Here is a 143669-nt window from a genome sequence, read left to right as displayed (position 1 = left end):
CTGATTTAAGGTTTCAATTTTATTTGCCAAAGCATTAGGTTTAATGAATTAGCATCCACTAAAGCTCTAAAAAGACCATATGGATGACAGTGAATGGGATTCAATAGGTCCTAGGAGCTGGTACATATATGTAAACGTCCTGCCTCTCTTAATTTATTTCTTGCAGTCTTTTTTGCTTTCAAAATAAGTTACCATTCCCTTATATTAGTTACTAGTTCTTAACTCTCTGAAAAGTCTCAGAAATATTTAACTCTCAGAAATGTTATGTTTCCTTCAGTTATTTAAAGATACTCCTTTTTTCTTTTGTGCCTGCTTAGAGCATGTTGTATCTTTAATGGGGTTTCAACATATCAGAAATCATACTGACAAATTATTTTGATTTGCTTGTATGCTCCAGTGAAATGGGTGGACTGATGTAGCAGGAAATTAACTGCAACTCACAGTGGTTTATGTGGCCCCACTTGTCTATGAGTGGTTTTTGGACCTTCCACACAGCAACAGGATGTTTTGTCTTCAACAGTAAAGAAGTAAAAATAGCTGAACCACCACCCTCCACAGTGAAAAAACTGACTTCATATCCATGGGTTGTTTTCCCATTCATCCCTCACTGGTGTCTATGGAAATTAATTTTCCAGATTGCTTTATCATAATTAGCATTATCTAAATTTAGGATTCTAAGATATCCAGAAGAGACTGTGGAGCCCATCTGGCCCCACGTTCAGACAGCCAGAGGGTGTTGCAAAAGTATAACTCTGCTCTGTGTCTGAGGCTGGGCTTCTCACTGTTCTGTTTTTGAACCTTGTGAAAATTCACAAATTTGAGATTGCAAAGTCTAACTACCCTCCAGCTACTAGGAGTGTTTCTCAGGGGCTGGTGCTATTTAGTTTCTTCATTATTAACCTGAGCCATGGGACAGAATGCACCCTTGGCACACTTGCAGATGACAGCAAACTGGAGGGAGATGTTATGGTGGAGAGAAGGACTGCTACCCAGATAGACTTTGGCATTCTGGACAGCTGGTTGACATGAGCTTCTTGAAGCTTATTAAAGGCAAATGCCAGTTCTTGAGTCTGGGCTGGAATAATCCCACGCAGCAGTACAGGGTACCAAAGAGCTAGAACACAGCTTTGCAGGAAAGGGCTTAAAATGTTCTGGTAGACAAGCTGAACACAATTCAGGGTGTGTCCTGGCAGTTTTGAAGGTTGTCTGCATCTGGCACGGTACTAGCACAAGTATACTAAATAAATGAAAGGAAGTTATTTTTTATCATATTACACACTTGTGAGATTGCATCTGGAGCAGGGTCTGTTTGTGCACTCCCTGGTACAAGAGAATCATTGACATACCAGTGGCAAGTTCAGAGGAAGGCTACTGAGATGTTTAAGGGACTAGAGCACAAAGCATGAGAAGAAGCTAAGACAATCAGGTTTGTTCTGCCTTGAGACAAAAACACTAAAGGAAGACTAGAGCTGATTTCATTCAGTGCCTGATGTTAGAAAAGACAAGCTAAGATTCTTATTGGTGGTATGTCATAGAACCATAGAATCATTGAATCATTTATGTTGGAAAAGACTTTTGATGTCAAGTCCAACCATTAACCCAGGTCTGCCAAGTCCATCACTAAACCATGTCCCTAAGCACCGCATTCACAGTTTTTTTAAACACCTCCTGGATGGTGGTTCCACCACCTCCCTGGGCAGCCTGTTCCAATGTTTGACCACCCTTCCCGTGAAGAAATTTCTCCTACTGTCCAATCTAAACCTCCCCTGGCACAACTTGAGACTCTTTCCTCCTGTCCTGTTGCCTGTTACTTGGGACAAGAGACTGACCCCCACCTGCCTACAGCCTCCTTTCAGGTAGTTGTAGAGAGCAAATGAGCCTCCTTTCCTTCAGACTAAACAGACCCAGTTCCCTCAGCCGCTCCTCATAAGACCTGCTCTCCAGACCCTGCACCAGCCTCGCTGCCCGCTCTGGCCACGCTGCAGCACCTCAGCGTCCCTCTTGCAGCGAGGGGCCCAAACCTGAACACAGCGTTCGAGGTGCGGCCTCACCAGTGCCCAGGACAGGGGGACCATCGCTGCCCTGGTCCTGCTGGCCACACTGTGTCTGGTACCAGCCAGGGTGCTGCTGGCCGCCTTGGCCACCTGGGCACACTGCTGGCTCACGCTCAGCCGGCTGTGGACCAGCACCCCCAGGCCCTTTCCCACCAGGCCCTTTCCAGCCGCTCTGCCCCAGCCTGTAGCGCTGTGTGGGGCTGCTGTGACCCAAGGGCAGGACCCGGCACTGAGCCCTGTTGAACCTCCCAGGAATGGCCTCGGCCCGTCGCTCCAGCCTGCCCAGGTCCCTCTGCACAGCCTGCCTGCCCTCAAGGACAGCAACACTCCCCCCAGCCTGGTGTCATCTGCAAACTTACTGAGGGTGCACTCAGTCCCCATCATTCAGATAATTGACAAAGATATTAAACAGGACCAGCCCCAGGACTGAGCCCTGGGGAATGCCAGACAGTTATAACTCCATTCACCATCATGCTTTGGGCTCAGCCATCCAGCCAGCTTTTAACCCAGCATAGAGTGCACCTATCCAAGCCATGAGTTGCATCAAAGGAAATTTCAGCTGAATATTAGGAATAATGTTGTCAAAAACCAGCAGTCACACACTGGAACAGGTTGGCTAGAGAGGATTTGTATTCTCCTTCCCTGGAGACTATCAAAACTGACCTGGACAAAACACTGGGAAACCTTCTTTAATTCTAATAGAGCTAGGACCAAGGCTCTTTGCCAACCTCTTCTTCAATGATTCTGTAGTCCAGAACCAGGGCTGAGCTACAGCCTTTCAAAATAACTTTGAAAGAACTATTAAGTAAACTTTTGCCAACTTGGTCTCAGGTGGTCAGTGTGTCTTCTACAAAGCAATTAAGTACATTCGTGTTCATACAGTATTTCAGCTTTATACGCTTCATTATAGTAGCTTTTTTCCATGCCTCATTTTATCTTGTCAGAATTAGTTCATCTTTTCCACCCCTTTCATGACAGAGGAACTGCAAATGGCTCAGGACATCCAAGTGGCTTGTAAATCTGCTTATGTATATATCGGCAACATATTAAATATATTACCCTTGCTACATTTTTAATGAGCTTACAATGTAGAAGTCTACAATGATGTTACACAATAAGAATAAGGTTAAGGTTGTTCTCTCATTGCTTCACTTCTTGCATGTCCAAATGGTTGTGCAAGCAATTAAAATACTCATGCAACAATGTGGTTGTCTATGCAAATGCTGCCTGACTTTTCAACTCTGAAAACCAATGGACAGCTATTCAGCTTCAGGGTCATTGTAGAGGAATTACAGAGGGATGAAGGCAGGTTAATTAACATTGATAATATACAGCTGTGGGCTGGCTTCAGGGGCGGTGGGTTGACTGAGGTGGATAATGTGCAGCTGTGGCTGGTTCCTGCTAAGTAGTTAAATAGCTCTAAGGGGTACGGAAGAGGAGTACTGGAGGAAGAGAGACCTGGAAGAGGGAGGAGACAAGGAGAGGTCCTGGGAGAAGGAGGGAGCCCGGATGAGGAGCGGCTGGCTGGAAGAGGAACCTGGAGAAGGAAGACTCTGGATGCAGCAGAGGCAAGAAGCAGGGTGGACTGGCCTGAAAAGGATGAAGAAACAGCAGGGACAGTAGATGAACTTTTGAAACCTTGCGGGGATTGGTGGCTGTGCTGGGGCAAGGCACAGGAACTACTTAATGAAGTTAACCTGGTAGGGGGTGGTAAAAGGTTATTATTTTCAGTGGAAAGAGCAAAATCACTGGCATTGGAATATATACATCTAATCCTCTATATGTATATTTGCAAATACATAGTTACTGTACAATATGAAAAACTGTGTCACTACTAAAAGTTTCATGTATTTCATGGTCTGCAAAGACAAATTTTGCCAGCACCTTTTGATAAAGTATATATTTTTTAATAGCTTACTAGCTTTGTCTTTCTAACTCAACAGTCCTTAATTCTCTGTTCATGTCATGAATATATGTTTTTCCTCACATTTTAGCAATAAAGCATCAACAAAGACATAGCATCCTGGTATTTAGCCTTAAGAAATGACAATTTACAAAGAGTGAAGAGAAACTGAACTGTTTACAGTTCACATCCTGGTCTACCCACCATATTTTTTTAACTTGAAGCGCCTGCTTGCTGGACAAGCATGTGGAATATCTCATTGATTCAGGTTGTTGGTTTTTTTGCCAGACACATGTATGGTGCAGAGCCAGCTGCAGGAGTGAACCACCTCAGAATCCAAAGAGTGCCTCTATTATATTGCAGACTGGCAATATGTGAACAGACTTTGGGTTAGCTAATGAACAGCTGAGGTAGTGAGCAAAGCCAGGTGCAGAAATGGTGAGGCTGCAGAAAGCTATTGCTTCACTTAGACTGCTTGAAAACAGTTTTATGTCCAGACTACATTGATTTACCAAAACGTTTAGGGTTGCATAATGTAACTGCAATCCCAGCTTTTGTTTTCAAAATATTTGCTGGAGTGACATCTTCACAGTCACATACTGCAGACATGAAAGAGTTATTGCAATTGTCAGTGCTGAGCTCTTCTCTGTTGTTAGGAATTCAAGACTATAAGTGATTTCAGAGGGCGATTCCATGATTTGCAGTAATTTGGTTGCTGTCTTCAGTGTTACAATAAAATTCCTGTAGGGATACTTAAAGCAAACAAGAATTTTCTAAGCAAGCTAGAAGTGGAATGTTTTACAGGGGTGAGGCAAATACGAGGTTATTAATTTTCCCCTTGTAATGATCAAGGCCCAAGTGATTCTCTCTGATATTCTGTAGCAAACTCCAATATCACAGGGCAGAGCTCTGTCCTCTGCACTAACCCCTGTAATAGGGCTAAATTAATCATATATTATGGCTATAAATTAGCCACAACAGACCAAGGAAGAATTGAGGATCTAAGCAATGTGATATGTCTGTTAAAGCAGCTAGCCACCATTCATTGTGAATAAGGTGTTTGTTCAAGGTATATTATAGAATTATTGTGGATTAGGGTACACCCTTTTGAAGAATTTAGAGATCACCTCAGCTTACTAATTCCTGAGAGAGTTCCAAAGAAAATGCATCAAATACATCTAACTTCACTCTGTGCAGGAAAACCCATCAGATGAGTTATTCCTGGACCCGGAGCAGGATACCGTTTTCTTGAGAATCCACTCAACTGCCTGACTTGTCAGTTAATTTGCACTGTATGGCATGAGTACTGTATCTGTGAGTGACCTAACTGCAATCATTGCATCTGATTTAGTCCATTCTTTGGTTTGATTGTTTCTAGATAAAGTTAGTTGCTTGTATCCATTTATCACTATTTTAAGTACTTATTGGAGATTAAATTACTTCAAAAAAAAATGAAAATAATGACGTTAACAGGGGTTCTGTGTTTTACAGGTCTGATTTCCTTTGTTCTGATATGTTTTGTGGTGCTATTTTCTTGCTTATCAAGCTTACAGTTATTGCTGTGTACTAATGGTTGGCAATTCATGGGGTGAGCACTCCAAATAACACATGGTATTTCTGAAAAACTACCGTAGGAGATGTTTATCTTCATTCTTGATGTATTTTTACACATAAACCTCAGGGTATCATCAAAATAACAGAATATCTTCAAGTAACTGCATGCTTCTCAAATATCATCTGAGAATACAGCATCATTCAGAAATGTACATTGTTAAGGATGGGAAATAATATCAGCTTTACCTACAATTTCTTTCCTCAGGGAAAATGTCTTTGTTTTGTTAATCAAAGCCTCTTGATTAACATGTTTCTGTATCTCTTCTTACAAGCTGGTTTGCTCCCTATGGACTAAAGTCAGCCTTCATTTAGAGTAGTGTAAAGGTGTCTGACAACTGCATCGGGAGGTGAAGGCTCCCTCTGAGAACAGTCTTCTTCATTCAAGCTCTTTCAGAAATGCTGAATTGCTACTCCCCTGGGCCAGTTGCTTTTTAAAATTCTGATATATGCAGGAGTAACCCCCATTCCCTATAATTCAGTCTTCAGGGAGCTTTTCTTCAGGACAATGGAGAAGTGGTCCACCCCAAAGGCAATGTCCAGACAGTGGTACTCAGTAGGTGGGGTCATATGAAACCACACATAAAATATCACAAGCCTAACACTTTTTATATCCTTGCCCTGTCTATGTACTCATCTTTGCCTGTGAACCGGTATGAGTAATGAAATTTTAATGGGGATACAGGGCAAACGCTTTACAAGCTAACTGTAATTAAGGAAGCAACTCAGTCTTGGACATCCTTGGGACTAATTTACAGTGAAGGCAGTAATGGAGTCAGGTCAACAGGAGAGCAAGCGTGTAATAAGGACAACCTTCTCATCCCCTGGCAAGAGCAATTCTGTCTACAGTGACTTCTTACTGCAAAGTTAAAATGTGAATAATGTGTGGAATAGTATTTAAGTGTCCTCCTGTCTTGCACTGGGTAAAGTAGCAAACAGAAGTATTAGCCTACTTCTTGTAATAGCAGATCCTCTGAGGGGATAAAAATTCCTCATGCTAGAAGCTTAAAAAGAAATCTGTACTGTGAAGCAGAGGACATGAGACTTTATGTTTCACTGTTGATTGTGAGGTCAAATATGGCCATGATGGGGTGAAATATCAGATGAGTGTATTATTTTGTGAGTCGCTTAATTCTTCAAAAAGAAGGATTGCTTAAGGATCTCACTTGGGCATTAATTGACTTCAAGATTAGTGCACATACTTAGAAACTTCTAAGAATGGGAAAATATTAATGTGAAAAGATGTCAGGAGTGGGGTGTCAGTGAGGATGTTAATTTAAGACTAATGGAAACCAATTTTTTTTCTGGATAAACAGAGCAGGAAAACTCTGCCATTTTAATTTCAAACTTTCCTTCACATAGAAAGTTTCAAGTCACTTTGTGTGCTTTGCTATGTTCAGCTTCAAACTTGTGTGTCATGTTTTACTGTTTCAGGCATGCTAATATATCCTTTCTAGTTTAAATATTATTAGCTACTTCTAGTAAGACCTTATAAGATTAGATTCTTAATAAAAGTTGTGTGTAATGTCTGTGTAGGACAAGTTCAGAGAAACATGTTGAAAAGCTTTGTATTTCTACAACTCGCAGAAACAACAGTGTTTTGGTAAGAAGAAAAAGGTCTTGTAATGATAAGAGGTGTTCACTGTCCTGTTTTGTGGCAAGCTGTTACGGTTACAAATGTGAAAATTTCTCACCCCAGTAGCTGGCCCTTTGACATGATTTAAGTCTCTGAGGTTTCTCTGTTTCTGTTGGCATTTTTTAATAGGAAGGAGGAGTAATCATTTAAATACAGTAATACAGTTTAATAGAATTTAAATACATAAAATAAACATAGAGAGGGTGGTATATTAAACTAGTACAAGCTGTTACTTGAGTTAGTGATCAAGAAATGTTTATGCACTTTGGATCTTTGTGAACTTTGTGCTGCCTTGGCCTTCCAACTCCCTTTAGTCTATTTTTATCCAAGACATCTATTAGATATCTTATCTAAGACATCCGGGAGGAAACAGATTTCAGCTGTCATTACATCAGTAAGAACAGTACAGACTTGTATAGTACTGAGTTTATTTCAAAGCCACAGTTTATAATATAAGGCATGAATAACTGTCAGCAGCTGTTGGCACAGAGAGACTGATAAAACAAAATGATGGCTAGACTGCCTTCAGGTTTTAAACGCAGCTGGTTCTGTGATGCCAGTTATCGAGGTTGTAACTGACCATGTATTTGCTCTGAGAAAGGGGTGATGGCTCAGTGGCTGTGGCACCTTGACCTTAACATGCCTTGGTACAGTCTGTTTCTTTGTTGTTTACTTTCAAGACAGGCAGGACAGATTTGCAGTGCGTTTTGTGTCTGCACCTGTTCAAAGCCGCTAGGACATTAGCCTTTGCGGTTGCAGAGCCCCCAGGTGGGCTCTGGGACATGGCAGAAGAGAAAGCACAAGCCTGAGTCTTGCCTCTTGTCTGCTGGCAGATACTGGAGTATAAATGCAAGAGCAGAGTGTGCTTCTGCTACCTCTCTCGCCCATTTTCTTCAAGACTGACTTCAAGACAGACTGGGCCTCATTCCCAAACTGTAAAATGGGAATAAGGTATTCTTATGGAACATTTGTAATTACAAAGATGTCACTGAAGTTTGTAACTATTTCATTCAAAAGCAGCTGTGCTTAGACATTTGTTTGTGGCTTTTAGCAGTAAAAGTCATGGAGGTACAAAAAGGGAAAACAATTAGGCTTCCAAGTGACCAAGCTGAAATTCTGTTAGCTTTCATAACCTGCATAAAAGAGTTTGTCACAGCAGAACTCGCTGTCATGTTCATAAGAGTATAATGATCTGTCTTCACATAGGATACATATCCTAACAAAGGAATATGACTGCAGTACATTCATGCATTAGTTTTACATGTTTATAAACAGAATAGTGGGGATGTTCACAGAATCATAAAAGGTTGGTAAAGCCAGGCTATTTTTTAAGATATTTGCAAAGATGATGCTTAGCAATGTTATGGCTGATAATACATGAAAATGAATGCCTGACACTAACCAGTGAAAATACCTGTGTGGTGAAGCATCCAGTCAACAGATACATTTGGTGTCTGGGGGTTAACAGGATATATTTAAGGTTGAGTTTGAGAAAGGGTTATTTCCATTGCATGAGGTGATTGAAAGTTTTTATTCATCTTAATCTTACCTTGCTGGAGAAGCTGTGAATAAGGCAACAACTGTTAAAGTTTTCACCTGCTGGCATGATTGCTTGAGGTTCTTAATAGTGTCCAACATATAATTAATCAGTAGAAACAGAAACACTTAACACTTCCATTTACAATGTTCATGTGAGTGTTTAGAAGGGCTAACTTAAGGAACAAGTGACAAGGTGATGTATCTTTATTTGAGTCACCAGTGTGAAACCTTCTTAGCAATGTTTGTGCAGCACTCAAAATTTAGACTCTGTAAGTATACATATAAATATACATATACACATATATGTACATGCATTCATACACAGACAGATAGTCCTAATATATAGGTGCAAGGACAGTACTGAATGCAAATCTTTTTTCCCCTGTTTCTTAAAGCCCAGAACTCTATAGAAGAAATAGAGCAGGGATCATAGCAAAGCTACAGAAGAGACCTTTCTTATGACTGTAACAATGTAATGACTGTAACAATGAGGGTTTTGTAAGACTGGTGTAAGCATTATTCTCTAAAAGTATTTTTTAAATAGATCACTTTTAGTGTCTATTTTAAATGTCCATCAGGGGTGCAATGTATGCTGAACCAGGCAAGACAGGCTGAACTGGGAAGGTATTTTTCTCTGCAAGAAAGAATCTAAGACACCAGCTACTGCAGAACCTGCTGTGCATTGTCCCATGAAAACAGGCTGGAAATAACTGAAAGCTGAGAAGCCTTTTTTTTTTTTTTTTGCAGTACTTCACAAATGTTTGACCAAAGCATAGCTGTGCATATGCAGCTTTTGACCTCTAGCAGCTGTTAGCAGTATCTGGGAAGGCTGCTCATTTGTAAACCATTTGACTTGCAGTTAGAGGACCTTCATATGGAAGCAGGAAGGTTTCTATACTGGTAATATTCAGCAGGGAAGAGGTGTTTCATTATCTGCGTGTTTCTGGAGCAGATTGCAACAGAATAAGAACAAAAAGCTATTTTGTTTTCCTCATGTTACAAGGAAGCTAAAGAATAGAAGTAACTCTATTTGGTAAAAGCTATAAAGCACTATGGTGCAATCAAGTGCACTACATCAAACGAGGATGATTGCTGGAAAATCCAGGAATTGTCTAAATCCTGTAACTGCTGTTTCAGAAGAGCAAGAAAGGCACCGCAACTGGAATAAGGTTTTTGGGGAAAAGACTTCCATATACCACAGCAGACTGGAAACTTCCAACTGAGGGAGAATTAGGTTGCATCAACTTGATTTAACAGGGTGAAAGTACAATTCAGAGTACTGAAAGGAAGGAATTATAAGTAGGCACAACTAGCCTAGGACAGCAATTGGGTATGAATGCATTAAAATTGTTATTTATTCATAGCTAGTTGTTGAAGAGATAAATCTGAACTTTAACTTTGAAGAAACACAAAACACAGTATTTCCTTGTTTGTGATCTTGGTTTAGGAAAATGTATTGGCTCACAAAATACCAGCTTCAGTGATAATGACCTGGTCTTTGTGAAATCTACTTCATTTCATTTTGATAAAATTACAGAGTGACTCTGCTCCATGATGACTTGCTGCCGTTAGCAGTGAGGTGATGAACAGAGTTAGGAAGTGGAATGTCTTTGGTAAGGAAATGAAGTTTAGTCTGAACAACTGGTCTACGCAGCGCGGAAAAGAGAAGTGACACTTCCTCTCAGGAGAAATGGAGTCTCAGAAGGTAATTCGCTAATAAATGAGATAAGGGAACTGGAGGCCAGCACTGATTAAATTAAAGGTTTGAAATCAGAAATTAACAGTAAAGGAAGCTGTCCAGAGAGAAAACTGCTACCATTTAGGGTGTGTTGTGTAAAAGATCACTCAAACTGTCTTGAAAGGAACATGAAGAGAGTGACACTGTGGTAGAATTTGAATCCCAAAAGAAACTGCATTATTACACAGGGAAATCACTAGAGAAAAGAGATGACACTAGCTAATTTAACAGAAGTGGCCTATATTTACCATTTAACCCCAAAGCAGCACACTACAATAGCTAATTTAGATTGATAGGAGTATAAAATACAGTGTTTTCTAAAAACTTTCAAGGACAACAGAAAGCAGATGTGTGGTTTGAAGTCACTGGGTGAAGGGAAGTACTGAGACACCTTTTAGAGCTTCTGAAAATAACAGATACACTTGACCTTCAAACTAGCAGCAGACTGAAATCCTCAAAAAGAATGGATTGAAAAGCAGTGTAAAAAATAACCAAGATGGTGACAATTTGAATGCTCTTCTGGACAGTCTAGACAAATAGAAGACGTTATGTATTAGTCACTATTTTATGTAAGTTTATTGCATATGTACAGCGTGCTTGTTTTTTAGCATTAGGACTTAGTTCCATATAGTATATAAAACATATTTCTTTGAGCTGGCCTGGAAAAAGTGAAGGATCTTGTTAACTTTGTTAAATACAGTGGGTTAGACTTGTTGGAGATGAATTATAGCAGCTGATCTTATAAGCTGACAAGAAATAAATGTCATCTACTTTCTGACCATATTGATATGGAGAACACATTCCTGTGTGCTGTTCACTGAATCTTCATGTTACTTTTAGACAGCCATTTCCAATGTTATTTCTGCACTTCACAACCTGGTACTTCAACTGTATCAATAAATAATTTCCCTGCTTGCTGCCAGTCAGGGCTTCATTTGAGGTGATCAACAGCTGTTTCAGAAAAGGAGGAGTAAAATAGTGTCCCCACTGGGTTATGGGTTTGATGTTTTTGAAACACAATGTTGAAGTCATTGCAGAAAACCTACCTTTTAGTGAAAAGGCAGAAGGAAGGGAACTTTACAAAAACACTTATCCAAAGTCTGTTCAGCTAAGTTTTGAAAAAAAAAAAAAAAAAAGAAAAAGCCCAAGGACTCTGACAGGGGGAAATCTCCAGTATGTCAAATAAGTGCAATTTGAGAGATGATGGAGACTTTTTCATTAAACTAACTGGCTACTCAGAATCATTAAGACTAAGTGTTTCCATTTTACATGTTGTGTTGATGTAGCATTGAATCAGAGAGTATTATGTTGTTCTTTTTTTATTTCCCCCCTCCTCCCTTGTTTTGCATTGGTTTTGCTTATTTAAACCACCAGGGTATTGTACAATGATACAGCACAGTTAAAATAAGTCATAGAATCATAAAATGGTTTGAGTTGGCAGGGATCTCAAAGATCCTCTAGGTCTAACCCTGCTGCCATGGGCAGGGACACCTTCCACTAGAGCAGGTTGCTCAAAGTCCCATCCAACCTGGCCTTGAACACTGCAGGGATGGGGCATCCACAGCTTCTCTGGGCAACCTGTTCCAGTGTCTCACTGGCCTCACAGTAAATAATTTCTTCTTAATATCTAATCTAAATCTACCCTCTTTAAGTTTTAAACCATTATCCCTTGCCCTATCACTACAGCCCCTACTAAAAAGTCTGTCTCCATCTGTCTTGTAAGACCCCTGTAAGTATTGAAAGGGTGTGATAAGATCTCCCCAGAGCCACTTAGTCTTCAGGAGAAGGAGGAACAACCTTCAAGTCTCTCAGCCTGTATTCTGTCACTTGGTACAAATGTCACTGGAAATATTGCAGACTAGCATTGTAATTTCTTGGTTTTAGATGTACCCAGTAGAAGAGACACCCTGAAATTAGCAGTTGCTTTCTCTCTCTTTGTAAGTATTTACAAGCACACAACATGTTGTGGTTCCCTTAAAAGTCTTATAAGGCCCCCCTTTCTTTAGGAGTTAGTCATTGCTCTTTCATACTCTGTATGCTTGGGATTTTTTTAGCAGTAACTTAGCTAACACTAACCCGTTAATACAGATCTGGGCAAGTCATGACCAGCATGACGATAGCTGTAGTAACACCTGTATAACTCTGGTCCTTTGACCAAGTTGAGACCAACCCTTGTTTATAATTCAGCTGTGCACACAGTCTCTTTCTTTCCCAGTGGAAGATGGGTGACAGTCTTCAGAGTTGTGTAATGTATTCTAACTTAAAGGAAGGTGAGGGAGGATTAAAGATATATAATGAAAAGGCGAAACAGCATCTTAAGCCTTGCCCATTGCATGCTCTGTTGTAGTGCTTCTTCTTAACGGCAGTTGCTGCAACAGCTGGATTAGGGTCCTATGGCTTGAGCTAGTGGTTTCTCCCAGCCTCAGAGATATGGCTAGCAGTTAGGGTATCAGAATTCAGTACAACAATAATTATGCAGGGAAATAATTATTGAGAAGGGGAGGGGTTTATACTGAACAATAATATTACTTGGAAAGGACTTAAAGAATCAGTTCTATTTTCTGTCATGTCTTAAGTAGTAAAGAAATTAATTTGGTTTTGGAACTGACTATCAGACTGGGATAATTTGTTTAGTTGATGAGGTATGGCTGCATGATGTCATAGCTTACTTAATAGTGTGGGCTCTGTTCCTGGAATATAGGCTTTGGGTAAAACAAAAAGACTAAAAGCTTGTTCTTGAATATTCAGCAAATAGGGAAATCACTATATCAAGGCTATGTTAAAACAACTTACGTCAACAAAATGAACAAATGTATTGGCAGTTCTTATTCTTCTCTAAAAGTTCTTTCATTTCAGTACTGGTCCCTTTTCAGCTCCACCCAAACAGGTAAATAAACCAAAAATAATAAAAGTGTCTTCCAGTTTCTGAGGAAATAGGAAAAAAAAAAAGTATTTTATTAACATTGGGACCTTTCGTCACACTTTCCCAGGGTCTAGTCTTTACAGGCCTGGTTTGAAAAAATGGCAACACAAGAAATAGAGAAAAGAAAATCTGAAGCTTTTCCACTGAAAAAATCACAGCAATGAGAAAAAACAGCATCAGATTCTTCTTAGATCTCTGTCTTCTGAAGGTAATCAGCTCAGCTGTGGTTTCTGACTTTCCAAGATTTTTTTCATATTGTGCTCAGGAAAAAGAAGAAAGTTTACCTTTACTCCTTTTTCACTTCTGAGGCTAAATATACGTTGAAAGCAAGTGCTTTCACAGTTAACAGTTAAAAAGATGCTGTCATGGTTTGTTGGGCTTTTTTAATCATTATTAAGTTGAAAAATCTTTGTAACACTGCTGGTTTTAATAATTTCCCTTAGGATCATAGCACTGAAAAATGATTCCTAACTGAAGTTTTCCCCTTCTGAAAGGCAAAGAAACAGAAGACATACTGTTCTACAACTGCCCAGTCGTAAGCACAGTTCTGCTCATACGCTTTGTCTTTTATACAGGGTGGGGGGAAAGCACCTTCCTCAAGCTTTTCACAATATTGAAACTCTCAATCTAAGCCACAATGTTATATCACTAATCACAGTGGAATTGTTTGACTCAAGAGAGGAAAGTGGATTTAATGAAATTAGTTACGCACAGAGTTTTCCAGATTGAAGATTTCTGAGGAAGCATGTTATAAAAATGGCACTGAATCATGAACTCCACAAGCTATGCAACTTGAAATCAAACAAAAAGCTCATCACAGATCTGATATGTATACATACTATCTTGTCTGAGCCATAAATACCAAGAGTGTTCTGATTTCCCCTAGAAATTCCTCTTTGGTGTTTTGCTTCTCCATTCCTCATTCTTCCTTTCAAATTATTATATTTTTGAACACGTATCATGTGTAAAATCTAATGAAGCTTTCAAAAGGATGCACCACCAATTGTTACTACTATAACCACATCCACCACTGCACGTTAGGACATAGGACATCAGGAAGCCCTGCTAGACTGACTAGATTATTGGGTACATTCAGTTATGGTGTTATTAGCAACAGAATTATAATCACATCTAGATATTTAAGAGAGATGAAGACCTTGTTGTGGAGGCCCTACATCAGCACTGATGCCAAGGAACGTTGGTTCCTATTGACATAGGATTTTATCTTTGGCAACACAGAAAACATAAGTCACTTTTTCAAGGTCACACAGCAGTTCAATAGCGAAAGTTTACCTATAACCTGGATCTTCCAAATCCCTGCTTTACTTACCTGTCTTATCTGTTGTACCATACTGCATTTCCTGCTTTAATCCCTTAATTCAAGAATTCCCAAGAAGTAAATAAAATAGGAGGCCACTTCTGCTTTTTTCTGCATAACAGCTCCTTCTTCTTGTCTGTAAGGCTGTAGTATAACACACCCTAGCTTTTTCTTCTCAGCTTCAGTCAAATGGCTATGGGAAGGACAGAGTGCTCTTCCCTGCATAAGAAAATTCCAGTTTCCCCTTACCTCCATGTGCATTACACATGTATGACCCAGGAAAGAATGAGGCTAAGAAAGTCCCCAAGAGAAGAACTTGAAAGTCTTCCTGAAAAGTATTCTTTTGTCATCGTACAATCACTCACATAGTACTGAAATGTTTTCAGATTGTTTTGTCCATGCTCCTGGTGAGCACTGGATATGAAAGTGCAGATGCACTGCAGGAGAGGATTGCCATGCTGCTGGGTGATTTTATATGAAATGACTGATGCATTTGTATGTCTATTGCTGTGTTCTGTAAAGCTGTATCAACCACAAAGATCTGTCAAGCATCCACAGTGTATGGAAATCTGGCTTGAACTTACTCTTATCCTAGAACAATATAATGTGGCAAATTATTATTCTATACCTAAATTCAAAAAGTACTATAGACAACCCATAGCAGGATTATTGTTAAGAGAATTAGAAACCAGACATGATAAAACCAGCAGCTCTCTTATTCCAGCAGTAAACCAAGTTGACTCATGTGAAGCATACAGCAGATCATAACATGCAATATACAGCTGTAAAAGCCAAGTACATAGTGACAACATGGGCCTCTGATGTACAACCTCATGTAATTACCCATCACATAATCCATGTAGCAATTTGCTCTCTAATGAAAGGAGAAGAACACAGCCTCATAAAAATGAATTAAGTTTGAACATCAAACAAGTCAGCAATTATACCAAATGAGAGCAAATGTTACACAAGATACAATTATTTTAGAATGTAATTTCTGAGATGTCTGTTATCTCTATGTTTTCTCAGTTATCACAGACAGGGTTTATAGCATCACCTGTCACTAAGATTGCCTAACATGTCCCATTATAAGACCTAGTATTTAACCGCCAAAATATAACACTAGGCTGAAGTTTTATGCCAGATATCTGCCTTATCTAATTTTTTTAAATGTTTACCAAATACCTTCAGTTGTGTCCAAGGTCAAGAATAGAAAGAAATTCAGTGGGGTTTTAGGGGGGGTTGGTTTGGGTTTTTTTTGGGGGGTGGGGGTTGGGGAAGCTGGGGAGAACTAATAGAGCTTGACTACCAGTAGTACTTATGTTTCTTCATTTCAGTTGAGTTCAGGTATTTCTGCAGATGACTTTATTAAGCCTGTAGATTTATCTTCAGTGTCCTGAATACAGTCTAATTGTCTTCTGCAAACTGGAGGATCGACAGAGAAGCTGAAAGTCTGAAACAAGACAAAAAAGAATAATTAATTACTTTAATACCTTCTAAGCACTCAGGGCAGTTTAACTTGTAACAGTTCAAGTACTAGTTAGTAGTTTGTATGAGGCTTGAAATATAGCTATTATCTAATGTCTGTGGCCTTTTTCACGGTGACGAACAAGTAAGATGACTGTTCAGGAAATACACTGTATAATTAAAGTAATCAGACCATGCGGGACATTGAATCTGATGCTGTGAAAGGTAACATCATAAGGATAGCCAAATCCTGAGCTCCTCCAAAGGAAGTTACTTGAGATTTTTTGTCTTCTGGACTGATTCTGATTTCAAACAGGCTTTACAGGCTTCACAGAGGTATATCAGAAAGCCGGGTCAGTCCCTTACAGCACTTAGATATTTTGGCTTTTAAAATAGCTGGAGATGACTTCTTTCTCAGGTCCCAAAGTTAGTCATTGGAAAGAAGTACACTGACCTTGCTGTTAAGCCACAGCAATCCTGAAATCTCTTAGTCATGGGTTCTTTATTCATAGCTTAAGGGTGAAATTGCTCCTTCTGCTATTCAGCTGTTGCTTAGTCAAAGCAAAATGTTTCCTTGACACTTAATCTCCTGTGAATATTGTTTTTATTATTCCTCAGAAAAATAAAAGGCTTTTTTTTTCTCTAATTCTTGATGATTTTAGCATTATTTTGGATGCACTGTAATTGTCTTAACATTCTGGAGAGCATATTGTACAGAAAGGAACCAAGAACCCAGCCTCATTCAGAGACATTAAAAATTGACTTTTCACAACAGTATGATGTTGAAAAATGTGCCTTTTCTTTATTTAAAGTGCACCAAGATTACTTGGTATCCACGGAGAACAAGATGATGAGAAATGTATTGTCGGTTTAGTGATGGGTAGCAGTCCAGGAATCTAGAAAGGCAGATTTGGCCAATGCAAGACTGGGAGCAGCAAACAACAGAAAACTCAGAGTACCGGTTTTCAGCTTCATATGGTGTAAACTGAACACTGCCAAACAAGCCTTGGGCTTCCTCAAAGCTCTTAATGTCATCTCCCCATTGAGTCCCTTCTTCAGTATAAATTTTTAACAACTCTCAGACTACTGATGGAAGTGGCCAGTCTACCAGCATGGCCAGTATTCAGCATTTAATTTCAAGCAGTCTGAAAATGAGCTACATTTGAAAATGTAGCTGTTTGAAAATCTAAATTTTAGAGGTGTACTCCTCTGAAGAACTATTCCCAAGATTTTTTGTGTCTCAGTTTCCGAATGTACAATGAATATATCAATACTTCCTTATCATGCAGAGGTGTTGTGAGAATCAGTATGTTTGAAGCATCTGAGGGATGATGGGCAAAATGTATTTGGAATAAACAGGTGATTTGGAGGCTTAGAATTTTTTAAAGATTTTACTTTAAATAAGCATCAGAGAATTTTTGTTATTCAACACAGACACAACATGCTAACATTACATACCCTGTTAGAAGCCTCTAACTGCACTCTGCTGGATGAGATATGTCCAGTGCCTCCAGCCTGGGCTGCCTGTCTGCAACCCATTCTAATGGGGCAGCAAAAGCACTCTCCTGTTTGTAAGACAAGGGCCACATTGTCTGGGCATGTATTTGTACTTTTACTCATTCTTCACTTTCCTTTGCTTTGTGAGCTTAAAACTGACTTTAGATAACTTCAAAATTCAGGCTAGAGAAGGGATAGTCACTTCAATCAATTGTTGAAGACCCAAAATCTATTGATGGCCTGGGCAACCCACTTTGTTTATCTGTGTTATCCTTCCTTTCTCCCCATTTCTTCTGGTTACCTCTTCAGAAAACTAGAGCCTATTGCCATTTATATACCTACCTACTGCCTGGTATGATGGGACCTTGATTTTTAGATTCTGCTCTGGTATTGTTAATTCTTTATTTCTGTATTTGTTGAGAGAGATATCTCCAGTTCAAAAGATTATAATTTGACATGAAATAGTTAATAATAAAACTGTAGGGTCTAACAAGCAAAAAACCTTGGTTTTATTTCCCTTTGAAGTTGGACTGCATGAGGAATAAGAGTAGGGATGAGATGTTACATTACTATCAGAAGCAGTATTTCTCTAACGCTGGAAGCAGCAGACTAGACAGTAGTCTGTCAACGTTGCAACATTAACCTTGCCTTTCTATTCGGAAATAGAATTCACAATCTGACTGTGATTGATCTAAAATTAAAAATCAGGTAAAAAGTTCCTTACTGTTGAGGTCAGGAAAGAGGACAGGGAACCTCTGTGTTGTCTTTGTCTTCATAGTTGTTTTATCTAGATTGAAAAGGGTGTGGAACAGGGAAGATAAATGCAGTATTAAAGCTGTTCAACATAGAAAGTCCAAGGTTAGGAAGTCAGAACAGCTATGATCTACTTAGGTCAAGCATTATTTTATGCTTCTGTAGAATAAAAAAGAAAACACTATTCTTTTTGACTGCAGGAACTGTTACACATAATAATGAGCTAATCCTGGCTGTGACTATGCAGGGACAATAGGCAAACCAGCCAAAATCGTTGTGCTCTGCCCAGTAGCTTTTGCAAAAACTTAGAAACTAGACTTTGTTAGTGACTGTTGCCTGGATCTCACTGAAGATTGCCAGGGGATTTTTTTCATGATATATGACAAACACTAACAGATTTAGTATTGTTCAGTAACTGAACATTATGTATTTATACAGCAGGAAAAAAGAAAATTTCCTGAAAATAAAAGGAAACTTTAATACAAAAATAAAGCAGAAACATTATTTTTTTTTTAGGGCCAGTGCTCTTTAATGTTTTTTATAGATGATCTGGAAACAGCAATCAAATATACATTAAGCTTGCTGGGGATACTGAACTAGGAGGAGCTGTGGACTCCCTGGAGGGTAGGGAGGCCTTACAGAGAGATCTGGATAGACTGGAGAGCTGGGCAATCACCAACCGTATGGAACTTAGCAAGAGCAAGTGCTGGATTCTACATGGGGGACAGAGTAATCCTGGTTATACATACAAACTGGGGGATGAGAGGCTGGAGAGCAGCCCTGTGGAAAGACATCTGGGAGTCTGGGTTGACGACAAGTTGAATATGGGTCAACTGTGTGACCTGGCAGCCAGAAGGGCCAACCATGTCCTGGGGTGCATCAAGCTCAGCATAGCTAGCTAGTCAAGGTAGGTGATCGTCCCACTGCACTCTTCACCTCAAGTATTTTGTGCACTTTTGGGCACCTCAGTATAAAGACATCAGACTACTGAAGTGTGTCCAGAGAAGACTGACCAAGATGGTGAAAGGCCTCAAGGACAAGACTTATGAGGAGCAGCTGAAAACACTTGGTTTGTTCAGTTTGGGGCAGAGAATAGAAGGCTGAGGGGTGACCTCATGGCAGTCTACAGCTTCCTCAAGGGGAGGCAGCAGAAGTGGAGGTGCTGATCTCCTCTCTCTGGTGGCCAGCAATAGGACATAAGTGAAAAGAATGAAGCTGTGTTACGGGAAGTTCAGACTGGACATTAGAAAAAGGTTCTTCACTGAGCAGGTGGTTAGTTACCGGAATGGGCTCCCCAGGGAGGTGATCATGGCACCAAACCTGTCAGAGTGCAAGGAGCATCTGGGCAATGCTCTTAGTCATATGATTTAATTTTAGGTAGTCCTGTGAGGAGCAGGGAGTTGGACTTAATGATCCTTATGGATGACTTCCAAGTTCAGATGTTCTATGATTCTTTGATTCTGTGATCTTCCGTATCATATGGTATGACCACAGCACTGCTATGAGGAACGAGTAATTTCCAGCATGTAATACTTGACAGACAGTAATGTCAAAATTTCCTAAACCACTGAATGGCTTCATGTTCAAGAACTGCTAAAGCTGTAGTCCTGCCTTTATATATATATTGTCATGGAGAAAGCCTACAAAACTTATATGAGCCCAGTGGGACTTCTTCCCCTAGAATAATTCTTAGGGCCTATGGACATACAGGAGGTCAATCCAAGCATGGCTTTTTGAAGCTGTGGCTCTCCTGAGGCTGTGGTGAGGATTGATTCTGTCTCACCTCCAGTCCATTCTTCTAAGGATGGAGAACCCTTTTATACCAGCCCTTATCTCAGTGATAACCAGCCTCAAACAGCTGCTCTAACACTAGAAGAACCCCCTTCAGATCTATATAATATGTGCTGTAAAAATCTCAATTTTGAGAGCATCCCAAAGAGAGTTAACTTGATTTAGTAAATGGGTTTTGAGAGAAAATAGGCTGAAGATAATTAAAGAAGCATTGTGTAAGGAACTAATTAGTGCCAGATGGGGAAATGGAATCCCCTCTCCATCTCCAGACACTTTGTATGCCATGCAAAGCCCTATCCCCTGCTCATGACAGTAACATTGAAGTGCCTCTTAGTACTGTAGTGAGCAACAGTTTGGTGAGTTACACATCTTACTATTTTAATTTCTCTCCCTGTGGACAAATGTGTTGTGGAATGGTTCCCATTTTGAGTTGCCTTCTGGGTAACATAACACATAGGTTAAGGAAAGAAGTCCAAAGAAAATAACTGCTCTTGTAAGCTATCTTCTTCCTCTTCCCTCACCCCCATAAATCATCTATCTAGATGCTACTTTGAACATCAAAATTTGAACTTCACCATCTCAGATTCCCCATTTAGCTGTCATCCAACCATGTAGCTGCTCATGCAAGTTTCTAGGTGACACTTTTGGGAGATCTTTCTTTCTTACCAGCCAAGACAACTCATTCTAGCCAGGCAGCTGGATATTGATAGTGGTGGAATAATCCCCTACATGTTTGACTATTTATGGGAGAAATAGCTATTTACTAGGAAAAAGAGACTGAGTTTCTACCTGCCCATTGTTGATGGCTTCCTCACCAGTCCAAACTGGAGGTCAGAGAAGGAATTGAGAGACACAAGTCCAGTAACTTGAGATGAGAGGAAATTGCAACCTCTGTCTCATGTTTCACAGTATTCTAGATAACAGGATATAATTGAGAAGCATTGACCCCTGCTTCTAAGATTAGTTAAGGTTCACAGGTGCAAATCTTGGCTGGGGGAGGTGTCTCCTTGCAGCCACAATAAATGTTAGCATTTCAGGGAGGCTGATAAAAGACTTTGGATTAATATTTCTTGCTAACAGGCATGTCTCTGACCCAGAAACAACAGGAAAGGATCATCTTCAAGTTATCTATTTAGAAGGGAAATGAAAGGCATGTTTTCTGAAAAGGCTAGAAGGAATTAATTATAAGACAAAATAAGGTTTTATTAATAACTTCCGAGTCTGCCTTCTCTTCAAGGTCTGGGAAAGTGTCCTCTTTTTAAACCATTTTTATTTATAACTTAATGTTTCAGAGCTTTCTGTGTAGTTATGTCCTGTGCTACCTCAATAAAAGCAAACAGATGCCAAAGTTATTGTTAATAGTAGTCAGATAAATTAGTGCTGGCAAGAGCTGACCAACGCTTGGAGAATGTTGTACCAGCTATACTCCAGCTGAAATTGAGGAGATACAGCTTAGTTAGAATACCCCTTGGCTTTTCAACATTTCCATTGCCAGCTGCAGGTTTCTTCGAACCGTAAGCTTTAATGTGGTAAGTTTTGTGGGCTTGGTTTTGTTTTGTCAAACCACTGTGCAGGCTGCAAACAAATGAGAGCTCAATATATATCATGGCAGTTCTCAGGAAGCGTAAGGCAGTATATAGAATACTGCGTAGCTGGGTGGCTTTGTTAATCATTTTTCACCCTTAAGTACAGTGATTTGGTTTAGCTACAAAAGTGTTATGCAGCTAGAGGTCTCCTGTTTGCTGTCTTCTGTGGAAGACAATCACATTCAAAAGTGTTTCTTTTCTTGATCTTTCCCTGGCTGCTCTTCCCCAAGGATGTTCAGCCTGTAATCCTCAGCTCCACTGCACCCCTGTGCTTGGCCCAGCACATACATGGCAAAGCTGCAAGGCAGGCAGTCATGACACAGAGAGACCATTATGTTCCTTTAAAACAGGTATAGAATTTTCCTTTTTCTATTTTTTTTTTAAATCCCAATGCCACACCTATACCTTTCATTTAAAAGCAAACAACAACAAAAGATAGGTCAGCCTGTTCTTTCTCAAGGCTGCCTTATGAACAGCCTTTGCTGTCGTGCATGAAGGATGAAAAAATTAGCTAGGGCTTGAAGGAAGACAACTCAGCTGATGGCAAGCAGACCAATTCCTTTTGCTGTGGATACATAAAGGAGTAGGATAAAGGGAGAGAGAGAAAAAAAAATTTTGGAAGTGGATGCATGTTAAACGATGTACAGCAAGAGCTGGATCTCAAGTTCCTCTCCTCCATGACTGTTTTGCAGGGAACACATCCCAGGTAGACATGAATCTTGCCCCAGTCTACTGGAAACAATGTTTTTCCTATGAGACCCAACCCTTAGCCTCTCCAGTTTCCAACATAAAAAGTTATCTTTCTTGGAAAAATGGCTACAGAAGACTAGATTCCCAGATCAGGCAGCTCTTGAGAAACTGTTGAACTAAACACTTTAAGAAGGAATTTTGGCTGCTTAGCACTTCAGAGGCCAGCTTGAGACATGCCCCTGCTGCCAAGGCCCACTGGCGCGGGTGGTGTTCCTCTCTCAGCCAGTGGCGCTGAGCACCTGCAGAAAGGGGCTCTTTCTGGAAGCACCACTGATTGCTTTTTCCATAGTTACTTAATCTTCACACCAATGTGGCTTCACTGACATCAGAACAATCTCAGTAGCATGGAAGCAGTTCAACAAGAGTGGGAAATTGAGCATGAGCCTCTGAATGCATCCAAGCAAATCTGTTTTTCTTCTCCCTAGCATTCACTCTCTCTGCTCTTGTTTACATTCAAATACTGTTATGAATTGCTTCTGATAAGTATGCCTTTTCCCCCTTATACTTAATTAAAATCTTTGGTCACTTTTTTTTATTAGTGCTCCAATTTAATTGAAACACTATGAAAACAACAACTTTTCACAGTTTTCTGTGCTGCGTTTGTGGCAGAGAGAGTGAAACCTCAATTTCAGTTACAGTAAACTAACTTGGGCGGGGGGGCGGAAAGCAGCTGTATTAACATGGTTGCATGGTATTTTTCCAGTAGGGGTATTGCTGATTATGGGTGAAGTTCTGGACAGTGATGAGATGCAGGAACTGCCCTCACTTCACAGATTAATTGCTGCGGCTTACAACCAGCAAGCAAAATCGCTGATAGGATTTAGACTCCAAATGGTAGTCTCATTGGTGTAGACCCCAGACGCGGGTTTACAAGGACTGCCAAGTGACCTTAGCATCCTCAATGCTACATTGTCCAGTGCTCTAGTTTTACATATCTTGTGGTATAGTTATATGGCAGTGTATTTCCTTTCCTCTATTTTAGCATTCGGAGTTCACCTGCCTCTAGCCTGCATGGCATGACTAATAGTAATTTGCAAAATTCTATGGAACTGTTGCATTAGTTTATGCACAGACATGATACAAAGGATGTCAGAATGATAAATTGTCATTTAGCTGCCTGTGAGTAATGCACGAAAATGCAAGGACAGTAATTACATTTTTCTTCAGATGTACTTCAAATTTAAACATCAGTTATGATAAACTCTTACATAAGCCATTCTAGATATGTACAGGTCATGTGTCAGAACAAATATGTTTACTTTCAGAGTATTTTGAATGAATAGCCTTTTGTCTTTTCAACTTGACCAGCTCAGTGACTTGGTTGCTAAGAATCTAAGTGTACGTGCTTTAGAAAGAAAGGAACATCAAACCAGTTCTTCTCCAGGAATGACTTAAAACCATTTCCAACACAGAAAAATACCACTCATTTGAAGTCTGATATTTTTTAGCCCTGGCTAAATCCAGTACTATAACTTTCACCAAAAAGCTAGGCTCCTTTCTTTGCTGAGGTTCCCATAAAGGCTCCAGTAGAGCTACAACAAACCTAATTTTAACAACCTGACAATGTTATATATAGGAAAAACAGCTCATCAGTCTTCTTAAACATTGACCATCAGTGCTGTGGCTGGGGCAGACCGTGTTTGAGAAGGATGTTTTGTGTCTGTGTGTAGAGGAATGAAGCTGGGTTAATTAGCATTGATAATATACAGCTGTGGGCTGGCTTCGGGGGCTGTGGGTTGGCCGATGTAGGTAAGGTGCAGCTGTGGCTGGTTAAGAGATTGGGCAGCCAATGAAGAGAGAGCAGCCGAGGAAAAGGGGAGGAAGAAGCAGGGAGAAGAGAGGGAACACGTGCCCTGGATGAGGAGGGACTAGGAGAAGGCAGCAGAGGGACTGGCATGAAGAGTATGCTGGTATGAGATGGTAAAAGACCTTGTTGCAGCTTGACAGTCTGGAGAGTGCTGTGACATCTGTGGAAGCAAGAAGACACACTGTGGCAGGTGATCTACTTGCTCAATTAGTTGCTCTTTGGAACCGTTGAGGGTTTGCAGTGTTACCAATTCTCCAGGATGCTGACCACCTGACACCAGAGCTGGCCCTTGGTTACAACCCTGCCTTCAGCTGTAGCATGTCCCTGTGAGAGACAGACAAAGCCTGAGTGTCAGCTACCCGTGGGATTTGTCAGTGCTCTAGGATGAGATTTGGCAGTACTGCAGAGCACCGGTTAAAGGAGTGTCCCAGGGAATGAAGCATCTCCTTGTCTTGCTCTGTGCACGTGAAATCGATTGGCCAGTACCTGCTACCTTCCCCTGTCCCACATCAGTTCAGCACTGTAGTAAATAAGGTTTCTCAGCCCAGCACTTGCAAATCCTCCCACCCAAGACCAGCATATGTATTAAGTGGATGCACTGGCAAACAGCAGTCTTCTACCAACCGAAACCCTGTCCCGTAACCTATGTATTCTCTGCATACAAAGTATTTTATAGTAAGCTTATCTTCTTTTCTTTAAAAGCAACAGCATTTTACTACCACCTATTTACTAGAAGGGGTTAAAGCCATAAGATCACCTGATGTCTGGATGGGTGTAACACGTAAGGTTTGCCCTGCTTGATCCCAGTTCTCAGATTCAGTCACATAAAAGTGCCTCCTTTCAGGCGGTGTGAAGGAGATAGCATGGGTAGCTGAAAAGATATGACACCAAAGTGGGACACACCAGACTGTTTCCTTTTAGTGAGATGAACAGACTTGAGTGTGCCTCAGTTACTCACCTGTCAAATAGGATAAAACTTTGTCTGGTAGGCTAGCGTTGTTAGAAGGACATGTATTTCTCTTGAAGGTCACAGAAAGCCCGGAGCATATGAAGAACACTGGCAAGAAACAAATTCTAGATCTGCAGAATTGTGGGCATCTTCAGTTAATCATACAATACATGTGCTCAGTGCAGACTCTACAAAACCAGAAGTTTATATTCAGCTTTTGACGTGCAATTGAAGAAACCATGCTGCCTCCTTGTGCTCGTTTTGGCTGGGGTAGAGTTCATTTTCTTCACAGTAGCTAGTATGGGGCTATGTTCTGGATTTGTGCTAAAGACAGTGTGATAACAATGGGATGTTTTAGCTGTTGCTGAGCAGGGCTTACCCAGTGCCCAGGCCCTTTCTGCTCCTCACCCCACCAGCGAGCAGGCTGGGGGTGTGCAAGGAGCTGGGAGGGGACACAGCCGGGACAGCTGGTCCCAGCTGACCAGAGGGATATTCCAGACCATATGACATCATGCCTAGCACATAAAGCTGGGGGAAGAAGGAAGGGGAAGATGTTCAGAGTGATGGCATTTTGTCTTCCCAAGTCACATGTGATGGAGCCCAGCTTTCCTGGAGATGGCTGAACACCTGCCTGCTGACCAGAGATTGTGAATGAATTCCTTACTGTGTTTTGTTTGTGTGCACGGATTTTGTTTTCCCTATTAAACTGTCTTTATCTCAATCCAAGAGTTTTCTCAGTTTTACTCTTCCGATTCTCTCCCCCATCCCACTGGGGGAGAATAAGTGCGCGGCTGTGAGGGGCTTGGCTGCTGGCTGGGGTTAAACACGACACATCCAGGATGCTCAGGATGTTTTACTGACCAGAATTCAGAGAATGAGAGTACTCATGAATGTCTGGTAGAATTTATCAGGGAAAATAATATTTTTTATAAGGTACATTCAGTATTTCATTCCTAATTGGGCAGAGAAGAAAATACTTGGCAGGGATCTGCTTTACATGTTGTATTCACTTGTGGAAGAAGAAAAACATGACTCCTTGGAGGAATCTTTGGAATTACGAGCCATTCAGTAAAGTATCCTGGGGACTGCATTTTCTGTGCATTGCACGGAAAGCTTGGCACATGACTCCTGCACTCCATAAAGTCTTCAGCCTGAAACTCCATACTGACTAATAAAAAAAATAAATAAAACAGTATTAACAAGTTAATGATGTTCCAGTATTCTCCTTTTACAAGGGGATTCTGAATGTACTGAGTCAAAAAGAACAACTTAAAATTGTCACAGACACCTGATAAACTACAGGAAAATGGTGATAATTATCAAATTCAAAGGAAGTGTTTTGATCTGGATTTGCAATCAGATGAGACCTACTGCAGATGAGAATTCAGACTGTAAGGGGGAATGCTGTCATGCTCATAGCAAGTTGTGGACAAGGGAGGAACGCAAAGCAAGAAGCTGAGTTTACATTGCAGAGGAAGGAATTTCCCTATGGAGAAAACATTACTTCAGTTATAACTGGCAGTCAAAAAGGGCAAGCGTACACTGAACCGTCATTATCTTGGTATGGTTTTTCTTGTATTTCTGAGGGTGCAGGTTATTGCATGATGTGTACTCTTTTATTGAGGACATTAATTTCTCTTCTTTGCTGCCTTCACATCTTATCCATGGGATGGTCAGGAGATAAGTATGTATTTGTAGTTATCTCATATAGCTTTACCTTTACTCCTTGGTAATGTGCTTCCGCAACCCATTGCAATTGTCAGTTATTGTCTCAGAAGTGAGCATAAATTATGAGCAAACTCTTGTGGTCATATATTTTTGTATGAGAAAAAATGTTAGGATAATATTTTATTTTTCAGAATTGAGCTGTTCTGAAAAGTCTCTAGTATTATGGTTCAAATTCTGGTTTTCAAATCCCAAACTGCTTCAGTTAAGGAAAAAGCACAAGTATTTTAAACACTTTTTATATTGGTTTTGAGAGGTAATGGTGTCAAAGAGAAATTTTAATTATTTTTTGAGAACTGTCTGTTTGGGGGGGAAAGTCTCCATGAAAAAGAAGTGCACCAGCTCTACATGTGAATTTTGAGGCCATCTTTTTCTAAAGGATTTTCTCCAGCCTGCATATAATAGATGTTCAGGCAGTGTAACCAGCTGGCAGTCTGCATATGGTAGCACCTGGATCTGGTTGGTAATGGGCTAAAGACTCACCAGCTGTGAGAAGTTAGAAGAAGTTAGAAGAAGTTCATAAAACAAATTTCAAAGAGGGCTGGGTTTGATAATGATGTATTTTTACAGTGATTCCTGTGATAAGATGTGATGAACAGGGAAGGTTGAAGTACCTGGGAAGGAGGGAAGGAAGGAAGGAGAGAAGGAGGGAAGGAAGGGGGGAGGGAGGAAGGAAGGAAGGAAGGAGAGAAGGAGGGAAGGAAGGAGGGAGGGAGGGAGGAAGGAAGGAAGGAAGGAGGGAAAGAAGAAAGGAAGGAAGGAGGGAAGAAGGGAGGGTAGAAGGGAATGAGGGAGGGAAGGAGGAAGGGAGGGAGGGACACAGTGAAGTAAGGAAGGAGGGAGGGAAGGATGCAAAGAGGGAAGGAAGGGAGGAAGGAAGGAGACCTTGTCCTGTCTCAAACATGGGCTCCTTGGATGACAGCCAGACAAGCGTGAGCCTGATTCAAATATTTTTTTGCTTCTGAGAAGGCTGGAAGTGACAATAATGCCAAGCTAAACTGAAAAGGCTACCTAGTGACTGAATTGCCTAACAATTTTGTAGTTTTATTATTTACATGAATAAGAACTATGAAAACAAAACAAAACAAAAACATCCTAATTTCAGTTGTGACTGAAAAATGCAGTAACATGATTAGGAATTGCTTATGGGTGAAAATTTGGGGGTTAATTCTTCTTTTCCTTTTTCTGTCTTCAAAGTAATGAATCCAGTGTGTCAGTCTCAAACAGCACAGCCTGAGGAGCTCCTCTTTCTATGTGTAATGACATAGTCAAGTACTCCCCAATTGATTTCACATAAAATCATGATATGTCATGACTTGCTGTGACATATTCTTGTAGCAATTCTGTTCAGTCCAGGCAGATTTTCTGCTCAGATAATTATATGCCTCTTATAAAATAAAAATATCATATTGTTACCATAAAGTTTAGTCTGGTTTAGCTTTGTAACCATACACCTTATCTAGTCTGCTTTAGCTTTGCAACTCTGTTGTTTGTTTCAGTGTAATCACTATGGAGAGAGATTGCTAACCCACCCCAGTTATGCAAGGGTCCTTTAAAACCTGCAGTCACTGAGGAGACCATTGCGCAGGTAACTGATGAAACAGCTTGGACTCTCCTTGCGCTCTCCATACAAGAGATATAAATTACGGTTCAGCGATCGGTCAGCTGCAACTGTAGGGTCAACTATCATTTGAGACCACTTAGAAGACTCAGAGGTACCTGCAAGGAACATGTGCGATGCTTCGTTAACATAGCACCGCCTGTTGAATGACTACATATGGTTTTTCTGAGAAATGCAATGCATGAACGTAAGTGTGGCCTACTTAACTTTGTTTGAATGAAAGATATGGCATGCACATTAGGTGGAGCGATGCCCAGTGCATCCAGGGCTGCAATAAAGAATGCCTGCTTCTTAATGCTACATTGGAGTTAAGGAGTTTTCTTATTCTCGATTTTGGTGACAATATGCTCTACCACTGTTACTACTGCCTTTATTTTTATTACACTGCCTATAATTACTACTGAAAATTGTGGCTGTTTACAATCTGATATTCATCTTGATCACATTTGATTATTAGTTTTTCACCATGGCTAGGGGTTAATTGACAAGCAGGTCTGTGGTGTACACAGAGTTAACACAGGAGGTGTGAGATGGATGGAAAGGAAGTCATAAATCCTCGCTGCAGATTGCTTTATTCTTTGGCCTGGAGCCAGGGAGAGCATTATCTCAGAATGCTAATGTGTTCCAGGTCATTTAAGGATGCTGTCAATGACAGTGATGTGTTGGCCAAGACATGGATTAGATGTCCTAATAAGACTCTTTGATGTCTAGACTCACTAAACTAACAGAAGCTCTAATAATAACCTAACATGGTTTAAAAATACTGTCTGATAATGGAGTTTGGAAGAAACCTTAGCAGGTCTTGGGACTGGTTCTGACCTGGGTCAGTCGAGGGCAATGGTCGCCCTGAGCATGACTCAGGACCAGGCACCAAAGATGTGTGCCTGGTTACTTCCAGCTGTTCTTCATGCTCAGTAAGAGAGGTGAAGGAGGGCAAAGGCTCTACTGTGCAAGACACTGCGAACATGCTGCAAGGCTAAATTCTGCTTGTGTTTGTTTGAACTTAGAGAGCTTCAGGAGGCACAAAAAACCCCAGAGAAACAACCTAGCATGTGCTACCAAAACTCCTTATAGGCTTGGCCAGTATTCAGTGTGTTATGTCCAGATTCTTGTGCAACATAAAATGCAATCCTGCGAAGAAAAACAAGAGTGGCTGTTAGCATCGTCATATCTTTCTCTCTCTCTCTCTCTCTCATTCTCTCTCTCTCTCTCTGTAGTGGTAACATTAAAAATTGATACCAAAGACTTCCCAGCTAGGAACTGCACATTTTCCAGTGAATATTGTTTAACTGTAACAACTCACAGCAGTATAGCAAGAGTATTTCTACCTGTGCCAAAGTGATTTTACCATAGCAAGTCTTCTTTTGCAGAGAATAACTCCCTTTATTACTGGGGTTATTATACATTACATACATATAAAGTCTTTATGCCTTTGTGGACTAAACAACAAGGTTAAAAGTGATCTACAGCATTAGATTTTATTGTGGAAGACTCAGGTGTAAATCCTAGTCATGGTGTAAATCCTGTTCCTCCTAGTGATGAGGGCATATCTGAGCCACTCCCTTGATCAAAGCTTAAAAATGAAGAAAAAGAAATACAAAATTATTACCTTCCTTTCTCAGCCAGGCCTAAGCCATGAAATTAAGAAATTGCATAAAAACTCTTTTTCTAGATTAATAGCTATGTTAAAACACTGGGAACCTATTTGTTTGTTTTGTAACAGACATGTCTCCCAACAAAGTCAAAAAAAGAAGCAGCTCACATCTGCAGGGTTTGAGGTCAGGGGATTTCTTTGCAGGGGTGCTGCTCCTGGTGTGTAAAACCCTAGAAAAAATCTACCTAAACAAACAATAGCTTTGTTATGACAAGAGTTGCCAGATGGTGCTTGGTCATGCAGGTTTTCAAGTTGTTTTTTTTTAACATATAAGTGAACTGTCTTTGAAGTAAATTTCTGTTGCTGTAAGCAGATTTATGCGGGAGAAAATGGAGAGCAGGGGACACTGATTTCTGCTTTATCCTGCCTTAATCTCCCTATATTTATGCAGCTATGGGGATAGGATAGCTACCTTGTATGTCACTGGAGAGTTCCTGGAATCGAGTGGGAAAGGAAGGGATTTCTCCAATAGTATTTGACCACCACTCTTCCAGGGATACAGCCGCCCCAGATCAGCAGGTTCAGTGGTACTGTGTGGTGTGATACTCCACGTCATCCACTTCTCTCTTATTCCCAGGAAGAGCTACAGGCCTTTGACATCTGGTTCTGCTTGGCAAGGAGACCTGCTAAGAGCATGGTTTGCGCTCAAAAAGGGCCTTTTATTTCCAAAAGGAAATGCGATTTGAAAAAAAAAAAGGGGGGAAGATCTTGAATTCCCAGTTGGGACCGATTTGTTGTCTCACTGAAGTTTTTGATGGACTCTTGTGAAGAAAAACATTTCAAGGGGGATCCAGGTTGGAGAGGGCTGCCAGCACCCTCGGTGATAGATGCCAGATCAGGGTGACGGTGTCACTACCCCAGCAGCCCCCCTGGGGACAAGGCTCCTGGAGCTCCTCCATTCCTGTTCCAAGGGGAAATTTTAAATCCAGGAATGCCTCCTGCAGCACCCCCTGCCCCTCCCTGCCAAATTATTTTGTCTCAAAAGTTCTCATTTTTCTTCCTTATCTTTTGAAAATATCAGCATTAATCAGAACAGAAATTCTGCATTCTTATTATCTCTTCTCAGAAAAAGTGATGTGCTTCATGCTTTCAATAAATAAATCAATCTGTCCCTGCTTTGCAGATGAAGAAGCTAAACTGCAGATAAAGTGAATTCTTTGAGCTTGCACACAGTGTAATGGCAAAACTGAGAATAGCAGCTCAGTCCCTTGACTTTCCCTCTGTAGCTGCTGCTCCAGGGAATATTTCCTGGTTTTATTGAAGAGATCACATAATCAGAAACTGTGTCAAAATGTTTTCTGAATCAGGAAGATTAGCTTAGTTCTGCAGCGCTAAATCTTGGTTCATCTCAAACCTGCTGCTTATAGAAAAAGTCTAAAGTCCATACTGCATATTTAGGTTGTTTCAAGGAATTTGAGGTATCCAGATGTGCAGGGAAGCAAGGGCTGGAGATATAACCAGGCTGCACCACATTGGTTGCTAAACCATTGATAAATAACATCCTTGAAGCTTGCCATTTATACTGGACCCAGAACTGTCACTGATCATATCATATAAAGACAGCCACGGCAAAATATAGGGGGCAAATGTTTGACATGAGTGAAGTATATGGTAGTCGTGTGATATCACCTCATTAAACTACCATTCTGTGATCAGCTCCATCTGCCTGTCACAGAGGTGTTTCCTATTGCAAGTATTTCATTTTTAAGCTGTGTTTTTTCTGATGCAGCTGTACAGATTTGAACTCAGAATTAATTTAAAAATTAGCCCATATAAGGTCAATATGGAAATCTCTTCTCCACTGACTTGTCATCTGTTACGTGTGTCAAGATGAGAGGTAACATTGTGAAACATTAAAAAGGAGTTTGTTCATTTCATGGACTTATGGTTTGTTCTTACCTTGTCAGGGTCCCAGAGGAACAAAGGTGTCTGGTTGCTCATGAACCTCAGAAAAGGAGCATATTTGCTTCCTGTTGCCTTTTGGGTGTGACTAGGTCACCAGTTGCTCGTACACTCAGAGAACAGTCCCACATGTGCCCCTTTTAAAAAAAGTGCTGTTTCATTACAATGCTAAAAACCAGTTACTAGTATGGCTGTATGATTACAAATTATAGAAATTACCTATTTCCTTCACAGCAATGGATGAAAAACACAGGAGGAAATAAGAATGGAACAAAAAATGTGAAAATAACACAGAATGTAAAAATACTAAGTACAATGAGATATACACAACCGGAGTAATTATTATTAATTATATTATTAATAAAATCAGAAGCAGGCTGACAAGCTTCTGCTCCCTTGATAGGGAAACAAACAATTCTGGTCAGCACCTTCCACACAAATTGTCACTATACGTTGCTTATCTGTGGTTTCACATACTGTTCCTACTGGCACTATCATCTACAATGTGACTGCTAAGTAACTGATAATGACACAGGCATTGTGAAAGGTTCAGAAGTTGCAGTGAGACTTCCCAGGGAATTCAGGTTCAACAAGACAGAGGGTAATCCTGTGGAACAGGAGGTGTGGGGCAGGGGCTCTCCAGAAATCCTGCTGTGCTCTGCATCCATCTCCCTCTGTAAGGCACTGAGAGAGGTGCAGCAGGGTTTTCCAGATCTGGGCAGAAACAAGTTTGCAGCAGCACAGAGATGTATTATCATCGGCATACATCAGAGCAGTGGGAGCTTCACAGTCCCTGGAAAGAAGGTGGCACTGAGGTGGCTTCACAGTGTGGACATATCAGAGCAACAGGAAAAACAATGGTGTCCCCCACTAGCTGGGCAAGCTGGGAAGCAGAAAGAGGCTGGCAGAGGAGAGCCAGGGACCCTGTCAGGGCTGTGGGCAGGGGTCTGAGCCCAGGGGCCTTGCTGCACCTTTAAATACTCAAGTCAAATGCAGTTACTGGCCTTTAGCCACAGCTCCCAAAAGCACAAAACGAGCAAAATGCGATCAGCACAGAGTAATGCCCATGGCTGTAGTGGCTTAGCTGGGAGAAGAGACAGGGTAAGGTGCATGCATTTCAGTCCTCCTGGGGATCCTGAGGGCTTGTGTGTGGAGAGATGCAGCAGTAAGTGATAAGAGTTTTGTTGTGTGGAACTAGGAGTCAGCTCTGAGTCAGGGCTTGAGCAACAGTCTTACTTGTTTCAGAGCATGACCCTTCAGTAGACTACGCCCAACCCTTGTTTTGGCCATCGGAAGCAGCCAGTGCATCACATTGGAGCTATGCCAATACAAAAGAAATGTTGTAACTTCATTTCTTTGATGTGTTACATTTCCAGATTTTCACTTGCTGTCCAAGAGTCAATTCAAGATAGATACATGGAAAGAGTAATGAGCGCATGGATGTGCCTGTCTACCACAGCCACATGCTTGCTGATCATAGTACTTACAATGCTGAAAAATACACTGGTATTCATGAAATGAAGAAAGATTAGGCAATGCCTTGAAACCAGTGTGTTACTTCACATGTTGTTGGGTTTGTTTATTGGTTTACCATCATCCTGCAATTTGCTTCCTGTAGTCTCTGGGGGAACCTCACTGATTTATTTGAACAGTCTCCACGCTAACACTTTATGCTAACCTGCAAGACTTTCCTCCTTTTAATCTGCTCTGTGTCTGCCTCTGTCGTGATGTTTCTCGACATTTACACAATAAATGGTGAGCTCCAGGAGAAGTCCCAAGGAGTTCATGCTGTTTTCAAAGCCCACTTTATGTTCTCATCCTCAAAAAAAAAATATTAGAACAGTGTTACATCTTGCTTTAAAGGGAAGTTGCTGTTACATGCTTCTGCCCTTATTCTGCCTGTCTGAGTATCTAAATTCTTCAGTCCAAAGTTCATGCCCAGGGCTGTAAAAGCTTGTGTGAAACCTAAGAGGTATTATCCTGATCCCAGCTTATGCTCCTTATGCACCATAAACAAGCACAAATTCCAGTTACTGTGGTGGGGGTGTATTGGATATAAAGGTTTCAGTACTGCTGGGTTTACAAAAGAGTTTGATGCAAGCTTGTATGAAAGTATGTGTGTCTCAGGTCTGAAGGGGGTGACAATTTTTTTAATGCAAGCAATAGGGTACGTCTTTTCGAAACTGTTTCTAGGAAACTGTAGAAAGAGGATCCATGAACAGATTTGGGCTGAATGGCTGGCTGGAAAACAGTCTCTGCCTTTCCTGCAGAGGCAGGCTGAAACAGATGATGTGATGGCATGGAAAAGACAGTTTCTGAAATAGCACCATTGTTTTTCTAGGCTAGTAATTTTCATACTTCAAAAACTTTCATGATGAAAGCACATTGTGCTAGCAGAACAACTAAATTTAACATATTGTTGGGGCCACTGTGGTGCTCAGATGAATGGCACAGTCTTTCATGTGCTGGTTTTGCTACTTCGCTTGCCTGCACTGAAAAAGAGGGAGGCATTTTTCCCTTCTGCAATGGTTGGAGAGGTGAGCTTGCTCATTATTTAAGTGACACTGACTTAAAAAATGACACAAAGGCATCCCTTTATGCTCAGCTGTTGCTCACTTTTATCCTCAAATTTTGCTTAAACTAAGTACTTGGTAGGATGCCTTTTCTACTATTATTGTTGTTATTACTGTTCTTTAAGCATTTGTGGCTCATTTTAGCTCAGGGCCACTGAGTCAACAAGAATGCATTTCCCCTGGCACAAAATTATTGAATGTCACTGTGTTAAATCTTACCCCCATTAAATAATATGTATAATTAAGAAATTATGGCACTGCTTAAGTGTTCCCAGTTCTTTGATCAAAAGGTCTAATTTAATTTAAAAACATGTGGCTCTGCTGATGTCTGGGCCAATCAGTCTAGATATGAGCAATGTGTGTGGGCCAGATGCAGAGTTTGGCTGCGCTCTTCACTGAAGTTGCAATCCTTCTTTTAGTATTCTCAAAGTGCTGGAATTAAGGACAGGGGGTGTTTTGTTTTCATTTGTTTTAAACTGAAGACAGCAGCCAGCTTACCTCTGGTCATGGGATTTGATCAGTTGTTGCCTACTTCATCTGCTAGGACAAGATGAGCTTTGAAAAAAAGATTATCCTCCCCAAAACCAATGAAATTTCAAAAAAGAAGTGTGAGGCATCAAATGCTCCTGGAAGCTGAAACCTTGGGTGCTCGCCCCTCTGATGTGAGTGCTTGGCATTGCAGAGCCTCTGTCCAGCTTACTGCACCCCAGGATACATCAGGAGCTTGGGAAGGCAGATTAAGAAAGCCCCTGCTCATAAAGACAGCTGCCCTGCCCTGCCATCATGCCAGTCTGACAGCCCCATGCCAAACCACAAGGCAGAGATGGGAGAGCTGAAGCTGGTTTCTGTCCTGTTTACCTACACATCTGTTTAGCTTAGCTTCCAGCCTCTGAGAGTTAACCGTAGTGTCCTGTCCAGGTGATGGTTTGTGTATTGGCAGGTGGCAACAGACCTTTTGAGGACCACTAGTGCTCAGGGTCTATCCTTACTGGAACAATTACTGATGCAGACAAAAAGCATTAATTCTCTGGAGCATCTCTCTCTGAGCAGTTTTGAGGAAGGCAGAGGGTGAGTACATTCACATGCCAATAACTGAGGTTATACATACACACCAATAACCATGGCTCCACCACATGCTCTGGCCCATCTTGCTCCTGGATATCCCCTCTTACTTCAGATTTCCTTCTCCTCCAGGAGGATGAAAGAGGTGTTATAAAGGAATTCACATGAAGGAAAAAATGCAGAGTCTCTGGCTTATTTATGTTCAGTAAAAGTAAAATTGAGTGGTGACTGTGTCAATATGAAATATCAGAATACCAGTTTGAAATCTGCTTTATTAAGCAGCTTGAATGTGGGCAGAGTACATGTAATTTATAGCGTTTTCTAATAATTCTCTTTTTATTAAAATTTTAAAGTACAACAATGTTATCATTTTCAAATAATGATAGCCTGTTTCCCTTAGGCACTAGTGCTTTATAAAACTCTTGATCTAAGACTTGTTACATGTTCATAATTAAGGCCCTATCCCATATTCATTGTTATTCCCACCTTGTATTATCTTGTCCTGGTTTCAGCTGGGATAGAGTTAATTTCCCTCTCAGTAACTGGTGCTGTGCTGTGATTTGGATTTTGTGTGAGAACAATGTTGATGCCACACAGATGTTTTTAGCTGTTTCTGGGTGACATTTGTGCTATGTCAAGGACTTTTCGGTTTCTCAGACCTTGCCAGAGAAAAGGCTTGGAGGGGCACAAGAAATTAGGAGGGGACACAGCCAGAACAAGTGACCAGAACTGGCCTAAGGGGTATTCCATACCATATGACGTCATGCTGAGTATATAAACTGGGGGAAGAAGAAGGAAGGGGAGAGATATTGAGCATTGTGGTGTTTGTCTTCCCAAGTAACCTCTATGTGTGATGGAGCCCTGCTCTCCTGGGCATGGCCAAAAACCTGCCTGCCCATGGGAAGTGGTGAATGAATTCCTTGCTTTGCTCTGCTTGTGTGCACGGCTTTTGCTTTCCCTATTAAATTGTTCTTATCTCAACCCTTGAGTTTTACATTCCTTTCTGATTCTCCTCCCCATCCCTCTGGGAGGGGGGGAGTGAGCAAGCGGCTGCGTGGTGTGTGGCTTCCATCCGGGGTTAAGCCACAACAGCCTTTTGGTGGGAGCTCTAGTTATACAGACAATCTCGTATGGAGGTCACAATAACAATTAAAAAAATGAGTTCACTCTTCTCTTAGCTACAGCTGTATACATCGGTGAAACAAAGTCTGCAAGACCAAATTAACTGGGTCATGGACCATATATTTAGTGAGTATAGAAAAAGATTGTTCATTGATCAGACAAGCCAACAAACAACCAAGAATAATAAGAATACATCATGAGCAGTTCAACAGCTTTGCAACTTTACTATCACAAATGTCACTCAGCTCAACTACTGCTCTAGGATCTCTCAGAGCCTATGATGTGGATTTGCGAGAAAAAGATGTTTCTTCTCAACCTTAAGCTTTCCAATGCTTACTTAAATTACTTCTGAAGCAGCATCATGTTGTGTCTTCGGCATAGTTTTCTGCCTTTTGACTTCAGAGGTGGATTTAAATTTCAGTGCTTTTGTTTAAGACCTTAGCCTTACTGAGGAAAAACCTAAATGTGGTTTGGGTTTCATCCACTCTGCCAAGTTTGTACATATGGCAACAGCTATAGACAGGCAAAGCAGGGCACATTGGCCAAACCCATGGAGACCAACACTTAGAGCACAATCCTTGCACAATCCCTGCCAGTGACAGAGCAAAGCAACTACTCAATAGCTCTTCGGAAATCTCTCAAGCAATTACTGGCAGTAGAAGACCACACCTTATCTAGCTAGTGACTGAGTCTTTTCCTCTTTAACCATTATTTAATTATCTATTTTCTCTGAAACCCATTTAGCAGGAGGTTTCATTCTTTTGTACTTTCTTCAAAAACAGCTCTCCTTGGTTTCTTTGGTTCTGAGAGACCAATTTACTCTCTCAGATAATTAGATGCAAACACCTGCAGACTTCTTGCTCTGTCTATTACAAGGCTGTAGCCTATTCTTCCTAGAAATTGCACACAGAGAAACCAAGCCACGCAAAGTGAAATTATTATTATGTGTTTCAAATTATTTAAAATATAATCTTATGTTTTCCACAAAATGTTAATAGGAGGATTTAACTCTCAATGTAGCTTTTCTAAAGCTAAGAGTGTTTCAGGCTAGAGAAATGTTATTTTTTGTGTTATTTTTAGCTAAATCTGTAGTAGGCTTGTATGTCATCTTGTCCTCTTCAGAGACATATGTTTGGAATGCAGGACAGTCCAGAAGAATCAGATACATAAAACTATTTGTCGTAGCTCACAACATTCATTCTGCAGTTGCAGATCTTGGAAGATGAGGAATTTTGCTTTCACAAATTGTCAGTACGTCACATTCTTAGCAGAAAAAACAACACTGAACTGCAGTTCAGCAGTCACAATTACTTCAGAAAGTTGAAAAAGGAAAAGTTTTCCTTCTGAATAGCTCATGTTCAAGAAAATAAAAAATTCAGCTGAAAATACTTCCTGAGACAATAACAATAAGATGAAGCACAAAATAAAACTAAAATCAGCTCATTAAACAGAGCTAGATGGAGGACTTTCCTTCTGCAAATGGGAACCCATCCCTGATGGATGCAGTTGCTGGCATTATGCCACCAAGAGAGGATGCACTGGTGGTCCTGGGTTCTTCTGAAGAGTGGTGGTGTTGAACAGTATCCGTCAGTGGACAAACCCTGAAGACACAGGCTTATCCGAAAGGCAGGACACACTGATCTTAAACCTTGGTACAAGCTGATGTCCTGCTTCCTCCAGTAAAATCTGTCTTGCTGGAATTTCTCCATGTGCCGTTGAGTACAGTGGAGTACATGGAGCGAAAGCTCTGTCTTCTTTCTAACAGAACCAACCAGGCCACCCGGGCTGGATGGAGATGGAATTTCTCTGGATACCAGATTCAAAGGCCCAGGAGCTCTGCTTTTACATCAGCATTTCTCCCTTGCTCATTTTGCTGTTGAATACAGCCCTTCTGCTGCAACCCCTCTCATTACCTCCAGCCTCTTCTAGCCACAGCCATAAAGGTTTTTCCTCACTGAACTGCTCTGAGCAGCAGAGGAGGGATGAAGATTCCATTCAGGAGAGAGCAAAGCCTGCCAAGGCTTGTTGGGAAGATTGACAGCATGATGTAGTGCTGGGAGTGGTTCTTGTAGATTTGCCTGTGCCCTGTGAGTATGCCTGTACACCAAGGTATCGCAGTTATTAAGACTGAATGAGATATCTTGGTGGTTAAGGCATTCATTACAGAGCTGGGAACCGATCCAGAGTGAGTGCCAAACCCATAGGAAAACTGTTGTGCCTGTCCTGAAAACCTGGGCTTTCATTTTCAAAGGCATTTCCAAAACTGTCCCAAAAGGAAAGCATTTTATTTCCGGGTAAATGGAACATCTGTTTCAAGACAAAATATATTTCTCTGTTTTCTTTTCATTTGTTCCAGGAGAGAAGAGGAAAAAAATAAAAGGAAAAAAATAATGCATGTACATCTTGAGGTTTAGGTAGATTTCTCTTTCTGTTTCAGATTTTGAACAAAATCAGTAGTTTATTCACACACCTCTGGTGAAATGCAGGAGCTTTCCTATGCCATACAGTTCCTTGTAGAGAGGTGAATAATATTTTTTTTAATTCACCTTACTGTTTTATTTAACAGTAGTGGTACTCAAGATGCATTTTTATAACTACAGGAGCTCAGCAGAATACTAAAAGATAACCTATAATGGTAGGATAAACGTAATGCTAATCAGTCCCAGGATTTCATTGCTGCTGATCTGAAATAAGCAATTGCTTCTGAGCAACAAAGACAAAAGTGCAAGCAGAGGACATGACTTTAGGAATAATAATAAACAAAGCTGCAAAAATGAACCAATATCTTCACTCCTCACTGACTTGGCATGGCTTACAGAGGTCTGGGAACTTGCTAACAAGACTGCCAGCATTCCAAAGGTTGAACACCACTATTTTTAAATAAAAGTAGCTAGGAGTATATCTCTGAAAGTCAGAACAGTCTCCAATATGCAAAAAACATCCCTGACAATGTGTAGCTATTGGCTTAATACAAAAAGCTATAATTCAACCCAGAGCCATAACTAGCAAATATCAACTCTAAGGGCCCATTTCAGGGGGCTACTAAAAGTAAACTGTAAGCAACATTCCTGAGAATGCATTTGAGTTCTTGCTCTTAAGTTGAGAGCAAAGATGATTGTTATGACTATACTGGCATTTGTGAGGAGCTCATGCGGCTAGGATAGATAATCGCATGGGGGCATAAAGGGGACAATGGCTTGAAAAGTGTAGTGATGATAAATCCAGATTACAAGGAACAAATCAAAATTCTGGAGAGTGGCATGAAATGAAGTCACTGCTGGCATCGTCTCTGCAATTAAAGCTGTCATTGTTTCATTTATCATTTGTAGATCATGGGTCAGATATTCTTCTCATTTATAAGCAGGTAAATCTGGACAAACTTGAATATAGCCCATTAACAGAAAGCATGTTGGCAGCTCTTTTGCTGAAGTTAAAATTTCACCTGGGACACTGACAGTGGATGCATACTGGGGACATAATTTGGGTCCCCTGTGCTAATATAAAGCCTAATTGGATCCTGAGTCAATTGCTGCAAAAAGCTAAGGTAGCTGTAGCATGGCCCACAAACTGCCAATGTTCTATCCAGTGTAAAGTTTAGAAGGAATAGGCAGTTGAATATTTTATTGGATAGTGAAATGTTAGGAGGCCCTGTGACTCTGACCCAAGAGCTCATCCTTTTTCTAGATTACCTTGAGCTGCAGCTCCAACTGTATGTGCCAATATGACAGAGGGATCTCAAGTAGGTGTAATTATTTCCTTTTTTTTGAAGTTGTAGTTGTCCTGCTAAATATAAATACTGGTTGAATTTGTGTTGGTTTTCTAACACTGCAGTTTTCATTTTGGTTTTATTTTTTATTTTTCTGATATTAGACATGCATTCTTCAGGTCCATATGCATGGATCTCTGTGCTTAGTCATACATTCATGTCGTATGAGGCAGAGATACTTGGCATGGTAGGCTTATTGCCTGCTACTGTGTAGTGCCATGTAGAGATACAGTTGTAGCTCCTGGAAGCAGCATAATCAAACAGAAAGGCATTCCCTTAAGACTTTATTATCTCTGTATTTTAGCATGGCTACTTATTCTGGGTGCAATGATAAGGGTCAAGCTGATGCTTGCTGGCTGCAAGACTGTCTTGTAGGGGTCACCTCTGTGCCCCTTACTGGGACACAAAAGTATTCACTAGGGAATGCATTCAATAACACCATCAACATCTAAATGCAACAGCAAGTCACACAAAAAAGATTAAGGATTGTGAAAACAGATCACTGTGCATGTGTTTAGCTATGTCAATTATACTACCTTTGAAAGAGCCATGTGCCAAAATCCCTGACACCATCTACAAATTTCACCCCTGGAAATCTTATTTAGAGCAATAGTGAGGATAGGTAACTGATGCTGGCAGTTTTTCCCTACCTGCTCTGCACCTGTAATCTGAGGTGCACACAGGTATGCACATGCATGCACACACACACCCCTTGTATCAATGCACAGGCATATTTTGTAGACCCTAGTCCATTCCTGCAGTATAGTTGGTGAACTGGAAAATTCAGGTTTTATTATATTGCAATATTTTCACTCTTCTGAAAAATGTCCCATACTTTGAAGTTACTTGGATTTTTGCTGTTGTCAGTCTGAATCTGTTACCCACAAGTCTTGCACAAAAAGTGGTCTCTTTTGTGTTAAATGATTCACACAAATGAGTGAAACAGATACACACCACACAGTATTTGTGCTCAGCAATTGAGATGCAGCCACATCCTTCTACTGAAATTGCACACAGATCCATTAGGAGCAGAATCCTCATCAGGTGCATATCTGATTCGTCTGTGTTTAAAGAATTAGATCTATTTGAAAGTGACATATCATTAGCAATGAAAATAAAATTGTTCATGTTCTTAATGCCACATTTTCAGTTACCAGATTACATACATTTTCTGGCTCATTTATGATAAGATTAAAAGATCATTTGGGTGATGTATGTGCACTATGTACAAAACCCTAGATTTTGTTCTGTTCTTATTTTTAAGGAGAGATGAAAGCAAATACAAAGATGAAATACAGCAAGGCTGTCTCTGACATATATTGCTAATTTGCCATGCCAGGAATTAGTGTATAAATCGCCCTGTGGCAACACTCTGCCATCAGCTCCATGCTATGCAACCCTTTCAGTATCAGTATTGTTGCACGGCGTAAGCCAAGAAGTTCTGGGGTCGAGATGTTCTCCATGTGACCAGATATGACACTTTTGGTCCTGATGCTTTGAGACTATTGAATGCAAATTTTCTCTACGTTCATCAGAATTACACTGTTTGTAAATATAATGGATGATTAATTAGCCTACATTTACAGAAGAGTTTTACATCAAAGCGTACCATGAACTCTTCCTGGTTGTCTAACACAGTAAACTGCCATATTACTCTGGTCTTTTTATAATAGGGAGTTTACGTATGTGTGTCTCACTACTGGTTTTAAGAGATTTTCCAATCTGAGCACAAACCAAGAATGGCTGGATGACCAAAGAATTGAGTCTCTCAACCTTGGATTCCCTTCTCAACCCTAGGTTGGCTGGACAGCAATGGAAAATTATGGCTACTTCAAGCTTCACACGGTTTAATAGGAAACTCTCTTAATTCTGGCACACTGCCCAGGGGGCAGGTGGAGTGGTGGGTAGCCTGCACAGTGGTGTGAGGAAGTGGAGTAGAAAGTGCCACCCCTGCTGCTCAGCACTGAGACTCAAAATTGCATTTGCTGTGCCTGTACCTTGGCAATCCTAGGTGGGAGATTTTTCCTCCTTTGAGACATTTTGAAGTGATTCTTACTCTCTCTTCCACCTCTACACAGTTGTATCACAGAGCTTTTTGTGCAGCCAGGCAACAACCTGGGCCCTGAATTAAAATTAACCAAATGGAGTCACCTACAACATGAGATGTAATGGGCAAACAACATCTCAGTAATTGAAGGGTGTTGCCAAATGGGCTTCAGTGAGATTGAGCTTCCTACTACCAGCAGAATTGGGCAGGTGCCTTGATGCTGCAGTTATAAGTCTACTTCATGCAACTTTAAACTACTCCAACAAGGCAGATTATGTGAGCTGGGGTAGTGCTGGGCTAAATAGCTAAATACCAAGGCATCTAAGCAATACAAAACCAACTGTTTTATTAAACTAGTACTTTATAAGTATGTCAACGTTTCCACATTCTGCAGAGTGATGTTACAGGTTAAGAAGACTGAAGGATGCCTTTGGCTAGCTCAAGGCCATGGAAGAAGGAGCTAAAGGAAATAATTCAAAGGGAAAGAGTAAACTTTAACTGGAAATCTTTGACCAGCCACCAAACAAAATTCCAGTGCCCTCCTAGCACCACATTTTCACTGGCTCCTTTGCCTGCATATTAGTACTGCTCAATGCAAAACCATCTCCTATCTTCATGGGACCGAATCAAACCTCTACTGGAATGGGAGGAATGCTGCAGATGGCTGCCTGTAGGAAAAGAACAGGGAAAAAACAAGAAAAATTTGTCACTGAGTTAAGCTATCACCTAGGCCAATAGCTCTTTGCTGATTTTTTTGCATCTACAAAAATATTTTGAATTACAGAAGTAAATCATAACTGGGTTGTTTTTTTCTTTTCAAACTGTGGAAGGTTATGATGGGATTTCTATCTTTTCACAAGCATTCCAGCTGAAGATTGGACTTCTGTGAAGCAGGCCCTGAATAGTACTACCAGACTACAAACATGTTGTCTCATTAAAATTAAAGCATTTATTTTTCTGCTGAATTATACCCAGTGGTCTCACCATCCCTTCCTAGTACAATCTGACTACCTGAGCAGGCCAGAAAGCCAAGGGATTCTTCATTTGTTTCATGTTCTATTGGCCTTTGGACAGTTGTAGTTACTGATCTCATTCCATAGCATCAATTCAGCTACTGCGACCTATTTCAGAAGCAAATCCAGAACTGGAGTGATCAACACACTAAAGTCCTGCAGAAATGAAGGTGAAAATCATTTACATTGCTCTTACTGGCTTTTTATTACAGAAACAGACGTTGGAGCTTTACTGGCTGAAATAATCAGCCACAGAACTAGGAGGTCATCAGCCCTGCTTTCCCCACCAAAGGCCACAACTGTAAAACAAAATGTACATTCCAGAAATTACAAGTTTTATTGGATATGCCAAAAACAGCATCTAGAGAATAAGTGTATAGATGGGGGGAATGGAAAAAATCATAATAGCTTTGCATGATGTTGCTTAGAACACTACATTTTGTAAATTCACTGTGTCTCCATCCAAAACACTGAAAGTGTTTCTCCTTGTCAGGGAAAATTGGAAAGGAAAGTAAGGGTGAGGTTTTATAATAGAATAACTGATGTGACACAGTGCTTAACAATGCTTGCTACCTTCAAAACACTACAAATCTTGACTCTCATGAGGTATTAATTGAGTATTCCCTCTGGTATTGCAGAAACTGAAAAGCAGAAATATGGAAGACATGTTGAAGATGAGCTAGGGAAATTGAGCTAGAAATTGGGATTTGTTAGCTCTTTTGCCTGGGAAATTCTTACTTGTGAGGTACAAACAAAACAAGTACAGTCCATTGGTTCAAACTCCATGGGATTTTTTGTTTCTGCATTTTGGAAAATTTATCAAGTTTTCATGTAGTTGGTATCAAGGGAGACTGAAGGTACTGGCTGAGGCAGTAGGGGGGCAGTGAATGAAGAACAAACTGCAACTGAGAAATATGAAGGCTAAGCAAATGCACTTGTAGCTGCCTTCTTTGGAGAAGCTGATGGTAATTAAAAAGCATATTAACTAACAGAAGTGTGGCTTGTAAATGTTGTTGAAGATATGAAATAAGTCAAACAAAGTTAAGGTCACAGGAAATTTTCTAATGTGACCACCGGTCCAATGTCTTACTGAAATTAAGTAGATTTCAATTCATAGACACTTAAAGATCCAGGGTGGAGGGTGGTTTTGGAGTAACATAGTGAGAGTTGAATGTCCTGAATTCCTCTGTAAGTTCAGTTCTAAAATATTCTGAAAATTTTAGCTGGAGTCTGTAACAGGCCTGCAGCTAGCAGTTCAGATGAAGTTGCAATGTATACATAGCATGTACAATGCAAACTGGAATGAACAGGGGGATGTATGAAACTTACTCCTAATGACTGTCTTTACTTGGAGGAAATGAGCATGTTTTGCAAGGGGCACTGAGCCAGAAGAAATAGCTTGGTAATGAAAGGTTATGGGTCCTCTTCAGAAAGTAGAGAGGTCAAGCTATTTCCCAGTTACTGTTCTGCTCATTTCCTGGTCATGCAAGAAACTGTGTTTGTTGAGGCAAAGCAGTTTGTGTGCAGGTGTACAGTACAATTCATAACCACATTTCTCCCCCTGTGGTCATGAGCTGTGAAAGCTTTTATGCCTGTCTTGGGTAAGAAAAATCTGCACATACTCCCTTTGGGAGTTCAAAGCCCAGACTGAATAGCATCTTCCAAATCATCCCTTACAAAAGCTCCTCAGATGAAACCTCAAGAGCTTCAGTTATGGTCTTGCAACTAAAATTGTGGTCCTAGTATGCTTAGAGGGCTTGTTGCATGTGTGAGCAGAACTACTTCTGGAGCCGCCGGGCTGCACCTATCAGAGCTGAGGCTGAGCGGCAGTTCACAAGTACCCAGTAGACTACAACAAGGAACAATTGAAATTATGCTTGTCTCAGAAGTTAAATGTTGGGTTACAAGTTCAAGTGGCTCATGAATCTTTTGAATTTAACCAGCAACCATAGTATGTCATTGACAGAGTGGAAATAAAGCTCTACATCAGAACACAGCTTTTTTGCTTCTTGGCAGAAGATACCAATCTAGGACACTTCTGATATCTAGATTTGTTTGGCTGTCCCTGATGCATTGTTGACAAAAATGAGATGGGGAAGAAAGAAAGAGCTCCTGTTGAAGTTAACTTGCCTTTAAGTGATCACCAAAGGACCTCTAATGAAAGATGTTACAGAGCAGTGTGATAAGTTGCAGAGCTTCCCTCACCATTGTTCCTCCACTGTGAGCCATAGTGGCATGAAACAGCTACAGCCTGTGCTCAGTCAGGCTCCCCATGGGATGGGAGTGTCACAAGGCATCAGTGTTACCTGACCAACAGAACTGTTCTTCATCTGTCACCACTAACAGATGTAGCATTTCCCTTAGAAATGCAATGTGAGAAAACATTTAGGGAGAAGGGCTAACACAGCTTTGCCTAACAACATAGAAGTAATCCACCTCACACAAATTTCCCAGACAGGAACATGATTTATGACCACAATGAATCCAAATACAATTGACAGGTTGCTTTTTTCCTGAAACAAACAGTTGTTGCACACTGGGTATGACTTTTCACCACTTTCTTGCAACTGATGTGATGCTATGCAGACAGTAAGTGGCTATACTCTATGAAGATGATAAATGAGGGGTTTGGATTTCTGCAGACTTACATTTTATCTGAAGTTCAGATTATTTCAGGGAACAATTTAGCATTTTTATTCAACAGTTTAGAAGTCTCCTGTACAGTGCTTTGCGTGACTTACTTGTTGGAGTGCTAATGCCTACTTCAGTGGGATCTGGTTGTCAATCAAAACATAATGTTAAAGCTGTCTGTAAATGTACCACACTAGCATCTATTTAATGTAATTTGGACAGGCTTCCTCCCCACCCCCCCATCCCCCCAAAAGAAACTTTAAGCTCATTTCCAGCCGATCCTGTAAGGGGTGAAAGGGTCATGGCAAAGTGGTAGATGGAGGTGAGGTCTCTGCTCTGGTGGAGCTCCTTAAAGCCTGTAGGGAAAGCAGGGGGGTGTGAAAGCTGAGTGGGAAACAGGGCTATCTTGCCAAAGAGATCTGTAATAGAAGTTACACCTGTTAGGGGCAATTTGTAGTAACCCAGCAAAGCTTAGTGAATTGCCTCCTTTATTTGCTTTTCTGTGTTCTTAAATAAATGTCTGTTGTGAGCATTCAGCTGTCACTATATTGCAGCTGGAAGCCCAGACTTGTTAACATGAAGGCAGACACACGTGCGATGATGTGATTTCCACACACTCTGAAGACATTACCCCATAAACAAAATGCACAGTGCATCATGGCCTATGTAGCTTAAATGGCTACATTGAAGGTAGTGGGAAATATCACCTGAGCTGATACTACAAAGTCCTATGAATTGCATCTTATGAAGGTTGTTGTTACAGATATAAAACTATACATGTTGAATTTATTAAAATTGCAGCTTACAGAAATGCGAACTTGGCTTAGCAACACTGTACAGCTATGAACTATGAACACAATCTCAAAACAATACAGCTGAAAACAGCCTCAGGACCACCCTGGAAACCAGTCTTGCACCTATCGTGCTACTAGCTTGAATGAGTGGCCTCAGGAGGGGCTGGGTTGCACCTTTTGAAGAGAGGGAGGGTGATGCATGCCCTGGCATACCTGATATACCTAATGCTGTGAGTTCGCACTCTCTGTCAGAGCAGCGGGTGGCTGGTGAGGGGAAGCAAGGAGCAGTGAGAGCTGAGCTCATGGTGATTGCAGTTTCTCTTGCATAGTGTAAAGTCTGATAAACCAGTTATCTTGTATTTGTGGTAGGTCCATCAATGATATTAGAACGAAGTTTATGTAATAAAATGGAAAAAGTGGTCTCTAAATATGTTTCTTTACATATGGAAGAACACCTTTGTGTTTATCTTGTAGAAGAGTGCATAATGTTATGCCATCACTAGAGAAAGTTATTTTAAATTGAGACCTAACCTTTAGTTATACAGGAATGTACATTCTTGGACAGAATTGGGGATGCCTACTGTATTATTTACAAGTGGTGATGGGACCTAAGTACAGAACTAACCAGTAACTTTTAACAAACTGTTTTCATAAGTCAGTATAATCAGACTTTTTCATGAAAATGTTTCTTAGATTTAGAGTTGTCCTAAGAAGGTTTTCTGGGCCTGGGATGGAATCTGTGATCAGCAGGAACCAAATATCAGAGATCAAGGTTTCTTATATCTCAAATAAGTATATTACCAACTAGATATTCCACTTGTGTGAGGAACAGTCTTCTGAAAAGTCTTTTTGCCAGTACAATTCAGAGCAAAACAAATGCCAAAGCCAATTCCTGTTTTTCATTGTTTTCAGGTAGATTTCTGAAAAACTTCACCTGGAATCCGAAAGTGCCTAATGGTCCTCTTGTAATGATGCCTGACCATTATTTTTGTTATGGATATTTGACTGTAACCTTATCATTAAGAAATACTACAATTATTATTGAATGTTTGAATGCCCACAGAAACAACTAACCTGACAAGTCTTTAAAGAAGGCTGACCTTGTGATGGAAATACTCTGATTAATGGGTTGGTCCTTGCACTATTTTTTTTTAAGAATTCTGCTGTCCTTTGGTTTAGACTTTGATATAGCACGGTAGTTTTATTCAAATGAAAGTACATGTAGTGCCCTGTGGTTGGAGAGGTGGGAACTGTTTGTAGGGAGAGTTTTTTAACTTTTCTCACCTGTTTTCTTATGAAGCTCATTTGCAAAGGCTTTGACAAGGCCCATGGTGTACATTCTCTGCAAAGATAGAACTCCTTTACCTCTAATGATGTGCAACCTAAAGAGACAACATTGGGTCAGCTACAATCTTTTGTCTTTCTAACATTGAATCCAAGGAATCAGAAGGGGGAAATAGCTGTAAAACGACATGGCCATCTACTGATAGAAAACGATATAGCTTCTAAAAGGTGCATAGCTGGAGGGAAGGGAGCATAGATTTCAGTACTTGGTTAATATGAGTTCTCTAAAGATGCCGTCCTCCACAGGGTGGAATTGCATGAAAAGACAACAGCATTTAATAATGAGCAGGTGTAAACAATGGATCATCAGATTACTAGTTAGAGTTTGACCACCTAGGAAAAAAGTAGTGGTAGAATTACAACAGCATAAATCCTCCTGTGGATAATCTGTTGTTAGTATGTCTGTGCACATTTAAATTTAACTGCTTCTAACTATGCAGGTAGTTATACCATCAAATTCTCACTGGGAACACAGCCCTAGAGGTAAGCATACCGCTGTAGAAGCTCAGATACTTAAGGAGCTCTGGGGTCCCTTCTTCCCCTTTTCCTATTTTTATACCACTGGAAGTGAAGAAAGATTGTAGAAACCTTCTGAATATAAAGGCAGTTACACATCGTGCAACATAAAACTTAAATCATTCTTATAAGTGGTGTACCACTCATACTCTGCAAGAAAAAAAGACCTCTATCCAAATCTAGAGCATCTCCAGTTTACATTTTACACAAAACAGCTGAGAATTTGTTTTTAGTTGATGAGAAACCCCAAAACAGAGGTTTGCTATTTAGACACTACCTTGGTAGAAGGAACGTTGGAAACACCTGAGTGAATAGCCATTGCGAGAAATAAAGCTCTGCCAGTGTTTAAGCAGTTACCCATCAAGTTTGTCTGCAACTCATCCTTCCTGGGTCTTCTGAGCCTCTTCAGCACTGCTTTGATACAAATGTCAGCAAGGTGATTATCTTGGGGACTTTCAGGCCAATTCACCTCTGACAGCTCTGTGAATACCTTTTTCTTTACAAGGATATGTAGAAACCAATTAAAAGTTCTTCTGTGAGCTGTTCTGCAAAATAATTCTTGCACGTAAGAATCAAGTTTGATAATGTTTGCAGCTGTTTCACACATAGTGAAGTACCACCTCGGGGAAGATTATTCCAGTTAGTCCAGGGCTTTAGAGATCAACATTTTTTGCCATTAAGGGGAGGGAGAAGGCCTTCCAGAAGGAAATCACCTCTTCACTCCATGCTCTGCATGAATATCAAAATTATCTCAAGAGAAGGTGAGATCACGAAGCAGAATTTAAATGCTAAGCAGAAAGTAGAAATAGCAACATTTGACAGAGGTGAGAATAAGCTACTACAGATTCAGGCAGAGACGCAGTAACTTTCAATGACCATTAACGTGCTGCCCTAAGACTAGGAAAAGAAAGTTTAACTTCCCCTCCATGGAGTGACACAATGAGCTGGATTTGCTCTTGCATGTGAACTGTGCACTAATAGGTGAGTATTTATGTGGGTATATGTATATTTGTACCCTGTGTGTATGTATATGTACTCCTTGTGAATATGACAATGCAGATACCTTCTGATTACTGGTATAGAGCAAGAGTCACCTTTCCTGTGTCATTCACTACTGCTATGTCCAGACAATTCCCTTGAGATATACCAATTAATTTAGACACGTAATTCATTTTACACATATATATGTGTATGGGGAAAAATGTACTGGCAGTTGTCACCCTCTGTGATTAGATGGATGAGGAATGGATGACTGGAGAGGTTCACAGGCTGACAGCTTCTTAATGTCTACATAACTAGGAGCCCAAATCACGCTACATTCATCCTCAATGCCTGAGAGAAAGACAAGGCCAAAGTTAGTTCTTTCCTATCCTACAAATCCTGCCTGAGTTATTTCATTTTCTGACACAACCCCTGCACAGACAGAAATATACACTGATATATACTGTATCACAGCGGCTACCTGTCAACTGGAAGTTGGAAAACACATTGGCTAAAGAGGACAACAGCATTTGGTTCTAGCTCTGAGTTATGTCAGTAAAATAATTGCACTAGAAAGCTTAGGCTACTCTAGTTATTAGGCAATGCATGTGCCAGGATGGTCAGCCAGGAAAGGAGTATATGTGGTAGAAACAGATAATGTGGCATCAAAGGGCTGAAGTTAGCCTTGTTCTGGTTTTGGTCCGATATTCTCTTTTCTCTTTCTCTGTAGCTGAAGCCTTCCTGTTAACCAAAATCTTCCTGTGTCTTTCTTTGGGAAGCGCTCAACAGTTACATAGCCACAGGCTGTGGTTACTGAGTTGCTTCAATTGCAAACGAATCCATGCTAATTCTGTAAGAAGCAATGCTGCTTCACCACCACCCATCCCTCCTGCTGGCACAGGCACTTGTGAAGCGTGTGTCAGGCAGGGTGAAGGAAATGGTTCATCTGAAAGTGGCTGGTGTGTGCCAGCAGGGGCATGATTAAAGTCATCCCACAGCTATGGCCTCAGAAAGGGTGGCTGGTGGCTCAAGGGTCTGTAAAAGGCTGGCTGGGGAAGTGGGAGCCAGTGGACAATCAGAAGGGGCACATGAACTCATCCATCTAGAGACCCTATTCACAATCTCAGGCGCGGGAGTCAGTAGCTCCAGGGCAAAGGTACATGAGGCTTTATGATCCCTGCACCCCACCCCACACCCACTACTCTGCTTTTTTTTTTTTTTTTTGCCTTTTCTGTAAAGGTTGCTTTGAACTACACCGAAGAAAATGAGGAGCCCCAGCTTTTAGATGCATTGTGTTTTTATAGAAGCTGGCCCTAATGCTCAGCTCAGACTGGTGTTCATTTGAAATATGTTGACAGTATGGACACATGAGTGACTTTCAGTATGTAAGGGCAGGAACCTAACCATTTAGATTTAGCTGTGGGTGCTAGCTGACAAAGGAGTGTAAAGCAAAGTGTTTCTGCCTAGAGATTACATTTTGCCACAGGCAATAAGCATGGCTGCATGCAAGTCTTGATGCTCTTTCAGCAGTCAGAGCTTCACAGTTGGGAAGCATGTCTTAATTTTTACCTTAACATGTGCAATGGGATTAAGCACAGCTTGTTTAGAAAATATTTGAAACAACAGATTCTTTTTTAAAATGGCAATATGAGGATAGCAATAGTTGTTTGAAGGGTTTCTTTATTTGGCAAGAAAATAACCTGTTTTCAGTCTCAAATGTGTACTTACTTTGCTCTCCTGAGGGTTTTTTCACAGTTACAAGGGCTAGAAATGTCTGAACCTTTAATAAAAAGTGCACTGAGATTCTTATAAAACATTCAGATTTCTAGTAGACCAGGCTTGAAAAGAAAAAAATGAAATATCACAGAACATGCATTAAAATTAAAATAGCTGGCAAGGTAATAGTATGTCATCTTTAAATCAATCTTTCTGGTTTTCTATACTTTCACCAGCAATTTTTCACAGATCATTATCTGCCATCTGCAAACTTAACTCTTTAAAGAAATGTACTCTTTTATTGAGGTGAAAGAAATAATGGGAATTAGGAAGAAAAAAATAGGAAAAAATATGAGTTATGGGATCATGTTTTAACAAAGAAGTTAACAAAAAGAAACTCCTGTCCTAGAAAACAGTGATTCACAAGCCAGAATATAAATTTAAATCCTCTCCTAGGTTTTGTTTGTTTGTTGCTTTGTTGGTTTGGTTTGGTTTTGTGGGGAAAGTAAGTTCCACTGTAGCTTTTGAACTTCTAACCTCTGATCATTATCAGGTAAGAACCTTATCAATTACCACAAATGTAATCACACTGCTTTTAATATTAGGGAGAAAAACATGCATGGCAAAACTTGTCCTTATCTCCTATAAATGTGTTATGCTGAAAGCAGATCTTTTTTCTTTTTCTTTTTCTTTTTTCTATAAACATGAAGAATGCGTAAAGGATTTTTTTAAAAAGGACTTAAGAATACTCAGTATTTCTCCTGACAAAAATCTTTTATGCCCCTTTCCCATTTTCTTCCAGAAGAAATGACTGCTGCTTCCTTTCCTTGAAGACTAACACTTTAAACTTCTTAAATGATTTTTAAACAGAAATTTTAGTTATGATTCAATTCACAGAACCAAGCCCTGTTGGTGTCATCACATCCTGTAACACAAGAAGATTTCATGGTGCTCACTGCTGTGCCATAGGAAGGGAATTAAAACACTTAACCAAATTACAGCTCTTAATTTTTCCACATTTCTCCTTTCAGTCCTGCATGGTGCCCTTGTTACATCCAGACACTGCCTTCAACCTATGCAGCTTTTCTACTGTCTCGAACTTTATCAGGTTTCTGACCCAGATCTGCTTTTGTCATCATTTATTTATTGAGAAAAAATGATTTGGCTAGGCATAAGAATGAAATCTGTCCTTTATAAATGATCTAGGTGTGGGCTAAACATCGGACTCATTCATGGCGAGCTATCAGTTGCTCACTTTTTCAAGGCTGTCCGTTCTGCGTTGCTAGTTTCTGGTGGTGGAATCTGGTCCAGGTAGTTCTGATGGGCCTTGCACAGTGTCGCTTTTTGTTTTACACTTGAGTACACTATTGGTGCCATGGGTCTTGTAGGTAACAACTTAGATGTGGTTTTGGAAATCTTAAAAACAATCTGAAATTAACTGACTTGACTGTCCTGACTAAAACAGGAGAGATTTACCCTGAAATTACAAAAAAGAGAGCTTTACCTGAATGTGGCTGAGGCAAAACCGCTGCCAGAAACTTCTGCACAAGCAGTGCCCTCTACACCCACTGCCCTTATATTAAGCCTCCAGAAATTTCAGATCTGCAGCGAAAGTATGAATCAATTGCCTCATAACAGTTAACAATAAAATGTTCCTACAAAACTAAAGCTGCTAGATCTCTCAGTGCTCACATTGCCCGGGCAGCTGGCTGGTTTCTAGCAAGGATAAACCAATGATCATCCTGTGGGGATGTGCAAGAATTGAGGGCATCATCAAGAGGGAAACGGCAGTTTTTTACTGACAGTTTGCTTGTGTAGAGGCAGCAACTGCCACAACACTTCTAAAGAAGTCTTTTGCAGCATTAAAATAAGGTTTGTGATTTTCTTTTTCAGCAGAGAAAAGGCAGTAGAAAAATGTCTTGCATGTGAATCTTTGTTATATTTGAAATATATCTTTGAATTGGAAGTTTTCTGTCACAATATTATGAAATCCAACTGCTGAATATGAAGTGGTTAGCACAGCTGTTACACTCTCAACAACTTGCCAGAAGTCTTAACTTGTGGCTACTGCCAAAATTCCCAGATTGCAAAGATGGAGAAAGTAATGATGGATCCTCGAAAATTCATGATTAGTCTTACCTAATGAACCTTTTGAATGCTCATAATTAAACTAATATTGCCATCTGCCCCTGGCAAATCATCAGCAGTGGATTAAAATTCTCTACACCGAAGACTGGCCTCCAAGGGCTGGCTCTTGGTTGTCCCATTCAGAGTACCTAGCTGGTCGCTCCCGAGCAAGATGCTGTAATACATAAGGGGCTCAAATCTGTGATTTGCATCTGGGATGATGGTGAATACCTGGGATTTACAAGGCCATGTTTTAAGGAAACAGAAAATGCATTACAGTCAGCAGTTAATTATGGCTATGTGTTAGGGAAGGACTGCTAGAGAAGATTTTGTACAGTCACAAATTCAGGTTTTGGAGGACAATATAGATGCTGCAATTGCAATGCTTTGAACATTAAACCTGACAAGTGCTATCATAACACTTCGTAATCAGTAAGATTATTTTTAATCACAAAAAGAACTAATCAAGGTTTAAAAGGTATTGTAGGTCATGATAGTATTTTTTGAAGAAAACATAGTTCTAACCTGTTGGATTTCCTCTGTGCCATGGAATGGAAACTCAAAACTCTTGTGGCACCAAACTTTGGATCTCTAATATTTCTGCATCTCAAGGACCTCCATCCATTTCAATATTGTATGCCTCCACAAGGAAATGAGAGGCACTTTGTGATGTATGGTACAATTATTACATACAGATTGGAATATATCTTATCACAGGAAGGAAATTTTCTGCCAGTTCCATAATTAATCCAGTTATTTCTCAGAATTTGGAATAATAGATTTTGTCATATGAATGAATATTGTCACTTCAACTGAACACAAAACTATTTTCTCTTCCCCAAAGACTGATGCTTGACTGACTATATTTTAAGTCAGCTTTACCATAAAATAAGGATAACTCTCACTGATTTTTATTTATATTTTCAATATCGTATTTTGGAAAATGAATATGCTTATTGCTCTTATTATTTAGCCAGATAATCATTTCCAACAAAATTGTGTTTATACATGTGCAATAAATATATATCCAGTTTGTGTTGTGTCATATGTTGCAGCACATATTGTTCCAGCTTTTAAAGAGGATGATTTTACCCTACAGAACCAATGGTGCCATTTCAAGGTACCATTTTTTTCTTTTCTGTAGGGAAAATGACATTTGGTATGATTTTTCTATCAGATATGAGAGCTATTTAAGTGTACTTTGAGGCTAAACATGATGCACTAAATGCATTTAAAGACTGGGTTGTGTGAAATCTATTAGAATTAGAATAGAAAGCAGATAAAGCAGTTTGGTGCCTCCAGCACACTGCTGTGGTTTTGGCAGTGGCCAATACTCTCTTTCATAAAACGACCAGCTGGTCACCTACCAGAACCGTCAGTGCTACATTTGGTGAGTTACACAGTGTCAGAGACTACATTTTATGAGGGACATCAGATTTTTCCTAATCTCCAAAATAATGGATGTATTCCCAAGTAACTGGGCTTTACAATTTACCTGATATTTTAGATCTGCTTCATACCTCAGCATTTGAAACACCTTCCACGCTGATTTTGGTTTATCTAGCTTTTGAATACAATTGCACGTATGGGACTATGTAAACTGGGGCAGCGTTTGTGTATTTCAGTGAACCAGTCCAAATCACACTGTGAAAAGGCAAAAAAGATAGAAAAACAAGGAACAGAAGATTAGTATCAAGAAGATCTTGGTGCTTTTTTATGGTGCTGCTGTAGTTGAGGGGAAGATCTAAACATAGGTAGTGCGAAAGTGAACTGCTAATCTGATGCCAAAACAGCGCAGAGTAACTGCTCAGAGACGAATTTTGTCTTTACACAGCAAAGGTATTTATTTTGTGCAACGTTGGGAAGCTAGCAGTTTGCACTGGACAAACTAACTACGAAGTTTTCAGTGAAAAGTCAGGTAATTTATTGTTTTTGTGAGAGGTTACAACATCTTTCCATACATATTAATTTAATTTCAACATCTAATCATCATATTCATTATAGGCAGGGTTTAGGCAGAGTTTGAGGGAGAGTCTTCTAGAATCATCTTTTGGGGGGATTTTTGGGTTCCGTTCTTCAGCCTCACTCTTGGGGGTCGCTCACTGAATCTTCTTCCTCGCTTGCTTAAACTTGTCAAGTTTCTTTGTTCAACGATCTCCTGACTCATGGTCTCCTCATCTCCTTCAGTTGCCCACCTTATCTTTTCTAATTATTCAGAGTACATTCCTTTAACATCCTCAGTGGAACAGAACAGGCTATGCATCACCCAGAGCATTGTACCAAACTCATCCTGACTAATCTTTTTAAGACCTTGCTCTGTTTCAATCTGTACATGATAGATATCAGGTAATTCCATAAAATAAGGGATTTCTTTGTACAACATGAATCAGGATCATGTATTAATAACAGTTTTTTAGTTTCCCTCAGCAGGAGCATGGCTAGTATTCATATAATTTGAAGTGAAAAGCATTTAACAGAGCTATTTTAAAATTTTTTACAGGATCAAGGTCAATTTTATTTGTGGAAATCTCCTTTTAATTCATACAGCCAATCCAGAAGTCTATAGAAAGTGAATTTGTGTTTCAATCAGGAATGTGAAGTTGTGTAATAGGTGTAGAAAAACAGTTTATAGTAGAAACAGTTTTATAATCCTATTTCTAAGAAGCTGTATAAACTGGTGATTTTTGTTCTAAATGAGCAAGCAAACCTTCAACAATTAATTGTGATCAAAATTGCATCATTGTTGTGTACAGTTATCATGTTCTGTGCAAAATGTCTGCCCTGGAGAGCTTGTTGCTCAGTGAAGGTATCTTTCTGAGACAACTTGTGATGTTCCCATGTTAGGGAAAAAAGGAGCTGTTAGAAAAAGAGGAACAAAAGTAGAAAGAGTCTCCATCTCAAATCTCTGTAGCTTTCATAATCATTTCAAAGCATAGTTCTTCTAGTTGGAAGAAACACTTCAGATTATGTCTATGGAGCAATGCTAGAAAGAGGCTGATGCATCAGCAGCAGAATTCCAGGCATCTGAAAGTGGCTTAGTAAGCATACCTAGAGGTAAATTGAGCGGTGCTTCAGCTGTTGCATAACAACACAACAGATTATGCTTTGCAGAACTTATCTCACAGTTCTTACTTACATTTGTAGATTTTGCCAGACTTAATTGCAAAAAAAAGTTTAAAATGCAAATAAGGACTATAGGGTTGAGCCCTAACCAAGCACAGGTGATAAATAGTACCAACCTTTTGGCACTGTAAAAGGAATTCGTGCTAATGAGATTCCCTTAAGATTACTTGGTGCTTTCAAGGAGTGGGTTTTCCTTCTGGCCTTTACACTGACACAGATCAGACAGTTGTGATCTCTGCTGCCCTCTTTTCCTGATCTTTGAACAGAGATAGCGGCACTTCCCTGAAATTCTTTTCTAGCAATAAAATTTCTGACAGATAGTGAGCAGGAACATGAGGAACAGGCAGGACTAGAAATTGTCCTGTACAAAATGCCAAATACCCAAACAGTGCACCCTTAGATTTCAAAAACAGTGTAATAAAATTGTTGTAGGGCAAAGGTGGGGTGCGGGGTGAGGAGAGGATAATGCACAGCTAGTGGCCGTAAAGACCAACTTGTTTTGAAATACACTTAGATAAAGCTGATTTAAAAATGAGAACGATCTAATGCATATGAAAGAATGGGAAGACTTTGTTTCAGAGAGCCTTACAGGGCATTTCTACTCCCTTGGCATATAGTCCACTTTTCTGTGTAAGCCTGCATTTTGACTGCCCTTCACCATGCAATCAGTTACTGAGATCATTTTTTTTAATTATTACCTTCTACACTAATTGATGATATTATAAAAGCTATTTACTGTACTTGAATCTTTCCTTGTTTTCTTCTTAAGACTCCATGTGTGACTCCATATATGACCAACAAAGACTGACTTTTATTTTGAAGCTCCTCCTCAACAAAATCAGTATTTGCAGGTCTCCATGTACTGTTCATGTCTGGTTTACAGAAAGGAAGTATTATTTCCTCTTCTGCAATGGGATAAGAATGACAGAATAGTTTCCACACATTTTATCTTTAAATCTTGATTTTCTCAAATTTTTAAAACAATGGGCAGTTTCCTAACATAAGGTTTATAAAGCATTTACACACTCAGCAAATCTTTCATACTCAGTCCTCCATCAACTTTCAACCTTTCAACTGTGTTCAGGCTTGTAGTCAATGGCACTCTCCTGTAGCTCTTCAAAGCAGTCATCTTTTGCTGTGTTTTCAAATTTCTTTAAAAGGAAGTTTCAGGGAAGATGGTCTAAGAGATCACAGTAAAACTGTGTCTCTTTGGCAAGCTGTCCTCCAGCTGACATATCACAACAAGTTTCCAAGGAATTTCTTTTGCATTGGGTACAGCAAACTGTAACATCTACTGCCGTGATTGGTTGCTCAAATAAAATCATCACTTCAGGAGTGTACTTTCTGTTTGGGCAGCAAGCTATCTCTACAGTCAGTGTCACAGTCCCTTTCCGTATGTGGGGATGGGAGCAAAGACAGCAGACAATTAAGTTCACAGAGCCTGGTTCTTTCTGCATTGCCTTTGTCTAGACTTGAAATGTGTTTAGCTAGACTGGAATTTTATTCTATTTTTTTAAATTTCTCTTTGATAAGAAGAACCATTTCTGTATCTTTAAAATCTTTAAGTTGACAGGACCTTTTGGAAGTAAAGAAGCAGCATAAAAATAAATTGAAATAATGAGTGATTTGGGAAAGCAGGAGTATATTAAGGTAAGAGCATGATGCAGTCAAAACAAGTAAACAGCTTCCTGCTGGCTCTGTATTTGCTCTCCAGAGGCTGGGGCAAGTATAGGAGGAAGAGCTAGGATGAAGGAAGAAATGTGCAGCCCAGAGAAGTGTGAAAAGACTTTTGTTTGTCCAGTCCAAGTTCCAAAATGAACCTATTTCTTTTTTCCAGTGTCTTCATGTCACTTCTTTGATCTTTCTGGCACTGAGGAGATACTAGCCACCTTAGAAGAGGAAAGCCATCTAATGGCCAGAGATCTCCTGGGAGCAAAGATGGAAACTTGCTTGGGAATTTTGAAAGTACATTTCAAATTGGAAGCTGGCAAACAGTACCCACCATATCTTTGCAATAAAACGATACCGATGCACATGGCAGACCAGCCTTTGCCAAACCATTTGCAGTACCATCTGAGGAAAGTTTTCAGAAGTGTCATTCCTTGCAACGTAACTTCTTTACCTCAATTGCAAGCATAAATTGCAAAGCAATTTATCTGAACAGGAGAAATTCTGAATGTGAAGATGCAGTCCTGATTTTATGGAAGGTTTTTTACTTTTTATTGCAATTTTTGGTCATTCTCAGTCTATGAAAAAAGGCCAAAAAAACCCACTATTGCTGCTTTATGCATAGTATTTTTAAAACACAGAGGAGGTTTTTTCAGACATGTTTTTACACCAACAGCAAGATTTAATAAAAAATTACATTGCTTAGTGTGGCTTTGCAAAGAGTTTATTGCTTCTGCTTTCGTACTCGTGACCAGAACGTAAGATAAGTAGTATTCTTTAACATAAAGGACAAGTGGTCACAGTAACTTAGTGTCAAATTAAAATTGCATGCATCTTTCTTAAGACAATTTTAAGAGGAGGTAGAAAACCTGCAGCCATTAAAAATATATGTCTGGGATCACAAAAGAATATCCTCTCTTGCAGTACTTAAGCACAACTGAGTGCTCTTCAAGTGTTCAGAAAGTAAGTCTGAAGCTACTTTAAAGTGCTGCAGACAGTGTGCTTTAATCTTATGGGGGCATCCAGCAGGCTACATAGGTTTGAAAGGAAACTTGCCTTGGCTTCCAGATTGTTTATCTTCAAGTTATCAAGTATTTCAAAAGCACAGCAGCTGTTGCAGTAAGGCATGAATTGATTTTTCTTTTCCCTGTAGTGTCTTTGTTTCAAATTAGTTCCTCTAACTACTTGATTATTTGAACCCCTCACTGTAATGCTGGAAAGTTTATGTTTTTTATTACTAAGGCTTTTTTGTTGTTTATTTTTAAAATTACTATTTCTCAAATAGTGTATAATAGAAAATGAAGATGTTAAGGATATTTGGAATTGCAATACTACAGCAACTAAAAAGTCATGTTACGAAAGGCACTGTACTGTGAATTTCAAATAAAATATTGGTAAACATATTTAAAGCATCCTCCAGAGCAGTTATTTTTTATAATGACTACTGATGCTGTATAAGTAGGTTGAAAAGTTAATATCAAAGTGATGGCTGCTATAAAATGAGTGATATTTTTTTGTCTGTCTATAATTTGATGGGAAAAAAAGTTAGTCCTGTTCCAACATTTTTTCCTAAGGAAGTTAGCAATACCTGGCCAGGGGATAAATTCAGAAAAATTAAGAATTGCCCTCATAGGTGTCAGTGGTTCTAAAAGAGTGCTAAAATTGAAGTATGTCAACATACTTGCTCATACTGCTTTATCGCTGCTGGAATTTTGCACAAGTCTTGACAGAAAAAGTTACTTCTACAAGTCTGGGTTTCTCTTAACTGACTATATTTGTAAGCCTTTTCTAACCCTGTAAGGATTAATTTCCTAACACTTGAGACACCAGACAGCACTGGAACCTTGAAGTACACAAGGAAACAATACACTCAGCCTTTCTTAGGAAAGAAACCATACCCTAAAAATTTGTGCTGTAATGCTGGGAAGAGGGACAAAAGCAAGAAAAGGTCACAGGTGAAAGAACTAAAATCCTTCACTGAAAGCACAAAACTTTTTCATTTATGAATTGAGAAAGACAGACATTAAATGATGGGGAGTGAAACAGGCAGTCAGGAAAGAAACCTGCCCATTACTGTTATAATGAAAGAGGCGACTTGAGCCAAACGGATTTAAACATATGAAAAGCAGAAAGCTTCTGAAATTAATATTGCCTTTGCTGTGTTTCCAGCAGGTGAAGAAAAAACACAAAGACTCATACAGAAAACAGGAGAGAAATTACCATTTCTTTCCTTGCTACCAAGCACCATGGGGGCACATGGGACGGGTTTCTTAGTAGGTAAATCTCAGGTTCAGCTAGAAAAGGACAGCAAAAGTGAAGTCACTGGTGCAAAGTAAAATTAATATATGCTGTATGCCACAGGCTTGTCAAACAGACAGATCATTTGGCTGCATTTCTTTGACAGATACTTTTCTGCATATTGAAGCAGAGAAAACCTTCTGGTTAGAGCTTCTGCTCTAACAAAAGTTTTGTTGCACCTTGAACTGCCTGTTTTCTATGAGCATGACCAGGGACATGGAAGGTCATACTTTCCTGCAAGTGTGTTAATAATAATTACAATACAGCAGCAGATGGTTGAGCCCTCACTTACAAAGATGCATGTGCATGTGCAGACAGCACACTTGCAGTGTATGCCCTTAGGCATACCAGAGAATAAAGCAGGGAAAGGCTCCCTCCAGAGCACCTGATGGATGGGTCGTTAACACATGTGGTTATCAGAATAGTGGCAACCAAAAAAGCTCTCTTTACCAGAGGAAAATAAACTGTAGGGCATCATTAATCATAGAATATCTCAAGTTGGAAAGGATCCATAAGGATCATTGAGTCCAGCTCCCTGATCTTCATGCCCTGACCTAAAAAGAGACAAATCTGGATACCACCTTGGTAAGTAGTATATCAAAAAGGCTTTTTTTCCCTTGCTGTATAGTTGGCTAAGTTTCAGTGGCCATTGCTTTTGCTTTTCTTTATATATGTAATATTTTTTATAAAATAATGTAGTCTAATGTCACCACAGGGATGCTGGGAATAGTCAGCAAGATTAAGAACTCTGATATTCATTGAAAAAGCTCAGATACTATAGCTTAGGCTTTGAGTTTGACCAAAAGAACCTTTTTATTACTTTTAATAGTCTACAAATTCTCCTGTTTCCAAATCCTGGACTCTAAGGTTTCTTTTTCAGATTTTTTTCCACCTGTTTTCTTAAGGTTTGGGCCTTTAAATTTCCAAAGTGTTCACACATTGCAGTCAGTGTAATAAAAGTTCATTTGTCTATTCCTACATGCCGTTGTAACTACCCAGTCATATAAGATCAATTTCTGACTCAAGCTGTTTATGGTCTAGTACAGATATAGCAAAGGTGGTTTATAAGGAGTAGCAGAATTAAAAGAAGTGAGGATGACCAAGGTATATATATCTTTAATTAAATTTTGAGCAACAGTGGTGTTGTCTGAGTAAAGGGGCTTTGCTGCAGGCTAACAGTTCTAGTTGTCATAAAGCTGAAGGTAACAATGAGTAGGATTTGGGGTTACATAAGAGGGCCAGAAGATCAACATCTGATTTGCAGAAAACCTCTTAACAGCTCTGCTGTTCATTCAAAGACCTCATAAAAATGAATGCGGACAGACAGGGGACCTGCTCTAGGAAATACATGAGGACATCAAGATACGTCTGCTGCCCAGGGCTTCTGCTGCGTTAAGCCTAAAGATGCATGGTTTCTCAGACACTCTTGACATCTTGCTCAACTCAGCTGCCAAGCAGTCAAAATCCTGTCAAAGAAGTGGTGCCTGTCCATGTAAATGAAAAGCTGCATGGTAGGGGAGCACCCTCAGCTTTCTTAAAGCTTCTTTTAGTTTTATCCCTCTAGAACTTTCCTCCTGCCACTTGAAGCCCTGTCAGACACCTGGCCATACAGTCATGTGCAACACTAAGAGACACTGGGCAGACTGCTTACCTCTCCTTGCTGCTACATGCATGGTGCTTCTTCTTTGGGTCAGGGTTGCCTCATTCTCATACATTTTGCAGTATAAAGCCAGAAAGAAAAGTTATGCTTGTTGGTTTGATTTCTTATTTTCTGTCTATATACCAGGGAAATATAGTATCTATGTACCAGGGGAACCTCGTCCATCGGATTCCTACCAGTTTGATGCTGGCACAAGAGATACCCAGAGCCTGCAGAGGGATCACAGGTCAGCAGGAGAGCGCCTGAAGAACAGCACAAATTAATTCCAGCCACTTCAGCCAGTAAGTCAGCTTCATCGGGGGCCCAACTTAAACACCTCTATGCAAATGCATGTAGCATGGGGAACAAACTAGAGAAGTCAGTCATGCACACACCTGCAGGGCTATGATCTTATTGGCTTCATAGAGACATGGTGGGATGGCTCCTATACTGGAGTGTTGGAATGGAAAGATACAGGGTCTTTAGGAAGGACAGGCAGGGGAGATAAGGAAGGGGTGTCACTTTCCCTGTCAATGACAAGCTGGAGGGCATGGAGCTCCACCTGGGGATGGATGAGGAGCTGACCAAGAGTTTATGGCTCAGGATTAAAAAGAGGGCAGGGACAGGTGATGTTATAGTGGGGGTCTGCTACAGACCGCCTGACCAGGAAGACCAAGCAGATGTGAGGCCCTCTATAAACAGACAGGAATAGCCTCATGTTCACAAGACCTGGTCCTTATGCGGAACTTCAATATCTTTTGGGGGGACAACACAGCAGTGCATAAGCAATCCAGGAGGTTCCTGGAATGCGTTGATGATAACTTCCTTCTCCAAGTGATAGAGGAGCCAACAAGGAGAGGTGTTATGCTGGACCTTGTACTCACCAGCAAGGAGGGTCTGGTGTGGAATGTGAAGCTCAAGGGCAGCCTTGGCTGCAGTGACCATGAAACAGTGGAGTTCAAGATCCTTAGGGCAGTGAGGAGAGCACACAGCAAGCTTGCCACCCTGGACTTCAGGAAAGCTGACTTTAGCCTCTTCAGGGTTCTGCTTGGTAGACTACCATGGGATAAAGCCTTGGAGGGAGGAGGGGCCCAAGAAAACTGGTTGATATTCAAGGATCACCTCCTCCAGGCTCAGGAGTGGTGTATCCCAACAAAGAGGAAGTCAGGCAAAAACACGAGGAGGCCTGCAGGGATGAACAAGGAGCTCTTGGACATACCCAAATACAAAAAATAAAAAGCCTACAGAAGGTGGAAGCAAGGACAGGTAGCCTGGGAGGACACAGAGAAATTGTGCAAGCAGCCAGGGATCAGGTTAGGAAAGCCCTGATAGAATTAAGTCTGGCCAGGGACACAAAGGGCAACAAGGAAAGCTTCTGTAGGTACATCGGTGAAAAAAAGAATAGGGAAAATGTAGGCCCTCTTTGGGAAGAAACAGGAGACCTGGTTACCTGGGACATAAAGAAGTCTGAGGTACTCAGTGACTTTTTTGCCTCAGTCTTCACCAGCAAGTGCTCCAGCCACACTGCCTAAGCCACAGAAAGCAAAGGCAGGGACCAGGAGAATGAAGAACCACCCACTGTAGGTCAGTTTTGAGACCATCTAAGGAACTTGAAGGTGCATAAGTTCATAGGACCTGATAAGATCTGTCTGCAGGTCCTGGGGTAGCTGGCAGATGAAGTAGCTAAACTACTATCCTTCGTATTTGAGAAGTCATGGCAGTCTGGTTAAGTTCCCAGTGACTGGAAAAAGGGAAATGTAACCCCTATTTTAAAAAAGGTTAATAAGGAAGACTCGGGGAACTACAGGCCAGTCAGTCTCACCTCTGTGTATGGCAGGATCATGGAGCAGATGCTCCTGGAAACTATGCTCAGGCACATGGCAAATAAGGAGGCAACTGAAGACAGGCAACATGGCTTCACTAAGGGCAAATCGTGCCTGACAGATCTGATGGCCTTCTACAATGGGGTTACAGTGCTGGTGGATAAGGGAAGAGAACTGATGTCATCTACCTGGACTTGTGCAAAGCATTTGACACTGTCCCACACAACATCCTTGTCTCTAAACTGGAGAGACATGGATTTGACAGACAGACCACTTGGTGGATAAGGAATTGGCTGGATGGTCACACTCAAAGAATTGTGGTCAGCAGCTCAATGTCCAAGTGGAGAGCAGAGACGAGTGGTGTTCCACAGGGGTCAGTATTGGGACTGGTGCTATTTAACATCTTTGTTGGTGACATAGACAGTGGTATTGAGTGCACCTTCAGCAAGTTTGTTGACAACACCAAGCTGAGTCGTGTGGTTGACAAGCTGGAGGGAAGAGGTGCCATCCAGAGGGACCTTGACAGGCTTGAGAGGTGGGCCTGTGCAAATGTTGTGGAGTTCAACAAGAGCAAATGCAAGGTCCTGCACCTGGGTTGGGGAAACCCCTAGCACCATTACAGGCAGGGCACAGAATGTATTGAGAGCAGCCCTGAAGAGAAAGGCTTGGAGGTGCTGGTGGACGAGAAGCTCAACATAGCCCGTCAATGTGGGTTTCCAGCCCAGAAAGCCAGCCATACCCTCAGCTGCATCAAAAGAAGCATGGCCAGCAGGTCGACGGAGGGGATTCTTCCCCTCTGCCCTGCTCTTGTGAGACTCCACCCAGAGTCTTGTGTTCAGCTCTGGGGCCCCCAAGACAAGAAGGACATGGACCTGTTGGAGCGAGTCCAGAGGAGGGTCACAAAGATGATCAGAGAGCTGCAGCACCTCTCCTGTGAAGACAGGCTGAGAGAGTTGGGGTTGTTCAGCCTGGAGAAGAGAAGGTTCCAAGGAGACCTTATAGCGGCCTTCCAGCACCTAAAGGGGGGCTACAGGAAAGCTGGAGAGGGACCTCTCACAAGGGCATGTAGTGACAGGACATGGGGTAATGGCTTTAAGCTGAAAGAGGGTAGATCTAGATTACATATGAGGAAGTTCTTTACGGTGAGGGTGGTGAGACACTGGAACAGGTTGCCCAGAGAAGCTGGTGATGCCCCACCCTTGGAAGTGCTCAAGGCAAGGTTGGACAGGGCTTTGTGGTCTAGTGGAAGGTGTCCCTGCCTATGGCAGGGGGCTTGGAACTAGATGAAACTAGATGATTGTCAAGGTCCCTTCCAAACCAAACCATTCTATGATTCCATATTTTTCTATCAAAAAAAAACCTATTTCATTTCCACATTTTTTTTCCTAGCACATTATTCAATCCTGACTTCTTACTGGTCTCCCAGCAAAATGTGATATGTTGTTTTACTACAAGTGTTGCAATAAGAGAAATGACAAATTAAGGGCTACATTAAAATCCCAGTGAAGCAAATCAATTCACCATAATCTCACACCTGGGATGTGAGCTTGTTTCTGTGATGGATTAGTGATTCAGTCATGGAAATTAAGTATTTTGACTGATTTATTAGTAGTTTTTGAACAATCTGGCTCATTTGATAAGATAGGGGCACTCCTGCTGATACATTAATATAAATTCTATCTTATAAAACAAAATGTTGCCAGAATACAATGCTATATGCAAACCAGAATATTTCTTGGATAAAATTCAGTTTTGACAAGGTCTTGCAGAGGAGAGTGGTTTCCTAAGAGTGTGTCTAGCAGTCTACGCTTGACTGAACTTCATCAGGTAATGGGAGCCACATCAGGCAGAAGGGAGAACTGCACTTGAACTTCTCATAATTTATATGTAGGTACTTCGAGATTTAAAAAAAAAAAATCCCCAGACTTTTGCTCTTCCTCTATTAAAGATGAAGAGACAAGTTCTGGGCCAAGGTTTTCATGCTGCAGGTCACCCACAGGTGTACTGGCATTGTCCTGTTTCCTGAAAACGAGAGAGGTTTTGTTTAGATTGTAGGTCAAGGAGAGGAAAAAGTTGAACTGTCCAAAACTTTAGTAAAATAAAGTTTCTGTTTTCCAGTTAGTTTCACGGAAATCAGTATGACGTCCTTGGGCTGCAAAGCCTTTGACCACTGCCACTTTGACCACAACCACTGCGTGGTTGCAGTTTACAAATAAACAGCACATGCTTTCCCTCAGTCAATTGAGGGTTTGCAGGAAGGTTGATTGCTTCATGCCTGCTATGGACCTGTGCAGGGCTCATTGCAATGCTAACAGCTGCATTTTAGGTGCAGTTAGTTTCAGCTGAAGCTGTAAGTGATCCTGGCTGCTCGAAGCACAAAGATCCGAGGGGCAGAGGGAGAACACCAAGACTAGGAAACGTGGTGGCTGTTTTTAGCGTTGTTACCAGTGACCTCTTGTGGCTCAGATACTGCTGTGACAGGAGAGTACTTTGCTTGGACCAAGATGGGAGACTGCCAAGAAGTCTGCATTGCAGGTGTCTCATCTGTTGCTCTGTACTGTGTTGTTGCCCCCTGTACTCCAGCACTGTCCTCTAGCACTGACATGTGAATTGTCAGCTTGCATGTACATCGAGTGTCTCCTAAGCCTCGTCTGAGGAAAAGGATGTTACATGGGATGTGGGTTCATGTGCTGCTGAAATACTGGGTTTTCCGTCTCCCAGAGACTGTTTTTACCGTGGGTTTCTACCTGCTCACTTCTCACTCACTCCATCTTGCATTCTGGTAGGCTTTGGCCACTTTAAATTCAAAACATAGGTGTTAACGGGCTTTCTCCATGAAGCCTGCCCCTGTTATGTACAAAATTTCTCAGAAAGCATGAGATGTCATTGAGGAGAATATCACAAAACCCATGACTTCGTGGACATCTGCCTGGAATGTGCACTCATTTGCAGTTACTGCAAGAAGCTGGCAAAGACAGGGTTCTGTGCTGTAAAACGTCTAAGGTAGGGAGTGTATCAATTGCACGAAACACGTGTACGTCAAAAGTAAGAACAACATTGGTAGATCTGACAAGTGCACTCTGCTTTGAGGAGTCTGGACCTTAAGCTTATATCCCACTGACCTACCATTATCAATCACCACCCAGGGAGCAGATAAGAAATGGGGGGCGGCAGGGGTGCTCCTGAAAATATCTTGAGAGAAGTCCTGGCTGCTGCTGTCACTGCCAGATGCCCACGCACTGGTACCAGCACGACTGTGTTTATTGACTGCATTTTGTGGTCAATCCAAGGAACAGTCCGAGTACAGTGCAAGCAGCAATTGCTCTATCAGGATCAGTATCAGGAAGCTCTCAGGAATGTCTAGTAGACTATGAGCAAAGCAGTTGTCACAGAGCAGAGTCTAGGATCGAATGAGGAGGAGCTGGGGGTAAAAAGGAAAAAACCAGCTCTTTTTCCTTGCACATTGGCAGAGGAAAAAGATGAAAAGCACAGGATGGCTTGTTTTAACTTATTGTTCCTTTTAACCCCTAAGCAGCCATTACAGTATTGACCTTCATAACAGTGTTGTTGAGACTGCTGCTTTGCCTGCTGGTTAACATGCCTGCAAACCAAGAGTATCCTGGGTCCCCTCTATTTCCTCTTACCCACAGGTGTCACACAGAATATGGCTTACTGCAGCAGCACAGGGAGTATAAGCCATTTACATTTGTGTGGTCCCACCTTCTGACTGGCAAATGTATGTGTGTTCGGCCAGCAACCTTTGGGTGTCCTTAAGCTGGCTTTTTGCAAAAGTTGTGTGGCAGTAATACAGCTGAACAAGCCAGAGTGATAGAAGGTAATGGACACCACATATGGAGGAAGCAAGGCAGCAAGTAGGATTGCAGCCCTGGACTTCAGGAGAGCTAACTTTGGCCTCTTCAAGGACTTACTTGGAGGAATCCCATGGGTTAGGGCTCTGGAAGGCAGGGGCGTCCAAGAGAGCTGGGTAATATTCAAGCATCACTTCCTCCAAATTCAAGATTGGTGTATCCCCATGAGCAGGAAATCAAGCAAAGGGGGCAGGAGACCTGCATGGATGAGCAAGGAGCTTCTGGCAAAACTCAAACAGAAGGAAGTTTGTGGGACATGCAAAAAGGCACAGGGCACTTGAGAGGAATATAGGAATGTTGTTAGAACATGCAGGGATGTGACAAGGATGGCTAAGGTCCATTTGGAATTAAATCTGGCAAGAGAGGTCAAGGACAACAAGAAGGGCTTCTTCAAGTACATCAGCAGGAAAAGGATGACTAGGGAAAATGTGGGCCCTCTACTGAATGAGGTGGCTGCCCTGGTGATGAAGGACACTGAGAAGGTGGAGTTACTGAATGCCTTCTTTGCTTCAGCCTTTACTGCCAAGGCCGATCCTCTGGTTTCCCAGACCTGGAGGCAAGAGAGAAAATCTGGAGAAAGGAGGACTTTCCCTTGGTTGAGGAGAATTGCGTTAGAGATCACTATAGCAAACCTGACACCCACAAATCCATGGGCCCTGATGGGATGCATTCCCGAGCGCTGAGGCAGCTGGCAGATGTTATTGCCAAGCCAGTCTCCATCACTGAAAGGTCATGGAGAACAGGAGGGGTGCCCGAGGACTGGAGGAAAGCCAGTGTCGCTCCAGTCTTCAAAAAGGGCAAGAAGGAGGACGCAGGACACTGGTGGCCAGTCAGCCTCACCTCCATCCCTGGGAAGGTGATGGAACAGCTCATGCTGGAGGTCATCTTGAAGCACAGAGAGAAAAAGAAGGCTATTCAGGAGTGGTCAGCATGGATTGACCAAGGGGAAATCACGCCTGAGCAACCTGATAGCCTTCTGTGCTGGAACGCCTGGCCGGGTGGATGAGGGGAGAGCAGTGGGTGTTGTCTGCCCTGCCCTCAGCAAGGCTCTTGCCCCTGTCTCCCACAGCCGCCCCAGGTGAGCGCAGGCCGGGTGGGCTGGGCGCGTGGGCAGGGAGGTGGGCTGAGACCTGGCTGATGGCAGAGCCCAGAGGGCTGTGACCAGCGGCGCAGCCCAGCTGGGGGCCCGCAGCCAGCGCTGTGCCCCGGGGCTCAGCACTGGGTCCCGTCCTGCTCAGCCCACCCCCCAGCGCCCTGGGTGAAGGGGCAGAGCGTGCCCGCAGCGAGTTTGCTGCTGGTACAGCGCTGGGAGGGCGGCTGATACCCCGGGGGCTGCGCTGCCTGTGATACTGCTGAAGGTATCTTCAGGCCGAGTGTCAGGGGGACGGGGCCAGGCTCTTTTCAGTGGTGCCCAGTGACAGGACAAGGGGCAACGGGCACAAACTGCAACACCGGAATTTCCATGTGAACGTGAGGAAAAACTTCACCTCGAGGGTGACAGAGCCCTGGGACAGGCTGCCCAGAGAGGCTGTGCAGTCTCCTCCTCTGGAGACATTCAAAATCTGCCTGGACATGACTCTGTGCAACCTGCTGTGGGTGAAGCTGCTTTAGCAGCGGGTTGGACTAGGTGATCTCCAGAGGTCCCTTCCAGCCCTGACCATTCTGTGGTTCTGCGATACACGAGTAGCTGTCCTTGTTCATACAAGGAAGTGCCACATTCTTCTGCATCATGCATCTCTGGTGTGTCCTATGCAGTGATTTATGAACTATCATCAATGACCAGTTGCCACTGACAGCAGACAGATGTGTGCATTAAACAAACTGTAAGTCAGTCCTGCTGATCTCAGGACATTTAGAAAATGAGCCATTGTAGTCCTCCTGTCACTTTTGGAGTATCAGCCATGTCTACAGCATTTTGGGGCAGTTGACTTCCAGATTAGAGCCACCTTACAACTGTAAGGAGTGAAATCATCCATCTGCCAAAAGGGAGCTCAGACATAAGCACACAGTAGGCATCTCTGGCACCTGACCTGGGGGCAATTCCTTTACACAGTGCCACTGTCAAAAGAATCACAGAAATTCTTGAACTCTTTAGTACTGTTTATATCCCAAAAGCAGAGTAGGAAATCACAAACAGATTTCCAGGTATCTATGTTAAAGACGTCGTACCAAATTTGAAGTTGAGGCCATCCAAATGACCTTTTATCATCCTCAGACACACAGACTAGTGCAGCAAATGAATCAGGTCCCCAGAGGAATTATACAGAAGTATTTGCAGGCAGATCCCCAGCACACAAGTTGTTGCTTTATCTTTTATTAGCATTTTGTAAGTCCTCCAGACTCCACTGAGACTTCCTCCACTTGCATATACACAATAGATTCAAGACACATTAGCTATGACTACAAAAAAATAAAGACGACCGAACTTCAGATTCTTCCAGTATCATGGATTGCTCATAAAGAGGAGGGGAAAGCCTGCAGAAGTTTCTTATTTCATCACAGACAGTGTAGGTATGAGGTAAATTAAGTGACTCAGTGGAGAAATGAGCCTAGTGACACATGGAGCAAGGTACTATGGCTACTGTCAGCTTTTACAAAATGGTAAGTAACATTTAAGTGGCAGGCAAGTCAGATCAGTAAGTTGTGATACTAACCTGTTGGATAAATGGAAAAATGTTTTTCACGTACAGTTGTTAAAAGTACTGTTGAAAGAAAAGATTGGAAGATAGCATTGACTATACACCCTGAATCAAACTCAGAAGTAGACATGCCCACCATATTAAAACACAAAGCAAAATGCAGCAGACTTAAAAGGATGCAACTGGTACCTGAACTTTGCTCAAGTATCTTACTCTGGACATTTTTGCTAAGTGAGGAAGGGCTGGTATTAACCATCATGTTGTTGAAGCTAATTAGCATGTGCCTTCTGGAAAGTTGCAGGGCATCTGAACCACAAAGTGGAGCAACAGATAAACCCAAAGTTGATACTGGAGGTCACTGAGTCATGTAATGCTCCATGGGGTAACCAGAGGTGTCATCCCAAAATGGAATGGGGAAATTTGGTTCAAGATTCTACGGAATTCAGGTCACTTCAGAATGTGCTGTCTAAAGTCCCAAGGATGTGTGTCCCAAACACTTACTAAATGGTACAAAATACCATTTTGTATTGCTGGGTTTCACAAAAGAGCTGTTGGGGGCATCTGTGCTCAAATCCAATTGCTTCAGGGATCTGTTGCTCAGGCCCGATATAGGCAGCATGCTTGGGTGATGGTATTCCACTAGAGGGTCACCGAAAGAGTTACTCAAGTCATTTAGAAATTTCAAAATGATGAATTCAAAATAAAAAAATACCTCAACTATTAATCTCCAGATGTGTGCTAGCTTGCTTGAGGATGACATCCGTAGGATATCTAGATGAAGGAATGGAGAAGTTTATCTGAACTATTCCAAGAATATATAAGCTTTCACTCTTTCACAGAGAAAAGAGACCATCAAGAAAAAATAAAGACTCCTACAGTGTACTCGAATCACCTTTTATGCCTTAAAGAAAGTTTTAGCTTTAAAAAAAATACTACAGTTGAAATACACACCAGAGTAGGGCTGCAAGCTGTACTAATCTAGAAGAAAAGATAAAAACATACTCTCTTAAAAATTGGCAGAAAAGTGGACCTGCAAAAGGAGCAAAACATCACCATAGAAAAAGGCCATCGGAAAAGCAAGAGGTTTGATCCTTGGGATTTATTTTCACATCAGTATGAAAAGGTTCCATTGAACCAGTAAAATACAATCAGGCACAAGAGTGTCACTTACCAAGAATAACTAAAGACATATTTGGTCTTGCAGCCTCACACACCAGGAAGTGGAATATAGAAAATTTTAGTGCATTTTTGTTTGGTTTTTCTTTGCGCCCCCCCCCCCCCCCAAGATATTCACCCTTTTCTCATTTCCCTTCTGATTCCTTTTATGGCAGATCAGCCAAATTCTACTACAAAATCTGACTGCTTCGGTTGCAACAGGTTCTCTCGCATTTGTGAAGAAGCACTGTATAAAGTGAGCTTATAGTGCTGGCTTTGCACTGATTATTACTCTTTTTTTCTGCTATAAATCAATATATAATTTAGTGGAATAAAAAAATAAATTCATTCATACCTGCACACAAAAAAAAACCCCAAAACCTCCCAAACCCAAAAAACCCCACCAAACCCTCCAAAACCAAAACAAAAACCCCCAATCAAAAACCAAACCCACAACAGATTTCCCACCCTCAGCTGCCATATGCCAAAAGGGTGGACTGACTCATCCATTTGAGTATGGCATGGACTGGTAAGAACAGGGGAAAAAAGCAGACAATGTTTTGCAAATCCTCCCTCAGAGGACGAAATTTATTTTAGGGAGAGGTTACAGCCTGAAAAAAGTCACTATTTGCTGTTCTCTAACTGTATTCTCCTCATCCCTCCTTCCTATGTGCGTAACTTTGCATCTGGCTTTCTTGGAAAACACCTAATTTGAATACTCATAAACTGCATCATTATTTACCATTTGACAAGTTTGTTATTACATCCACAGATCTGGTCAATGGTGATGCTAAATTTTGATATAACTGAGATATGTCACACAGTTTTCAGCATTTAACAGATCTTTGCCAAAACAGACCTTTTTCTGAGATGCGGGATAGTTAGTAGACATACCTTGCATTAGAACTGTATTTGAGTATCACGCAGCATTGTTGTGTACTGTATGAAAATAGATATGCTGTTTCTGAAAACTGGTTGTCTTCACAAATAGCACCATCAGGTTTGGTTAGACACTCAGGCTAACGTCCCATCGTTTTTACACTGCTAGCCCTCATTGGCAAGCTTACCAAATTTCTGCAAGCTTACTGCAACTGTGCTGCTTTTGCTTCCTGTGTAAGGACACACTAGCTTCATCCTGTCTGCCTGGAATTTTCTAGTGTTTAGGGTTATGTTCCAGCTTTAAAGAGTCTTCCTTAACAATCTCAATAGCCTTTCATATTAAGCAACTGGAAAGTATTTTATCATTATATATATTAATGGTTAATAATATTAATGAATTATAATATTCATATTATCATTCTTCCTTTATTAATTCTTTTGGGTTTCTTGCATCTTGGGCTGTGCTTACTCTTAAGACAGCCAACCTTGATATGGTTCCTTACAACAATTCACACTGTCCATGGTCTGCTCTTTCTTGAAAGGCCTCTGTAGGAGGACATAAATATTGACATGACCTTAAGAGAAGTACAGCAAATAGGAATGTTTTTTTCTAGACCTGTGGTGAAGCACAGCTGTGTATTAACATCATGTGAAAGGGACATCTGCATGCATGGTCCTCATGGTAGGTAAGCAGAAGAACATATGGAGAACCTGTACGGCCTGCCCTTATCAGATTTTTGATGTTTGGGGGGTGGGGTGGGGGGTGGGAATCAGCCAAACCCTCCTTTTCACTTAGTCCTATTAAAATCTCAATTCACCCACTCTACTGCAGAAATGAACATGACTGCTGCATTAGGACCGTCTCAAATGGTTGCAACAGTAGATAAAATTAAGGTAACTGAGAATGCAGTGACTTGTCTTGCCTACAAATCATACCTGTTTTGCCTTTAAAAATGAGAATTAAGCAATCTTTCCAAGTAATTGGCAGAAGGGTAGAAAATTAAATTAGCAGAAAAACTGGTTTTAAGGATATACAGCGAATCTTGAAGCATGGGGAGCAGGAAATGACTAACCACAAACTAAGGAAGTCTCAGCCCTCTCCTCCCTCTTTCCTTCTTCACCCCCTGGCTACGCAGAAAGGTGTTCATATATAACACATATTTTAAGAAAAAAATAAAGAAGGAATCATGAATTAAACTGGAGCTTAAGTCCAACAGCTAAAAACTAGTGCAAATCCACTGCAAGGATGAGAATTTTACAGTAATTATTACTGTAAGCATTAATACTTAAACAGGGAAACCATCCTGAAGTCGAGCTGTCTGCATGTATATTTATCCATCCTTTCTCTTAAAAAATTGATATTTTATGCTGATTCCAGTAATTTTGCTTCAGATGATCCCTCACACCCCCAGACTGGTCTAATCCCAGCTTCTGGATGTATTTCTATGATAGCCTATTTCAGGAGTCTTCTTCACTGCAGAACAGCTGAAAATAGCTGTTTCAGAAGAGTAGTAGAAACACAATTTACTTCGCATCTAGACTTCTGGTTTGAGCCAGGAAGTCTTGTGATTGCTGATACATTTAGTTACACCTCCTGCTCTGCATCCACTACAAGTTTGGTTCACAGGACTACTACTCAACTAGGCAAAAGAAGTATTTGCCTGTCTAGCGAAATGGAAGTAAACTACTGAAGGACTGGTTAACAGATTTTTGCAAAGTGCCACTATTTTTTGGTCAAAATCAAGAAGTTTTACTGCAATCACAGAGTAGACATTCATGTGAACTGAGACAATTATGTTTAATAAACTGCTCAATACAGGAACATTTTCCATGTGCCTTTATCAGAAAAAATTAATCCAAATGTTCTTCTACAAATCAGGCTTTGTTCTCTAGTAGGTAGATTTAACTCTCGTATTTACAGAAGAGAGTTACAAAAATTCAAAAAATTCATTCAGTTTATAATGAGAAAGTAGTACTTTTGTGCTATCTTATGCTGCATCTGTTAACCACAAAACCAGACTGGGGACACTCTTTAGCTTCAATTTGCTTGACTGCAGGTGCAGCTGCATTTTGCAAAGTCCATCTGTGTTGTCACCTTGTCCAGACAGTAAATATGTTTGTACAACATAATGATTAGGATACAGTCAACACAGAAAACAGAACTGCATAGAGGATGTAATGAATGAAGTCTGCAGACTTCAAATTTCTGATATGGAAAGCAAAAGAATTCAGCTTTGCTCTTCAAACCCAAATAGGAGACCCACTTAACTCATTAGTTAAGTCCACTTGATAGGGTAATAGCAGTGATGCACTTGGGTCCACCAAGCTACGCACGTGATCAATTTTCAACGCACAGTATGCAGGAAATCACTAGCTTACATAACCTTTTTTAAAATCAAATCAAAATGATTAATTTGAGCACAAATAGTAATGCATTAACATACAAGAGCCTAGGCCAAATAACCTAAGTGGGAAGTACTTCAGAATCAGTCAGTGCTTAGCAGCTCTCACTGTGTAAAAAGCAGAATATTTCAACTTACGTCTCAAAGCATTGTTACAAGTATCTAAGAACACCAAATATGCAAAAAATATTTCTTATTTCTTTCATGCAAGACTGAAATCCCTCCTTTTGAATTAAGGCCCAAGTAAATGCCTCCTGGAAACCTGAGACTGAGTTCTGACAAACGATCATTTAATTTTAAGCAAGCCCCAAACCAAGCCATATATATATGCACACTTCAATTATACAATGAGGTAACAGCCGTTTCAGGCTGCCTGTATGAATTTACATAAAAATAATGTTATTATGTTGGTGTGCAGGTACTTAAATACCCGGTCTAACATGTATGTAAAGAGATGCCATATTGCACTCTTACCTTTTCACATCTGAGAAGACACGTTAGTTTTCACTAACCATTAGGTCAACAAAAATGTTAAGCCTTATAAAATCCATGTGCTAGTTTAGTTGGGGTTTTTTTTTCTTCTTTTTTTCAACTTTAAGGATACTTTAACCGTTGAAGGAAATCCGGTCACTAACGTAAGGGGAAGGCTACAGTGCACTTCAGTCAGTCATTCAGTTAATCAACTGGAAAAGCGTGACTAGCACAAGAATATCGAATTTCCATTGATTTTAAGTACTCAACTAAAATGCAAAGAATAACTACCTAAGCTGCAGACAGCTGGTGTCACTAAGAAAACGGCAAAACCAGAGCTCAACTAATTAACAGCTAACAGCCCTTAAAATGGTAAAGTAATGCTAAACTGGAGTTTCCCCAGCATGAGTATAACTGGAATCTGAAAGCTTTAAGAAAACTGCTGAAGCCATGTCTGGTGTAGCCTGACTTTCGGTAAAACTCAATGGAAATGACTCCTAGTTAAATACAAGCATCACCAGATCCTTTCAACCTATTTTCTCCTGTGTAATAATGGCTTTTCACATCAAACTCACTTAACTGGAACAACCTTGTCACACTACTGAAGTAATTCAATCATTTTCAGCACTAGTTGAATAAGCATATGTAAACTGTTCACCTTGAGAGATCTTCCTACTGAAGAGAAACTATTTGCTGTGGTTTGGCCTCTGCAGTAGCTCATGCTTTCGAATTATTGTCTGACTAGAGAGCACTCTTACAGTCTTTCAGCAGAATAAAATTTGCAAGCATTCTGATTACTCAGTGACTTTTCACTGCAGTAACTCCATGTGGAAACCATTTTTTAGAAAAGTACTCACAGCCTTATAACTGAATCAGCCAATTTCTCTGATTAGATGGGAGTTGTTAAAACCAAAGTAAATGCTAACTCAGGCCTTTCTCTTAAGCACAATGCCTGCTACTCAACCTGCCCCTCACACAACTTTTTCATTAACAGAATGTTTACTGCTTTTGCTTTCAGTATAACTTCACTTAGTCCAAACACATTTTTTGTTTCTCTGTTCCTCTTCTGTTTTAAACTCTTAGCTAGGCAGCAGGATGTCAGATCTCCGTGGGACTTTCTAGCAAAATAGTTCAAACAAATCTTAGGGAAGAGAACAGATAAATTAGCTTTTGCAGAGAAGTAAAAATTGATAGACTGAGAAGAGAATGTACTACTCTTTCATGAATTTAAGATTTTATTAAATGTGCCACAGTTTTACCTACATTAGGGAAATTATACAAGAAGATAAAATTAAAACCTTCAATTAAAAAAGCTTGAGGTAAATTACTAACACTCTGCAACTACTTGTGTTACGGAAGACTGCTGAACAGGAAAAACACATTAAAAATGGATGTAAATTTTGAGGATTTAATTCTAACTTTATGTTGAACACCTCCAAAGGGGGGCTGAAGATTAATTTCCGTATGTCCTTGTAGAGATTAAGTCAATTGGGAGATGTGACTGCAGTAAGGCTGTGAGCAAAAATATATATATTAAGCAATACAAACCAAAGAAACAAAATTAGGTTTGTGCTGAGCTCAAAGACACAGGTCCTGCATTTTCTTGTATCTCTACTTGTTTCCAGAGATTTGCTTCAGACCTTCAGATCAGAAATATGATTATAATAAACTTTTAAATGTCCAATTTGCTTGTGGTACTTTATGTCTTCACACCTGCTTTATGTTGTCTCAGTAAAGTCCTTTAAGAGTCAGTCTTTGGAGAGAAATGGAAGATAAAATATGGATTTTCATGCTAAGAAATAGCACATATTCCAAATAATCCACCTCTATAAGGAAAAGCTCCCAAGCAATTATGGACAACAGATATAGGTCCTCTGATGTGTGCTTCAGAATTTCAATGAAAGCTGTCAAGGGAAAAGGGTAAATTATGGACCTTTTCCTGGCTGCATAAACTTAATACACGTGGAACAGCTGAGCACTGGTACTCTGCCAAGATCTGTGCTGTTCTATGTGCACTAAAAAATCCCATTTACTACTATTTTTGCAACAGGCTCCCTCCAGCCTCTGACCTCAGGAGTTCCTCACAAGCACAGAAAGTGGCCCCTGCTTCTGTAACTGAGTGGGTGAACATTGCTGGATGACACTAATTTTCCCAGTGACATTGCACATGGCTCAGTAGAAGATTGTCTCACAGAAATCTCTTCCAGCAGAGTTCAATGGTGTGCTATAGATATGCTCTACAAAGCCCAAAGGCAGGCCACTAAATTTGGTAGAAGGATAAAGTAGTGATGCAGCTTCCTAGGAGAGGCTGCACACTGGACACATCTTCAGCATCAATTATCAGCTGGGAAACAGCAGACATCAGGTAAATGGGTAGCCAGTAGTTTTTTCCCCTGCCACAGGCAGACACTACCACCAGTCCAAATTCTGCCCCAGAACCTGTGATTTAAAGTTAGATTTTTCTGAACTGCTTTTGTACTACTGTCTTATTTTTAGCTCCTCTGCTTTTTCTTTATTAAGTAGCTTTAAGAAAAATCCAGCTGTTGCCTTCTCATTTCTTTAGCAGATTATACTTATTTTGTATCAAGTTGGTATAAGATTAATTTTTGAAGAACGCTATTTCAAGTTAATTTCTGCTTGTTTCTATCTCCTCATATCATCAAAGTACAATATGACTAACGTTGTCTTGAAACACTTTGTAACTTCAGCTTACACCTGTTTCAAGAAGCAGCAGATTGCCTGTGCTTTTTACTCTGCTCTGTTTCAATGGCTTCATTAGAAGATGGCAACAACTGAAAACAGATCTTTAATTCAGTGATGTATGTTGCATATGGAAACATCTGACTTTATAGCACATAATTGAAACAATCACAAGGTCAGGCTAACTTACTTCCAGCAATCTCTGGTTCTTGATATAAAACTCAAACATAAGAATGATGCTGTCTTCAAAAATTCAGATTCAGGGGGCAGAGAAGGCTCTAAGTTGGAGAGTGTGTTAGAAAATGGGCCACTGACTTTAAACACCTCTATGTGACCTTAACTGTTTCAAGCAAATTACATTTCAGGTGATGGGACATGTAAAAGCTGAATTCAGTAACATGGCTTTTTTCTTAGTAAAACAGCTTAATAACCTGAAGATTATCCACATGGACTGTTTAAGAACTATATTAAAGACAGTTCAAGAAATGACCAATTTTTTCTTCTACAAAACAGACATTAGATTTGATTTTTGATGAAGCAGATAGAAAATGTACTGGTTTCATTTGAAAAAGCCTCAAATAAATCAGAATAATTTCCATCCCCTAACAGCACACCGCTTCCAACTGGAACACAGCTGATTTTCAATAGAAAGGCACACATGCTAATTCAACCAGAAGCACACAAGACAGAGTATCCTTCAATATGCAGTTAGGAGACAACACGAGCTTGGCAACTTGCTGCTCTTCTTAAAATCTTATTTTTCTTACTGTTACAACCTGAACACAGCTGTCCTTGGAAAGAGTCTTAAATTTATCCACGAGCTTGTCGTGACACACACATTGGAGAAATGTAAGGGGAGTAAGGAGGTTTGCACAACTAGCAAGATACTGTATCAACTTACTCCAGCTGTGATTCCTTCTAGCTGTAAGACTTTTGCTCTCTTTTTTGTTTTAAACCAAAATTTAACTGATAGAGTTAAGCAAAAATTAATTTATTGCCTGTAAATTTTCACAGTGAATTGCATTTCTCAAGATGAGTAGACAGTTGCATGAGAAAAAACAAAGTTGGGGGTGGGGGGTAAAAAAGCAGTAATTTTGGTCCTAGAAACAAAACCCCAAAGTTAGCGCTAGCTAGCTGCCTTGCGATCTGCATGTGCCTCCTTCAGGACTTCACATGCAATCTTTGGGCCTAACTTGTGCTTCTGTCACCATTCTTCCCTTGCAGCACCTAGATGCATCTGCAGAAGAACACAGGGTCTTCCCACTGCAGCTAATTCCAGACATGAACGTAACAACAATTTTTAGATCAAATGCTGCAATCAACTTGCAGGATGTTGAAGTCATGGTGGTGGAAGACACCACATCAAGAGTTATGAATACAAACTCTGCCTCCAAAGCTTGGTAGAGAAAATGGTCACTGGGGATGACCAATTCTCTCCGTGTCCTGTGACACAAAGAATTTAACCTCATGATCTTCATTTCCGCCGGAAAAAGACTCAAGTAACAGATACATGAACCTTCTTGCCTCTCCAGCCCCTTATTACAGGTCCTTTTTTGCTTGCACTGTGAAATTCAAACATGTTAATCAACAGCATGCAGTATAGCATGTGGTAAAAGTCTGAGCTAGTAAAAATAGTTGGTTGATAAAATGTGAAGCAGGACAGTCTCTGTCTATTATGAGTCACGTTCAACAATTGTTCTAATGAAAGCCAGAGAGAAAAACTTGGTGGCTTTGGTTTTTATTTCTTCCCCTCTAGGATCTTAAAGTTCACAGAAAATAAAACATCACTGTTCAGTTGACCGCAGTATTTCACAAAGCTAAAACATTTGTTCTATAGTTTTAACACTTAAACAGTTTAGAATTTTATGTGCAGATGACTATTCGTGCAATGCCTCCATCTTACACATCTTACAGTTCTGGTCAATAGAACACTGCCTTCTTTCATAAGTGCTTATTTAACAAGCTTTACCTGTATATAGTTCTTTCCAGGATAATAAAAATACAAAAAGCTGGTTCAGTAAGTGGGATGTCAGAGCACTCTGGACTTCTTTTAATGTCTAAAATACTTAGTGTGATTTTCATTTATCCCCAATATTTTGCAAGCTTTTCATTTATCCCCAGCCTTTCACAAGAGCTTTTCATTTATCCCCAATCTTTCACAAAGGCTTTTTTTTTTTTTTCTTTTTTTCTTTTTTTTTTTTTTTTTTAAGTATCACACACTGCTGTCTTGGACTGAATCTGTTAAAGTTGCTAATAGGAAAGCTAGCCACAAAAATCGAAAATGAGATTGTACTGCAAATACTTGTAACATTTTCTCTGCCATCACAGTAAGGAAGTAACCCCTAATAGGGTGCAGTATTTGGCTGCAGCTATTTGAGCAATCAGAAGGAAGTAGTTATTTTCTTTAACTCTGCTGGGAAGCCTGAAAGTGGCTCAACTTGTTTTTTTAGTTCTTTTTAATTCACAGGAAGAAGCAATACATTTTTAAAATGTTTATTCAGCTTCAGATATCTCTCCCAAAGACACCTGTGGTATATTCAATATACATCTTCCCTCATTCCTTCAAACACACTTAAGCTTTGAGGTAATTTAGGACAAAATACAAGAACACTTTTAAAAAATAAAAGCAAGATATCAGTAAAAAAAAAAATTAAGGCAGGATAAATAGAAAAATATTCTGTCTTCCTTTCACTGCAAATAGTTTCAGCAAAATGCACTTCAAAAAGCAAAATAATCAAGTCACTAAGTCCAAAATTAAGTGTACTTCTCCAGCAAACCTGACTTAAGCAAGCATTTCACCTGAGTTTACATTTCAGGGATTGGGCCCATAGCAATAAGGAAGATAAAGCATTCGGGGCAGATTGTCCCATGTCATTTTACCCCTTACTTAAAGGGGTACAGGAAGGAATGAAGGGGGAAAAAATTACAAAAAAAAAAAGAAAAAAACCCAAACCTTGTCTTGCTGGCTCCATGTGGGCAAAAGATGGTCACTCTCTACAGCAGCATCTCCATTCATGCCTCTCAGCCAGTACTGACCCTGCCAGTATTATCTTATCTGCACAAAGGAACCTATAATGGTGTCCTGCTGTCCCAGAAGGACCTTTCAGTTGGAGGAGCATATTACAGAGATGCAAAGCACTTGCTGCAAAGGCCTGAGATGAAATCTGTGAGTTTAGAAGATGGTCCTCTGCCCATTCAACGATAAGGGTATGCCACACTTCCTCTGTGAGATAATTCCAAAGGAACTCTGATTTAAAATGTGGCATCTTCTGGCACACGATTATTCCCTGGAAAGCATGATTTCATCCTCTCGTTTACACGCTATATTGGAAGACTGCAATACTCTAAGTAAGATGCTTTTACACTTGTAAGGATATTTTTGGGGAATGACAAGGCAACACAAGTTACAGTGTTTCAGGCTGAACGAAAAAAAGCTAATCGGAGTCTTCATCGTCGAGGTATTCCTCTGCATTACTTAATGTTCGGACTGAACCTGTAAAGAAACAAAGCTCACTCTTAATTCAGGATAAAATCAGGAAAAGCTGCACATTTGCAATGCTTGCAAATCAGCATCTGAGAAACTTGATTCCTCTATCATTTACTGAGAAATGTTAGGGCTACACAAATGGTGCTGTAGGTCTAAGGTAGGGCTAAACCAGTAATCACAACTCCTACATATGAGATTTAGCCTCTGTGTGATCTTCAAGAGCCATCTTCTGGCTCCTTGGAACCTGTACACAACAGCTAGAACTCTTTAATTTTATTCTCTGTATGTATTACATTTAAATCGCAAAGGAAAGGATGGGTGAGTTGGTGGAAAAGCCTCTATGATTTTACTCTTGGAGACTATCTGGCTGTCATTCTCTGCTTAAAATCAAAACACATTCCATCTATTCTTTCCCCTCCCTCTTTTCTCACCCACGTTTTTTCCTGAATTAATATTTCTTAGATCTACTTGTGAGCTTTTGCTTTTGAAGGACAGTAAGCAGAAAACAGGAGTATTAAAGTAAAGTATATCCACCAGATATGCCGCAGTGCCTGGAGAACTACATCTACTTTTGGCACTGTACAAAGATAAATAGCATGGGTTTTTCTTGATAGATGACTATGTGCCCACAGACTTTCAAATATATGGGAACAGGAACATGGCTTACATATAATGTGTATCATATCGTACTACCGAGAGCCGGGAACCACAAGTACCTCAGTCATAGCTTGTAATAACATATTAAAATAAACTATTAAAAATATCAGATGCCGACATAATAGGACCGATACAATTCACAGAACTGATAACCATGATATCTTAGATTTCTCCAAGAAGAAAAATGAGTACATTTAGAACTGACCTGCTCAACTGCTTTGATAAAGGAAATAAAAAGGGGAAAAAAATATTTTTTTTCTCTTTGAAGTAGGAGAAGCAGCAAAGAAAGAAAGGAAAGAAAAGAAATTGTATAGCCTTGTGCTCAAGGGGCTGTACTTAAGAAAGGACAAATCCTATTTCTTCTGTATAACAACTCTTTCCTTGTTCAGGAGCACAAACAACAGAATCTCTTTGCATTTTTCTGACAGGATTTTAATAACTTTCATTTCTTAGAATAATCTTCAGCAATCATGACATTTTAATTTCTTTATTTCTCTATTAAAGAGTCACTCAGAGTGACACAAGAATAAGAAATTAAAAGAAAATTAGCAGTAAGGAAATAAAAGAGGAGCATCTGTTGGTGATTGTTTGGCTTAGTTTGGAGGAACAGGCAGGCATAAGGGGGAGCATACCACATCATTACTCTTATGTCATGTTCCCTGTGGCACATTGCTTTTAAAGTGGTTTACATCCTTGCTTTCTTTCTGTCTCTCCACTCTGAAGGGTCTGTCTTCCATTTCCTTCCCTTCCCTTATTGTTTCCACATCTTCTGAACTCCTTTGCCTCTTGCTGACACAAGATGGCATTTTGTGTGGAGTCAGCAACACCAAATGTGATAAACCACAGGTCTCTGTCATAGCTCTGCTGAATTAACCCTCCCAAGTGAACCCTTCCAAACCCAACTCTTAGCCCGCGTAGCTCCTGACTGTTTTTTATGGCTATCAACATACAGATATTTGGGTCAAAATAGTGTCCTCTAAAAAAGAAAAAAGTGTCAGAATAAAAAAATCAGAAATACCTGCACTCTGTTTCTTCTTAAGCAGGGAAGCACAAGCTGCATTGGTTGCCATGTCTAAGGCCAGTTTCTTCTCATTGTTCTTCAGGTCTGTTCTTGCCCCTTAACAATATAAAATTTTCATCATGAATCACTGTCCCAGCTATGTCTTGAGCAACGGTACTACAATACAAGTTTGAGTAGCACAGGCAGAACAGTAATGGACTAGGGAATCTCAACTGTGGACTGCTCTGGAGCAGACTAAAAGCTATGGATGCTCTTCCACAAGCTACAATTGGCTAGGGAACTCACTGGCTGCTCTCCCCTTCCAGGAAGCAGATGTCACTGCTGTTCTGGAGTTAAGTGCCTAATTTTGTCTGCAAAGCAGGATCAAATTTATCTTGAGCAGATGCAATGTCTGCTTTCCAAACAGCTGCCAGAGAATAATTGCAAGACTTACAAAATCAGGCAGGTAAGCTGGCTAAAGACTGTACCTGCATTATAGGAAAACACTTAAAAAATACAGATTATTTAATAAACATTCAGGAATCTAGTCTGCCACACAGATTGTTGAAACCTTGGTGAAGATCTTTACCCTTTGCCAGCAGCATCTCTACAATATCTGCATAACCTTTCCATGCAGCAGCATGCAAAGCTGTGTCTCCCAATTTGTTCTGTGGAGTCAGAGGGAAAAGCAACAGGATTAAAATATAGCAAAAAAACTTCCAGCTTGTACCAAGGACAAATAACATCATACCTCTACTGTAAGGGTCTGTTGGTTTAACCTACCTGTTGGTTTAACTCTAAGTTTGCCTGGGTAAAGAGAACATCCACTATATCTGCAGAAAACAGGGCAGGGGAGGAATAAACAGAATAAATTAATGGAAACAAGAATGGCTTTTTTGCCTTCATAATATACATTTTGGCTAAGATTTAATGATAGAGCAATCCAATCAGCTAATGAAAATCTGTAACAGTCAGACTGCACTGAGCAAACAATCATTGGTCACAAACAAATGCTACTGCATAAAATACCCAAAATACTACTACACTTCTTTTTAGTCTATCCTTCTTCCCGCTCTGCTTCTAACAGGCTAATTAGAATGCCTGCTTCAACAGCAACAACAAAACATGCAGCATTTGATGGCGCCGAACCCCTCTTCTAGCTTTAACTTTGCTTTTAATCAAACTAGAAGGACATTTTAGAAATCCTGGCTTTATCAGTCTAACAAGCAAATCAAGAAAACCAGAGAACAGTCATTTCAAATTAATTCTCTGATACCTTTGTGGCCTCCATGGCATGCCCAGTACAGAGCAGTGTTTCCAGCTTTGTCTAAGCCATTGACCCCAACTCGATTATCCAAACACTCCCTCAACCAGCTTAGGTTGCCTGAAAGACAAATTCAGGTTTTATTATTTCTTTCTTTGAAGTTAACAGAACTAAAAAGTATCAGTCCTCCTATGAACTTATGAGGACAAAAAGTGATTAGCAGCAACACTTAACAAATCATAAAACAATCAGTCCAAGTTATATCAAACGTCTTTCCTTCAACTCCCAGCAGACCTTTGAATCCCCATGTAGTTAAATGCACAGTGTATTTCTGTGTATACAATCGCAGAGCAGCAATTCAACCAGGCTGTAAACCAGCTCAGCTTCTGAAATCTGCAAAACTTACCAGGTAACTTGTTCAAGATATCAGACAACCGAAACATACAAGACTTCTTCATTCCAAGTATGTCATTATTATTTTGGCAGAAAACAAACAAATCATCTAAAGGATTACACAGCTAAAACCCAAATCACACTTACCGCGTTTGGCAGCTTCATGCAGTGGGTTATCAATAGACTCAGCCTGCTCTGCCACTGAAATGAAACAGAGTAAATTCTAACTACTTCTGACACTGAACAGATATTTGACACCTATGTTGAAATAAAACTGTGATTTATTCCAGAATAACCAGTAATGCATATCTGATTCTAACATGAAAGGGGATTTGTGAGTGATGGACTAGTTTCATGCACTTCAACTTCTTGTGTATGGGAAAGCAATTCAGAGAAAAGCTTGTGAAAATTTTCAAAGAACAGCATCAAACTGATCAGTGACTACAAGCCACTGGGAATCTGAAAATATTTCATCTTAGATGCTATTTCTTTTTCTACACTTCGAAGATGACTGAGCAGTGGCATGTAGCTAGGCTTTCAACCAACAGCTTGCCATCTGTAGTTATGAGTGAATTATTTCCAAGGGGTCTGTGAAGGGTAAGTTTTAAAAAAAAAAATAAAAATCACTGTCAGTAGCCTTCCTATCTGTTTTACAGAAGTGGTCGGGGTTTTTTTTTTCATTTTCCCTGGAAAACCTGCAGGAGGTCTGCAAATCAAAACTGTTTAAACAAGGAATGTAGTGATCAGCAGACTGAAGTTCAGGCTTCTGTAGACCTTTTCCTCATCCCACAAGCTTTAGGTTTTACTGAAGAGGAGCAGCAAACAGCTCCTGATCACTGTGCTGTTGCAACAGCAAAAAGCTGAACAGCACTGTGAAGCAGTTGCAAGTGGAAATGTGATCTAGCAGCTCTTTTTTAAAAACTTTTTTTTTAGGTGGAAAACCCTGTGACTCCTAAGGGTACAGGCAAATAGGACAGTGTACAATCTGAGATGAGTAGGCTCTCTAAGCCCCTGCGCTATGGCTTGTTCCAGGAGGCAAGGAGAATGTGGAAGGGTGTCTTCAAATCAAACTGTTACTGCAATCAGATGCAATGCAGGTAAATGTAATGTATATCAGCTACCAGAAATGAAAGTCTCAAGACTGTTGTGGCCTACCTGGATCTTTTCTTACTTTGGTGTGTATTCCTCCCATAATGCTTGTAACTGAAAAATTTCACATGCTTATCTCTCTAGCTGTGAGTAAAATAAAATGCAAATGCTAGATTCTGAAAAATTTGTGCAAACAGTGAACAAAATTTTAAAATGCAAGAGAAGCCAGGCCCAGAGCAGCCAGCCATTACACAAGCAGAACATGCTAGTCACATTGAGTAGTGCTTGTGCACAGCACAAAGCATTAATACTAACAACGTCTCAAAAGCCTAAAATTAACTTTTTCTTTAACTCTTGTCAGAAGTTCAGTAGTATTTTTAATGCACATAACACTGATTCTCCTTCCAGCCCAGCAGATGGAGTACAAGACCCCACCAGAGACAGCAGTTTCAGGTCTGTCTCCACCTTTTCCAAAGAGGTTGTAGAAGAGCACATGAGATCACAGTGTTTTAATGGTTAAGACTGAACCTAGGCAGTCCTAATAGTGGTAACCAGCAAAAGCAGGCCTTTGGGGATTTTGTAGTTTGTCTACAATCAGAAGACATGTTCCTGGTACTCTCCATTCTTAGGGTCCGCGTAGGCTTCTGTCTTGCTTACACAAAGGCAATGTGAAAATGTGAAGGCAGAGACACCACCCCTCCAAACCCTACACCTGGCCTAAAACAGAAGTTAAACTGTTGCTCAGATAACTTTTCAGTAAACCACTCTGGAAGCAACTTTTCCAAATTATCTCAATGGAAACACAACTTAATTAGGTGTTGGGTTTATTTTAAATATAACATACTCCAATGTTAAAAAGAAATGTGAGTGTAGGTAAGCACACGTAAAATATTCCCTGGATGTAACAGTGACTACCTCTGGCAGATGGCAAGAGCAGAATCAGCCTGGAACTTACAAAATGAAGTGAAATTTGGTGCCATGGTCTCCATAACTGCACCACAGGCTTCTATTCAATTATTTCTACTAACTACAAGTCAGGGCAGGGAACATGGCATTGCTACCATAATGTCTCCTATTGAAGAAGGGACATTAAGCAACCACAGTTACTAACATACTAGCACTTTTGATGCAATCTGCCATGTGGCACTGCAACTCTGCCAACATTTCCTGGGAGGACTTGAAAGACATTATGCTGTGTCATCTGTACTCACGGCTTTTCAAAGTGACTATCTGAATCTGAAAAAGCAATGGCTATTCAGCCCAAACAGATATGGGTGCAGTCCCCAAGAAAACAATGCTTTCTGTGGCTGAATATATCCATTACAAAGCAACAAATAACAAACAAAACAGCCCTATTTCTTAAGTGGGAGGGAAAAAAATAATCAAAGGAGGTCTACAGAACTGTTACAATCCTTTTAGCTTCCTCTCCATATGCAGGTTTACTTAACAATTCCAGTAGTGATTATCTATCTCTGTAAGATCCCATGCTGTGTCAGACTTCCTGATCTCAAAGCTACTAACGGCTCTGATTGTCTATCCTTAGGTGTACTTAAAGAAGGCATTACACAGACTGAAGGAATATAGCCAAGATACTTCTAATGAGAAGACCTTAAGAACTGCAGTATGTTCATTAAGAGTATCAAGAATACAAGCATACCAGTTTTGTGTGCCACCTGTAAAACCATCCTTTAGATCCCAGTGTTCTTCCCCTCAAAACTGAGAACACTTATTGCTGTTAACTGCACAACCAGGAACATGAAAACTTGGCAAACTCAAGCTGTCTCTACGTTATAAAAACATAAGACAGCCTGTCCACACTGATGTCCACTAGTGACTGCTATTGCAGATGCCTTCTGAAAAAAATGTGGTAAGAGGACTGCTAAATGCCAATAGTGTGATCAGTTTCTGAAACTAAACTTATCAGTTATTTTTATTTGGCGATTTCCTTTGATTGTGAATGACCTTACCAAATGAAAATATTCTACACATTACCATAGTTGCTTGGAATTAGTCCAGTTCTCCCTTTGCAAGTTCCTTTCCACCAATTCGTATCACTCTGTACAGAAAAGGGAAAATATTTTAGAAGGGATATGCTGCATCTCAGAAGTATTCAGTCTGTATAGGATGTCTTAGACTCACCATGTCTGAGATGTAAATTATATCTCCTTCTTCGAAGTACAGTTCATCTGGCTTTAAAAAAAAAAAATTAAAAAGAAGAAGTAAAAAATCTGAATACATGTACTTAGATATAACAAATACCTGGATAAAGCAGAGTCCGTTCAGCTCTTCCTTCAAAAGAACAATAACACAAATTCTCTAGCAACTACACAACAGCATGACAGTCTTTCATACCGTAGTTTTACTTGCCTACAGCTAACTTTACGGACCTGTGACCTTCCTGACAACTAAAGGAAAAGACTGGGGCCTTTCCAACAGACCACTGTGCAACAAAAGCAGTCAAGTGTATCCTGTGTACCCTTTTGGCTGGTCCCAGTTCATGAAATCTTAGTTCTTAATTTGTTGCCTTTGGAATATAAGAAAAAAAATCACATAAATCGCTGATCTTAGATTGCACGTAGCCCATAGCAGAGAAGAAAACATACTGCTTTTAAGAAGAGCTGGACTTATGAAAGGAGAAGGATAATTAATCAGGCAGTTTTAGTCACATTAAGAACCAAGATCTATCAATAGGCTTTTTCATTGAAAACATAGTACAGTAAGTCTAACAGGCCAACCCTAGCTAGAACTGAAGAAATATTATAGACAAGATTAAAATGAAGCTTCTCAAAACGCTAAAATCTAGATGTACTTACCGTTCTGGGCTCAAATGTATACAGGGCCCGGAACACTTTAACCTGCCCTAAAAAAGAAAATACCAGTATTAATATCATGCCTTCTAAACACAGCATACCCGTAACAGTCTTCAAATTTAAATAAATTCATTTCCTTAACGCTTAAATCTACTTGCTGAATGAATTTGTTCTGTGCCTGGCAATGAAAATCAGGATGAGAAGACTCAACCCAGCAGCACAGATTCTGAAGGAAATGGGCCAACTCAACAGCTACATGTCAGCTGCCTCCTGTGCACACCTAACAGTCTTCATAGCTCACCATGCAAGTCAACTGAAGCGTTGCCATCAATTTCTGAGGCAAAGCGTGGTTTCAGTAATATGTACTTCCCCACACTCAGACATGCTGTATATATTTTTATTAATATCAGATTTGTTAAATGATACAGAAATAAGGAAAGAATAAAGACAAAACAATGGCCAATGTTTACAACATGTTCTCATACTTGCAGTTGTTCTAATTAGGAAAATAATGCAATGCCACAGAAATCATTGCATCAAGAAAAATGACAAGTGGTCACCAAGTCCTATTTATGGAATGTACAACTAACATGTTCAGATGTTTAAAATAAGCTATAGCCTTTACAATTCCACTAAGTGGGCAATGTTGCTTTTAATAAGGCAGTTTTAAAGAGAGTGTCAGCAGCATCCAAGCCAAGAAAAGCTAACTTTAATACAGACAGGTACAAATTTAATTGCATACACTGCAAAAGAAGCATCCCTATAAACATTTTTTTGTAATTCAAAAAAGGTACATTTCAAGAACACCAAGCAGAAAGTATAAGATGAGTACAGGAAAAAAACCCCATGTATCTTACATGACTTTATTAGCTGAACTGCTTAAGTGCACTGAACTCAATGGAGTAATACATTATGCAGACTGGTCTGTATTGTTTACTTTTAAATACCTTAACTACGTAGCTGTATTTCAGGTTCTTACACTATACATGTTTAAAGTGTAACTTGTGATTGAAGCAGTATTCGGTCCATGAGGACAATGCATTACTTAGACAACAATTAGCCCAGGCTATTTTGTACCCTCAGAGAAAATGATGAACCTACTGCCAAAGGTTAGTACTGTAAAATAAAATGTTTTTACATAAAATCTTGTGTAGTATATTATATGGAGAGAACTGAATAATGAGAAAGTAGGTTTCCTTATGTCTCAAGAATAAGCCTTTGTGTTTCTGTAAAGAACCATGGCTAGAATTTTTTTTGCCTGTTTTTTGCTAGTAGTCTTCGCTACCTCACTATCTAAAAGCCTACACACAATAGTGATGACTTTAGAAAGTTAACTTAAGGGCTTTAGAAATGTCAGTCTAAACGTATATATGATGACAGGCTTAAGAAAGAAGGATGGTACTCAATTCTATAAGCTGCCACTTTGCAGCATACTCCACAGTCCTGGGGTGGCTCTTTAATACATTTTCAAATACCTCTGGATATTCCCTAGCAAGGGCCATGCCACAGCACGTGTTAAGCCCTTAAGTTAACTTTCTAGAGTCATCACTATTGTGTGTAGGCCTTTAGATAGTGGGGTAGCAAAGACTACTAGCAAAAAACAGGCAAAAAATATGAAGTGGTATTTACCAAGGCATAGTAACAACTAAGCAAAACATTTCCGTAGACCTCTGCCTCAGGCTTTTTGGGGCTCAGTATCTCTAAAAGTATAACCACAAAATTAACCCATATAAACTTTCTAGATTGCCAAATGCATGTAGACACTGTATATATGATTTTTCTTCCAATCTGTAACTGTATCCCATGCCTCTCCCAGATCTTATTTTTGAATAACACCATAGAATTTCAGTTTGGTTTACTGGTTCTCTCACACAGCAGCTGTTTCCCAGACATAAAAGGTCCAACACTTGTCAACCGTTTGCCTCAGAAACTAAACAGCTGCACTGTGGCAACAGCTAAAAAGGATGAACCCTCTGTTCAGTTTGTTACCCATATAGAAATGATGAACAAGGACATTAGTCATGTGTTCTAGATCTAAAAACTTCACAATGATATCTCTGAACAGCAACTGAGGAGAAGCCAAACAAAAAAACCCAAAAAAACAACAAAAAAAGACAAATAAAAGAAAAAAGAACAAGACATGACAAAACAGAATGGGTGACACTGAATACTGTTCCTTCCTAGCTTTCTTACACAGATGACAGAAAAATGCAAGATAGAACTGCACACTGATGACTCTGGCGGCTTAAACCATCACCCACCAATTTTCGAGGTTTTATGTAAGTAAAAGGAGGAAATGGACAAAAAAGGGAAGAACCAGAAATATTAAAAGGGGAAATGAAAAGATGGCAGAAGACAGGGAAGAGCGAGACACATAGATTTCTGTGTGTCATACGTGTTTCCTGTAACAATGTACTGCATCTGTATCAACATGTTTTCTAAAGCTATCACACTTTAAGGGAGGACAAGAAGCATGGAAACACTGATGCTGATAAAAATATCGCTGACATGTTGTTTCAACAAAAGGCAATTCATAGTAGATGCTTGGGGTTTTTTGTTCAGTTTTTTTTATTATTTATTCTATGTAAGCAGTGACTTCCCCAAATGTCAAGCTGTGGTGTTACACGCAGCACAACATATTCTAAAACATTTTCCTGATGAAACACAAGGTACAGATTTGAATCTATAGAACCACAGGCCTGGCAGATGTTAGCTTTACAGTACCTTATACGGGAGTTCAACACTACACATTACTGGCACCAATCAAATATTTGTCGGTAAATGGACATGAAACCTGGTCACGTTCCTACACTTAAGACCTAAGAACAACAGGACTTTACCACTTGCAGTGGTAATTATTTGTGCCAAATTTTAATTAAAAAAAAAAAAATCAGTCTAGAAGATTTAAAATCACAAAATGTGAGGATGGAAAGGGCACACTAAACTTAATTCCTGTTCAGCAAATACAGACAAACTGTATTTTACTAGATACATGTGATTACTTGAAGTACTTTTATCTAGCAAAGCCCATCCCTAGGCACACAGACAGACTTAATTGGCAGGCATCCTTTGGAATAAACAAAAAGTTAGAAAGTGCCTGTGGACCTCCTGTGCTCCCCCCTACAACCATCTCTCCACTATGAACCACGCTGCAGGTTTCATGTGGCATGGAGAACTAATCCATTAGCACTGATGCGAATATATCAAAGTTGACTGACTCCACCTCTCCACCACGTACCTCCAGAGAACAAAATAAAGAGAATACAAAAGACACATGTACCTTTTTAAGATTTCAAGGCACCAGGTAAATATACACAGCTCTGTTCTCAGCATAACTTTACAAAGGCAGTACCCTTTATAAAAACAAAGGAAATGGAGGTACAGTGCAGTGTTGTGTCCCACAGTAAACCTTTTTCTAAGTGCAGGGAGAAATTTAAATGGTTCTTTTCAATCCCATACTTTTGCCACAGGGCCGTCCTTTCCCTTCTCATAGAATTTGCATTAAACATCTGCAAAACAACTACCTGACAAATAAAAAACATAACTTATTACACATACCAAACATAAAAATATTCTCAGCATACAACCCCCCCCAAAGCCATAATTTGCCAAACCCTCCCCCAGCAACACAACAGGGTAAAGGAGTCAAACTAATAATTTTCTCTACTCAGCAACATAAAACAAATAGCTTTATCAGGTTGGACTGACCTCATGCCCTCAATTCCACACTATTTTTGATGTCTTCTCCTATAAACTTCTGCTTTTATGAGGAAAGGAAACAGGCTACTCAGATTTCTAATATGGACCTTCTGCCAGCTAAGTGCACAGAAGTGAAGAAACTGAAGCAAACAGTAACAACACTTAAAAACGCAGCTTCTGATATGTACTGAACTGAAACAAGATCACTACTCTGCTTTTTAATACAAATGAAAAAGACCTTTTCTCGAAAGACTAGAAGCTTTTTGTTTCCTCCTAGCATTTGAGGTTTATTTTTAATTAATTGCAATCATTAACAGAAGACTGTTTCCAAAGAAGTGCTGTTTTCGAAACAAGGAGATACTGTTTCTCTCAGTGACGCTTTCCCCGCACTTCCTTTCTGTTTTTATCCCAGCTTCTCTCTATACTGCCACAGACACTAGCAATAAAATCCCCCTTTTGCTCAACTTCCCACCAAAGCATTCTCCGCTTTCCTTTTCTTTGCATTCATCTGTAACAGAAAGAAGAAAAAAAAAACCCAAAACACCCAACCAAAATAAAAAAAAGGAAAAAAGAAAAAATAAGGGGGGGAAAAAAAAATATGAAAAAAGAAGGGAGAAAAAAAAAAAAAAAAGGCCCATCCTTGCAAGGCATTACTTATTTAGGTATTTGAGTTAGGCTGAACTTCCAGCACCAAAGGGCAGGGAAAGCATCTTCATTAGCTGTCAATTTGTATTACTTCCTCATCCAAAAAAAAAAAAAAAAAAAAAAGTACTTGGTGCAAAAGGCATTTATTTTAGTTAAGAAAATAATCATGGTAGTAAGCCAGCACTGACAGCTACCGAGGCTTGTCCCCCAGTGGACTGATATGAGTCTTTTGTTAGCATTTCACACCCTGCTTCACCTGACATACACAATCACATCTCATTGATACAAACAAGGTTCTATAAATTAGATATTGATCCTGATGCAGCATCTTTTCATTAGCTGTATTTAGAGTGTGCAGCTCTGGACTACCATAAAAATCAGAGTAATTATCTTACTTTAGATAGACAGACTCACTGGGTGTCACAAAGCACTATCAGCGCCTGTCATATGAGAAAGGGATAATCTCTGCACTCTAGAAAACCAGAACTGGCCATGGTCATCTACACATAAATTTAAAAACTTAAGTCTAGCAGCTCCTGTAAGGGTTCAAGCTAATCCTGAACTGTCAGCAGTCATCCTCCTCATTGCTCACACAAGGCTTCACAGGAGTTGAGAATAAGGTACTCTCTCTAGCACCAACCTGACTGAAAACTGAATCCCCACCTGTAACAAATGGATGAAAAAGAGAAGATAATAATGAGATTTGGGATACAGGGAAGAAAAAGGACAGTTTGCATGTTCCATGGCCTATGCTGGTTTTAAAGTCTCCTCCCAGAACATGTACAACTGGCAATATGAATTCTGGCAGACATTCAGATTAATTTATCTGAAGGAACTGAGAGGCATCCTCTGCCTGACCTCACAGAAAGCATGGCGGCAAACAGAGTTCTTTGTTTTCTTCATGTTGGCTTAAGAATCTGCAAAGTTTGAGGTTTTTTACACTACACAACCTGGCAGTGCACAGCAGCAATTTGAAGTCACAATCTTTTGGTCAAGTAACAATATCACAATAATTTGTGATATGCTTGAAGCTTGCTTTAGTAAGCAGAGATGTTCATGTCACAATCTGCACGTCTCTCAGGAGATGTGCAGTTTTATTAGGAGGTTATTATGACCAGATGGAAACATTTTTTCTGGCTTCTCAGGAAATTGGAAATAAGGTGCTTTACACCCAGACCTTCAAGCAGGAATAAGAGTGGAAATATGTTTTACAGGACTGCAGCTTGCATTCTGGCATTCTGCTGACAGGACCTTGCACAGAGAGAAAAGGGTACAACACAGCACTTAAGCATTGCCACAACTGAGAAAAAACTGGAGTCCTCAATGTTTAGAGAATCATCTTCCACCTCTAAGTAGTGTTTGGTAGAAAGGGGAAGTGAACACAGGGCATACCAATCAGAGGGGAGGAAGTGGGGAGGGTGTATTTAACAAACAAACATATTGAAAAGAATGCAAAGGGTAGACTGGTGCCAGTGTAGATGACAAATGCGGGTAGCCCAGGAACAATCATGGACTGCTCTAGTCAGTATCTGGAGTGGAAGGAACAAATAGCATTTGTTTACAAAAAATCAGAATTAAGAATACTCTCACAGAAGATGTATGTGAACACAGTTTCACAAATGAATTTTCACTGGCACAGTTTGATTCTGATATCTTCTATTTCTTACTAATTTTGTATCTACAGATAGACAAGAATGCCTTCGCTTGTAGGAAGCCTGTTTGTGGTCCCTGCACCCTGCAGTAGAAACAGGGTTTGGAGTCAGAAATGAAAGTTTAAAATTCATGTTGAAATCAGACTTGGAACTGTTTAATTGTTCTCTGATGTCTTTCTCCCCTTAGAGCTGATGACCAACAGCGTAACTCCCCAAGTTCACATGCTCACACCTCCTTAGCTAAGAGAAACCCAAACCACCAACACGCAAGCCAAATTTAAGCCTACTGCTAAGAGCTTAAGCATGTGACTCAACACAGGTCTCCCGCTCCTGTGAATGCTGTCACAGCTCCTACCTCACCTAAGAATTAAGGGGAACTGAACCTGACTGTGATTCAAACTAAATATTTTATGTTCAGAATCCTGTTTTTAACTGTGACAGCTGCTAGTGGCTGCAAAGTCAACAGACCTACTCTAAGGTAGTAAGAACTCCTTATGTTACATATGTTGTGCTCCCCCCTGCCTCCCTTCCTCTCAACTGCAGTAATTTCCAACTGTAATTTCACTGAGGCAAAGACTGGTCTTCCCCTATCAAATGTAAATGTTGCATGGAATCCAGGCCAGGATCAACAAACCTTACTCTGTCTGGAGAATATGAAAGTAAGTAAGGTTTCTTTAAAATTTTGACATAACACTTTCATCTCCCCAAAAGCTGCTGCACACTTACATAAGGCTCTGATCAAAAATGTGTGATCAGATAGAGCATGCTGTTCAAGGATACAACTAGCAGAAGCCAACACAGCTTGTCAAGTTCAAAGGACTTAAACATTCTGTGTCAGATGTTAATCCTATTCACAAAGTTACTTAAAAGGTTTATTAATTCTGTAAATAATAATGCAGTTTGAGACATCAGTTTTGAAAGATGGAGGGGAAACTCTACCTTTGCATAATGCTGACAGAGCAGAAAGTTTCTGCTATTTCCAACTCCCACTCCGCTCCTTTGTATCTTCAACAGCAAGTCTAAATACAAATTACAGCTAGAAAACAATAATAATACAGACCCCCAAGAGAAAAGCAAAGCTAGGCACTTGTTTATAACAAAAAAAAAAAGCCTCAAAACAGTAGAAATTAAAAGCCTTCTAAATCCTCTGAAAACAGTCATGAGCCCTTACTCAAGGGCTAATCACAGACTCCAAAATACTAGCACAAGTGTTGATAAACACATCAGATGGTTTTCTAAAATATATTGATGTCAAAATGATCTCTCCGTAACTGAAATCCTAATGTGGTGTGCACGTCACAGGATTAATAGAAGAGCCTTCTGACAGATAAAACACTCTCATGTACAGAAGAAAACCACACTTAATGCTATAGCTAGTTTTTCTCCCTTCACACCTCCTTTTTTAACCCCCACATTTTTAAAGCGCTGTCTAGCCATCTGACCCTAACATCCAACACCATTGTGATGATCACTAAACACTCACTTTTTTAGAAAGGATGTTCACTAAATGTTTTCATATCCCTGCCACCTGTTATATCTCCTTCCATCTCTATCTTGCCTGCACTTTTTTCTTTCCTTGAACACTAAGGAAAAGTTTACGGGTTATAGCCCAGTTTATAGACTGGATGCCTGGTAACAGTGAGGAAAAATTAACACAGCTTGATCAAATGCACGAAGACATTCCACCAACCACAGTCTAAAAGTCACCAAAAGAGACAGAACTATGCTCCTGTAGCAACAATTTCGCCACACGCAGTTCCTGTATTTATCTGTCCTTAATGAGCGCATTTTGATGTCTACAGTCCCGAGAGATTCAATGACAGCACCGTAGGCATAACTGATACTATACCCAAAACACAGCAGAACATACAACTACAGAAATATTTTAGGGTATGCTGGAAGACAATCTGTTCCTGAAAATGTCCTGGAAAAAATTGAATGCAATTCAAAACCTCCCTAAGATTTTCTCTCTTCAGAAACTGGGGATTCAGCAAAATGAATCTTATTACCATTAATCAGCTCTAGCAGCCACTAGCAAGACAGTCTTATTCTCTTCCTCCTTCAGCCATATATTTCTACTCGTTCCCTTCTGCTGTGTCAAGCACTCATGCACTAAAGCAGCAGAGCAAGTTCATCAGACATAAAACCAACCTAACACAAAAAGTCAGAGCACCAATCCAGCTTTTCATGTCACTAAATGGCAGGACGGGTGTAGGGAACCTGTCCCTTTGATGGCAGTCCACGTTTTATCAGATCAAGCATACCACAAAACTGCACCCCAGCAAAGTAGCGAAAGACACCTAGTATTAGACATAACACATCTGAGTTAGTCTGATAGCTCCTGCAGGTTACATAGGGCCAAAGCCTTCAACTCCTTAAAAATCTTCCTGTTAAATTTAACTTATCTTTTTGCAAATCAGAAAACTGAGTTATCAGCTTCACTGGAAAAATCTGCCCTTCTTACAAACATGGAAGCTGGTAAGACCAACACCACATGCTTTCAGAATCTCATTTCCTCAGTACTGGTTTTCAGTGAGAGTCCACGACAGCAATATTTCTATTACTGTCCTTTTCATTTCAACTAAGCTGTTTTGTAAGAGGCTTAGCAAACTTCAGGGCAGAGGAAATTCTTCCAGGGATGAAACTTTACATTTAGAAAGCTTTAACAGGTTTTGCTTCTATTGGCAAGTTGAGACCAATAGTTTAAGTGGTCTAACTGGGTTGCACTTACTTGCCTTCAAATTAAAAACTTGTTCTATAAGCTGTCTAGTTAAGGTACTCAATTAAGTTATGCATATGCATATTTCTAAAAAAACCCCAGTATTTCAAATACTATTTTAAGCGCAAAAAATACTGCAATTCAGATGTGTTTAGGGATCAGATAATCGTATTCTGGGAAAAACGAACTAGTCCTATCTATTTAATTACATTCACACTTAATTTATAACCTTCAAGTAAGAATTCAACCTTTCATGTTGGGAGATGATACATAAATGTGAAAGAGCAATTTCATTTTCTGTATCAATTCCTTGTTTAAAAAACCAACCAAGCCCTAAACAAATGTATGCTTACCTGAAAGCTGCCATTTCTACTCCAAGGTTTAAAACCTTGCCATTTTCAATGTTTATTCAACGTATTTTTAGAAAAATCTCTGATTTTTACTAGTTTTTTGAAACTAACTTTGCACTGAATTTATCTGAAAAGGGTGCAGGAGCATAAAATTATGCATCAGTAACTAGATGCACTAGAAGGGTTGTCGTGCACACTCACACCAGAACGTCAAGGGATGGAGCACGGCTGCTGGGAGCGCCAAAAGCGGCGGGTGCCGCAGAAGAAGAATGTAGCACGGGACTATGCCCCAAAACCGCTGTTAGGTATCAGCGTATTGCCAGCCCATGAACCACGGGGCAACCCTCGGAGTATTTCAACGCCTGCTTCTTCACAGGTTAACAGGCTTCCTGCGCCCACCGGCCTGTGCGACCTTCCCCTCGGCAGCGGCCACCGGCCGGGCCTGCGCCGGGCCCCCGCGGGGGAAGGCCGGGGCCGGGGGCCCTACGCACGCCGCGACAGCTGAGGTCCCGCCGGCTCTACCCCGCGGCCGCTCTCGAACCTTCTCCCGAGCCCGAGCACGCGCGGGACCCCGCCCAGACACGACGCCTCCGCGCCGAGGGCCACTCCGCCACCCGCCCCAGCGGGGCCGCGGTGCTCGGGCCGCGGAAGGGCACCCGCCGCCGCCGAGCAAGCGGTGCGGTGGTTAATGGCGGCGGGGCGGAGAAAGGAAAGGGTAGGCGGCCCTGCCCCGCTCCCCCCGGCTGGGCTCCCCGCTCTGACAGCCCGGGCCCGACCCCCGAACCGCCCACGTGTCAGCCGGCAGCGGGCTGCCCCGCGCCCCGCACCGACCGCGCGCGGCCGACGAGCGACCTGGGGGTGGCGGGTCGGGCCGCTGGGCCCCTCCCGTACCTGGCTTGGCCGGCTTAGGTGGCGGCTTGGACATGGCTGGGGCCGGCCCGGGCGTGGACGGGGAAGCGGCGGGACGGCGACGGGCTGCCTGCGAGCGGGCCGGCGATGCCGGGCGGGGCGGAGGGCGCAGGCACTCGCCGGGCTCCCAGGGGCGATGCGCGGCCGGCGGCTGCAGGCGGGCGGCCGGGCGGAGGAAGGAAGAGCGGGCGGGTGGGGCCGGTGTTACCGGCAGCGCCCCCTGGTGGCGGCCGCAGGCGCTTCGCCAGCCCCAGGCAGGACCCCGCTAATCCCCGCGCGCGCCGAGGCTCCGCCCCTCCCCCCGCCCCCCCCCGCGGCGGGAGGGGCGAGGGGCAGGCACGGCGCAGTGGAGCGGCGGTCGATGGGGGCACGACGCGTGAAGCGGGTGGGGCTCGCGCCCTAGCGGCGGTTGGCGGCGGCGAGGCCGCAGGAGCGCGGGAGGTGGTGCTGCCGGTGGGTTGCCATGTGCCCCCGCTCCGGGCGTGTGGCAGGAGCGCCGCGCCCGCGGGCCGCCCCGCCGCAGCTCAGTGGTGGGCGCGGCGTGAGCAGCTCCGCGACTAGGCGCGGGAGGCAGGGGCTGAGCCCGTCCGGGAGCCCGCCAGCCGGGGCGGGCTCTGCTGGGTGCCTTCCCGGCGCCTTAAGCTGCTGCTGAAGTGAAGCGTGGGCTGTGGCGTCGCCGAAGCGGTGCGAGTCGCCGGAGCGGCGCGGGGGTGTGCGGCGGTGGGCGCGCTGCCCTGTCCCCTCCGCCAGCCCCGGGCGCGGTGCGGCGCCTGTGTGAGGCGGCTCGCGCCGGGGCGGGCGGGGCCTGGGGGGAGGGAGTGCCCCGGCTGGCAGCGCGCGTTGGAGCTCGGTCACGCTGTGCCGTTAAAAATAGGGCAGCAGTAGGTTTATGTTCGGGCTGCCGGCCGTTTGTCTTGTGCTTAAAGATACTGAGGCGAGCGCAGGTAGGGTGGCCTGGGATTCCTGGGTTGCAACGCTGGTGACAGATTTGCCTCTGTAGTTGGTGTCACACGGCACTCGGGGGGGGAGGAAGTTTGCTGGTTTTTTTCATCGTGGTGTTTTTTGTCTTAACCTGGGTTTAACTTCCGTATAGACGATGACGTAAATTAAGAGTCCAAAGCTCAGCATGTGTGTCCAGATGTTATTTAGTTTATTTTATAGCATTTGTTGTGGGACAAAGGCAAATCCTCTGGAACACAAAACTTACTGATGATTCTTGGAAAAGAGCTTTTTTTTTTTTTTTCTTTTGAATGGCCTGAGTCTCATCACTTCCTGAGAACAGATCGTCTTATTTGCTCACTTTGAATAGATAGCCAGTACCATGAACGTGATAAATCATTGAATCTGAGAACTACGATATTCATAGAAAACCCTTGCGTGCTAACTTACTGTAGGTTTACTGCACCATTGTAGAGTAATGGCTGCTACAGGGGTGATGACTTGGACTAGTTAGTATGTCTTTTTCTTTTTTTTAACAGAAAAATAGATGTGAAGCAACCATGCAAAGGTCATATCTGTGAAAGCTGAAATTGCAGTCATTGCACCGAAAGCAAAAGGATATTATTTCAGACTTTGTCTAAAACTTAGCTTCACAGAAATAATACGGTTTTATTTTCACACTGATACCCTGTAACAGTATTTTCCTGTAGAATAGTACAGATAAGTGTTTGTGGGGGAGGGGGGACAATGTTACCCGCGCAGTCCTTTCAGGTCTTAGGTGTTACAGGTCTTACCTTGTTATGTGTGACCTAGGGGACAAAACAGGTGAAAAATAGAGTGTTTGCATGTGGTTAAATAGTTACTGATTGGTGTGTGCTCATGGAAACCAATGTTTGACAAATGTTAAACTGTTTAAAGTTTGACAGACTCTGTATATAGACTATTGCTGCTACCAAGAGAAGGACCACTACTTGTCCTTCTGCTACACCATACCTTTGTGGGCACAGGTAACTAGATGGTAAACTGGAGGGGATTTTTTCAGCTGAAAACAAACATTCTTCCCCTCCCTTCTCCTTTGTAGGACTGTTCTTCAGCTGGAGTATTTTCCTGTATAGTTGATTATGGACTCCGCAACACCTGCTCCAGAAGAAAGTTCTGGAGAGTCAGGGAAAGACAGGATTGTGTCCTCTGGCAGCTCTGACCACTGAAGGTTTTCAGCCAGGCAGAACCTCAGGGCTGATTTCTTGGCAGCAACAGGGATATGGGTGGACGAACGTAACCTTTTCCAGAATTTCAGCCTTGATATTCTCTGGAGAAGATCAAGTGCTACCTAGTCCTTCTCGGGGTTAAATCGGTTAGGATGGCCTAAGCTGCCTTTACAGTAGTTTCAGTGACTCCAGGTTACTGAAGCGGAGGAGCGCTTGTATGGTCTGTGCTGTTAACTGTCCCAACAAGGGAGTGGTGAGTTGTTACACTGCTCAGACCACATTCATAAAGTCTTTGAACATGCTCATCGTTAATAACCCTTCATTAATTTTTTTTAAAAACATCTTTCTCCTCAGCGTATCAGTTCTTTCTTTTATTAAGGATTTTGTTTGTTTGCCACCACGGTTTCTGTTTACCTAGTCTTTTTTACATACCACTAATGCTTGAGCGAATGATTGTGCTTTTCTTCAGGGTCTTCTCTGGTATTGTATTAATACTGGTAGAACTGAGTATCTCTGAGTTCCCTCCCATATGATTAAAATACTGTCTTAAGATAAAATGCATTGAAAACTCTGATGTGGCATGTGTGTTGCAGATTTTTTTTGTTGGTATTAGAACAAGCAGATAAGGTTCTGACAGTAGCTGTGCAAAAAGGAAAAAAAAAGGACAGAAAATAAGTCTTACCTATAACGTATTTCTTAATACGGTAGCTGCTTGCTTTCTTGTTGAATTAAGGGTTTTCACTGGCTACTGTTTTTGACAGTGAAAAGGAAGAACTGAGGAGAAAAACTATGAAAGTATTGGTTATTGGCCTTGGAGGGTAAGTATCAGCAAATTAAATTTCCTTTACAGCTGAAGACTGGCCTTCCTTTCAGAATGGTGTAATTTCTATTTATGAATGGTTATCTTTTGAAAATAGATTGAGAAGACAACATATAATGGTCTCATTTTATGGCACGGAACAGTCAAGAAATTGTTCTGTGCCTGTTGGAGAGCTCTGGTACCATCTCTAACCTCTTTCTTGGCATTGCTAGTCACTGTCTGAAAGCTGCTGAAATCTGCCAGGAAATTTTCTGGAGGTAGAGACTAATTAATTTGAATAAACTTGGGGGCGGGGGTTGGATTGTGTCTTTTTGCCTAACTATACAGAAATGTGTGTGTGAGCTTATACATATGTTTAAAGGATTGATTTCTGTCTTGATGCAGTTTTTACTATGTTTTCTAATTCAGTGTGACAAATGGGGGGAAAACAACGCTGTCGGAAAAGCTTAAGAAAATGTTTCCCAACTGTGACGTAATCTCTCAGGATGACTTCTTTAAGGTAACAGTTTAGATGGAAAGACCCAATAGGTAAAAGTAGGCTTGAGTAAATTTTAGTATCCTTTCTTTTCAGTTCTCCTATTGATACACTTTTAAAACTTATGCTGCTTAATATAATGTTAACTTATGAGAAAGAGAAATAAAACAAGCACTGGGGTAATGGAACTTGCAGTGGCCAAAACCACTGAGTATCCTCAACAAAACTGAGTATTAGAAAAAAAAGAAAGTTTACTCTCATCTTTTAAATGATTTAAAAAAACCTTTTAAAATAAGGAAGGGGTGCACATAGGATGCAGTTTTCAAGATACTTTGTGCTAATGAAGTTAATGATACTGTGTTAACCTTACACTTGTAGACCAATAGGTAGTTTCTTGTCTCCCAAATCAAAACAGGAAAACAACTTTTGCATTTACATTGGAATTGATTGTTAAGGAGGGTAAAGGAGCTGTTATTTCTGAAGTGAAGCGCTAATGAACTTAAGAGGTATGATTTGGAGAATTTGTTGTTTTAGATACCATACAAACACTTCATATTTAAACAGTTATGTACAGCAGTTTAAATTTGAAGATAAATTTAATCAGTTTGGATACAAAAGTGTGTAATCCTTGTTTTTGTAACTGTACAGTATTTATCTGCGACAGCGGTCATAAAACCAGCCTTGAAAATATTCAATTTTTCTCCCCTTCAGCCAGAGTCTGAAGTAGAAACAGATGAACGTGGATTTAAGCTGTATGATGGTCAGTAACTTTGCATTCCTTTTGAACACTCTTATCGAGATTCTGTTGTGCTGAGCTTCAACACTTCTTCCCCTGCTCCTCTTCCCTTCTGAGCAAGGCAGTAATCAAACAGTTGTTTCAGAGCAATCCTTTGCTCAGTTTCTTTCATCCTTACTGAGATCAGTAAGAAAACTTGCTGAACTAGCAAAGAGCTCAAGCTAGTCAACCTTTCCTTTTCTCTCTTTAATCTTTTCCTCTGTTTCTACAGTTGTCTGGTGCGGTAGCAAATCGTACTGTTCAGTTAAAAGTATTTGCCTGCAGCACTAGAATAAGCTTAACCTCATCATTTTCTATGTAACGATTTTTTTTTTCCCCTACTCTGATATTGAACTCATGGAACATCACCACTGAGCCTCTTTCATTGTCATATTCCAAATAAGTCAAAACTTGAGTTTGATCCTGACATCTTTATTTCATGTCAGATCTCACATGGACACCGAATGTTTTATAGTTCATGGTTAATGCTGGCTGAACATGCCATGCCAATTTAGTCTTACAAACTTCTAGATCCAGATCCACTTCAAGGCCAGTGCTTTGGTTCAGGTCATAGCTAGTTGGGAAGGTTGCTTATTAGCTAATTTCTTGATACTTGGTGATCACAAAATGTGTTAGTCAGAACCTTAAACGTTGGCCAGAACCTTAAAATATATCTGAAAACTGACCCTTTATCAACTATTGCAGTCTTTGAGTCAGCTTCTAGACTTCATGAAACTGGAATGTGAAACTAGAGGGAGAAGTTAAACATTCTGGTCCAAATATCAGGGTTTAATGCTGTTCTTAAAAGCTCCTCTAAAACGTGTTTGTTTTTATCTGTCCTGCCTTCTGTCTGCCATTCAGTAGGCACTCAGTATGTTCTTACACGTCTACAGGCAAAAGCAGGTGCTACATTGTGCTGTTCTGCTTTCTATGCCATCCTTTCAATCCATGCATTCCCACCCTCCAAATACCTGAATCCAATAAAAACCCAAAGCAAAACATTTTGAGCACCTGCTCTCTTCACCTGTGTCAGTGACAGCTGACAGAAGGGTAGACATCTTGGGGTAAGTTTTTACAAGTTTTGTGGAATAGGAGAACAAACAGTCCCTACAGCCTCTATGATGGGAAGGGCAGTGAAATGAGTTCACACACTTTTTTGGTGCACAGAATTCAGAAACCACACCCACCAGAAATACCCCAGTGATGGGGAAAACTTTAGTTTCAGGGTATTGTCAGTTTTGAACGTGGAACCTCTTACATATGTGACAGTATTTTACAGGTAATCATGTGCCCTTTCATTTAGACTTGTGTGTAGATTCTTACTGATTAACCTAGGGGTACTTAAGGGTTCTTTTTTTTTTATTCTCTGTTTTTAAGAGGTGACTAACTTTCTGTTTTCATCTAGTACTTGATGCCCTCTATATGGATGAAATGGTGAAAAGTATTCGGAATTGGATGAAAAGTCCAGCAAGCTCAGGTGTTGTGACAGAAGGGCCACAGAATACATGTGACAATCTGAAAAATACAGATGACGTTTATATTTTGATTGTTGAAGGCTTTCTGCTATACAATTATGAGTAAGCAGCAAATGTAACCTGATATATTAAAAGCTGCCCTAAAAAGGAAGAAGGAGCTAAATATGTTATTATCTTAGGCCACTTAATGAACTATGGAATAGAAGATATTTTTTGACCCTTCCTTATGAGGAGTGCAAAAGGAGAAGGAGGTAAGATTATTCAGTTATTGGTCACAGAGGGTCACTGTGCTCCCCAACCTGGAGTGGTTCTTTTATATTTGCTTTTCTTCAGTGCTTGCTAAATGCTAGCTATTAAGATCATCTGTCTTCTGTGATTCTGGGGGAAGATTATGTGGCTCTTTAACCCACATTAACAAAAGCATGCACAGATGGGGGTGGGGGGGTGTTTGTTTGGTTTTGGGGTTGGTTTGTGGTGCATGGGGTTTTTTTGTATATTAGAGCACAGGGATATTAAAGTGTTAAATGCTTTACAACCACTTAAAAGAGAATTTGTTGTCCAGATAAATTATGTAGATTGCTGACAGCCTGTTGGAGTTAAACCATGTTTAAAACCAGAAACAGTGAAGAAAACCTAAGTAGTCTTATCCTTTGTTGAATACAGCTACATTATTATTATTGTTCATGTATGCTTTTAGTATATGCTTTGTTTAGACTGTGCATTAGTTGTACCACAGATCTGATATAGATTATTGAGCCAGTATCTGACTTGCCTCCAAATTTGGACCAGTACTTTGTGCTTGGGGCAATATATACGCATGAAGTCAGAATCTGCTGACTGAGTGAAGAAATGCACTTTGTTTCGGTTGTTTCCAGGTTCTTAGTTTCTCACTAGACACACCTTTAAAGGACTTTAGTGTCCAGACTGGAAATGACTAGACAAAACAGCTATTCACTTAAAGTTTGAGAAATCTGTATACCCAATAAAAAAAAGAAAGCTAATTTGCTTTGGTAACTCTTTAAATACACCTGTCCTGGTTTCGGCTGGAATAGAGTTAATTTTCTTGGTGGCTAGTGCAGTGCTGTGTTTTGGATTTGGTGTGGGAACAATGTGAGCAGGGACTTTTCATTTCTCCTTTCTCAGGCCTTGCTGGTGGGAGGGCTGGAAGGGGCAGGGGGCACTGGGAGGGGACACAGCCAGGACAGCTGACCCAAACTAGCCAAAGTGGCATTCCATACCATCGAGCCATGCTCGGGTGCCCAGGGCTGCTGGTAATTGCTGCAGAACTGGCTGGGCATTGGTCAGCGGGTGGTGAGTGGTTGTATTGTGCATCACTTGTTTTCTGTTTGGATTTCATTCCTCTCCCCTTCTCCCTCCTTTTCATTGTAACTGTTACTATTATTGTTGTTCTTTAGGTTTTATCTCAATTGTTAAACTGTTCTTATCTGAGCCCTCGAGTTTTACATCCTTTTCTGATTCCCCTCCCCACCCCCATGGGTGAGGGAGGAGTGAGTATGCAGCTGCATGGTACTTAATTACCGGCTGGGGTTAAACCACAACACCACCTCAATTTATATAATTTTTTAAAAAGAAACTTTTACCTTATCTTAAACGTCATTTGATTGGCGGAAATAAGTTAGCTAGAGTTCGTATCATAGTTTATATTAAAAAAAAGGATCCTCCTTTGCCCCAACAGTTAGGCAGCCTGCCAGTCTTTCTTTCTTTATTTTGGATAGATGCTGTTATTAAATCAGCTGACGGTAGGGGAAAATGTAAAACTTGTATGGGAAAGCAAACGTATTTTTGTATAGCACCAGAGTCTATCAGCCAGCAGATACACTGGGGTACTTCGATGGACACGTGTGGCCTATGTATCTGAAATATAAAAATGAATTGGAAGAGAATGCAAGTAACATTGGTATGGTATCCTTAATTTTAAACTTACAAAATGCTTAATGTGACACTTAATGCAGTTTTTGTTGGGTTGTGGTTTTTTTAATGGGGCAAAGTTTTCTTCAGTGTTTTTTGTGGCACTTGAACAATAGGTTTGGGGCTTTTGTTGGTTTGTTTTTCAAGTGTATAGGGTTTTTGATTTTTCAATAATGAAAATTATGAAGTTAAAGAGAAATATTCTGATCACTAAGTCCCTTTAACAAGCTAGTTTGTATGTGCATGTGTGCATACATGTGTATGGCTAAATAAGGAGCTTCTGGGGCAATACAGAACAGAATTGAAATAACAGAATTTAAATCCTTATTGAAATCCTATGATCTGAAGATAATTCCTAGGGGCTGACTGTGCACACCACAGTCACCGGTCCTATGTGAGAAGTGCCAAAGCCGGGCCAGCTGATGGGGCACTGCCATGCGCTTGTGTGATGTTCACACTTTTACAGCTCTTGGACTTACCACCTCTGGAGTGGTGGCCAGAGGAAAGAGAAGTCAGGTGGCTGCTTCATCAGCATACCACTTCTTACTGTGCAGTGAGAATGGAACCACAGTGCCCCTTCATGACTTTCTCAGACCCTGAAGCTGAGGAAGAACCTGAGCTCTTCCACTGCATAGGAACCTTTCTGCTGAATTAAGCCATTGCTCTGCAGTCCTAATGTTATTACCACTGTCCTTATGGAAACTTTTATACCACAAAACCCTGTAAATTAGTTCTCAACTAGAATACTTTTATGTTATTTTTTAATATGTAAAATGAAGTTGGGAAAGAATAAAAGGGAGGTATTGGTCTTGTGTTTTATTTTTTCGTATCTTCTGATGGCTCCTGTAGAAATACTGAAAATTTTGCCAGTTGCTATTACAGGTGACTGGCATAGAACTCATGAAACTTCTTGTTTAATCTTTCTTAGTTTACTTGGATGGAACCAGATCCCAAGAGGAGCTTCTGTCCTATGTGTATAGTGATATAATACAGGAATTAAAAAAGCTGAGGGAAGGAAGTAAGTACCATTACTGGAAATTGACTCTGCTTATCCCATTCCAAATTACCAAGAAGCCAATTCTTTCGTATGAAAATACTGTAAGGATTATATAGCTCTGTGTCTCCTTGGGTATTACAGTCCTTACACATTTGACCATTACTCTTAAGTCATTATAAGCGATACCTTAACTTCCTTGAAATTGGGTGTTCTGAAATAACAGATGAATCCACTGATTATCTGATTTATCTGAATCCACTGATTTATCCGATGATAAAATAATGATTAAAAAAGGGGAAACAGAAGGAATATGGGGCAAAACATCGACATCAGATGTGTTAGTGGTATTCGTTTCTGTTACACAGTGGTATCATTTCTCTGTTTGTACATGACACTACAGTTTAAATTTGTACTTTTTAATTTTAGATCAGCAGTTCGCAGCATGATAATGTAGAAAGCCTTTGGTACAAACTGAAAACCCCAGGACTGTCATACTTGGCAAGCCAACCAACTGAGCAGCTGTTATGTGTATGTCCATAATACCAGTTCATGGAACACAAGTAGATTAGTAGTGACTATTAACTGTGTAAGCCTCAGATATTGCTGAGTAGTATTGCTAGTCCATTATTCTTTAGAATTCCTTTAACCAGTCATGCTTTGGCTGATCTTTAAATCTGATTGAGTGTGTACATTTTAAAGAATATAAACATATTTTTGTGTACAAAACTATAAAGATGCAGTTCTGTTGGTTTAATAAGCATATTTGAACATGGATGAATGCAATTTGAAATGTTCCTATAGAAATGACAGTAATTATCTCTAATAATGGGCTTCTAATCACTGATAAACATGTCTAGAGGAACTAGCTATGTGCTGTGGCAATAGTAATTTCAAGATTGTATAAGCTGTTAACGTTGCTTATTCAGTAACTGAAGCTGTTAATGAATACATCATAACTGAACTTAGACTTGCTAAAGACCTCTGTGGTGTTTGACAAGTAACTTTTATGTTGTGCATTGGTTGAAGCAGTTGGGAATGGCTGTCTAAAAAAACCCAACAAACAAACCTGAGGAGAAGTCAGGTTGTTGGAAAAAGATGTAGAAGAGAATGTAGATGCATCACTAACAAAATTAAGTGCACATATTGTGCAGAGATCAAGGATTGGGATAGCACAGACTACTAGGCAATAAATGCATGCTTCAGGGAGGAGGAAGGAAGAAATAATTCTTACGGGTATTCATAGTTTAGATTGAAATTATAGTAATGGAAGTGTTAAGAAAGCAGGTATGCTAAAGGTATGTTAAAGCTTTGTCACAGGGTTTGTGTACGGATATTTAGATATAGGAAACTGGCAAGTTGAATCATATTTTGTTGCTGAATAAGGAATGTATTAACTCTTACATTTTCTATGCAGTGTCTTACATTTTCATCAGCCAGAACAAAAGTCAAGCTAGAGCCAAGTAAAGGATGCACTATATTACCGTGTGTCAGCTGATCACAGGGACTGAAGTGTAATGCTTTATTGTTAACAGTATTAAGAGTCTTAAACCTGTAAGAAAAAGGTCTTAATGAGATTAAAACTGTGTTTAAGACAAAGTGCTTCCAAATGCTATTTTGTATTACTACTTTGCAATAAAAACTGCAAAAAAAAATGCATTCATATCACATTTGCTGAAATGCAGTGATGAACTGTCTGACCTTGAACTGTATTTTTGTTTTTATTTCCCTTTGGAAGGTGTGCAACTGTGAGATGGTGGGTAATACTTGGATGGTTGTGGTGTGTTGACTTTGACTAGGTACCAGGTGCCCACCAAGCTACTACAATCACCATCCTCAACTGAACAGAGTGGAAAAATTATATGATGAAAGGCTCATGGGTCAACATAAGGGCAGGGAGATTGCTCAGCCATTACAGTCACAGGCAAAACTGACTTGGCTTGAGGAAGTTAATTTAATATATTGCTAAGCATATCAGAGTAATGTAAGAACAATCTTCAAAGATTTTTGTCCCCCTTGCCTGCCTTCTGCCAGGGCTCAGTTTCACTCCTGGCTTCTCTACCTCCACCCACTGAGCGGCACAGGGGGATGGGGAATGGGGGTTGTGGTCTGCTTATCACATTTTTGTCTCTGCCACTTCTTCCTTTTCACAATCTTCCCTTGCTCCAGCAGGGGGGTTGCTCCCATGGAAGACCGTCCTCCACAAACTTCTTCAGCGTCTTTTCCATGGGCTGCAGAGATCTTTTGACAGCTCTTCTGAAACCATCACAGTGTGGAGCTGCATCAAAATACTATGTAGGCATCTTACGAAAGGGTATTGCAAACAAAACAGGTGGTGCTGCTTTGCTCCGGTGTAAAACCGGTGGACTCGCATTTTCAGTTCCAGTTTCTACCTCTGGAGGGAGTCCATAACGGACTTAAAAGAAGGGCAACTAATGTGATCAAGGTAATGGGGCAGCTGCTTGGTGAGGAGAGACTGAAAATGCTGGGACCCTTCACTCTGGAGAGAAGATTTTTTTTGGGGGGAAAGGTCAAGGTTTACAAAGTCTTGAACGCTGTGAGCTGAGTGGATGCAGAACTTGGATTAACCAAATAGTACAAGTACTAGTTTAGGGGGCATTCCTCCTTCACTTGAAACAGACTGACTAATTATATTAAGGTGGTATTTCACACAGATGAGGGTGATAACTTCATACAGCAGACTGAGCTTCAGAGATTTAATGCCATGGGAGGCAGACAGTATATTCAAGCTCAAAAATGATTAGGAAGATTCATTGATGCTATGCCCATACAAAGCAGTAAAAGAGGCAGGCAGTGGCTATACCACATATGGACTGTAGAAACTGGCCATGCTTACCCGTGGTGCCTAAATTGTGTGTCCTGTTGCCAGTTGCTACAGCAACTTGCCTTCCTGGGAAAAGACAATGAACTCAGAATTCTGAGGCTCTTTGGGAGGTACGGTATTTTAGATGGTGTGATAAAAGCTTACAGTGAGAATGTTTCAGTAAGGAACCCGATGCTCCTATTTCCAAGAGAGGAGGTTAGTGTGCTTGGCTTACTAAAAGACTTGTTCCTATGCATCTTGGGACAAGCGATGTAGGACAGCGCTCCCCAGGACCCCACAGCCGAGGTGGTGGGCCCTTGTGGCAGAGGCCCTCCGGTGCCAGCTGCTGCTTCTCAAAGGAAATTGCAAAGGCGCAGGGTGACTTGCCGCAGGTCACAGGGAGGGCAGCGGCATCTAGTCAGACACATTTTGTCAGGTTGGGGAGGATGTCTTTGTCCACGGGGTGGGAGCGTGCTGGGGGACCCGTGCGCGCGTGTGTGTGCGCGTGCGCACAGAATCTCGGCCCTAGACACTCACGCGTTGCCTGACACCCCGCCTTTGCTATCCCCGTAGCTGGTCCTCGTGGTTGTTTCCAGAAGCACCATCAGGCTCTCGCCCGGCGCCGAGGTACGGCGGGGCTCCCGCGGTGCGCCTGGGGCCGCCGGCGCTGGGTGGCCCCGCCGAGCGCAAGCCCCGGGCTGCCCGCCCCCCCGGGGCTGCAGCGCCCAGGCACGCAGCGGCCGCCCCAGCGCGCCACGTCGCGAGGGCTGCGAAGGGCTTTGCTTACCGCCCGGTGACGGCCAGCGCACGCAGGGGGCGGGGCGCCAGGGCTGCCCCGAGGCACCGCCCTGGGGGAGGGGCTGCGCCCAACGGCCACGGCCCCGCCCCCGCGAGCGGCCGGCGGGAGCGCGCCTGCGCCTGCTGCCCCCCATCTTCTCGCGATAGTGCACGCGCCTGCCCGCGAAGGCTGGCGCACTCCGGAACACCGCCCTTCGCCCCCCACCCCCCGCCGGAAGTGGGTGAGGGCGCGTGCGCGCCGAGCGGGACCGTTGGCGGCGGTCGTTGCGGCGATGTCGGCCACGTGCGCCGTGTCCCGCAAAGCGCAGCCGCCGCTGCGACCGCCGAGCGAGAGGGACCCGCCAGCCAAGGCGATGCGCAGGGGGCTGCGGCAGGGCCACGAGGGGGAGCTGGAGCCGGAGCAGGAGCAGGCAGAGGCCGCGGGCGGCGGGGGCGGCCGGCCCGGGGCGGAGCGGGCGGCCTCGCTAGGCGACGAGTGCCACAGGCGCCAGCCGCACGAGCCCAGGGCGCTAGCGGCGTCGGCGTCCGCTGCCGGGGCGGAGGAGGAGGAGCGGATGGAGCGGGAGCATTTCCGGAGGATCATCAACGCCTTCCGATACTACGGGTAACCGGGACGCTGGTGCCCCGTGTGCGGGGCGCTGCGGGGGCCCCGCCCTCCCGGCGCGTCCTCCCCTCGCCGGGCTGTCTCTGCCGGGCGGCCCCGGGCTCCGCCCGCCTCCCCGCTGTGCCGCGCGGGTCACGTGGCCGCCTCCCCCGGTCTGCGGGCCGCGGGGAGCCCTGTGCCCGGGGCGGCGTGCGGCGGCCTGAGTCGGAAAGGGGCCTCCGCGCCCCTTGGCCGGCACAGCACAGTCGCCTCGGCGTCTGTGTCAGCTAGGAGGCGTGAAAGACAAAAAAACCCGAATCATCTCAAAGTATGTTGCTCCTGAAAAGGGTGTGAAAGGCCTCTTTTTATGAGATACAATGCTTCAAGACGATGTAGAGTTCTCAGAACGGCGGTAGCTACTGCTGGCAAATACAAACGGTGCTTCGATTACTGGGGAAACTTTTGAAAGACGTGCTGGTTTGTACAAGACATAAGACCTGTTGGCAGGGCTTGATGGATGCCATGTGTTTTAGAACTTAATGATTTCTAGACATTTGTTCAATCACATAAGGGATTGATGGTCCCATAGGAATGAGATAATGGGTGGGGGGCACCCGAATTTATATCTGAACCTGTTGAATGGAAAAGGAAGCAGAAGTTAATTCAAATTGCGGTAGGCGGCCTAACTGAAAAAGCCGTCCTCCGTGGTGTTTTGCTAAGCTCTTCTGTTGCTTTTGATTTTGGAAGTAAGTTTGGGATGTAGCTACACAGCTTGTTTATCATGTTCATCATTATTACGTGCTGGACCCTTTTTGTCAATGTAATACAAGCATAGTTTTTACATGACAGCGAGGTTCTTGAAAGGAGTGGATGGTATCACTTCACTGCTTTTACATCTTGGGTATTTTTTGTTTCCCAGGACTAGTATTTGGATGGGAGGTTGGTCTAAAACGACATCTCCAAACTGATTCTCTAATTCGGTTTGGCCATACCAAAGGTTTTATGCTAGTTATTACTATTACTGCAACAGCCAACTGTGATTTACTTCTGTCAGTGAGGCAGTTGTACCCTCAGGGACTTGGAAGCTGGGAACATCCTTCTCAACCTCATGCTCAGCTGTGACTCTGCATTGCTTTTGAATATTTCAGTTTCGGTAAACACGTAAGAAAAGGATATGACTCAAATTTCCAGTGCAGAAATTGAACCAAATTACCTCAGCCTCAAAGAAGTAATTCTGGATTTAAGTGAAATTATGTATCTTGGTAGTTAATAAATTAATTGGAGACATCTGTAGGATTAAGGCAATAACACACTTTTCAGATGAATCCAGCTTAAAGTTCTATTCAGGCGACATTATTTCGTTCTTTGTGTGTAGTTGTTCCGATTTTAGTGAATTATTCATTGTACTTGAAGGTTGCAATTCAACATGAAGGGGTTTAGGATTATATAGTTCAAAGACATTTTTCTGACAACACTTAAGATGATAATAAGCTAAGCTGATTGGCTTTACGTAGATGATCAGTTTATTTTTCTTACCATTCTTTATCTATCCTTTATTCTTAAATGCCATTTTAAACCAGTGTAGCTATTGCAATGAATATACCTTTCTCATTAGCAGACAGGTAACCTTGGAGGTATTAACTGATCAAATCTGCAGACTGAAGTTGCAACTAGAATTGCAGAAAGTGCTCCTTACTTTTTCTGATGACTGCTTTTCAACTCTGTGCTGCTGTACGCTGACACAAGAGTTTGAGAAACTTCAGTATGACTTGATTTGATAAAATGATTTGTGGCTACCAGAAGGGGCAGAATCCATTGTCCTGGCTTTATGACATGCCTGTGTCTAGAGTCCTTATGAGTGTACACAGCCAGCTTGGCTCAGTTTACTGAGAGAAATCAAATCTATCAAAAAATCTATACAGGTCTCTTCAGGGTTAGCAAGTTAAACGAGCTTTGTGGTAGGCCTGGGTAGTCCTAGAACACAGTGGAGGGTAGAATTGTTCTGGTTGAGGAGAAGGAAGAGGAAAGAAAAAAAAAAAACCCAGTACTTTTTCTTGGCAGTAGATTCACCTTTTTTATGGCCCACTTATTTTGGGGAAGTGGAGGAGTTATTTTTAGCTTGGATGAGTTCCATGGTCAAATTCACATTACTTGTACTTGAGGGGATATGCTGTTAAAAGAAGGTAGCTTAGTATCTTAATTGTGGCTGCCAGAATGCTGGTATGGTCCACCTGTGACTTTTATAGTTCTTTCAGAAGCAATTGATTTTAAGGATCACTGTTCCCACTCCACATCTCGTTATTTCTGTAGCTAAAAGTTACCACAGCGTTCAGCTATTTATTCAATTTAAATTGGATTTGTAAAGCAATCTGGATGGTTTTGATAGATTTGGGGGCTGGTTATTCCTTAAATTTTGTAGCTCAGTGTATTAAGGTACTGATCACCTGTGCTGGAAATAAGTGGCTGATGATGAAACTGCCAGAAGAAAACAATGATCCTCTTAAACTGCAACTTGTTAAAAAGACTGGTAATGTAGAACTAGAGCTAAAACCAAACATTTTTGCCTAAAAATTTCTTGTAAACATGTTCTCTAGTAAGGTATTAGAGTCTGATTATATTCTGTGCCTAAAGAAATTAGTAATTATAATTAAAACAGCTTAGAGTGAATTACTTAATATGTGTATTGTTTCTGAATGTCTAAAGACCTTAAACTTTTTGCTTTTTAGAACGAATATGCATGAACGAGTGAACAGAACAGAGAGGCAATTTAAATCTCTCCCAGCTAACCAACAGAGTCTTCTTCCTCAATTCCTTCCTCACCTTGCCAAGATTCGAAAGTGCATTGATCATAATCAAGAGATACTGCAGACCATTGTGAATGACTGCGTTAATATGTTTGAAAATAAAGAATATGGAGAACACGTATGTTAAAATGGACTTTTTCATACTCCGAAATTATATTCTGTACACTTTGGAATTTTCTATATTCGTTTTTCACATCTTTAGGCTTCCAGCTTTCTTTCCTTTTACCTTCTTTTTCTCCTTTTTTCCTGTTTGCTTACATTTTCTCATTCTTGTCTTTCACATCTTGTCTAGCTGATGTTTAATAAAAGTGGTTGTTAGTCCTTGTAGGTAGTTATGAAACAATTGTGAATCTGGCAAATAACAATAATCACTTACTGTAAAAAAAACCCGAACCACACAACCACAGTTTTCTCACTGCAAGAGTTACAGCTCTACCCTGGTTACATTTTGAAGTTATTTCTTTCATTTCACTATGTAGAGCATCAATGGTATTGTCTGTTATACTGCAGGTTATTATTTGTTACGGCATTCCAAATAAGTTACAATTTTAGATGGGCCAAATATTTTTAATGTTCTCATCTGTAAAGCCTTTTTCACTGCTTACCAGCTTTTTCAGTGTGGCATCTCTGTCAAAAATAAAATTGCACCCAGACGTTAAAGACTGGCAGAGATGAAACTGAAGTAGATTTTTGGTATCTGCAGATAAGGTACAGTAATAGGCAGCTCTAATGTGAGCTTTCTCATGTTGCCTCATCAGTTCCTAAAGGGATCCTCTTCTCAGGATAAGCAGTGCGGCCTCTGCACTAGTTAAGCCCTGGTCCTTTCCTGAACAGGGACTACAAATTGTGCTCTGCTATGGCATACTGTGTATTGTTTTTTTGTTGTGAAACCTGGTCTCTTGGGTGTCAAACTGAGACCAGCAAACTCAACTTGTTTAGGATTCTAGGTTGGATTTGAGCCCTGGTCCCAGGAATGAAAGGCAAGTACTTTGTCACCTATAACTCCCAGCAGCTCATACAGCATGGTTTTTGTCTTGTTATAATTTACTTTTTTTCCCCAAAAAAGTCTAAAGGTACTTGGTACATTTTACACTAACTTTTTTTCCCCCCCTCCCCCTCCACTTTAATCAGGGAAGATGGAAGATTACACCAGCCTCAACATTTGACATGGATAAATTAAAATCCACTTTGAAACAATTTGTGAGAGACTGGAGTGAAGAGGGAAAGCCTGAGAGAGATTCCTGCTACCAGCCAATCATTAGCGAAATTGTAAAGAACTTTCCAAAAGAGAGATGGTAATAGTGTTTTAAGACTTATTTTTATGTGGGCATACCCTGTTGCACAATCTTAACAGATTTTTTTTATGGAGTAATGAAAAGCTTGGATTTAAAAAATATAGAAATTACTGCGAAGGCAGTGGAAATTTATTTTTTAATCAAGAAAGTTTTTGTTTCTAATGCAACATGTTGGAAAAGAGCATAATCATAAACTTCACAAAAGGAATACCAGGTAAACCAGAATTTATTTTTTTTTCCTGCAGCTTGATGTGATGGGGTATTGATTAACTCTTCAAGTAAGAGACCTCAGGAGGTTGTGAAGTTAGCTCAGTTGTGCTTAGTGAGGTAAAGTTTGCAGGTTAGTGGATTCTCAGAGAGTGTGTGCTGCAGATAAATGGAAGAACCCTTGTGACAGCAGGGAGTATTGCCCTTCATGGTGGAAGGAGGGAAGAAGACTTAACCTGTAGCGCAGTTCTGTTGCACTAAGGATTTACCCTGCAAATTGTTCATTCTAGCCTTGCTTTCAGACAGGTGTTACAAAGCAAGTCTTAAAAAGGCTTTGCTGTATGTGTGAGGGTAGCTTTGTAACTGCATTGGCTTGTTAACACCACCACAATAGTCATTGGTGCAGGGTTTTTTTAGGTAACTTGAAGTGTACTGGTGGAATCTCAGAAGATAATACTGCTGTAAGAATTCTGTGTTTAATGGTTTGGCATATAGTCAGCCTGGTCATCATAAAGTACATTTCCGTTTAAATTTAACACTGTTTCAGTGGGAAAATCAGTGAACTTTGTACTCATAAATGTAACAGGTCAGAACTCAAGATTTTATATAGCTGGGTGTTACTGTGGGTTTTCTTCTTTCTTAGTAATTGCTAACAATGCACTTGTACCAATTTGAAAATACCTTCTACTATCCGTCTTTTAATTTTCATTAGTAAAGATTGTTAGTGGTGGCAGAATACGGGATGGACATGGTTGTTTGATTTCTTTTGCCTTGAGCTAGCTTATCTCAAGGCAAATGCACCACTAAAAATGCTTTATCTGAAGGTGAGCTTTCTGCAGTGTTTTTAGTGTTAGTTGTGCCCCACATGAGAAAAATGAACTGAATACTACAGGTTACCTGATGCACCTCTGATGCGCAGATCTGTAGGAAAAATAGTGTTGAAAGCAGCAATTCTTGTCTTCAAGGTAGCAGTGCACCTTTTTCTCCATTTCTTAAGCTTTTAAAGCATTTTCGTTATGGGAAAGGTAACATCTTGGATCTTAAGAGATAATGTGACTGAAGTTGTAAAGTCTGGACTTATATTTATCATCTGCCCTGGTTTTAGCTGGGATAGTTAATTTTCTTCTTAGTAGCTGGTGCAGTGCTGTTACTGGTGTGGGAGCAATGTTGGTAGCACAATGATGCTTGTAGTTGTTGCTGGGTGATGTTTATATGAAGCACTTCTCAGTTCTTAGGCCCTGCCAGCAAGAAGTCTGGAAGGGCCCCAAGAAACTGGGAGGGGACACAGCCAGCACAGGTGACCCAAACTAGCCAAAGGGGTATTCCATGCCATAAAATGTCGTTCTGAGTATATAAACTGGGGGGAGTTGGGCCGGGCCTGCTGATCGCTGCTGGGGATTGGTCAGCAGGAGGTAAACAACTGTATTGTGCACCACTTGCTTTTTTCCCCTTCCTTTTGGCTTTTACTCCTCTCCCTTTCTCTACAGTAGATGTTATTTTAGTTCAATTATTAAATTGTTCCTGTCTCAAAGCTCAGGTTTTACCTTTTTCTGATTCTCTACCCCATTCCTGGTTGGGGGGGGGCGGGGGCGGAGTGAGCAGACAGCTCTGTGGTACTTCCTTCCTGGCTAGAGTTAAACCATGACATCATCAATTTCACACCAATTTCAAAACCTCCAGTTGGTATTAGGAAGCAACACAGGATAACAGATTGGGTGAATCTGAAGTTGATGGCTTTCTGCTTCTTTACTGGTAATTCTTTTTGTTGTCAAACAGAACTCGTGTGACAGCGCTTCTGTCCCTGTTGTGATGGCTCTGAAATACCAGTTAGGCTATTTTGTCTCTACTGAAGTCTCAGAACATCGCTGGATAGATCAAAAATCTCTAAAATCTCTACTGCAAGTCTGAGTTTGTCAACGGAAACATTTTTTTATTTATAAAATGTGTATTATACCTATTTAAATTTTTAATATTCATGATCATTATGGAGTTGTCCAGCACTTAGGTTCTCCGTTCACATTTTGTTATGTACTGTCCTCGGCTTGCTCTTTTTCCTAGTCACCAGATGCTCGCTCTCCTGCTTAGGTGTACTTAACCTCTTTGAGGCAAGAAGCACAGCTGTTCAGGAGGGCCTGTTCTGTTTGAGTGCTGTCAGGCTTAACTGGCAGCCACCTCACCCTTGTGTGAGAAGCAACTTCCCTGGCAGGGCTGGTTGGTCAGTTTGTTTCTTTTTTTACAGTTTTGGAGGGGAGCTTTGTTTTAGTCTGAAGGGTTGGGCAGGGCCTGAGTTGACTTAGTGTAGTTGTTCTCACTGTTGTGTATAGTGAGTACAAAGTCAGTTTCTTCTGGAGAAGACTGGCTGTGGGGGTTAATGCAGGTAGACAGTCTGTAGATGGAACCTCCGAGTACAGCTTTGCATTTTTTTAGAGTTCCCTTTTGTAGCACAGGGTGCTGAAGTATCCTGAGATGATGAAGCAAAAGTGCTAGAGATGTGTATAATGGTGGCAGTGGGTGATGAAAACATCTTTGTCCAGATGTATCTTGCATTTAAAAAAATGGAGAAGTAAATATTCTAAATTTGAAACTGTCAGTACGAGTAACCTTTTACTTTTTAATGGCTTCAATGGAATTGTACATTTATTTTCTAGTTAACGTTACTTCTCTGCACTGCAATTGTGAAAAATGAGTTTAAATTTTTGAAAATACTTAATTACGTTTCACTCCATGCATGCACATGTTTTGTTGCTCTTTGCAAGATGGGCCTATATTGATTCAGTTGGTATGCAAAGAACAGGAAAATAAGTGCTCTCTGCTTGCTTTTCTGGGAAGGAGAAGACAGCCAAGCAATCGTTGAAAGCAGCATTAAATTAGAACAGTCTGACAAGACTCATCTAAAAATAACATAAAATGGCAATAGCTGTTTCTGCTTTCCATTCCTCTTCAGAAATAACTCCTTTCTGCTTAGCACCTTAACCTTAGTAGGATCAACAAAGCAGTTCTAAGTGAAGTCCCATGAGTTAAGGTCTTCCTGAAGAGCTGATAGGTTTCCTACATTAAAGCTGGAATTTTACTGTGTTTCAGCTCACAGGATCCCTATAATACTGTCTACCTTTTGATGAAGCCGTTCAGATTTCTTGGATCTGAATGAATCAGGATCACTGCTTTCTGTATGAGCAAATGGTAAAACAGATACATTTTTATTTCTTGATGAAATGTGATTGTTAAAGTATTTTTGTGGGGAAGCATCAAGTTGAAAATCTAAATAAACATGCCAGTTCTTTTTTTTTTCCAAATCTTTTTTTTTTTGTCTTGTTTTTCTTTCACTTCTACTGTTACCCTTCATACTTACATAAAAGGATGTCAAGATCATCATCAAAAGGAACCAAAGAAATAGTTACCCCTTTAATTACTTCTCATTCCATGGCCAAGAACAGTAAACTTAGGTGTTTTCTCCAAAGTTTTCCAAGATGCTGGCGGGACGGCCCAAAAGAAATCATTAGTGCTTAGTTCCCTTTTTATTTGAAAACCAGCTTATTAGTCCTAAGCCTGAGCTTAGCTATATTTCTTGCAAGTGTTTAGTCATTTATAGTGACAGTAAAATTTCTGCTTTACATGAATTTTATTTAACGTTGTGTTAAATGAATCTGACCTTGCAGGGTTTCTAATCTTGTCAAAAATTATCCTAAACTTTGCTTTAAACATCAGATTTAAGGGCAGACTGTATCTTCAGTGTTACTGCAGTCCACTTACAGCTTTGCAGGTCTTTACATGGAAATATGTAAACCTCAGCTGCTAAGTTTGTAGAAGAATTGCTCTTCAAATGATTCTGCTTTTAAGCTACCTTCATTATTTTATTCAAAAGTAGGTTTTTTTAAAGAAGAAAAAGCCCTGAAAATATGATTACAGTAAAATAATGAAAAATATTATATTGAGAATGGGATCTGTTAACTATCTGAATTTACAAACGTTACAGAGATAAGACCTCAGGAAAGGAGTCCCACAGTGTGTTTCTATCCTGATGTTTCCACTAATCTGTGTATGGGCTGTATGTGTATTTCTTATCACTTCTAATAATTAGATAACATTGAATTGTGGTGTTTATGAAAATTAAGGTTTGTGTTTGATCACACACACTGATTTTTTTTTTTTTTTGCTGAACTTCAGTTTATCCCTTCAGCACCATCATTTTTTTGTTAAAGCCCAATAGGCTTGCAATAAGAAGCCTCTTTTTATCATGTATAATTTTTCCCTTAAAAAAAGGACACCAAGTTCAGATCTTCATTAATGGTCTTAAACGTCTAAAAGCTGAAAATATACTACATGCAAAATGCTGTACGATAATGACATGACAGATTTTAGTTGTTTCTGGTATTTCTCCACTATCTTTTTAAAAGATGTGCTGCAATTTCAATAGCTGAGCCAAACAGCACCATGCAGCCCTCTTCCCTGCTCTTCGGCCAGCTTCCTCTCTCAACAGTTGTCAGGTTAATAGGCCAGTGTTTCTACCCTAGTACCCCACAGGTTTTTAATGAGTACTTGTTAGATACCCATTTATGTTCCTAACCAGTGCTTCATCTGTGTCATAGAAATCTTGCTGCTGCTGGCTAGTTAAAGGCTTTAGTTTCACCGTGGATAACCTTGGGTTATTTTCAGTTACCACAATTTTGGATTTTCTTTTTATTGTCTTTGCTAACTGCTGCAGTTACCTATCCAGGAAAGGAGAGCAGATCTTGCTAGCCTTGTGAATGACCTTGTCTGTAGCCATTAAAAAAGCAGTTTCTTTGCAATTAAACATTTTAAGCTGTTTTAATGATTCAAAAATCAGCAAATACAGCAAATACAGTGCATCCAACTGCCACTGGTTTTGACCCTTTTTTAAGTCTTGAAAAGCAAAACATGTTTGTGCTTTTTGTTTGTTTGTTTGTTTTTTGATAGCAGGACATGCAACAGTCACTATTTTTGTGGCAAGTTTGCCACATACCTGATTTCTGTGATTACAGAATGAAAAAATGCTTTTGAACCCTTTTGGAAGGCTAGTATCAATGTTAGTGGACTCAGATTTGATTATATTGTGTTTTGTTAGCTGTGCTCTGTATGCTGAAATAAAGTTTAATTTCACTAGGCCAGCACCAGTGCCTAGCAACTGATATGAAGAATGTAGATTGAAATTAAATAGCTAATTAATTTCCAGACAGACTTCAGTCCCTTAATAAAGGTGCAAAGGGAAGTGCAGTTAAAATCAACTATTTTCTAAGAATTGGGAGAATTACTTCAGAGATACAAAAGCTTTATATTGTGAAGTACAGGACAATTAGAAGCAATTTATCAACGCACTTGACTGTTAGAGGCTTTATCTTGTTTTAGAATCAGCAAAGGTGTAGATTTTGAAATGTGATTACACCTACATAGCTGTTAGTTACTAGGTTTAGTTATTAGGCTGTTACTATAATTTAGTTACTAGTCTTTTCTAGTCAATGGATGATAATCTTGGAAGTGGCATAAACCTTTTCAACCCGCTCATTTACAAGTGTCTGCATGAGAGTGCAAAAACTAGGTGGAACTAGTCTCAGCATTTCATAAGCAAATGAAGGAACAGATTAAGTTAGAAATACATTTGGAACAACAGTGTACCACTACAGATAGAAGAAGCTGTAAGATTAAGGTTTTTCTAGCTTTTTGCAGACAGTGGATTTTCTTCTTCCTCCTCCTGGGTCCTCTGCTTTTAGAAGTTTCACCTTGAAAAAGTAGTTTTCCCCTGATTTAATCTTCCTTTTTTCAGTAGGACTTCCTGTTGGCTTTCTTCTGGCTTTCCTTTAAGAAGAGAGGCAAGGAGAGCTGTTGCTTCACAGGAGTGCCCTGAAGTAATAGCGAAGTCTTGATTTCTTGCTTCTTAATCAGAAAACAAAGAATCTGAAAGTACAAAGAAGAATCTGAAAGTATGAAGAAATGCAAATGAAAGTCAGGAATGAGAAGAACTTTGATTTTTCCATTGGGGAGGCTTGACAGATTAGATGAGTAAGCCACAAACCAAGAGGCAGTGCTTTGTTGGTTTGTGCAGCATTTAGAAAAGAATAATGCTTTATGAGTAATAGTCTTCAGAAATTTACTACTTTTCAGAATTTACCTAACACCTTCACTCCATATGTATGCAGCATGCCAACTCCTTTGAACCCTTTTTGGCATCGTCAATTTTTATGCAGTCAAAGGCTTTGTATTTTGCTTGCTTTCATCATGTGTTTGGAAGTGCTGATTGCGGCTTCCTTCACTTAGTTGCATATAAATTGATACACGTATGTTTTGTCTTTGAGGGTGACATGCAGAGGGGAGGGTGGTCTGAGTGTTCACGGTTGGTTTTTTTTGGTATATGAAGAGTCTTATTCGTGACTGGAAACTGAAAAATTACTTTTTGGATTAAACATCTTTTCAGTTAGGCATGGGAGTGGTTTTTTGTTTTATGAGGGAAAGTTTGATTGCCTTGTGATAGAAGTCTAATGGTTAAAAAATGTATATGTTGCCTTTTTTGCCTGAAAGGAGAAAATTCTGAGATTCTTAGTTCTTCTGTTTATTAGTTGTTGAACTTGGAAGGTCATAGAGGTTTTTCCAGGTATCTTGGTGAACACACACTGCTGGACGACTTCTGGTTGTCTTCACCTTGATGCCTAGTTAGGGAAACGAAGGGGTAGAGAGTTGCAATGTATTTTGACTTAGGAAATCATGTCACTTATGTGCTTCAGTGAAATACGTGAAGAGCATATATACAACACCCACAGTTACTGAGAAGGTAACTACTTCAAGGTTTTTACAGTCTGAATTGCTCATCAGCTTATGGAAGTTTTGCTTGTTTTGTTTCTGATGTCAAAATACTTGTTTATTTTTCATGTGATACGATGAAGGCGATTTCTAGAATATTTATCAGCGTGCTTTATAGAAAAATACACAACTAACATAATGTTCTTTCTTCAATTCACTTAAAGAGATTTTTAGCTTGATGACTCACAGGAAAAAAATTACTTTGTAATTGTATTCTGTATGAGGGTTGTATGTGTTCTTTTGAGTAATTTCTGTGAGTTATTTTGACTCTACAGTTAACCAATATGATCAGAACTGGCTCAATTTGCATTTGAAAAGTAAAGTCATACAGAAAATACATTATATTATCTAAGTATGGGGTGGAGGGCAGGGTGGAATGTTTGACTGGACCTCTGTAAGTAGGCAGATAAAGACTTAACTGTTATTTTTGTTCTGTTGCAGGGATTTCTCCAAAGTTAATATCCTGGTGCCCGGTGCTGGGCTAGGTAGATTGGCGTGGGAAATAGCTATGCTCGGTTATGCTTGCCAAGGAAATGAATGGAGCCTCTTTATGCTCTTTTCTTCTAACTTTGTACTCAACAGGTATATAGCTTATATTTTACTTCGTGATTGAAACCTAGGAATGCAAAATTATTAATGAGAAAAACGTGAATAAATGAAACAAATCCAAGCATGGATTTGTAGGTCCTAACACAGGACACACATAACCACTTCTTAGAATGTTTTAATGAAAAAAAGTAATCGGTGGGATAAATGGGGGAGGAAAGTGTTGTATCTGAGTCATTTTAAAAGTATAGCAAGAAGCAAGATTTTCAAGTTAGGAGACTTACAATCTTTAGGTGGTACCACAGATTCTCTATATAATCTTGAATAGGTTTTACGATTTATTTCACATCTGTTTCTGTAAAACACACACCTATCTCACTGGTGTCAAATACAGAGTAGTTAACATGTGCATGATACGTGGCGCTTAGTGACAGAGGAAACCTGTTAATGAAAGGTCCATTCCGTACTAAAATTTTAGGCAGTGTTTTAACATGAAAAGCAACCACCAAAGCACGCTGCGCCACTTCTTAAGCAAGCGGCTAAAGTAATATAGTTCATAGTTCTACAGTTATGCTGAGGTACTAAATTTGAATGTAGTAAACTTAACTTCATAGGTTTAACTTAGTGTTTCTATGTTTGGTTATTCTGTCACTTGCCCTGGAAGTTGCTGGTTTCATACTGAATTTGTTAGAAAGGAAAGAAGGCAGCAAATGCAGCTGTCCTTTTAAGGAGGAGAGTGGGCAAGTATGAAAGAGATCTGGGGGGGAGTGTTTTGGGTTTTGGGCAAATTGGTATTGAGCTCATAGAGACAGAATTTGCCAGTTTCTTCTTCAGTCTAAAATGATACACCTTTGCTGAAAACAGCTAAACTGTTGGCTTGTATTCTATATTGTGATGTCTTGAAGCCTGATTTGTAGACTGATTGTCCACAGCAGACTGTGATGATTTTAAATCTGTTACAGTTTACTGTTCAAAAACAAGGGGAAAACACTGTTTGTTATGGCTGCTGCATGTCTGCTTAAATCAGTAGTGGTCAGTCTGATGAAAGTAGGTATTTACTAGAGGTTTATTTTTTTTGTTACATTGTTCTTAAATTACTCTCATTTGGTGGTGAAATTGCATATTACAGTTGAGCTGATCTAATGCCCTGCAGCTATTGAAAGGAGGTCACATTCTTCTCATACTTAGCTATACATTGCTGCTGGCTTTTACCTCTTTGGAACTTCTGAAATTAATTGAAGCAGCATAAAATAAAAGTATTCATTTCCTAACTTTGGCAGCACTGATCAGCTTCATAGTGGTTCAAATCTGAAAGTTAATGTCGCCCCTAACTGCTGCTGCTGACATTGTTTTTGTCTTCCTTTAATAATGAAGCTTTGGCCTATACGTGGAATTACCCTGATGATTCATGCTTAGCTTACAGTAATAATTTTTAGCATCCAATGCTTATGTGGTGTTTGCTGTTTATGTAAGATAATTAGCAAAGAGGTGTATATACATTAGACTTGCTAGCAGTATTAGATTCTAGACAGCAAAATTGAGGTTGCTCAGCTGCTATAATTATCTTTGCTGGGCAAGTTACTAGCTACAAGTTTGCTGGTTAGCATGGAAGAGGATACTGGTAACCTGACTCTGAATTTCGATCAATTCAGTTGAAGTCTGACCATTCTTTTCTGCTGGACCTAGTTGTGGGCTTGGAATGTCTGTTAAGAAGGTTTTAGGGACTTCTGGGGTCTTTTGTTTTAGTCTTAAGTGGCTGTTCCCAGTTAGCTTTCTGAAACCGACAGTCTGCCTTCCTGGAGCTAGAAGAAACAGCAATGGTCAATATAAGCTGAAGAGACCAGTTAAGAAGTGACAAGAAAGAAGGATTTTGCAAAAATGGTTTTGAACTACAGTCTTAATTAAATTTTTGTTTCCTGTTGATAAAAGCATGAGAATTTTGCTAACATGTACTTGCTGTTTGGATATATTCTTCCCCTGACTGTGTTTTATTTTTAGTAAGTACTGTCTAGAGTGTCAGACAAGCTACTACACTGGGTACAGTAGATGTGGTACAGTGACTTAAGTCTTGGGCATACAGAGTGGTGCCTGCTGATCTTTGTACATGTAAAAATACTTAGTACTCTTAAACTGTGAACTTTTGTTACTGTGGATAAAGTTGCGTAGCATGTTATGTACAGAGTGTGTCAAGGCATAACTGTGGTCACTATTTCCTATTAGAGCGCATTGTTCCATTGAGGAAGCTCTAACTTGAAAGCAAAGTCACTCTGAGGTAGTTAAGCTGCAATGGCTCCAGGGCTGCTGCAGTCCCTGTATGGGAAATTCTGCTTTTTCTTGTATGAGTAAGGCTCTTATTGCTGGTGTATTTTCCTAGTGTTTACGTGAGTTCTGGGTATAATGACAGGTGGCAGAGATGATCATTTGTCATGTACAGACACACTTCATTTCTTACATGTTTTAGAAGATCAAAATCTGTGAAAAGCATGATCTGTTTTCCTGCTTCTGGAAAGCATACCAAAATTTTCAGGCAGTCTAGAGCTGCAGGACACGTTACTTGCCTTTGACATCTGACTGGAGGGGCAACAACATGAGGGTGGTGTCTATGTGAAGGAAATGGGAGCAGCTGGGTGCTGACTTGCTGTTTGCTGTAGCTGGATATTCAGAGCACAGGGTCAGTGGCCTCAGTCCAGCAGCCCTCCAGTAGCAGCAGTCCCACCTACGAATATTTAAGAAAATTTAGTTGAGGTAATATAAAATCACTGTACCCAAATCAGGGTAGGGTTAGTTTAAAAAAGGCTTTAATAAATACCAGTAGAATTCATGCTAAAAACTGACAAATATTTATTTTCTGAAAATAATGTAATTTTAGATAAATCTTGACACTTCAAGAAGGATGTTTAATTGTGCATTGCACGTCCATGAATGAATGAAAACAGGTTTTTTGAATGAAAGCAGTTAAGCATTTTATCTTTAAATCGGGTCAGAAGTAAGATTTGACCTACCATTCTCCTCCAGAACTGACTTTTCAACTGAATGTTGACAGCAGTTGCCCTGCCTCCATGGAAAACATACATATTTTGTTGGAAGGATGGAATGGTAAAGGACTGCAGTACTTAGTTTTGAAGTTTGAATTACTGAATCTGGAAAGGGAGGTTGTTAGGCTTGAATATGGAGAGGGATTGGTCTTTTGTATTATACTGGGAATTCCTGTTGGAACTGTTGAAAAGTCTACATGAATATACTTTGTTCTGGGAAAAATAATATGGGGAGGTGTGTGTTCTCTTACAGTCCAGAAAGCTCCTTTCTAATACACTGGGATGGGAAGTTTTCATTGTTAAAGAAAAGTGTTCTGAGGATAATACAGATTGACTGGGACCAGAAGGGGAATGCTAGAATGGTTACCACGCAACTTTCGTTGGCCAGCATAGGGGTTTTTTGGTGGGGTTATTTTTCTTGTGGTTGGATTTGGGTTTTTTTGTTTTGGGTTGGGGTTTTTTGTTTTTTAACAAAACCAGAAATGTCTGTCTTAAGCCCTGATTATCATTTTCCTCTTTTTGCTTTGACTGCATATATCTGATTGATATTTATTCAAATTGTATGGAGACACTTGATGACTGCAGTATACTGCTGCTCAAATACAAGTTGTTTGTGTTAACTTTTTTACTGATAAAATGTAATATAAACATGACATGAAGAAGATTAAAAAAATAGTATTTCAAAGACATTACCACAGATGTTTTCTATCCACCAGCCAAAAGAATGCACTTTCTGTAACCTGGTAGATTGCTTGCATTTTGTGAAGTGTTTCATGATAACATGTTTTGTTGCACAGATGTGTCCTCTGTTTTCATTGAAAGAAAATTGCTTCGTTTTTTAATTGCAAACTGATTTTACAGGACTATGGAAAAAGCCGCTTTTTGTACTTCAATGTGATATTTTATTACTTCATAAAATAAGGGTTGACTTACTTGTTCAGGTCAACCCACAAATTTTATTTTACGAAGGCATGTTTACTTAGCATAATTACAACTCAGATTTTACGAACTTAAAGTGACATTAGTGCAAAACGGTTTATTTATTCTATGAAATCTAAAAGCATCCTTTTGGTTAGCAACTAAAAAATGTGTTTGTTCTGCTACGTTGTGTTTGCTCCCTACAGTTATGGTTCAGAAAAAAACAGAAAAATCTAGAATGAGAATAGATGTTTCCCATAAAATCAGTGGAACTAGTATTACTAATTTTATTTTTTTACAGAAAAAAAATAGGATCCAGAAAGGCTTAGCTTTACTGAATATACTAAATCATAAATTCTAGTAATCTTACAAAAGGTGTCTTGTGCATTTTATTCAGTGGAAAACAAGATTTTTAATTTAAAGGTAATTATTTTGTCTTCATAATGTGTGTGTCAAAGTTGGTTTTTTAATCAGATCATCAATTGATGGGCAGTCTGAAGTGTTATGAACTAGGTAAGTCCTTTAGAAAATATGTAGCTTTTGCAGGAATGTTACCAACGCAGTAGGTATGTTGATGAAAGTCTTTGACTCCTACATTTCTACATAATAGATAAGCAATTATTTGAAACTAAGTTGTGCTGATTTCTGTATTTTGCAGATGCTCTGAAATTAATTCATGTAAACTTTATCCCTGGATTCATCAGTTTAGCAATAACAGAAGATCTGCTGATCAGATACGTCCAATTTATTTCCCTGATGTTGATCCTCACAGTCTTCCTTCTGGTTCAAACTTCTCTATGACAGCAGGGGATTTTCAAGAAATATATTCTGAGAGCAGTGAGTAAATGCAAACTTCTAGGGTATCCATGTCACTGTATCTTCAGAATATTTGTTATAGGACAGTTAACTATTAAAAATAGAAGGAAACTATGTCTACAAGCATTAAGCAAAAGTACTAACTGTAGCAAGATTTTCTTTCAAATCAGCTTTTCTTTTCTTAGTTATAAAAAAATACGAACAACTCCTTGCCTGACAGATCTTTGTTGCAGTGGTCTCTCTTCAGAGTAAGACAGCATTATGGAAGGTCTTGCTTGATTTAGAAAAGTGATGTTACAATGGGAACAATGTAACTAGCCACTTCTCTTTAGTGTAAAAAAAAAAAAAAAAAAAAGATTATTTTTTAAACTCATTTACTGTTGTAAAAGCAAAGCTGACTTTCAGTAGTAGTAATTGATAAATGAAAATACTTTTTGACTATGAGAAGTAAAAATTTCAGAGGTACATTATGGGGATGATAACTGTCAAAGATGGAGATTTCTGTCAGTACAAATAACCTTATTTTTTCTTGTGATGCCAGGCTAGTTGTGCTGTCCTCATTGCAGCTATGACTAACCTAATGTTGAACTAACTGCACAAGACTATCCTGTTCAGTGCTACTCTACCAATAAAATGTTTAGGATTTGAGAAAGGGTACCACTTAGTTGAGTCTTTTGTATGTAGTCTTAATATTCTAATATCAGACTACATATATTCTAATATTCTATTATATGCCTATTTACAAGTCACTGTCTTTTTTCACCAAGATTATACAGCTATTGATCTGCACTTTGTTGTGCAGCTAGACTTCCAGATACTTTCTTGCAGGAGCCTTCCTTATAGTTGCTTAATTTTCTGAAGCTTTCTGTCTTAATTATAATATCTGATACTGGCAGTAAATTGAAGCGTCTGGGGTTTTTTATTTATTTACAAAACTTAAAACTTTTGCAATTTCAATGATACATGTTTAGAGAAAACAGGGAGTTTTGTGCTTTAAAAGGTAGACTTTGAAAGATCCTGCTTGTTAAACTAACTAGAAAAAAACATCTGGAGAAATATTCAGATACTGAATAAAATTTTTTAAAGCTATGTGATTTCTGAAAGTATAGTTTAGTGTATAGGCTTTTATTCTAGGTGTTAACTAGAGGCCCAAAATCACTGGGTATTGCAGTTGCCTTTAACAGCTGTGATGGTGAAGTTCATAGGGCAAATAGCACACCTGGGCCTTCGTTTATATAAAATGTGTTACTCTTGACAATGTATAATATAAACATGTCATTTTATATTAAGTCTGAAGAATTTTATAAAATGCATAAATAATGGATATGTGTCATTTTTCAGAGTGTAGATGTGTGTATACATACATACATATATATGTAAGTCGGATGAACCCAAACTTAACTATTGTTAACGTAAACCAAAATATTTTACTTATTTGTCAATGAAGTTAAGGGCCTTCAAGTGTTGTTAATGGAAGGTAATGCTGAGCATATAAACAAATACTGGAGTTAAATGCTGAATTTACTTGAGTAGCAACATTGAAACTAATTTCTATATACTTTGCTTTCTTTATGCAGATACATGGGACTGCATAGCAACTTGCTTTTTCATAGATACAGCACATAATGTTATTGATTACATTGATACTATATGGAAAATACTGAAGCCTGGAGGAATATGGATAAATGTAGGCAAGTGTGACCAACCTCTCTTCCTGCTAGCCCTGACTATACAGTTTGATCCCATTATAGGCATCTGTACTTAAAAAGAGTTGTCAAAGATGAATCTGTCAGTGCTGAAAACACTGTAGAGCTAGAAACATTTAGAGCTTGGAAGTTATGTCAGATGTGCTCAGACTATGTCCAGATGTTTGCTGGTTACAGTTAACACCGTGGGATTTTTAAATAGAGAAGTAAGTCCTCCTAGTGGCAGGTTTTGTATTCATGCATCAAAAATTTATTTGACAAATGTAGTGTCCTTTTTTTTTTTGCTATTTTTCAAAGAAAATACAACTTGTTTGTTTGGGGTTTTTTTCTTCTTAATCTCTTGTCTTGATTTGTACTGTGCTTCTAAGCAGAAGCTTTGGAAATGAGATTTATATATTCCTTGGCTCAGAAGAAGAGAGTCTTAAGTCTTCCGTGGTGAAGGAATGACAGCCAAAACTCAGGAGTTACACATTCTGTATAGTACAAACTGTTCAGTCACCGATCAGTTGGTCACTACACCAGTCCCGGCCAGTGATAGAGTCCGAGCAAAGTTCCTGAGTAGACTCCAGCCTTCTGTTCTGTAGAAACAGCAGTGATGATAGACTGAAGAAATTTTAAGATACAGAAAACATAACCTGGTAGGAAATGAGACTTCATTGTTGAATAAGCAGCTGAACTAATTTGTTTTCATTTTGCATTGATTCTGAAATTTGTTATAATCATATTCGAGTGATAGAAATATGTTCTTTAGTCTGTATTTCAGTATGTGAGTCAGGATATAAGCATTCTTTGCACTTTCAGTGATTTTTAGAAAACATTTTTGTCTTTTTGATATTAATTTCTGGTTTATCTTTATTCTCTAGGTCCTCTCCTTTACCACTTTGAAAACTTGGGAAATGAACTTTCTATAGAACTAAGCTATGAGGATATAAAAAATGTTATACTGCAATATGGATTCCATATAGAGGTAAGAAGATGCAGTAGTTTGCAATAAGTAATATTGGTATAAACCAGACAGACTGCTTTGAGTAAACCTTTACCTTAAATTTAGTCCAATGTAATAGCATATGCATATTATATATGCAGTAACTTCTAGCAGAATTAATTGTAAGTGTGTTGCAAATTATTTGCTTTCTTTTTCTTTTTTTGGAAAGTATATAGGTGGGCCTTGAAATCTAGTAAGTATATAGCAATCTCTTATAAGAGAAACTTGTATAGTTCTTTAGAGAAAGTCTTTTGAAAACTGCTGCTTCTTTTTCAGGTGGAGAAAGAATCTGTACTGTCAACTTACACTGTGAATGAACTCTCCATGATGAAATACTACTATGAATGTGTGTTGTTTGTGGTGAGAAAACCAGAACAGAAGTGATGTGAATAGGATTCAGAAAAAATGTTGGTTTGAAACCTAGAAATGAGAATGAAATGGACTGGGTGGTGTGTGGACAAAACCTCAAATCAGTGGTGCCTTCTTATTCCTAATAGGTTTTAGATAGTGTCTATTTTCTTAATATCTCTTGCTATCCAGATGTGTACTATGCTGTGCATATTTGTAATACACTTGTGAAAATGGAGGAAATGTTCACATACACTGTCTGTTGTGCTTTGGAATGCATTAAAAGCAAAAAATGTTTTACTGAGGCTAAAATTTAATGTTTGCCATAATTAGGCTAATTCTCTGCATATGCTGCCTCATTTTTCATCGATTTTTTCAATTACTTTCTTTTTTCTACTTTCAAATATTGGGAATGTATAGAGGTGCTTACTGTACTAGCTGAGTCGCATTTAGAGAAGCATTTCTAAACAAACAAATTTATGAAGCTGAAATGATTGGAAAGTGATAAAATTATTATTGATAGATAAAATAGCCACCAGAACTGTTACGGCATTTTCTGTGAAACTGAAGGGAAGTAGATTATTAAACTAATTCTAATCTTTGTTAACAGTGGTACAGTCAGTGTAATCAAAACACAGAACCTATAGGTGATTTGAAATACCATGTAAAACCAGAGTACAGAGTGAAGAAAAAGCAGCATGTGACAGAGAAGCAGTATTTTAACCTCAGTTCAGGAATAACACCAATTGTGATTAATCTCTTAAGTGTTGAAACTGAAATCTATTAGATGGTTTGCCATCTTAAAATACATTGATTTTGAGTCAGCTACTTCTTAAGCCAAAACAGCAAAGCAGTATTTTTTTGTTAGGTATAATGAACAGAAAATCTGTTATACCTTGAAGTCTTCTCTGTTTTTTAAAGTTTTTAACATAGCTAGTTATCCATGCAATGTATACAGAAAAATCTGTTTCTAAAGGGGATACAAAAAACATTTAAATGTTTTAATCTGCAGTAACCTAATCATCTCTACCTGAGTCAGCATATGCAGGCCAATTGGTAGACAATTTTCTTGTAGCTTCAGGCACTTTACCCTTGTGATTCAGTGACTTCTTGGTTCCTTATCCTAATGTGTGTTTAGGTTTTTTTTCCTGCCAGATGTGGCTTAGGTGAATATTTAATAAACAGATAGTGTACATGAGAAAACATCAAGAATCACTGCTGAGAGGAGGTATCATATTAGCCATTTTATTGTCATAGTATATTGGTTACCTTAGTACCATTTTTATCTCTTCTCAAAAATTTCTTTAAAATATAAAAGCATAATTTCAAGAAATTAAGGTTTTTTTCATATTTGGCCATAATGGCCCTGGACAATAAAGTTGGTTTGTTTCCCATTATTTCTAGTTCCATTTTTCATGGTCGTGTCCTAATTGCATCTCTTTTAATACATCTGTTGGTGGTGTCTGGATTTATTCCATGAAGGCCAGAAATGTGTGCTGTTGCAGACTTTCAATTTAGGAACAAGGAGGGAAAAGACAGAGACTGGGATTTTTTTTATAGTTTCAAAACGGCATAAGGGTATGCACCTGGGGCATGTTTCAGTACTATTCCCCTTTTCTGCTTAGAATCCTTATTGAGAAAAAAGGCTTCTGCTCTGCAGAAGTTTTCTATTAGAGCTTTGCTTAAACTGGTCTTACTTGAACTCCTTCTTCTTCCTAAAAGTGTGCACCATTAAGATTTAACTCTGTAAAATGAGGTAAACTTTGGCAGTTCTACCCTGCTCCAAGAGAAACATGTTTAAAGCTGAAACACTGCCATTGCAACAAGTAGACTAAAAATAAAAGCCCTTGCGCACCTAGATATAACAAAAAAAACCTAGTTGTCTGAATTACCTTACTGTACTCTTTTTTTTTTTTTTTTTTTTTTTGAGGGACTGATTCTTAGCCTTCATTCTGGTTTTTGTTTTTTTTCCTTAGATCAAATATGATTAGTGTTTTGCTTGGTTTCCAAGCTTCCTCGATTGAAATAAGACAAGGTTAGATGAGTGTCAGTTAATGCCATTAAGTCAGCTCTCTGTTTCTGCCTCCTACCCAGTCTGTATTTACACTTGAAATATGGTGGTGGTGGCTTTCACAAGCAGGCAATGGAACTCTTGCTTCTGGGTGGAATGCCAGTATCCTTTCTTCTGGTGGTTTTGTTCTCTGCTGCCCCATGTCATCAGAAGTGCCATTTTTTGCATTGCTTTTGGAAAATGTTTTCACTTACCTGTGCCAGGTATATAGCGATACGCTTCTATTGCAAGTGTAGAAAATGCCTGTTTTCCCCCCAGTGTTCTCTCCGTAAATTATAACAGCTGCATTAAGATTTGGAAGCAGAATAATCTTGTGAGTAGGCTGTTTGAGTTAGTAGTGTTTTACCTGCGGTCCTATTTGAGTTAAAATTCATCACCAGTCGCTTTCTTCTGTTCAGTTGTATACGTGAGGGGGGGAAAAACAATGCTTGCATAGCTTAATCAGCTGAAGGCAAGAGTTTATTTAGGTCATGATTCAACTGTGCGTGGTTATCAGGTGTAACATGAAATGCTCCATGACCTTCTGTGTGATGCTTATTTATACGGAGTAAGTCTGACAAATGTAAAGTGTCCTGTATTTTTATTTATATGTAGTACACTAAAACCAGTTAAGAAGGTAAGAATAAGAATTTTAATGTCGCTGTCAGTGTGCCTAATGGGCTTCACTTTTCTGGGCAGTCATTAAAGTTTGCAGTACGAGCCACTCTCTCTCACGTGTGGTCTTTGCCCTGCGCCCCTGCCGCCGTTCCCGCCTCCTTGTTCCCGCCTCCCTGTCCCCGCCTCCGGGCACGCGCCCCGCCCCGCCGGCCGTGGGTCTGGCGGGCAGCGGCCCGCGCCTGCGCCCTGCGCCGCGCGTGGCCGTGCGTAAGGCTGCGGGGGGACGCGCGCTCCGCAGAGCCGGCGGCGCTCAGCCCCACCCCCCCCGCCTCATGGCGAAGCGGCGCGCGGAGCCGTTAGTATATCACGTGCCCGTCAAGCGGCTCCTGCGCGAGCCGTCGCCGCCTTCCGTCTCCGCGCCCGAGCGGCGACCCCGGGGCGAAGTGGCGGGCGCCGGCCCGGCCGCCCCGAAGCGGAAGCTGGAGGAGGCCGAGGCGCCGCCGAGCAAGCGGCCCGGGCTGCGGGGGAGCAGCTCCCGCGGGGAGCCGGGGGACGCGGGCGGCAGGCGGCGACGGCGCGGCGGGACCGCGCCGCCCCAGGACGAGCGGTCGGCGGAGGGAGGCGCCGGCGGCCGGGTCAAGGAACGGGCCGCCGCGGCTGAGGTAACGGAGCGAGGCGGCGGCGGCCCCCCGGGGAGCGCGGCGCCGGTGTGCGCGGCCGCTCGGCTGCCGGAGGAGGGGCCCTGGGCCGGGTGGGGGGCCGCGGGAGGTCACCGGGGCGCGGCGGGGCAGCAGAACGTGCGGGCGGGGCCCCCCGCATTCAGCCGGGCACGGCGCCGCGCCCCTCAGCCCGCTCTGCGCCTCCCGCTGTCCGTCGCTCCCGCGTCTTTTAAAGCTTTCTTTTCTTTTTTCTTCTCCCGCACCAAAAGAAGCAGCGCTTCCAGCTTCACCCCACACACTCCGAAAAACCGGTAGGAAAAGGCCTCTCAGGAGTTCGCCTTAACTCAGTTTCTCTTCGGCCATGTCCCCATCGGAAGGCGTGGTTGGAAGTTTGGAGGGTTTATTTTGATGGAGTCTCTTTCGTTTGAGGCTGCAGTTAGGCTTACTGCCGTGTCTGACAACTGTCTTAACTTTTTGTTCGGGATGACCAGGTTCTGGCGATGCCAGAGTTCTAAAACGTTAAACGTTTTAACCAAAACGTTTAGTGAATGTGGTGGTCAGGGAAGGGAAAGGGATCAGCAGTTTAATGATTAGATATATTGAAGTGCACAGCCGATTCCTGATGTTCCTTTCCTGGTTAACTTTGAGGTAAGTTACATTCTTGTACATTCTTGGCCTTGATCGAATTTTACACGACAGGCCAGAAAACAAAACGCAGTACTGAGGAAGTTTTCGTTTTGCAAAAATAAAATGCTAGGTCAAATTTTGTGCCTATGTAGTAGTGTGATGTATGTAAACCCACCTTCCCTCCTGCGTGGACCTTTTAACTAAGACCAAGGCCAGAGTATTTGATCCTGTGATAGAGAAGTGGCAGAAAGTCTTAACAGGTCAGATGGATTTTCAACTCCAGTTTTAAACTCCGCTTCTCATAAGTTGGGGCCTTTGATAGTATAACACCTATCTATGATCTCTAAAGGTAATTGTGGCTTTTCTTTCTCAGGCTTCTGCTTTGTACCTTCTGCTTTCCTTGTTTGATTGGTCGGTGAGTTGGTTGGTTTGGTGATGGATGGTAGAGTTAAGGCATAAAGGAATTGAGGAAAACATTCAATGCCCTATGGGAATTATATGTCCTTTTTAGACTCTTGACTTTTAAACACGTCTCTTTCCATTTTTGAAGAGAGAACAAGTGTCTTCAGAAGCAAAAAAATTAAGCAAATTGAACAAACATCTCCAGAACAGTGTTAGAACATCACAGATATGATGCAGAATTCTTCACTTGTTTGGCATAATTTTGTAAGCTTTAGCAGTGGTAGGAAGGCAGTAAGCCCCCAGGTTTTCCACACAGCAAAGCGTGGTTTTCTCTGTAAAATACTTTTGTAGGACTATATTTTTAACAAGTTATTTCCTTAAGTACAGTTTTATATAAAAAATGTTTTTGCTTTAAAATAAAGCTTGGTTAACGTCAGACAAGAGGTGTTTCTTCCATCCTCTGTGTGTCCTACCTTTATGTTTTAAATCTTTCACAGATATATCTGATTATTATTTTTGCACCTTTTTGAAAATAACAGCTGTAGGTTGGGATTCTTTGCTTTTTTGTGGCTTGTGTACTTCCATTACGGTAATAAGCATGACCATGATACTGTTAATTTCACATGGGTTTTGTTAAAGTTAAAAGCAATTCTTATTATATTACAGTTGGCCAGAGAAGAAATACTGCATGCACACCTTTGCAGCTAAAGTTGGAAAATTAACTCCTTAAAAATTGAACAACTTCATCCATAGAAACTGAGCTTTGTATCCCGAGCTTGCTGCATGTTACCTGCCTTACTAGAAAATCTTCTCAAAACCTATGCTGAAAGATACTTCGGTGAATGTGAATATTTTATATTCTATTTTGCATTTTATGTATGAATGTTTGCTGCTTGCGATTTTTGTGCTCCTTGGGCTTGTTCATTTTCACACTGAATCTTTCTGGGAGACACCAATAAACTGAAGTACTGCTGCGCTGGAAACTTGAATGCTCTTGAAATGAATCCTGTGTGTAGTCTGAGCTCAGAATTAAGAGTATGCATATTTTTGTGGTTATAAACTTAAAGAGAATGATCTTAGAAGCAAGGATGCTCTCATTCACCACTGTCTGGGTATGAAGCATCTAGCACAGTGGGGTTCTGACTTTCAAGTACTTAGCTCTCTCAGTGTGAGTAGTAACTTATTAAAATTAAATAATTATTTATTAAATTATAAAAATTTAAAAAGAGGAGTTTGGATTAAACATGGGGAGAATTTTTAAGGGTGGCTGACAAGTTTCTGAAACTCCGTTGCTGGGCACGTGTTTCAAAGAACTTGTTAGCCACCTGCCCTGCACAGTTCTGTGTGAGCGATGCTGCCCCGGTTGCAGTACAAACTGGAAAATCTTCCCTTTCTCTTTGGCACTTCACTGTTTGTTGTTAATGCTGTGCAGTACAAAAATTGCAGTTTACAAGTGTATTTACGCAAATAATGTGGAACTACTTATTGTTTGGCTTTCTTCCAGTTTCCATATAATACGTCCTTCTGTTCCTGTTGCACTATATCATGTAATTGGTTTTGGTTTACGTTCCCATTAATGGGAACTTTGATTCTTTATTTTTTCCTGAAGACAATCTTTTCCTAGTGGGCAAATTCATGTTAGTAGTACTGCATAGGCATACAGCCATCTTCCTGCTATGAAATGTCTATACCTTTCATGCCTCTTAATTATGATGTCTTGAATTATGCAGGGGGGTTGTAGTAAAAACAGGTTACCTAGTACAAGAAATTGTAGTTCACAAGAGGTTTGTGTGGTAAAAAATAGAAATATGTAGTCTTTTAAATGAAAGGATGGTGAATTTACGTATATCTCTCTTTTGGGGAGTGGGGTGAAGCATCATTTATCCAGTATCTGAGAGGGTTTAGGGATGACACTTACTGCCATTTTTTGAATATTACATTTTTTTATTCTGTTGCAGAGCCAGCAGACAAAACATGAACTTTTTCAAGAGCCATACCAAAACAGACATACCAGTTTATATCTTAAAAATACTTCTGTTCAGCACCTGTTACAGCTGAGACGTTAAAGTAAAATACTAAAGACTCTGATTGTATGTTAGGAAAAATACAAACCGTTATTATGTGGAAATGCATTATTTTAGGTTTGTGGCAGCATCCAGAGTTTTTACCTACCAGAAGGAACAGATTGGCTACTGTTAATAACCACAAAATCTGTGCACGTTCCTATGGTCATAATACGCATAAGAAGAGGAACTCTCAAGTCACTCCTTAGGTCTTGAGCGTGCACTTTCTTCTGGTAGGTAAAAACTCTGGATGCTGCCACAAACCACGACATGTGGTTACAAACAGTGTGTTTTCTAACAGCAATTTAAAAAAAAAAGTGGTGCCATGTTAACATAGTAAATAAGAACATGTTCTTTCAAGGTTTTTCTGGTACTTCTTACCAGTTCTTAAAGTTTCTTCTCCCTGCCCCTAGAAGAGGTCTTGATTTTTCTCATGGATACTTGAATACAAAATGTAGGTACAGAAAAGAAAAAGTGGAATGTGGCAGAAACACTACCCAGTGCTTTACTTTTCCAGAATACTAGCTTCTAAATGTGCATGAAATTTGTATACCATTGTGAGAAGAAAAAGTAGTGAACAATTTTTGTATGCAGAGTCTGATAATTCCATAAGTTATATGGTATTGTTCTGTGCAAGGATTGCAAGTTGAAGAAATCGGTGGAGTTATGGAAGTATTTCCCAGGTGTTGCACAGTAGTTCTTTACAAGAATATTTGAAAAGACAGAAGTAAATTGTGATTTGCTTGAGTTTTTTTATGGTAGTTTCCTTAGAAATAGCTTACATTTTTCTGTATAAAATTGTAAGAACTGTTAATATGGAACAGCTGAATAACTCCTTGTTTCAGTTTCGGTTATGAAAGTTTCTTTTTATTATTTTGTACTGCTGTGATACACATTAATGTTTTGTTGCCTTTTTGTTTGTCTCTTTTCAAAGCAAGAAGACGACTTCTGTCAGTATAACTCATTCCTATACTGGAGATCACCATTGCCTGCTGTTGATTTGTCTGATATTCAGAGCCGAGATGGAGAGACCCCGGAAGCTAAAACCCTTTCAAGGACTGATACTATGGAGACTGAAATGGAGACCTGATTAGTTGTTTCATAGTTGTATATCCACTTGAAGGAAACTTGCTTCTATTTGGACTCAGGTTTTTCTACTTGGGAGAAAAATAAGCATGCTTCTGCCATCTTGAAGAAACAGTGTTACATCAGTCTGCAGAAGCAAGTCTGAGTTCATCACTGTTGGGTACTTAATAGTAAGCTGTCTGGAAGTGTACAATGTTGAGGAGGCTGTGCTGTCTATCAAGAATGCTTGAAAACATGAAAACATGCTAAAAGAAGACTACAGAAAATTAGAACTTTGGGATGCAATTATACGAAACAGGTGGATATGTTAAATGTTAAAAATAAATGGAAAATAATTTTGTCTGTCCTGAACGAAAAGATGTGACTGTGGTATCTGGAAGTAAAATACTTAACCATGTGAATTTGTCACAAAGCATACAAACTGTAATGATTTAAATGTGAATTTTTCTACATAATACTAAACCAAACAGACCCAGGAGCCTACCAAAACCAGACAAAGCATTCCCTTTTCTATGCAAACAGAAGACAAGCGTGGCGGGGAGAGGGAAGGAAAAGGGGATCTTTTCTTCTATAAGCTGCTGCTGTTGTGAAAGTTTTTCACATTCTTGTTGAGAAAAAGCTTTTTCGCCTTTTTCATCTTCTCCTTTTCACATTACACAAAGCAGTGGGCAGCCAGCTTTTAGGTTTTTGGTCCATTCTTAAGTTAATGCTATACTTACTCTTTGCAATGTGAGCTCCGAACCAGTGAGCAGCATTGAAATGGGAGGTGTGCACAGATGTGTCAACAAAACTCAATGCAATATAAAATTACTACATAATGCTTTTTCAAACTTACCTGACTGAGGTATAGTTTTTGCAGACTGTGGTTCTTGCAAAAAGATTGTATAGAAGTTCATTGAGTTAGTGTTTTTTGCTGTTAAATATGAACTTAATGCTTGTCTTCTGTAATTGATTTACAACTTTAAGTACAATTAGAAATACTTGTCTTTAACAGTAGACTGAAGTTGTATGGGCAGACTGTCAGACTTTGCAGATGTGATGTCTTTAAGGATAGCAAACGCTTTTTGCTGGAATCATTGAAGACGGCAGCTTGAGAATATATATATTTTTTTAAATAATATATTTGCTAAAGGACAATAAAGTGTTGCCTGTGTGTATTTTGTATTTTAAAACTTTCAGACTATTATTTGTGTTAGTTCCTGACTTTATTTCATAAGATTGTTGCTTTCATAACTTCTGTTATTTTATTAGGTCTTTTTGCTTAAAATAGTCAGCTTGTCAGCCGCCTTAGTAAACATTCAGAATTTTTTTTTTCAGTATTTGTGCTGTAAGGTATCTGTATTTGTTCATTGCCTATTCATTTAGATTGTTAGAGTCTCTTACTACTTACGGAAGTAAGGTGGCTGAGTGACTCAAGCATTTCATGGTGGTTGTTTGGATATGCTTCTACCTGCTGTCAGATCATATTTAAAATTTTATTTTTTGCACACATTTTTAGTTATATTTTTTAAGTCCAAATCCGTCAGCTTGTCTTAGGAGGTACTTTAAAAATGTTTTTAAAAACAAACTTCTTTTTCTGGCAAGAATGCAAGTGCTGTTTCATGGTTACTCTAACCAAAATAAATTTGTGAGGAAATAGATTTATTCATTTGTTGAAGGGGTTGTTTTGGTTTTGTGTTGTGGTTTTTTTTTTTTTACCCTAGGTAATATACACATTCATATATTTGTTTGGTAATATTTCACGCCATCCAGTATTTTCAGGATCTAGTAGTTAGATAGTTATCTTTGCAGACATACTTTAGTCCCTTAAAATCTGCTTGGAGCTTCATACACGCAGTAGGTATGTCCTAGCAATAGACTGTATTTTGGCATTAAAATCTGTCTCTCCTATCTACTGTATTCACAGAACAGATGAGATTTTATTATTGTCTTTAAAATATGTATATTCTTAAGCTATTCCATAACAAAATGAATAAGCCCTTTAAAGCAAATGAAGCTTGCACTGTGTTGTACGCCATATGGTTATTTGTAATTATGCTGGAGGCAAGCAATTTCCTCTTAGCTTGTTCCAGTCATGGGCTCTGGGTTATGGGCTGGAATGTTAGAGCTACTTTCAGAGCATTTGCTGAGTTGATTAATTTTTTCCATTCATCTGTTTGCAAATAGAGGCAAATTTAAAAGCCTTGGAAAACTTTTGAAATGAGTCTGAGAGTTTGGGTTATAGAAAAGCAGGGCAAGGTAAGGTGCCTGATGATAGGTGAAATAAACTTTGCGTAAAAGGTGTGACCAAGACGTGTCATTGCTCAGTGTCTCATGTCTCCAAATACCATGTGTCACTGTGGGCTATCAAAACACTGGTCTTGACTTCCAGCTCCATTTTTCTGGAGAGCTCTTGTTCAAGGGCTGTACATAAACTGTAAGTAAGCTTAAGATGTTTTAATTTGCCTGTGCATTAGTATCCACTGAGAAAAAAATGTTCTTTTGAAATGTTGGCATAAATTCTAAGGCAATGCAGGAGCCACGTAATGCCTACCAACTGACAATCTTCATTTATCTTATGTTCTTAATCTTCCAGAAAAAAAATTGCTTCTATTCTCTCTAGATAATTGGGAATTTGCTTTTCTCTAAAATGTTCCTTCTAAAGAGCTCCTTCACCAGAGTAAGAAAATGTACAGTGTAACCACAGAGATCATCTAGCTATTACCCAGGTTGGTAAGAGTTGTTGCATCTAGAAGTAGCACAGTAAGGGTATGGGCATACTAATGAGAAATTAAATGAGTTAAACATTTCAGGGCAGATGCAAACAGCAAAGCGTTAATTAGCAGCATGTCTGCCTTTGTAAATTTTCTGTCTCATTTTAAACTTAAGGCCTGTTTTATGTGGTCTTGATTTGTGTTTATTGAAGGCCTGCCATATATTTATGGTTCCCAAGATAGATAAGCCTCCAGGAGAAGATTAAGGCTTAGTCCAAATCAGGAAAGAGAGCAAGTGCTGTGAAAAGCAGGCTGCATTGGTGACCATATCTTGGCTGACTAGACTGTGGTAGAAAGAAAGAAAAAAAATGGAGAATGGAAGATAGGTGATGATGAAGAGGTGACAGCAAGTGAGTGCAGGCAAGTGTCAGGCCAGCGGAGCAATGACATCAAGTAGTATTTTCAGCATTGGCTCAATCTTCAGCACAGCAACGTTTGCAGTAATTTTAATGTGGTGAACAACAGTAAATTAGTAGGTTTGTCACTGTTTTTGCAATTACTGTTCGATGTTTTTTCCGGTTGGCAAGGCCAAGAATTTAATGGTCATTAAAAAAATACATGCTTATGTATATGGGTAGATGGAAAATGTGTAAGATCCTTCGTGTAGAGAATAAGTGAATGTGTGTTTCCAGGTGGCACCAAAGATAGTTACTGTCTAGCGTTTGGCAGCTAGTTCTGGTTATGGCAGATGCATTGTTGGGAGTTCACATGTATTTTCCTGAAAGCATCTGATGACACCTGCAGTAAGAGATGTTGGACTGCACTCACTCATTGTTTGGTATAGCAAAGCCTATGTTCAAAGAAACATTTCAAAATAGCTAGCATGCTTGGGCTGGCTTAATTATTTCCATGCCTACAGTTATAACCTTGACTCTCTAGGGGGCAATACACATACACGGTAAACTGCAGTGAATCTGGAAAATGTTTTGGGTATGCTTTTATTCTGAACTGCTACTGAAAATTCGAGCAGTGACATCATGAATGTTAATCATTTCCTTACGGTGATACATAAAGGCAGATCAAGCCACAAGTTCCTGATTCTAAGGTGACAGAAGGTCTTCAGCATAATTGGAGTAAAAACATTTTGTCAAGAAGTGTTGGGTAATCTCTTGTCTTTCTTTCCACCCCTTCTGCCCCCCACCCCCCAGAAAGCTATCAGTTTAACGCATGGTAGTTTGTTGTCACTACTTAGCACTGTTTCCATTGGAGCTAGAAAGCAAGCTTTATCTGATGGTGTGTTGGATGGAAACCTGGATCGGTGGCTGAAGGCTACTTGAAATGTACTCGTTAAATATGAGGAAGAAAAAGGTAAGTACTGATGCATAGGAAACTAACTATGAAGTAGTGTTTGACTGTTGATGTAACAATGTAGTTTAAATGTATGTGGCAATTTCAAATGTAGCCTTAGTAAGAGGTTGTTTATTTAAAATTCCTGTTTCAAACTTTGTATTGGAGAATATTAGGTTGGTTCAGCAAACAATATATTTTAATTACTGATATTTCATTTGTAAGTGAATTCATTAATAAGTATGGTTTAAATTTTCTTGGTCAAAAAACCAGCAGTCATGACTTCTTAGTGACTTCTGAGGACTTAAAAATAGTTGTTTCTTCTCTTAAAGCCATAAACATCATAACTTTTTCACTACTGAAGGAAAAGATATTTTCTTGTTACTGATATGTTACCATTCCCAGTGGAAAAAATTTTGAAGGGAAGATGGAGACAAGTTCAATTTTTGTTTGTAATTTTATTTTGCCTTTTAAGAATGCAGTGGATGGTAGTTTTCCTGGTTTTGTTTTGTTTTCTTTTGTAATACTGATGTTTTGAAAGAAGGGATATGGACTGGCTAAACATTACATTTTTTTCC

General features: G+C 40.4%; 4 protein-coding genes across 16 annotated transcripts; 3 read left to right on the top strand and 1 right to left on the bottom strand.

Annotated features, from left to right (window-relative positions):
- Positions 1-74788: 74788 nt before the first annotated feature.
- Positions 74789-99505, bottom strand: OSTF1 (osteoclast stimulating factor 1). The gene is made up of 10 exons (XM_037373025.1): positions 99239-99505; positions 89286-89332; positions 88612-88662; positions 88465-88528; positions 85531-85584; positions 85003-85110; positions 84510-84559; positions 84316-84394; positions 83745-83843; positions 74789-82075 (listed from the first exon to the last, which is right to left on the bottom strand). The coding sequence occupies exons 1-10, from the start codon at positions 99270-99272 to the stop codon at positions 82017-82019; spliced, it is 645 nt and encodes a 214-aa protein (XP_037228922.1). The 5' UTR covers positions 99273-99505; the 3' UTR covers positions 74789-82016.
- Positions 99506-100101: 596 nt separating this feature from the next.
- NMRK1 (nicotinamide riboside kinase 1) lies at positions 100102-109575 on the top strand. 7 transcript variants are annotated; one of them, XR_005101853.1, is made up of 10 exons: positions 102165-102221; positions 102321-102480; positions 102632-102722; positions 103410-103458; positions 104879-105050; positions 105128-105199; positions 106760-106866; positions 107806-107895; positions 108301-108402; positions 109289-109575. XR_005101853.1 is itself a non-coding variant. In XM_037373017.1 (9 exons), the coding sequence occupies exons 2-9, from the start codon at positions 102193-102195 to the stop codon at positions 108318-108320; spliced, it is 630 nt and encodes a 209-aa protein (XP_037228914.1). In that variant the 5' UTR covers positions 100102-100200; positions 102165-102192; the 3' UTR covers positions 108321-109575. The 7 variants fall into 7 exon arrangements, 6 of the variants coding, with proteins under 6 accessions (XP_037228914.1, XP_037228913.1, XP_037228918.1 ...); XM_037373017.1 differs by lacking the exon at positions 102321-102480 and adding an exon at positions 100102-100200 and having other exon boundaries at positions 108301-109575; XM_037373016.1 differs by lacking the exon at positions 102321-102480 and adding an exon at positions 100230-101202 and having other exon boundaries at positions 108301-109575.
- Positions 109576-111689: 2114 nt separating this feature from the next.
- CARNMT1 (carnosine N-methyltransferase 1) lies at positions 111690-134320 on the top strand. 6 transcript variants are annotated; one of them, XR_005101852.1, is made up of 8 exons: positions 111690-112097; positions 114803-114998; positions 116012-116175; positions 123634-123774; positions 128350-128528; positions 130085-130194; positions 131077-131180; positions 131475-131592. XR_005101852.1 is itself a non-coding variant. In XM_037373010.1 (8 exons), the coding sequence occupies exons 1-8, from the start codon at positions 111766-111768 to the stop codon at positions 131580-131582; spliced, it is 1338 nt and encodes a 445-aa protein (XP_037228907.1). In that variant the 5' UTR covers positions 111691-111765; the 3' UTR covers positions 131583-134320. The 6 variants fall into 6 exon arrangements, 5 of the variants coding, with proteins under 5 accessions (XP_037228907.1, XP_037228910.1, XP_037228909.1 ...); XM_037373010.1 differs by having other exon boundaries at positions 111691-112097; positions 130085-130198; positions 131475-134320; XM_037373013.1 differs by lacking the exon at positions 111690-112097 and adding an exon at positions 112121-112404 and having other exon boundaries at positions 130085-130198; positions 131475-134320.
- A 119-nt stretch (positions 134321-134439) lies between these two features.
- On the top strand, positions 134440-141341 carry CZH9orf40 (chromosome Z C9orf40 homolog). Of its 2 annotated transcripts, none has more exons than XM_037373023.1 (2): positions 134440-134876; positions 135143-136678. In XM_037373023.1, exons 1-2 carry the CDS (start codon positions 134547-134549, stop codon positions 135299-135301), a joined length of 489 nt encoding a protein of 162 aa, XP_037228920.1. In that variant the 5' UTR covers positions 134440-134546; the 3' UTR covers positions 135302-136678. The 2 variants fall into 2 exon arrangements, with proteins under 2 accessions (XP_037228920.1, XP_037228921.1); XM_037373024.1 differs by lacking the exon at positions 135143-136678 and adding an exon at positions 138900-141341 and having other exon boundaries at positions 134447-134876.
- The last annotated feature ends 2328 nt before the right edge of the window (positions 141342-143669 follow it).

Source organism: Falco rusticolus, chromosome Z (assembly GCF_015220075.1).
Source record: "Falco rusticolus isolate bFalRus1 chromosome Z, bFalRus1.pri, whole genome shotgun sequence".
Classification (NCBI taxonomy): domain Eukaryota; kingdom Metazoa; phylum Chordata; class Aves; order Falconiformes; family Falconidae; genus Falco; species Falco rusticolus.
This window is presented reverse-complemented; position numbering and strand designations above follow the sequence as displayed.

What these genes read in the sequence shown, in the direction of transcription:
- OSTF1 (XM_037373025.1), bottom strand. Translation starts at nt 99,272, where the DNA reads ATGTCCAAGCCGCCACCTAAGCCGGCCAAGCCAG. An exon ending in TAATTTACATCTCAGACATG is followed by an intron (nt 88,529 to 88,611) that starts GTGAGTCTAAGA and finishes TTTTCTGTACAG; the next exon opens with AGTGATACGAATTGGTGGAA. An exon ending in AGAGATGCTGCTGGCAAAGG is followed by an intron (nt 83,844 to 84,315) that starts GTAAAGATCTTC and finishes TATATTGTTAAG; the next exon opens with GGGCAAGAACAGACCTGAAG.
- NMRK1 (XM_037373015.1), top strand. Translation starts at nt 102,353, where the DNA reads ATGGCACGGAACAGTCAAGAAATTGTTCTGTGCCTGTTGGAGAGCTCT. An exon ending in TTTCTGCTATACAATTATGA is followed by an intron (nt 105,051 to 105,127) that starts GTAAGCAGCAAA and finishes TTATTATCTTAG; the next exon opens with GCCACTTAATGAACTATGGA. An exon ending in AAAAAAGCTGAGGGAAGGAA is followed by an intron (nt 107,896 to 108,300) that starts GTAAGTACCATT and finishes TTTTAATTTTAG; the next exon opens with ATCAGCAGTTCGCAGCATGA.
- CARNMT1 (XM_037373010.1), top strand. Translation starts at nt 111,766, where the DNA reads ATGTCGGCCACGTGCGCCGTGTCCCGCAAAGCGCAGCCGCCGCTGCGA. An exon ending in AACTTTCCAAAAGAGAGATG is followed by an intron (nt 116,176 to 123,633) that starts GTAATAGTGTTT and finishes GTTCTGTTGCAG; the next exon opens with GGATTTCTCCAAAGTTAATA. An exon ending in AGGAATATGGATAAATGTAG is followed by an intron (nt 130,199 to 131,076) that starts GCAAGTGTGACC and finishes TTTATTCTCTAG; the next exon opens with GTCCTCTCCTTTACCACTTT.
- CZH9orf40 (XM_037373023.1), top strand. Translation starts at nt 134,547, where the DNA reads ATGGCGAAGCGGCGCGCGGAGCCGTTAGTATATCACGTGCCCGTCAAG. An exon ending in AACGGGCCGCCGCGGCTGAG is followed by an intron (nt 134,877 to 135,142) that starts GTAACGGAGCGA and finishes CCGCACCAAAAG; the next exon opens with AAGCAGCGCTTCCAGCTTCA.